This window comes from Drosophila busckii, chromosome X (assembly GCF_011750605.1).
Source record: "Drosophila busckii strain San Diego stock center, stock number 13000-0081.31 chromosome X, ASM1175060v1, whole genome shotgun sequence".
NCBI classification, from domain to species: domain Eukaryota; kingdom Metazoa; phylum Arthropoda; class Insecta; order Diptera; family Drosophilidae; genus Drosophila; species Drosophila busckii.
The window spans coordinates 21,775,672-21,916,096 of record NC_046608.1 but is presented as its reverse complement, the minus strand read 5'-3'; the positions used below and the strand labels follow the sequence as shown (position 1 = coordinate 21,916,096).

General features: G+C 31.4%; 2 protein-coding genes and 1 long non-coding RNA gene across 3 annotated transcripts; 2 read left to right on the top strand and 1 right to left on the bottom strand.

Annotated features, from left to right (window-relative positions):
* The first annotated feature begins 21,068 nt into the window (after positions 1-21,068).
* On the top strand, positions 21,069-58,065 carry LOC117134940. Its single transcript, XR_004458925.1, has 3 exons — positions 21,069-21,087; positions 38,766-38,788; positions 57,975-58,065. It is a non-coding gene; the product is annotated as an uncharacterized LOC117134940 (long non-coding RNA).
* A 308-nt stretch (positions 58,066-58,373) lies between these two features.
* LOC108605093 (allatostatin-A receptor) lies at positions 58,374-91,690 on the top strand (the record flags this gene model as incomplete). Its single annotated transcript, XM_033294317.1, has 8 exons — positions 58,374-58,608; positions 72,752-72,941; positions 73,021-73,116; positions 74,269-74,419; positions 87,680-87,798; positions 89,391-89,466; positions 91,208-91,363; positions 91,426-91,690. Coding segments are annotated over 8 exons (1,128 nt in total), but the record flags the coding sequence as incomplete, so codon positions are not given.
* A 2,642-nt stretch (positions 91,691-94,332) lies between these two features.
* On the bottom strand, positions 94,333-113,457 carry LOC108606651 (putative protein kinase C delta type homolog). The gene is made up of 15 exons (XM_017996967.2): positions 113,262-113,457; positions 113,021-113,182; positions 111,519-111,844; positions 110,428-110,543; positions 110,280-110,365; positions 110,088-110,217; positions 99,418-99,519; positions 98,252-98,335; positions 97,904-98,040; positions 97,030-97,203; positions 96,115-96,269; positions 95,907-96,054; positions 95,064-95,243; positions 94,865-95,005; positions 94,333-94,807 (listed from the first exon to the last, which is right to left on the bottom strand). Exons 2-15 carry the CDS (start codon positions 113,111-113,113, stop codon positions 94,658-94,660), a joined length of 2,022 nt encoding a protein of 673 aa, XP_017852456.1. The 5' UTR covers positions 113,114-113,182; positions 113,262-113,457; the 3' UTR covers positions 94,333-94,657.
* Between the last annotated feature and the right edge of the window lie 26,968 nt (positions 113,458-140,425).

Below are 140,425 nucleotides of genomic sequence, written 5' to 3'. Positions count from 1 at the left end.
TAAGTTGCAAAGCAGCGCCAAGTTAAGTAGCACACATGGGCGTAGGCGTAGGGGGGGGACGCGGCTTTTTGCTATTAAATTTTTTCAATTCAATTCAGCAAGTTTGACAGACTCATTTCAATTGATTTTTATTGAATTCAAACAAAATTCTTACTAAATTCACTGGCTCATAATAAAAAGCACTTTGCTTATTTGTCACATATTTTATTAAATTGAAAAACTGAAAGAAATTCTAGTTTGAAATTTATTGGAATTTTAATTTAAAAAGCTTTTAGCTAGTGTTACAATTTGTACTAAATTTAGCAGTTCCAATGAAAAAGTTTGCTAAGCGAAGTTTGAGACAACAATTAGTTAATTGAGTTGAAATTGTTGTTGTGGTGGTGCTTGTTAATGCTGCCACGCCCACTTGTTGTCCAAATATACAAAAGATGAAAGCAATCGAAGCAATTTCTTAAATAGACAGCGACAGACAACAACGAATATGGCCAAACCCAAGAGTGAGTGAGACAAAAAGCTGCCTCAAAGTCACTTTGAAGTGCCACACACACATGTGTGTGTGTGTGTGTGTGGTGGCAATTGTTGCATGCTAATCGTGCCCTCAAGGCAACTCGAACTGCTGTTTCACACCATTTGTAAAATGAAAGTAATTCAACTGCTTTGGACGTAGCAGCAAAGTAGGCAACAAATAATTAGCTACAACAGTTATTTGTGGCCTACTCTTGAGCGCAGCGCTGCTGTTGACTTAATGGCATTTGCAAATTTAAAGCTACACACACACGCACACACGCACACATAGCACAGCTGACAGCAAACATTGTTTGCTGGGCACTTTAGTCAGCGCTCCAACATTTTTCCGTGCTCTTGCTTATTTGCAAATAGCTTTTAGCTTGTTGCGTTTTGGCCAACTTGTTTGTTGGCTAGCCACAAGGCCAAGTTACAAATAGTTTACTCTGCATTTTGTGCTGCTGCTGCTGCGGCGACTGCTGTTCACCCCAAAATTGCGCACATTCATTTCCGCTTTTTGCGGCATCGCGACAAACGACAAACTCTCAACTGTGTTGGGGGCGACAAGTTTGCAGTTAATTGCTCATTTATCAGCTGATGGACTTTTCATTAGCTTTGCGCTTCGTCACTGTTGCAATAAATATCGATCATTTTTATTATTAACATATTATTGTGGTTGCTTTAACATTTATATATAAAAAAAACTTAAGTTTAAGCATTTAAAACAATTTTTTGCTGCTTTAAGTTTATATATATTTTATAAATTTTATGTTTAATTTATTTTTTTGATTTGACTTTAGCTTTAAACTTTTGTTTAACATTATTATTTACTCCATTATAAGATCAATTTTTTTTCTGTTTTAAGTTTTTATATATTTTATAAATTTTATTTTATATATTTTTTTATTTAAGTTCTACTATGGACACTTGATTGTAAAGGAATATTTTTGAAGCTGATTGCTGTAATAAATTATTAAGAATTTATAAATTTAATATATATATATTTTTAATTTTAGTTATTTCTATTTTATTTCTTTGTATATGAAAGTCAAAAATATTATTTAAATATACAAAAGCTACTTAATGTTAGGTATTTATTTAATATTCTTTTTAAATTTATTTATAATTATTTGAATTTTACGTACTTATTATTTATTATTAAATTGCTTGCGTTGCTTTAACATTTATATATAAAAGAAACTTAAGCTTAAGCATTTAAAACAATTTTTAGCTTTCTTAGGCTTTTATATATTTTATAAATTTATTTTATATATTTTTTTAATCCTAAGTGCTGCTTGTTAAGTCAAAAGTCGTAGCGAGAAACCAAAAATCTACTAAAAATAAGAAAAGAAGGCAAAGAGTCGAGTGAGCCTTGGTCATGGCATTAAATTATGAACTCAACAATGCATGCCACATACATATGTGTGTGTGTGTGTGTGTGTGACATTACATGAAACTGTAATCAAAAAAGTTCATTTTGCTTTTGCAAGCTTTGCAAATCTTTTGCATATGTGCGCCCAAGCAAATTTATATAAAGCTATAAACATTTTTAAAGTTAGCAAAAGTTAGCGAGAGTAAGTAATGGTAGCAAGGGGGGGGGTGTTAGAATAATTTGTGCGAAATAAGCAAGAGAAACTGTCAACGGTAAATGTTGTGCTGATGTTTAGTAAAAAGCAAAAAAGTAAAAGTTCAGTTGCTTTTGTCGTAACTTTTACTTAAATGTTAAGTAGTTTGATACACACACACATGCAGCTGGGGCAACATGTCGAGCCAAGGGTTAATTTGATTTTATTAATGAAATCATTAGTAGAAATGACAAAAGGTTGTGCGAGAGCGAGAGCGAGAACGAGAGCTGCCCCCAGAGGTAAGTCCAGCCAAGCGCACTGGATTTAATGTACCGCATGAGTGGGGGGGGAGGCAACTGTACTTATGACCACACACACACACACACACACAGTCTGAGTGTGTGTTGCGTGTTCTCATTCATAGCTTTGTGTGTTGCAGATGTCGCTTGCTTTATTTTTTGCTTGCTTGCTCTTCGTGCCACTCGCACATTTCGTTTCGCTTTCATTTTGCTGCGAGTGTAGACCGTTAAATGCGTAACGGTAAACATGCATAACGCTTGGCTCGTAACGTGGCCAGTAACGCAAACACAGTCGTTTCGTTTCTCATACACCAACACATTAAATATTTGCCCAACCCGCCGCCAACCCGCACCCTCAATTCACAAAAGCAGCGCTGACCAGCGCTTTGGAACAAGTAAATTAATTGAGTTGCACAACCGCAACAACAACAATTGTCAAACAATTAACATTACACACACACAGACGTACGTTGCGTATACGTAATTTTTTAACTACGACAACTCAATTTGCTGCATATCTCAGCAGTTTTAATGTTATTATGCATTTAGTTGTCGCTTTTATAATTTTGTTGCTTATTTCTTATTTTTATTTTAGCTGCGTATGCGTATACTTAATTTATTTCAACTAACGACAATGCAATTTGTTTAAACATTATAGTCATATAGTCTCATTTAATAAATTTTTATACGTATTTTACGTAATTTATTTGATTTAATCTTTTAACTACAAAAATTCCATTTGTAAAACATTTCAACGCTTTGTGCAATTTTTCACTTTTTTTATTTTGTTGCTTTGAATAATGTTAATTTTGTCTGCGTATACGTAATTTATTCAATGTAATTTTTTAACTACGACGAATGTACATTTTTTTAACATTTATAGTTATATAGTCTCATTTTTTTTATATATAATTTTTTTACGTATACGCAATTTATTTGATTTTATCTTTTAACTACAAAAATTCCATTTGTAAAACATTTTAACGTTTTGTGCAATTTTTCCCTTTTTTTATTTTGTTGCTTTAAATAAAGTTAATTTTTTCTTTTAACTTTGTCTGCGTATACGTAATTTATTTCTTTATTTTTCTTATCTTCTCAGCTTGACAGACTCAATTAAACGTTGATCAGACTGTTGGACATGTTTGACTTGAATGAATGCTACCTACGCTTACATAAGGTATACACTTGTGTATATATATAAATGGATTCCATTTGGAGTAGGCATTCTTGGCATAACATACATTTGATGCCTCTTTGCGCATAACACTTGTCATTCATTCATTGTCTGCTGCTCTGTCTCTGTCTCAGACACACCGAGCACATGTTTTTGGCAGTTCACGTGTTTTTTTCGTTTGTGTGTGTGTTTGTGTGTTAGTTTTCTTTTTTTCTCTACACGTGACAGCTGCTTGACCAGTTCATGTTAACAAGCTTGCGTAATAACAAATATTCATCTATTAGATTGTTATCTAATTTATTTATAAAATGATGGCAAAAGAAATTCTTGGAAATATATTTAAGCTACAGCATAAAAGTCTAGCAAAAGTTAAATATAGTTAGCAATAATTTTAGTTGTAAAAAAGTAAAACAATTCATTATAAAAGTTATTTTGTAAATTCATTAAAAATAGTGAAGCAAAAAGTAAATTTTTTAAGCTTCAAACAAAAATGCATATAAATTTATTTAATAATTTTTTATTATGCTGCTATTAATTTTATTAAATTGAACTATCTATTAAAATATATATACAATAATTTAGAAATAAATCTACTAAGCTTAAAAAGCAAATAAAGTTATACGCAATTTCAAATTTAATTTAAGCATAAAAAATCAATCAAAAAAAATGCCAATTCACTATAAATTTTGACTAATTTGTAATAATATATATTTTTAAAAATAATTATTGCAATTATTTAATTATTTTATTGCTATATTTACAGCTTATGCTTTTTTTATTAATTGAACAGCATAGCGTATGTTATAAAAATAACTCAGACGTAATCTATCAAATTTTGCAAATAGCTTGAGCAGCAAAAGTTGATCTAGGCACTAGAGGAGAAAGACACACACACACACACACCTAAGCACATAAAGCAAATCAAACATATCAAGGCCATAATGTGTATGGAGAATGCGACGAGCTGGTAAACGTGCTGGCTAAATGTGTAACTTGGGCTAGATAAACTCACAGGCAAAGGCAAAGGTATACAAACGGGAATGTTGAACGTTGAACGATAACGAAACGGAATATTGCAGGCACTTTGGCTGCTCTTATCAGAGGCGTTGGCACTGGCGCTGCTTCCGCTAAGACAATAAACGATGCTAATGTATTAGACGTGTCAATGTTTGAATCCCGTTTGACTGATATGTGTGCGTGTGTGTGGGTTTACTCAATGCGCTAGTCACGAAAGGTATAGTCAACAGTCCCTTGATAGAAGTGTTCCTCTCAATTTGTGAGCAATATGTACAATGGGCACAGCTGCCTTAAAAAGTGATAACAAAAATGTAACTAAAATAATACGACTCTAAAATTAGACAACAACAATCTATCTAGCAGCTCTCTGTATTATTTTTCTATATAAATTACATTTCAATTTGTAACTTTTATTAAATTTTGCAATGTTGCAAATATTTAAACAAAATGTATTTGTATCAAAAATGAATTTAGTACATTTCCAATTCGCAACTTTTATTTATTTTTGAAATGTTGCAAAATATTTGCAAAAATTTTCTTATGATATCTGCAGCATTTAAACTAAATTTTTATATTATTTTTGTAAGAAATAAATTTATTTTTTTTATGGTAGATCAATATAATTTAAGTTTAAGTTTTTACTTTCAAAAAATATATTGAAAAATGTTTTTGTACACAAAAAAAATATTTTCTTTATGTTTATGTCAAAATTATATATTTTTTCATATTTATTACACAATTTAAGTTTTTACTTTTAAACAATATATTACATTTTTAAATTTAGCTTCTGTTGTACATTTTTTTAGTAATAAACTTGAAAATAAATGTTATGTGCTGAAAATTTATATAAAAATTGAAATATAATTCTAACTTAAAAAGAGAAATTAATAATTTTATACATCACAAATTCAAAATAAAAATTTATGTTGTCTAAATTACTTTTAAATTCTAAATTACTTACAAAATTCATAAATTCAAGTTAATTAAATAGCATTTTAGCATCAAATGTATTGAGATTGCTGTTGGCCTAGCAATAATTTTTATTTATATTGCTGCAAAGCAAGCTAAGAATAAATATGCATGGAAAGCAATGAATAAATAAAACACACTTAACTTTAAATTTGTGGAGTGCTGCTTGCTAAATTTAGCTGCTCAAAAGATTGCCTAATTTTTTTTTGCCATGTTTATTATTATTATTTTTTTGAGCACAAAAAAGCGACAGTTACTATGGTGAGGCAGGCGAACAATGGAGCTGTTGCTGTATTCTTATGCACTAGGATGAGCTACGCGCTGACATTTAAGCCTAAATAAGAGATAAGCACGCGCTTCGCTTCATATGCAGCGCCCCGGCTACGTGAGCTGAGACCCCAAACGAATTTGATATTTTTCATAAAGACAATGGCACATATGCATTTAGATATTTTACAATATATATACACACACACATATAGTTCTGTGTGGCATTCAAATTGAATCAAAAAGAGACTCAAGGGAGCGACTACACTGCGCAACAGACGGAATTCAAATTGGTGACAGTCGCAAATACAAATTACAACAATTGCAGCTAAAATTAATAAACAAAAAGTATTTATTTAATAGCTTAAAGCGTTTGTAATTTATTTTTTGAGTTAGCCCCTTTTTTTTATTACAAATTGTAGCTTAGTGTAATGAAAACCCTTTGCCTTTTTTTTTTCTTGTTTTTTGTTTTTTGTTGTCTGTAGCGAACTTTGGCTAAGTGACAACTTAACTTCAACTTTTCTTGCATTTTTATGGCGCTTGCCATTGGGCATAAAAAGCAAAACTTTAAACAGTTTTACTGCTTACAGTTAAGCGTCTACCCTTGACAAGTCTCTAAAGGCAAAGTACGCTCACTCACTCTCTCTCGCTTTCTCTCGCTCTTGCTTTCTATCAATATAGCGCCGGCACAAAAGCGTAAAACATTTAAGAATTTTTTTATTTTTTATATATTTTACATGCGCATACATATGTATGTGTGTGTGTGTGTGTGTGTTAACCACATGGCGACTGCTTGCTTATAAAACTGTCTAAGCTGGCTTGGGACTCGCTCACTACATTGGGCACTTGTCTGCGTCAAGTTTAACGCTTGGCATATCAAGTATACGCACTGTTGCTCATGAACTCACTCACAACTTACTCGCATCCCAAACCCTTTTAGCATTTCCGCCCAGCATTTGTCAAAAATTAAACGAAATAATAAATTATGTCTTTACATATATATTATTATGGATAAAGATTTTTGCTACCCAAGAAAAAAAATTTCAGTGTGTAAATGGCAGCAGTTTAGCGGCTATCAAAAACCGGAAATAGCAACCGGATATGCCACAGCAGCAAAAGGACAAATTTGTTCAAGCATCTCTCCTTGCTGTATTTAAGGCAAATGCTTTTGATTTATGTTTGCCAGCAGCCGAAATCAAGTAAGCGTGTTTTTTGAACTTAACATGGCGAATAAATAAAGTTCAAGTTTAAATTGTTGCTAAGCAGGGAAAGGGGAGCAGCAAGCACAAAAATTTAAATATATACGCACTAAATTGTTGTTCATCAAAAAAATTAAAATCGCTACTCTATTGACTGCTATGCATATTTAGCTATATTTTGTTATCGATACTATCGATATACTATTTCAACTGTTACGTCAACACTTTACAGTTTACTTAGCTCACAAAACTTTCAGCTAAGCCTACATTAGCCTAAATAGTTTTTAAAACTTTTGCCATTTACATTGTATTTCAATTTTGCAACGAGCGCAAAACTTTTCCAATCGCTGTGAACAAAAAAATACAAACAAATCCACAAAAGCCTCAGCATATATTTTGTTTAAGCTTTTAGTTTGTTTCGCTCATATGCTCAAGTTAATGCGCATATTTATTTGAATTAATCATTTATGGATTTTGTGTCGTTCGTTTTTGTTTTAATATTATTTTGTAATTTTGATTTTCTTGTGCATTAGGCTAATTAATGCGGCACATAAGCGTTCGCTTAGGCATTAAGCCTCAAAATCCTTGGTCCTTGTTGGGTCCTTCGTCAAGTCAATGGCATGACAACAAAGTTACTAATTTTACTTTTACTTTCGCTACGTTTTTGGTTTGCAGTTTTAATTAATTTTTCCCAACGGATTTGCTGCGGCTTACAAACTTTAGCAGCATTTTTTAAAGCGCTGTCAATACATTTTTGTGTGTGTATAACGCATACGCACTGTTGCCACTTTTGAGGCTGTGCCGCGCGCTTTAAATAGCAACGAATAATTTAATAATGACCTTGTTGTTCGACATTTTTTTGTTGTTACTTGTTTAGCAAGCAAACATACACAAAACAAATATAAATAGCACATTCAGCTATGAAAAGAATACTCTAACTGGATTAACAAAGGCACAAAAAATAAAGCAGCGCTAAAAGTGAAGTCGTAAATATAATAAGAAAATATTTGGAAGTACTAGAGGTCGCCAGAGCTGCTAATAATAATATATATAAGCAAATATATTTAACTTTGTAACATAAAAATTCTACAACCAAAAAAAAAAAAAATAAATAATAATTATAAAACTTTGCTAAATAATTGAAATTAATAATTTTACAAAACGCAAAATAATTAAAATTATTTATTTAAATTAAATTTATTAAATTAAGTTTGGATAATCTTTATTAAAACATTTTTAACTCAAGAATTTTTTTATTGAAAAAGTGACACCTGTTAATTTTATTAATTTTAAATTTATTTAATAAAATTTAAATATAGAATTTAACGCAAAATATATTAAACATTATTTATTTAATTAAAATTGTTAAATTGGATTTCGTTAAAAATATATTTAAGTTAATTATTTCTTTTGAAGACATTTCATTTTAAAAAATTTATTTAAATTTTATAATTAATTTAAATAAATAATAAAAATAAATAAACTAAGCTTAGCACTGTTTTCAATTAAAAAGACCTTTAATAAAATATTTTAGCTTTATATAATTTATTTAATATTTTTAAATGATTGCCATAACTAACTAGTAGTGTGTTGGCATAAAAATATGCAAGTGTATATAAATATTGCTCAATATTCGCTTGGGTTGCTGTTTGAATTTTCGGCGACTGCATATCGCCAGTGCGGCATAAACCATATAAAATTCCTGGCTGCCTGTTTTTTATATATGAAGAAAACAGAGGAGAAAGAAGAGAGAGTAATGGCAAAGCAGAAAAAAACAAAAGATTTTGGCTGCCTGCATTGTATATATCAGCAGCAGCCAAGAAGAAGACAGCAGAAGATAGAGGCAAGATTTTTTGATGGGGAGGGAGAGGTGACAACTTATGGGTTACATGGTTTGGCAGTTCAGTGTCGTACAATTAGCCCTCAAAATGCGCTAATTAAACAAATTCGCAATAAAATAACAAAAAAAAAAATGCTGATATTAGACATTGCATTGGCATTTTAGTGGGCGTCTAAAATTTCAATTATATTGAGAAAAAAATGTTGCATAAATTGATAAGAATCAAAACACATAACTTTTGTCTGTGCACGTGTGTGTCTGCAAAGGTATGTGTGTGCATGTGTATTTTTTCAACTGCATGTGAACTAACAGGAAGCAACGAGCAATTAAACAAACAAACGCTAGCGAAGACGCTGACGCAGAGCTCTCTCTCATGTTTATGATCTACACATAAAACACTCAACGTCTGGCATCATAAATTACAAAAAGCTGCAGTAGACACACTGACAAGGACGACAGGACGAAAGGACAGGACATCCGCGCAAGTAACAAGCTGTCAGTCCATATGCCTGAGAGAGAGAGAAAGCGAAAGTCGAGCGCTCTAGGCGCTTTGATATTAATCTTTAGTGCGTTTGGTGTTTGTTACACTTTCGCGAGTGCCACGCCCACCACGTTACGGTGTCGCTCACTTACGCTTGACCTGCGCTTTTGAGTTCAATGAACTTCAACTTCGCACTCGGCCAAAGTTGCTTTAATCCTTTGAGTAAACTGAACTTTGTGCCTGTCAAGTGACTCGCTTGCGCTATTTTTAGATCAAAATTTTGCAGCTTAGTCTTAATTAGAAATTGTCGGCCAGAGCAAGCATAACGCAAAAATTTAACAAAAATACAAATAATTAAATAAATAACACACAAATGAACAATTGGTAATATATATATATAATTATGTATAACTGAGCCAGCACTCTTGTAAAATAAGTTAGATTAAAATATGAACTTTTAATAAACTTTCAATATTATAAATAAATAATTGCTTTGTTCTAAACTCAAAATTCGCATCCTGACCTTGAGCAATAATTGTTTATTAATAATATTATTTGTTTTGTTGTTTATTTCGATACCTATTTATGAAAAACTTGATTCAATGTACGAGTAGCCATCAAATTAAGTAGTATGCGCTGAGATTGACTAATCGATGAGAGACGGAAATAGTGAAAGAGAAGAGAGAGAGAAGAGAGGCGCGGAGTGAAAGTCGAATCCTTGTTTGACCTGCCAGTTGATTAATTTCCAATTGTATTTGGCGATAAAAGAGCGCAGCACAAAGCCCGTTGGCAACATATAAATAGAAAAATAGTCGAGACAAGGAGAGAGAGAGGATGAGAGCGCGTAAAAGTAAAATTAGTGAAAAAAAAATAATTTGAAAATGGCGAGGCGTTGAGCCACGTGGCGCGTATAAATTATCAACTGAAACTCACAGCACCAGCAAACAAACTAAAGCTCAACTCAGCAAAACCACAAAGCAGCATCACACACACCCCACACACACGGCGAAATTCCGAATAACTTGGCAGGCGACCACACACAATAAAACAATACTTTATTTTCAGCATTAATCGTAAAAATGTGAACATTTTATTGCTTTCAAAGTGTGTTTGCAGTTGCTTAGCCCTGAGTCCTGAGCCCTGAGAAACTTTGCATGTGCCATTTTGCCATTTGCCAGCTGGCATGGGGCCCAGGCCGCCCGAATCGCAAATACCCAAGCGAGCGTCATAGCGTGAAGCGTAAACTGATGCATGGAAGCCGTCACTGAAATTAAGAAAGATACAAAGCAAACATTGTCAAAGTCTCTGCCGACTGCGACGCGACTGCGACGACTGCGATAGCAACCAATGCCAGGTGGCCTAGACTCGACTCACTCCTCTGTACTCAAATTGCTCAAAAACATGTTATCTCTATGCTAAATGCTTTGGCATAAATCAACGCCATGTCCAACGTTCCTTGCCTGGGCATATGACAACACCCAGCACCCCCCCCCTCTGCCCAGCACAATTTCTAGCTTTGCCTGGATTATCTTAAGAGCAAAGTCTTCAAGCTGCCAGCGCATAATTAAGTTAATTAAATTCACAACTTTAAGTTTGTTTGGCTAAATTAACAACAATAATAATAACAATTGACATTAAAACAATTTTTTTTTAATTTATTAATATTTAATTCGTTTACTTTATATTCTTATGCTTGATTTTTTAAATTTACCCTTGATTTTTTAATTTATTATGATTTGATATTATTAGTTGAATTTCTATTAAAATCAAAAGAACTTGACATTTTAAATAAATTGGCAGTTATTTGTTTTTACAGCTCAATATTTTTGTTTTATTTACTTAATTAACTTATTATTTTTATTTCAAAATAATTTATATTTTTTTTTTTGATTGGCAAATTAATTTAATTTTTTTACTGGCAGCCCGAATGTTTTTTATTTAATTTTATGCTTTTAAATCAGTTATTAGCAAATTTTTTTTTTTTGATTTGTTGCAGATTTGGGTGTGAATTAGAAGTTATTTATTTATTTATTATTTTTTTCTGTAGTTCAATTTATAGAACGAAATATTTTTGTTTTATTTATTTAATTTACATTATTATTTAAAATTATATATCTATTTGATTGATAATAATGATGCTTAATTTTTTACTGGCAACGCAAATGTTTTTAAATTTTATTAATTTATGTTATTGTAAAAACAAAGCAAAGCTAATAGAACGAAGCTTGCAACAAATCAAATTGTGTGTTGGCAGTAAGATTTCTTTTTTAAATATTTTGTTTAATTTATTGTTTATTGTTGTTTATTATTAATTTGTTATTAATGCTGTGGCAGAATATGATGGTTAATTGTTTTTACTGGCATCGCCAAAGTTTTAAAGTTTTTATTAAATTTATGTTATTCGTTTTCGCTTTGATTTATTGTGGTTTTTTTAGTTTATTATATTTGAAAATCTATTAAGAAATTCTAATAGAAAATCGAATAGCATTATGCACTTACTAAACGGCAATAGCTTTGCTTTACTTATGCGTCCACGTTCTGCTGTGTTTTATTTTGTTGCTGGTGTTTCTGTCTTTCTTTTTTTTTTTTTTTTGTTTTTTTTTTTTTTTTTTTTTTTTTTTTTTTTTTTTTTTTTTTTTTTTTTTTTTTTTTTTTTTTTTTTTTCTTTTTGGCAAATGGCAAACGAACCTAAACAAATTTCATGGTAGCGCCTTCGACGGAATTGAGCGCTCAACTTTCACCCTCCATCTATTATTTTGGTTCTTTACTTTTCCTTTTTTTTCTCTTTCTTTGGAGACCCCAGCTCCAGAAGCTTTCAGCCGCAGTTATTACTCATTTACAGAGCCATTTTGGCTGCTTCGACGTTTACTTAATGCTTGTAGCCAAAAGCGGGGGCGCAGCCACCTTTTGTTATTTGCATTGGACTACAAAATGAGCAGCAGCAGCAGCAGCAGCACAAAAAAAGTTTTAAATCTTTCAATGAATTTAATATTCACAAAGTAGGCAACAAGAACAACAACAACAAACTTGGAGCTCAGCTCAGGCTAACAAATGTTCTCTCTAAAGACCTAGCGACGTCATCATCATCATTCCATTACACATTATACACACTCATGCACATGTCTGTGTATGTGTGTGTGTGTGTGTTAACAGTTTTATGTATATTAATATGCCACAGTGCCAATGGGTTTTGACTGTCAGCTAACAGGATTATTATCAGCTGCTCTCTCTCTCTCTCTCTCTCTCTCTCTCTTTCTAGCAGAAGTTTTAATTGTCTTGTTTTTAATGCAGCCACACCAACATTTTGTTGCTTTTGTCTGTTGCTGTGTTCAGTTTGCTTATTTAAAAGAATTTTTAGCACTTAGGGTGTCATGTTAGTTACCGTTAGTTTCTAGTTTAATTAAACAGCAAAAAAAGAGTACAAAGTATAATAAAATGTTGCACTTTATGTTTGTTTATAGCTTTGTATAATTATTGTTTAATTTTATTCAATTCTTTAATTTAATTCAATACTTGTAGGATGCAATTGTTTAACATATAGCACTTAAAATAGCAGTAAAAATATGAATATAAATATTTTAGGGAGCAGAGCTTAAGACAGATTCCTGTAAACAAATTTAATTATTAATTTTAATCTTAGTCCTTATAATGTGTTTGCAAAATGAAAGAACTCAAGTTTTCCTTCTTCTATAAGCGATATAGAATTTTAACTTATGAATTATATAACTAAAATAAACAAATAAATAAAAAATATATAATTCTGAGAGAACAAAATATAATAAACCTAAATTAATGACTGCGCAGCAGCAAGCCTACAACAAATATAACAAAAACAATAATAGTTGTACTTAGCTTTAAATGCTTTGAAAAAATTATATATTATGATTATAAGATTAATTATAATATAATTCGAAACAGATTTTGTGACATATTCCATTTTAGTATTATGTCTTGTATATGAGTTTAATTTAATTAACATAAATGAGGATCTGATATACCTTTGACTAGAGCCAATACAAATCTAAATTATTGAGCTATCTTCAAATTAAAATTATATTACTTAGTTGTAACATCTAGTTAACATTATTGAATAATTGAATATTCCATTATGAGATTATATTGACATTAATATAAAAAGTATAGCGTAATCTATATGTAATAACAAAGAGATTATAGATTTACCATATAATTCCTGAGCACACACTTCAACGTTATCTAATCTTAATGTGCACACCAAAATAAGGATTCCACGATACTACAAACAAATTGTAGTGTCTGCGTACATATACTACTTAATAAGAGTCAATAATCTAAAGTATATTATACTAAATCATAAAATAAGCCTACAACGAATATTAGCACTATCTCGTAACCACAAGCCTGGCAATTTGATTCAGATACAGCGTATCGGCGAACGCGACACAATTTAACAATATCTTTGCCATGGTCCGCGCTAACGCTTTGAATAATCGCTGAACATGTCATATAACTTGAGCCAACTGTAAATCGTCACTGTACGAAATTAGAGTTATTACTCCTTGGTGCATGAGAGTATGCATAAATTAATGCGGAAACAGCTGATAGGTGATTGTATGGCGAATCAAACGAGCGACCTATAAAGTGCTTCAAGGAGCGCCGGACACATAATAGTTAATTGACTGGCGAACGCCTTTAAGGCAGACAAACCATATAGCCAGTCAACGTACAGTACAGAGGTAGTTATAGGGTAACTTTTGCTAGCTTTCAGCTTGCATAGTAGCATAGCAATCAAACATCACATATATATATATATATAACTTATTATTGTGTGTGATGGGGGTGGTTCGTCTGCATATGACATTTCCACCAGACATAGGAGATTAGATTCGCTCTAATATAGGTGGTAGCACCAGCGTGGCTGTTCGGTTGTTGTATATATATTGTATAGTGGAGATATGATTCACGTATTGTTTAATTAATCATGCGTGAGTTCTGGTACAAATGGACGGAATCATCAGTGCGAATGCACTACAGAAGTAATGAGCAAATGTATTAAGTAATGGTATGCGTGTGAAAAGAATTCCAACAGCATCAATCATAGTTCACCCGTCTAGGCTATCAAAAAAAATTTTAGATTATAAGCGAGTAGCGATTCCGGCAATCGGCCTTGCATATGTATAGACTAAAGAAGTAAATCATTTGTATGATTTGGGCTGCTCTAGAGATGCGGTATTTTATATAGTCTTTGATTTGCTTGACCGCTCTATATGATCATATAATATAATAAATATGAGCCACACCAAAATTGTAGCGAATACTTTAATAATGTTATTATGACTTCTGGCATATACACTCTAAGCAGCACTATATTTTATTATATATTAAATATTACCTATTCTAGTTTTATATATTTTTATTTAATTTTAATACATGATAATGTAATAAAAAATAAAATGATATAAAAAAAGTCAATTGAATCTCAATGCTACCATTTATAATTATAATTATTTTTTAATACATTATAATGTGTTATAAAAAAAATGTATATAAACTAATTCAAGCTGCTAATCAATTTTTTTATTGTTTAAATTAATTTTTTATATACATTTATAATGTGTTTATAAAATAAAATTTTATATTAAACTTAATTCAAGCTGCTTATTTATTTTTTTATTAGTTTAATCATTTATATTAATTTTTTATATACATTTATAATGTGTTAAATTAATTGTACTCATTCATTTTGGTCTAATTTGTTCTATCGCTTTTTTCTCATACCCGCGTTTCAATCTAATAATATTATTTCATTCGATTAAAAGCATTACGTGGAACGTTAATGGAATTAGTTCATAAATAAGCCATGATGTCAGTTAAACAGTTCGCTTTGTTTCTGTGCCACTAATTTGCTTTGATATTTAATTAACCAACTGCTAAGCCTAAGCGATAAATTATATGTAACGTCAGCTAAAGCAAATCAACGCCAAAAATGTTAAAAAAAAAATAAAGAAAATTGTTATTAACATACGTTGACACACTTAAAGCGCCGAATTTTTGGTCAGCAAGTCAGTTAAGTTTTTGGGCTGAAAGGCATGCAAGGAATTAGGGCTAAACGTTTGCTTATTGACTTTGACTAGCCAAAATGCCAAAGCGATGCTCCTGCCGCTTGCCCCTTGCCCCATGACTTTGACTTTGAGACTTTCACACCCGCCACACTCTGAGGGCTTTCCTCGCTGCTTTTTGCTTGTGCCTCGTCCTTGTTGTTTACTGTGTCTGCTACTGATTTAGTGTTTTCTTATGCGTTGAAAACGGCTTTTTGAAAATAGCGTGTGTAACATAGGCTGGCAGTTTATTATGCTGGCGCCGCATACACTTTGCTTTGGGGTCTAAAGCGAATGCCAGCGAACTAAGTGAACAGCTTAGTAACTTTCTGTTATTTGGCAAAAAAATAATAAGAGTATATAAAAAAATCGCTTAATGCGTCATAATATCATAAGTATAATAATTAATTAATAATATATATATAATTTTTGAAATTGAAATAAAAATTAAAAGCTACTGCTAAAATACATATATAAAACTGTATTATTTATTATTAAAACAACTTCTTTATTGTTTTTAGGCAGTTTTAATTTTATATAAAATTTTAAAAACATAAATTTACTCGAATCAAAGTAAAAAAATTGCATAATGCGCATTAATAGTCATTAATGTATTATAAATATAATTAATACTATTTTTTAAATTTTAATTTTTTTTTAAATGAAAAAACTTAATATTTAAAGTTATTTAATTAAAAGTTTAAAATAATTTCTATTTGATTTGCAATATTAAAGCAAATTAATTTCAAATATTTTTTATGCATTTTTCATTTTTTAAATCAATAAAATAAATTTTAAAAAATTCTTGCAGCATAATTTACTTGTATCAAAGTATATATCAAAGTCGTATGCTGCCCCCAAAAGTTGCAACTACTTCTAGCTTAGCTCAAAGCGCCTTTTTCGTTGTAGTTGTTGTTGTTGTTGTTGCTGTTGAGCCTAATGTGCTTATATTTACTTAAACGAGCGCCCTTCGAGAGAGTCCAGAATGCCAAGTGCGCCCAATTTTCCTTTTTTTTTTGTTGCTGATGAGCAGCAAATTGAATTTTATTGACTCGAGTCTAGTTCGGCGCGCATTTTATTTTTCTATTTGGTCAGCGAGCGCTCAATTTTTTTTTCTCTTTTTTTTGTGTGTGTGCACAGTAAATTGATTTCTGATTATCATTGCATAATAAAATGACTAAATCCAACAGACTGTGTGACCCCCTGACCTACGACGCGCAAGAAGTTTTAATGAAGCGTATTAAAATTTAATTAAATAACAATTTGCACAAATGTAAATAAACACGCAGAGCAGAGCAGAGCGACGACGGCAGCTCTGCTTATGCAAAATAACTGAGACTCAGTCGCAGGCTCAGACTCAAGACTCGCTGGCTATTTGCTGCTGCTGTAAGGGGCGTGGCCATGGCAGCCAGGCGTGGGCCCAGTGCGGCGAACTTTGGTCATTAAATTAAGTGCACACAATGACGACGATGAAGATGAAGCTAAAGCTGAAGACAACGTTGTTGACTTGTGACGAGCGCCAGCTGCTAACAAGTTGTATCCTATACTAAACGTAAATAACAACTAGCGCTATATAATTCAAAACTTTCTATCAGAAAAATTATAAACGCTAAGCTTAAGTTTTCTTCTCTTTTATTAAAGTCAACTTTATTATTTTTTTCTTAGCTTGGCGCGCTTTAGTAGTAAAAACAACACAAATATGCGGCTGAGGCTGCAGCCTTGACTCACTCCTCTCAACTGTTTGTCAGTTAATGTAATTTTTAATTTTCTTTATTATTTTTTATTACGCGCACGCTATGCACTTGGTTACATTTCGGTGGCGTTTTATTATTTGCTGTGTGTGTGTGTGGGGGGGCTTTGAGTTTTATGAGCACATCGCTCATACGCACTGTTGTGTCATGTCAGGTAAGAACTTAATTGAATTTGTGTCTTGGTCTTGAGCGTAACCAGCGGCAACCAGCCAAGCTCGCTTGCTCTCGCACTCACTTTGCTTGCTGCTTCAACATATTACGCATACGTCGCATTGTACGTATATATATTAATATTATTTTGAGCTGCATTCAGCGCACGCCATAAACAAGATTTGTTAAAAATATATAAAAACAAAAATTTAATGCCATAAAAATAAGTTAAGCTACTAAGCACCTAAGCTTGAAATTTTATAGTCAATTTATTGTTCCAACACACACACACATACATATTGTTCAGTTCGTTTGTATTTTATCAGCTGCTAGTTGTGTCACATCTTTGTCTATTTCGACTGTTTTTATTACCCGTTTTGGGCAATGAAAAATGTGCTTAGGCCTATCTATCAACGTGATTTGATTTGCCGGGCAGGCTGACGCGTAGTTTGCATAAATGCCACAAAGTTTCGACGTGCTTTGTTTTCATTTTCACAATTCATCAAAAACAACCAAATTTATGAATAGCTTAAACTTTTTCATTATGGCTTTGTGACTCTGTACGTATATATGAACAAAATGGGTCTGTATGAGCAGCAAGAACTGCTTAACTTTAAGAGCTAGAGACAAGAAATTTGCTACATAGCTGCGTATTAAGTCTATGTATGTTAAGCTTGTTGTAAAAATGGAATATATGTTCAATGTCGGCCGCAAATTAAGTTAAACTATATAATAGTTTGTGTTTTTCATATAAACAAAGCTCAAATTAATTATTTGTAGCTATATATGCGCAAAAAGCGTGTTTAAGCTTAACTATGTCTGTATGAACTGCAAGATCTTGAGAACTATAAGCGCTATAGACACAAAACTTGCTATATAGATGCGTTTATAGTCTACGCTTGATTTTAGATTATAATATGCTAACAATTTGCTAGATAAACTAGCAAATTTAATTTTTTCGCTTAGGGTTTCAAGCTGTCGACTATGCTTGAACAAATTAGCAGCATATTGCGGTGTTTTTGATTAATAGCAGCGCAGGGATGTACCTATCTCTCTAGGCGTTACCCAAAAGTTGTAATTGGAATTGTATTTGTTTTAGCTTTGGCAGTAAAATTCAACTGTATGCCATAAACTTAAATGTGGAAATTTACACATAGTTCAGTACGCTCTATCTCTATCCTTGAAGTGTGTGCGCACTTAAGCCAGGCAATTGACTTTGCAGTTAAGGTTAATCGCACGCTACTTAAGTGCCTTGCACTTTCTCAAGTGCATAATGAGAGCAGCAAGCTGTGCTCAACTAGCGGCAAACAACTCGCTCTCGCTCTCGCTCTCGCTCTCGCTCTCGCTCTCTTAAGCTCGCTATTGGCTGCATGTTTTATATTTTCATAAATTTATTTAAGTGCGGAGTTGGGCGCACACATAAATTTAAACTAGAGTTTGGACAGCCGCATTGCGTGTGGCTTTGCTTCGACTTGCATAGCAAATAGCAAATGCAAATGCTTGGGGGGCACGACAACAAATTAAAATAAATTAGCATTATTATAATAAACTGCTGTTGGTGGCTTTTTTTTGTTGTTGTCGTGTTTTTGGTTAACAAATTATGCAAAAAGTTGCAGCTTTTCCACCTTGGCTTTGGCATTTATTTATTTGCATTTTCATTGCTGTTAATTTTTCGTTTTCCCAGTCACAACTTTTTAACAGAGTCAGCTGACAGCTTGGCTGCTTGTTAATTGAAAATAAACTTAACAACAGATAGCGAAGTGAAAAATAATTTCTCTTGTCAGATTAAAAATTAAACGCAGCTTAAAATTGCATTTTGCTACATTTTGAAGCAAGCCTTTTATATTATTTTTAAACATTTTTGAGTGCAATCAGTTTTTTTATTTTACATTATTCTAATTAGTTAAGCCAGCTACGCTGCAGCTCTCACACTTTTGACTGCTTGTCAATTAGTTTAGCGCATAGTTTTATAATGCGCTATATAGCCGCGCATATTATTTTAATTAGCAACTGTCGCTCAAAGTAAAATAGCCAAAAAACATGAACAGTAACAGCGGCAACAAGCGTTAATCGCAACAGCAACAACAACAACAAGAAAAACAGTCAACTAAAATTGTTGTCTGCTTTTGCTTTTGGCCTCTGGGTGTGGGTGTTGGGCATTCGCTGTAGTTGGCTGACTGCAGCTGCTGTTAAAAGCTAGCGCTGGACAAGTTGATAGTAGTTGCTATCGAAGTACAGTAGACACTCTAAGCATGCACAACTTTATAACAAATATGAATATAGCTTAATATAAATTGCATGCAGCAATTCTGCAGCATTGCTTAGTATTAAAATATATAAAAACTAGAACTATTAGCTAAAATATGCTGATTAAATAATTATTAGCATTTTATTTTCTATATTAATTATTATATTAATTCTTTAGAACTTTTAGCTAAAATATGCTGATAAAATAATTATTAGCATTTTATTTTCTATATTAATTATAATAATAATTTTTAGATCGATTGCATAGTACTAAAATATATAAAAATTTAATAGAACTAATATAGTTGCTTTACATTTAATTAAATTTTAGCATTTTATTTTCTATATTAATTATTTTTATTATTATTATTATTTCATATAGCGAGTGCTTACTGTGCTTACACATTTTGCACGCATTAAGCGCGTGACTTGCAAAATGAGCGCTTAAAAGCATGCTATAGTTTTTGTTATTTTCATTTTTGTTCAGCTCAGCGCAAAACTCTTTTGGTCTCGAAGTTTTGCATGTCACTTAAGCTGCGAGCGAAATAGAGAGCGAGAGGGAGAGTGAAAGTGTGTGAAAGAGAGCGCAAAAAAAATTGGCGTGCTTAGCTATTGCGTGTTGGCGGAAGTACAAACCGTAGAAATCATCAAGAGTCACGGGCGCGTATATTATTATTAATTAAATTTATGAGCAAATCAGTTGCTCGCTCTCGCTCTCTTGCTCTTTCTCACGCTATCATTGCTATAAGTAATTAAAGCTAATTAATGTCCCACACGCGCAATCATCTATCATCAGCTGAAATCATCGTCTTTATATAAACAACAATAACATTATCATTATTTAACAAAACTCAAGCCACAACAATTAAAAAACAAACGAAAAGTTTTTGGGTTTTATATTTTACAACTAATGAGGGATAATTAGCAGTCATTAACAGCGCAAACGTTCATTTATATATATAATATATATAAAGTATATAAGTTAGAGTCAAGCAAAAAGTTTTTTGTTTTTGGCAGAAGCAACGCAAAAGGCGCTTACACTCATTTTGTTTGTTTATTTTGTTACTAATTGGCATTTAACTATAATTATTATTATACGACAAGCATTTAATACAATTTGTTTGCATGCGAATTTGGCATAAACTGTAAGCGCTCTGATAATTAAATACAATAGCAAACAGTTCCGGTAGTTTGCTTTAATAGTTACTAATCAATTCAGTTGCGGGCTAAGCGATATTCAATATTAAATGCAAATAAATAGAGAGCAAAGCGCAGTATAAACTATAAATAGAAAAAATAGAAAAAGCAAAACTTGGGCAAACTAATTATTTATTTTTCTGTGATACATATTTGAATTTTCAAAATGTGTATAACATTATTTAATTTTCTTGAATTTTTTAAGCTTTAATTTCAATTCATACATTGATTGCTTGCATTCAAATTAAAGATAATTATTTATATATTATATAAGTTTTGATATTGCAGCAAATTTGAAGCAAATGTTTTTTATTTATTTTTAGATAAGTTGCTGTTGGCCTAGCACAAAGGTAAGCTCACTTTAATATTTTTTTCTAAATTATCTCTGCATATTTTACTTTAGTATTATTAATCAATCAATCAATCAAAACATATAAATCCCATAAATATAAGAAATTGTATTAAATTTACGCTACAATTGCCTTTTGCCTGTTTCTATGTCATTGTCCTCCCCACTCTCTCTCGCGCTCTCTTTGTCTCAGCATTTGCGGCAAATCACTTGCAATTTGACTAGACGTTGTCGCGACACATTTTGCTGCTGATTCAGTGGCAATTAGAAATTGAGTTTGGGTATTTGGCTGCTAAATTACATAAAGCACTGTTGGCTGCGCTGCAACTGAAGTGGCCCAGGCCAGCACCTGTTTGGCCTGTTGGCGCTTCATGAAAAATTATTTGGCGCACAAACTGCGCGTGAAAATGTTTGCCAAGTATCTCTGGCCCCGGCCACTGGAATTTATTTTACTTGCATATTTCTCTTTCAACAAAATTTTTCACAATTTTTCTTCATATTTTCTTTATTTTGAGTAGCCGCCACAGGCAAAGTTTTTGTATTTCAAAGTTTACGCGTAAGTGGCAAATTGCAAATGTTTTGCTGTTGGCCCTCAAGCTTTGTTTGCAGCACGTGCCATAAGCCATTTGTCATCAAGCGGCGGCGGCGGCGGCGGCTACCTGTGATTGGCTTTAACTTAAACTTGGCTAAAAAGCTAAAACTAATCACATTTGCTTATGGCCCCAGGTTAACCATATCGCTGCCAACAAAATAATTGCCAACATCTTGGCCAAGCATCAACCAAGACTTGGCCAAAAACTTTGCCAATTAAAAGTAGACAACAGCAACAAACGCTAAGCCAAAAAAAAAAGTATTACCAATCTACATGTTTGTTATGTCTATTTGGAGTTAATTGCCAAAAAACTTGAACTATTTGGTGTGAGCACAGATTAAAATAATGTGAGAAAAATTGCAGATTTTGCATTTAACTAGGTGCGTATCATAAAGCAGCTTTACATTTATGAAAGAAATATTTTTTTTAAAATTTATTACGAGCTTGGGAAACTGTTGGAAGATTTAAAGTTAAAGCAGCTGCCATAGCTGCTTAATTTATGTCAACAGAGCATTTTGTATATGTATATATATTAAAAATATGCCCAATTTATAGTTATAGACAATGTTGGTCAAATATAATTTTTTTATAAATTGATTTGCAGTATTAAAAAAATTCCAGCGTTTGTTTTTTATGTGTTGGCATAAATTTATTTTATATGCATTTATTTATTAAAAATATGCGCAAAATTTAGTTTTAGACAAAGTTGGTAAAACATAACTTTATATAAGTCAAAATAAATTTATTTACAGCATTAAAAGAAATTCTTTCGTTTCTTTTTTATGTGTTGGCCTAAATTTAAATTGAGTAGCTGCTATATTCAGCTCAAAGTAAATTAAAAGATAATTTTTTATATGAATTTATATATTAAAAATAGACAAAGTTGGTAAAACAACTTTATCTAAGCCAAAATAAATTGATTTACAGCATTCAAAAAATTCCTTTCATTTCTTTTTTATGTGTTGCCATAAATTTAAAGTGAGTAGCTGCTATATTTAGCTCAAAGTAAATTAAAACATAATTTTTTATATGCATTTATTTATTAAAAATAGACAAAGTTGGTTAAAGTTAACTTTATCTAAGCCAAAATAAATTGATTTACAGCATTCAAAAAATTTCTTTCATTTCTTTTTTATGTGTTAGCATAAATTTAAATTGAGTAGCTTCTATATTTAGCTCAAAGTAAATTAAAAGATAATTTTTTATATGCATTTATTTATTAAAAATATGCGCAAATTATAGTTTTAAACAAAGTTGGTCAAAGTAAACTTTATCAAAGCCAAAATAAATTGATTTACAGCATGGAAAAAAATTCTTTCGTTTCTTTTTTATGTGTTGGCCTAAATTTAAAGTTATCAATATTATCTTTGAAGCATTTCACTCTCTCTCGCTTTCTATTCACAGACTTAGGCTTAGGACACAGACAAGTTACAGTTGAGGCAACTTTTGAGTGCAAGTAAACAAACAAATACATGCACACACGCTTGAGCTTATGTGTGTGCATGTGTGTGTGCCTTGTTTTTAATCCACTTTGCCAGGCACTTAGGTTCGCTTAGTTTGTGTGTTGGAGCATAAATTGCGTTAACTGTAGCTGCTATGCAATTTGTTAAAATTCATAACTAGAAATGCAGCAATAAATTGAACTGCAGTTGCAATAAAAACTTTAAAACGCAAATATTTGTGGCGCCCTCTAGTGTCAATATTTGTGCACTTAGCACTATATTTGCTCATTTTTAAGCTGCCACAGTGCCAGTGCTAATGTATTTGCCCATTTAAGCTGCGAATTTTATTGCGAAAATTCAATTTTTCTTGGAATTGTCAGCCTGGCGCAGCATCAAGTCTAATTACTTACAATGAATGAATCAATAAATTGTTACAGCTATGCACAATTTTCGTATAAAATACACATCAAAATCAAAGTACTTTTAATTAGGCAACAATGTAATTAAGCTCGGATTTAAAGTTATTTGTGTTTTGGTTTTGCTTTTGCGGTCAGCAGCACAAATAAAATAAAATCGAAGCAACGTTGATTGTTAAGAAAATATTTGCATTGCTTAGTTAATTAATAAAATTAAAGCTATGCTTATTAGTTAAAGCATTAAAATATGCTTAAATGTTTTTATTTTAATTATTTAGTAATTAAATAAATCAGCTTGTCAAATTATTTTGAATTTGTTTTCCAATCATTTATTTTAAACAATTTATGTTAAAAGAAACGCCCCGCACAGAAAGAAGCAACAAATTGTGGCCAGCAATACCGAAAATTAAATGAAAATTACAGGCTGCGTTTAAGCCTGACACTCTCTGGAAATATTATTTATTTTTTTAATTACTCTTAGTCCTTCCTAATATTTAACTTAAATACTATTTCCGCCTATAATCTAAATTAAATTTAATGCATTATTATTATAATTTTATTATAATTATATTTATTAGCATTAAAATGAAATGTTTTTAGTATTAATATTATAAATATGATATAATATAAAATAAATTAAATTCTGTACTAATTATTCACGCAAACTAAATCAGTCGCTGTTTTCGCTTTCAGTTTAGTAACCCAAATAACACAACACTAAAACTTTCGTAAATTGTTCACACTATCTTTTAACTTGGCTATAACAATGAGAGTGCGGCAGCCACACAGTGCGTATGAGCAACGTGTTTGCATGTAGACAAGTTAGACAGACAGCCAACTGGCAGCTAACTAAGCTGAGTATATATATATACAATATATACAACTTTTGACAACACGTCTAAGATTACAACACACAGAAACAAAATGGCGAACGAGGAGCTTTGCACGTTCGTCGCTTCACTTAATTAAGCGCCTTTTTGTCTGCTGTAAGTTGATAATTGAGGTTTTTAGCCAGTTTCGAGTAAAAGTTAATGCCAAGACCACAAAAAGCAGCCCCCCCATCCTAAATTAGTAAAATGAGCAGCAGCAACACAAAATAGAAAAAAGGGAAACCTTTTTTTTTTTTTGACTTGCTGATAAATTCAAAAAGACAAAAGAAAAAGTCATTGCCTTGCCAAAAATCAGACGCCACACACTTTTCAAAATGCAAAGAACCCATTTACGCTTTGAAATTATTTCAGTCTCTCTGCAATTAAAGCATTGACCAAGTGCCTAATTCAATCAACTAATAACTGTTAACAGATCACTCAACATGAAGCCGAAGACGCAATTTTAAATTTGCATTGATTTAAATTGTAGCTGAAAATAATTGTAAAAGTAATTTATAAAAAATATAAAATAATAGAATTAAGCTATATGCATATATTAAAAATAACAAAAATTGTTCAAATTTAAATGTTTTTCAGCTGTTAAATTTTTATTTTAGTGGCTCAGTTAGAAAATTATTAAATTAAATACGTTGTTTAATTGTTAACTTAAATTTTGCAACTTTATTATAAATTACAAAAATTTTGCAACTTAATTTGTTAAGAACTCAAAGATTGTTGCCTGCAACTTTCCAAATTTAAATGATAAATAATTAATTATTAAATTGAAATTTAACTTAATTATTAAATACGTTTGATTAATTGTTTACTTAAATTTTGCAACTTTATTTGCTAAAAATTTAACAATTAAAAAAAAAATGTTGACAGAAATTTTTTTTTTTGTAATATAATTATTAATTTTTCATTAACTAAATAATGCAATAATGCTTAATTAATTGCATAATATTTATATAACTAATAAATTACATGAATTAAATTTTGAATTAACAAATTTATAATTTTTATAATAATATAATAAATAAAACAGAAAATTTGTGCACATTTCTTTTTAAATTTTCAAAACTTTCGTTGCTGCAACATGCAACTTGTGGCATACACAATTCGAGTTGGGTTATACCTTTTAGAGCTATGCACTTGGCCTTGTGTGTAAATGGATATTACAACGGGTAGGACTCTGGGCTTAGCACACGAATTCTTCTTTTTCATTTATTTGCTGGACCGACTGCAGTCGTTATGGGAATTAAATGGAAACGGAATTAAATCTGTGTGCCACAGCAGTTCCAACTTTGGAGCACACACACACACACACACACACACACACACACATCATATAAATATATATATGTATATGTTAGATATATGTTTTTTATATGTGTAACTAGCAATTGCTGTTTGCCAAGACCAAATGACTCGGCAGGCGCCATAAAAACATAATCCACATAAAGCTTTTAACACACACACACACATGCATACAGCAGTGAAAAATTGTGTTGTGGTTGGTTATGTAACAATAGCGCTGATGGTTAAGCTGCTGCCAGCACATTGCGTATACGCCATGCTAGCCAACTACTTAGCAACAACAACAGCAACAACAACAGAGCAGCCGTTGACCTCAGCCATTGGCTTATATATTTATCTACCTTTTTGCTATTATTGTCACTCCATACAAGTTTTATTGCTCTTAAGCTTGTCTGCAGGCTCGCTAAAAATTTTACACACGCGCATTATTGACATAAGCTGATCAATCCATAAAATGTGTATAAGCATATAAAATAATAAATAAATTTAAAATATAAGTTATTAGCCAAATTATATAAATATAATTTTAATTAAATAAAAAGTTTAAATAATAAAATAAATGCAGCAGAATTAGAGTTTTAATTATAAAAAGAAATAAAGTACTTCAAACTGAACTGAATATGTAAATATATAAATTAAATAAAGCTACAATAATTAAATTAGAGCTATACAAAATTAATAAAAAATAAAACGCCGCAAAATGTATTTAATTAAATTCAATAAGAGCTAAACAAAATTAATAAAAAAAATTAAACGCTGCAAAATTTATTCAATTAAATTAAATTTAAGCTATACAAAATTAATAAAAAATAAAACGCCGCAAAATGTATTTAATTAAATTAAAAGCTATACAAAATAAATTAAAAAAAGTTAAAAGCAGCAAAATGTATTTAATTAAATTAAATTAGAGCTATACAAAATTAATCAATAATAGAACGCCGCAAAATGAATTAAATTAGAGCTATACAAAACTAATAAAAACAAATAAAACGCTGCAAAATGTATAAACTATAAAATAATTATGATTAAGTTAATAATACAAAAAAGTTAAACTATTAAACTATTTTAAATAATTTTAATAAAATTAAAAGCAAAAAATTAGTTCGAGTATGATGCTTAAACAATTTTAAGCCATTTTAAATAATTTTAATAAAAAGCAGCAAAAAAAATACGCACAAGTCTTGAAATGAACGCAGCTAATAATATTGAGTTTGCTTAAAGCATAAAATAAATGCAGCTTTATTTTGCTGCTCAGCCAACAAATTTAACCTCAGCAGTTTGACTTTTAAGCCAATAAAAATCCAAGGCGTGCTAAAGCAAGCAAATTTCGGATAGCTCAGACTTTTAACTTGCAATTGACAGAGAGTGTCAAAGAGAGAGAGAGAGAGAGAGGGGGAGCCAAGCAGCTTAACAAATGTCAGGCAGTCGCTGATTGAGCTACGTGTTGATGGCTTTAAGCTATAGAAAGAGAGAGAGAGAGAGAGGCTGAAAATTGTTTGCGGACCACGTGTGGTCGCAATGATAAAAATGCGCAATTAAATAACAGGCTGAGTGGGTGGACGCTTTATTTTTATTTTGAACCAATATTTGCAAGACACTTTAATTTGCCAAAATACACAGCGACAAATGAGAAAAGAAAAGCAACTAAATAAAGTTGTTGTTATTGTTTAGCATGTAACTAGATATTCTATTGCGCACTTTACTGTTAATATATAAAAAGAGCTGCCGTTAGATATACGAGCCACATAAAGCGGAGCAGCTATGCAAACACCTTGTTGATTGTAACAACCACAAACGCCACTCACAAGTCACGAGAGCACATGAAACTTCTACTCAGTTCTCAGGTGGGGGCGTGGCGGGTGGCGCCAGGCGCTACGTTGATGTCCTTGCTGCTTGTGTTTGTATTTGCGTCTGCTGTCGACTTAAAAAAAAAAGCAAAAGAGTAGAGTTTTCCCAATATTTTGTTCTCGTCGCGCTTTCTTCTTTGACTTGTGTGTGCTTTGATTGCAAATTTGCCTGGCATCGAATTGCTTTGCATGATTTATAAGCCAACGCATTTTGTCGCCAATGCAGTCAACACAATGTGGCAGGCGTGGCAACAACAACAGCAACAACAACTCAACTTCTATTGCAAATTAACTATTTATAGCCCAGAGCTAACATTTTCCAAGCGTAAAAGTCAACTCAGCCAAACAAACATTAGCATTTTTTTTATATATAAAGAAAACTAAACGCTTTCAAATGATTGACGCACAAAAGCAAAAAAACAAAATCAAAGCTTTGAGCACAAAACTTTAAAGAATTTGTTAAAAAAAAATTGTAGAAAATTCATTTTAATGCTTAGTTGTTTAATATCTACTCAAATTAATTTTTTTTTTAAGAATTTGCTCAAAAAAATTGTAAGAAAATTATGAAAATTCATTTTAATGCTTAGTTGTTTTATATACACACAGATTTACTAAAGATTACTTGTTGCCTAGTTTTGTTATATGATATATCTTTATAATAATTAGCTTAGTGAGTTTTGCGATTGATTTTGAGAATAAAATCACAATCAAAGCTTTGCTGCTTGATTTAAAGCACAAAACTGAAAGAATTTGTTCAAAAGAAAAAGAAAATTTATTTTAATGTTCGAATTTTTTAAAGATTACTTATTGCCTAGTTTCATTATATGATATATATAATTTTAGCTTAGAGTGCTTTGCAATTAAATAAATTACATAAATTTGAATTTTCAAAGAACTTTAAGCAATTTAAGTAAAGCAAAAATTAACTCTGCAAATAAAATCTTGAAAAATTAAAAATCAGCTTCATACATTCTAATATTAATAAACATATAGAGCTAAGCACAAATCTGCAAGAAAGTCTTTGAGACATGCACGTCTTTGCTCAATTTATTTTGAGTCTGCAGCTAAAAGAAATTCTAAGAAAATTTAGAAAATTCATTTTAATTCTTAGTTATGTTATAGCTACTCGAATTTTTTAAAAATTTCCTAGTTTTTGCTTCAATAACTGCGTAAATAACTGCAGTTTTAATTGGCTTAATCAAACAACTTTAAGCAATTGAAATAAAGTTAGCCAAAAGCTAAAATGAACTCTGATTCTGATTTTTAATTTTTCTAAGAATTTGTAAGTATTTAATAATTACAATAAAATACTTAGCAAATTTAAAAAGTTAGCTTAGCTTATATAAATAAATATATAAAGCTGCAAGAAAGTCGCTGAGACATTCACGTCTGGGCTAAATTTATTTTGAGTCTGCAGCACAAAGAAAATGTTAACATTATTATTATTTTAAGCCTTTCTTTGTTACATTGTTTGCTTTTGTTATTTGACAAACTGTATGCAATTATAATACAAAATAATTGTCAAGTGTATGGCAAGGCAATCGAATTGGCTGCCAACATTTATTGAAAGTGAAAAAGCTTTTAAAAGTTGCGCGCACGTATGATAAAGGGAGTTGATAAATGGTACGGGCGTTGCCTTTTACTTGGGCTTACTACAAATGAAATTTAAGTGACAGCTGTCTGCTTTTAGTACTCACTATATAATATATATATGTATATATATGTACTGTAGGTGAAGCAGCCTTGAGTAGCGCGACGTTGTTATTGCAACTTATACTTTGGCTGCTCCATTCACATTCTCAACTGTTGTGGCGCGTGTGCAAGTCAAATTATGTAGAAATGAATTATAGCGCACATGCTGCGAGACCAAAATGCCACAAAAACAACACAACAATAGAAACGAAACCCTTCGAAACTGACTGACTGATTGTTTTCGCATTGCACAGCAGGACACCCTCTCCCCGCCCCCCTTTTCAGGCTCTTTCACTCTCTTTGGCTGCTGCATTCATTAGCAATAACAAAGGCCACAATATTAATATACATATTTCGCTTAACAACAATTTGTTATGGATTAGCTACAGCACATTGCTCATACGCCGCATTGACCACTTCGATTAGGCTCGTGCTCAAATCCCAAACATTCAATTAGTTTGTTAAATGCAGTTCATTAAGCACTTAAACTACGCACACTTTTGCATATTACACTGCAAAAAATGTATATAAATTTTTGACAATTATAAACAATTCTAAATATTTATGCAATAATTTTTACGCTTAATATTGCTTAAAAAAAATGTATAAGCTTAAGCTTTAGCATAATATTTTGTATTTATTTCATTAAAAAAATTTAAGAATTAATTTTATTATAATGTTTATTTTATTATGTTGCAGAATCTCATTTTTGACATTTGCAAATAATTTTTAAATAATTATAAAATTATTAAAAAAAAATCTTTAAAAATTTCAATTTTATTTAATTTTAAAAGTTCAAATATTTGTCAAATTTTTAGTTTATATTTAAATAATTTAAGTAGTAACTTTCTTGCTTGAAAAATCTATATTTTGTTTTATATGAAAAGTAAAATGTTTGTAAAATTTGTAAAATTATAAGCTAATTATTTTTGTTCATTTTTCATTTTGTGACAATTTCAGATTTTTCATGCAAACATAATTTAATTGATTAGCAAATTTAAGCGCAATTTAACAGCTATGCAGCTAACATATAAATTTGTTGGCTAATGTTGAAAGCTTTGCATAAACAAATGTTTTTAGTTGGCAGCGGCAGCAAGTGAAAGGCAAAGCGAATTGCCACATGCATAAACAACGAACTTTAGTGCAGTTTTAATTCTATTTCGCAGTTTAGTGCAAATGAAAATGCATAAATTTTAACAAAAAGCTAGAGAGAGATAGAGAGCTTTGGATATTGGATATTGGGGCAACATTGAATTGAATCAGCAGCAGTTTTTATCAGGTCTTGACATTAGTTTAAGTTAACTGCAATTCATTCTTATGCTCGCTTGCTCTTCGTTTTTGTCGCTGGGCATGTTGCATACAAATGTTGCATGTTGCATGTTTGCTGATGCGTCTTTGCCACTTTGCCTTTTTATTCGCTGCTCGGACTCGTAATCTCGTTTTAAGCGTTCCAAAGCGCGTGCGGCCATACAAAATACTCGAAAGCATTGAGACTAACAAAATGAACGACTAGCAGTTACGCTTTAATTCTAATTTGTTTAAAAAAAAATTGCATAATAATAATATTAAATTATTTCTATGTTATGCTATATATTTTTTATTTTTCTGTATTTTTTAATTGCATTTAATTAAGTCTAATGCACGACTAGGTTTAATTCTATTTTGATTAAAAAAAATTATATCTTTATTCGTATATTTTTTTTCAATAATTTTAAAAATTATTTTTTATTTATTTTTTTAATTTAATTTAACTTCTCATTTAAAATTAGCGCACAAAATATTTTGTAATTGAGTTAAATTTTTATTTTATTTGACTTTTCGCAATTTGATTTTTCACAAGTTGAGCTTGCCACCGCATGTTGCAGCACACAATGGGTGCATGCAACTGAAACGGAAACACAGATACAGCATACAGATGTTGCATACCCAAGTACTTGCCACACACAATCTGCGCCTGCAGCTCGCTCTCTTGCCTCAGCACTTTGGCTGCTGCTGAGGCTATTACAGTTAAATGCGCTTGTTGCAACAAAGACAAAGTAGCTCTTTATATATGCAATTGTGTGTGTCTGTGTGTGTGTGTTTATTATATTTCGAATTAAGCACAAACTGACGCCTGGCAACGAACATTTAGCAAATCAAATGCAGTTGCAGTTGCATTTGCAGCAAATGTTGCAAGCGTAAATTTATTAGCTGGCCATGGCTGCTAATGATGATAGCGTTGAATGTTTATATCGCATGCTATTATTATTGTATAATGCACAAATGGCTTTGTTATGACTAAATTAAAGCGCAGCACCGCAGAAATCAATAAAAAATGGGTTAAGTTTTTTGTTTATTTACAATAATTTTTTAGAGCTTCAAAACTGTCTGATAATAAAAATAATAATCTTTTACGATTCCCATATAATTAAATAAATTGTAAAAAATATTTTTTATTATTTTTTAAAAATTAAATACAAAAATAAAATAAAAATATAATTTTTTTTTGGAAGAATTAATAGAATTTTAAAAAATATTTTATAAATTTTTTATTGTTTAATAAATGTATATAAAAAATATAATTTATTTTTTTGTTTGTCACATAATTATAAAATTTATATAAAAATACTTTATAATTTTTTTCAAAGCTTTGAAGCTCTCAGACTTGCTTTAAAATAATTATTATACAATTTTAAATGATATATGCATATTATATAAAATTGCTTATTAAATTGTTTGTTTAAAAACTTCTGCATATAATTTAATATATTCTATATATAACTGTTCAACTCGTTTTAAATAATTTATTTTTTCACTTGCCATATAATGAAATGTTAATAAATTAGAGCTGCAAATAAATTTTTAAAAATGTTTTATTATTCTTTACAAGCCTTAGAAGCTCTCAGACTTGCCTCAAAATAATTTTTCTAATATTCTTATATATTATTATTATTTTATAAAATTGCTTATTAATTTGTTTGTCTAAAAACCTTTCAATTAAAAATTACATATAAATTTGTATGACTGTTGCACTTGTTTTAAATCAAAGTAGTTAAGTATGCTGTTGCCTTTTTGCAATAATTTTTAATTTATTGCTCTCTCGCACTCTCCTGTGTGTGTGATAATCTTATGCGCTTAAAAACAGCAGAGCTAGCAACAATATGACAAGAGCGCGTGCATGAAATTGCTGAAGCTTATGTAATTCAACGGATTAAAATGAAGAGAGAGAGAGAGAGTGAAAAGAAAAGGGTTGGGGGGTGGTGGGGCACATTTATTGGCACTAACACGTGGCTTGGCCAGGCGCCGTCCTTGCTGCTGAACTCTCGTTAATCTTAGTTAGCGATTGGCCACTGCCGCCAATTGAGCTCGTTCGGGGTGTGGTGATGCGTTCCTCCTGCCGGTCGTGCGATTACTGCATCAGTCCATCATCATCCACTTGAGATTTTCACAACTGTACACACAGATTTTTTAAGTTCGTATTTAATGGTTGCGTCTGTGTTTTTTGCCTAAACTTGTTATGTTTCCTTTATTCGTTGTTATGGTTTGCTTTATGCCGAGTTTAAGCAGCCTGAAAAGACCATCCAGTTAAAGGAACACTAACGAGAGAAAGAGAGAGGGAGATTTCTGGGGCATGCCACAGCCATGCGCCAAGGCCTAAAACCAAATTTTACAATCAAAGTTATGTGATATCATATTTTTATATTTATTTTATAGCAGATAGAAATTTGTTTGTTTACTGCTTAGAAAAATCTTTCAACTTATGCTGCAACATCTCTATGCGTAGCTAAATATGTGTGTGAGCTAGAGTAGAAAATGCAGCACTAGTTTTATTTTTTTTTTAGATTTTATTAAATTTTTTACGTAGTAATAGTGGCCATTTCAATATTTTTTTTTTTATATTTTCTTTTTTTTTGCTCTTGAAATATTTTTATATTTATTTATGCAGTGAATTTGTTTGCCTATTTGTTTGTTTATGCTGCATACACATGAAAAATATTTAAACATTTATTTACTACATTAATCAAAGTCTCAAATTTTAAAATATTGTAAATAATTCAAGCTGTTTTTAAATACATAATATATTATTTTTTAAATTTTGTTATATTAAAAATTCATTATTGTGTATTTATTTATTTTATTAAATTAATTAATTTGCAGCATAATTTTTATTTTTAATTTTTTTAAACTATATTATGTTTTATATTTATTTATGCAGTGAGTTTGTTTGGCTAGAAAAATATTTAAACATTTATTTTCTATATTAATCAAAGTTGAACATTTTTAAATATTGTAAATAATTCTAACTGTTTTGCTGTATTTATTATATTTATTTATTTTTTTTTTTTTTTGAATTTTTAATCAAATTTACACTTGTGGCAAAAACTTTTGAAAGTAAATAAATTCACTTGACTGCAATTGTCAGTTTCTAAGTGTGGGCGTCTTGCTTTTGTTATTTATGCATGCGATTTAATGAATTTCTTTTAATTTGTGCCTTGGTTTTGGCTTGTGGGGCGAGCAAGATTTATGTGCTGTCAACTTGCGTTGGGAGCGGTGCGGCGCGGGGTGAACACAATGGACACGTTCTCAATTTGTATTTATGCTTGAAGCGCGGGGGGTGTGGAGTGTGAGAAAAAGTAACGCAAATCTTGGACACTCGAACTAAAGGAAATTTTTATGCGTCAGCATATTTAATTTAATCGCTGGGCATTGGTGAGTGCCAAAACAGTCACGACATTAAGTCAAACTGGGCTATAAAAGCGACAACACGACGACGACGACGACACTTGGTCAACTAACAAAAACAGATAGAGAGAGAGAGAGAGACAGCGCATGGCAGAGCGAGAGGCTGCGCACAAATAACATTTGGCTTTGCCTATGGCTTAATATTCGTATTGTGTGTGTTTTTTCTGTTGTCAGTGAATTGCTTTTGGGTGTACAAACAAATATTGTTATTAGTCTTAGCGAAAAGTTGGCAGCACTTTGGGGCAGGCGCGTGTGATTGACTTTAACACTTCAAGTCGAGCAGCACTTTGGCCAACAGTTTTAGCCAAACAGTCAGCTAATTGATTAGTCAGTTGCACTTTGATTGATGGACAACAGCCTTGCCACATGCCACATGCTGCTGCTGCTGCTGCTGCATGCCACACCAATAGCTGAAAGCACTTGAAGCAACTTTAACTCTTATCTCTGCCATCAGCAATTGGCTTGTTTCAGACTTGAGCTAAGCTTACTCACACCCACTACACTAATATATAACAAGTAACTAAATTTGCTGAGCGTTTAGCAGCTACTAAATTGGCAGCTTAGCGAACTTGAGCACTTCATTTGTTATTTACTTTAATAATATTAAGCATAGATTGCTTTTATTAGTAAACAAAGAAAATGCTAAATGCATTAAATAAATTTATTGATAAGTTGAAAAAGTAAATTATTTAAATAATATTACTAAGCAACAAATTATTTTAATATTAGCATGTTGCATAACTTGCCTAAAAAAATTTTATATATAGAAATTATTTGCATTATAAATAAATATTTAAAAAAGCTTAAAATTAATATCAAAAATAACAAATGCTACCAAGATATTAATAAGAAAACTTAAATTGCTTAAATATTATATTGTTATATTATATTAAGCACAGATTTTTAAAAAAAAATATATATATTAAATTTAATATGCATATATTTTTCTTGCATACAATACAATTATTTTTTACTACAAAAATGTAGCAAATAATTTTGCAAGTTTGCTTTAGTTTTCACATAAAAAATATTCTCTTGTTAGAAAATAGTTCTGAACAAGTTTGCTTTATTTCCTATTGCTACTCTAAGCTCAATCGACACATATTCGCACACACACACGCACTCAGCTGTTAATCCTTCAATCAAATTATATTCAATTTGAAGAAGCCATTTGAGCGCCAGCAGCTGAGAAAGGAGCAAGGCCCTTCATCGATTTGTGTCAGCAGCTCATTTATGCACGCACCCCATTTATCTCAGACCCCCCATCATATGTGTGGCACCAACTCTATCTACAGTTTGCCTGTTTCTATCATTTTATGTTATTATTTTTGGTCAGTTTTTGCTGACTGCCATTTTGCGTGCCTCATCGTCAATGCATGTGTCAAGGCTATTATTTGCTTATTCAAATAGAGCGCACACACACGCACACACACATATGTAGTTACAGCTATCGTGTGCGCACATAAAAGATAATGAAAGTGTTTTGGCAGCCTGTTTATCCCAAGAGACGTTTTCAGTTCGTTTCAATCGCAATGCGCCGCCTGCAAGTATGCAATGAAATTTTGTTGCGATTGCTCAGGTGTCTATGTGTGTTTGACTATCTGTCTGTGTGTGTGTGACTGAAAGCTAATCAGCGTGCGCTGGCATCCAATCAGCTGCTCACAAATTAATTTGCTACCACACTAGCTCAAAATTGTTTAGAGACACACACACACACAACTATAAATTGCAATTAGCAATCAACATTTATGATTTAGAGCATAGAATAGAATAAATCGTTTTCGATGATCAGCAGCTATAGCTAATTTTTCACATATCCTTGATATAATTTCTTTAATAAAAAAAAAAAAAATTTAAATAGCTAATTTTTACTTTTAAAATAATTCTAAATAAATGTAAAAATAATTTACGAAATTGAAATTAAAAATTTGTACAATGAGCAGTGTTCAGCATTATTTGCTGTCATTTATATAAAAAATTTAGACTTAAATATTATTTAATAATAACTTTTGAAGCCAGAAAAATAGTTAAAGTAGCTATTTATTTTCAAAAATTCAATAGCTAAATTTTTTTTTAAATTCTATAAGCAATTTGCATATAATAGACACTTTAGCGTAAATTTGTTGCCATAACTGACTTCAGCATTCTAATCTTGAGCTCAACAGCAGCTAATGCTTTCTCTCTCTCTCTCTCTCTCTCTCTCGCTCGCTCGCTTGACACTTTGCTTAGTATATTTTTCAATTTAACATGCATATGCAACAATTTGCGCTTTGCTCAAACTGCAGCTGCTTGCAATTTGCCTTTGGGTCGTGCCATTTGGCAATTTGCTGCGCTGCTTTGATGGCTTTTGGTTTTGGCCAAACGGAACGCAAATATTTTGTTAAATAAATTGAATGTCGCTGCTGAGAAATTGCTGCAAGTTTCAGTTGAACAAACAGCAAAATTGCTGCAATTGTAATAAAAGTCGCAAAACTTTGCACATACATATGTTACACATACATATATAACGGTATGTATAAATAAATGATATGGCATGGCTATATGTATTTTGTGGGCGTGGTCATTGCTCCTCAGCGCTTAGGCGCAGGTTTTATTGTCATGCTACGTCTACTTCTCATATTTCACAGCTGCCACACACACACACACACACACAGACGCCCACACACATGCAGGCTTATGACCAAGACAATGAACGTGGCCATCAACTGTCAGCTGCTACTGTTGAGCTTCGGCTCATAGCTTCAGTTTGCCATTTTCTAATTCGAATGCCGCCATATTTTGTCATCATGTGCGCAATACAACAAGAGTACTTCAACCAGGGCTGCATAGGCAAACATTTTGCGCAACTTTGAAAATCTTTAGTGCACTAAAATTGTAGCATAAATATCAGAAATAGTTTAATAATCATTTTTGGCTGCTTTGAATTATATAGAAATTATTTAAAAAAAGAATTTAATGTATATAAACTTTTAAATTTATAAATAAATATTTTTGCAGCAACAGAAATTATTTAATAATAATTTTTAGCAAACAGCTTCTAAATTTATATTCAGCTTTAGAAATATTTTAATAATCATTTTTAGCTGCTTTGAATTATATGAAAATTATTTAAAAATAGCTTTTAGTGTATAGCAAGTTTTCAATTTATTTTTACAGCTTTAGAAATAATTTAATAATAATTTTTAGCAGCTTTGATTTATATGGAAATTATTTAAAAATAGCAAACAGTTTTTAAATTTATTTTTAGTGCGTAAATAATTTAATTAAAATTTAAAAATTTTAAATTAATTATTTTTAACTGCTTTGAATTATATGGAAATTATTTAAATTTATTTTAAATATTTTTGCAGCTTTAGAAATTTTTTGAAAATATTGCGTAATTTTTGGCAGCTTTGCTGCTTTGTTTGCAGCCCTGGTTAGTTGCCTAAATTTATGTATATTGGTCGCAGACGCTCACTTGAGTTAGTTTTATGCATTTCGGTTGCTAATTGAAGGTCACACACACACACACACTGCCACATTTTGTGGTTGCAGCAAACAACTTCTTAATGAGCTGCACAAACGTTGCCATAGCGACACACACACACACAGAGAGTGAGAGAGAGAGGCAAATATATTTATTGTTAGCTGCGTTTTCTTCCACACAAACCACAACGCGAGGTAATTGTGGCTTTACGCCTCGATTAATTGAGCTACAGCGACACACACTATGTGGTCTGATATATGTGTGTGCGTGTGTGTGTGTGTATAGCATGATTAGCTAATATGCTGTGACTAAAATGTGATTGCGGGCAAAATCAGACACTTCATAATTAAATCAAATCATGCACAATCCCTCCCCCCACCACGCCCACGCTTTTGACGCCTTTGCGCCTGTTATATGAGCTGCGTATACAATTGAGCAAGCAAAGCTTAAGCCGCTTAGACTTAATTACATTAGCCAGTTTTACTTTTGTAACTTAAGCTTACATTAAATGGCCGGAATTTGCATTTATTACTAAAAAAATTTTGCAAAATTTCAATTTCAATTTTGCCAACTACGCTACAATTGAACCCACAAATAATGCAAAATAAATTAATTACATATATGTAAAATTTCTACACAATTGGCAATAAATATAATAAAAATTACATATAAGTGAAGTGTAGACCTCATTAAATATATTTAATGCCATTTTTAACTGCTGCCCCAATCAGCTGCATTTAATTTGTATTTATTTTTTAATTAAAATTAAATTGTAGTCGGCACACGGCATTTGCGTAATTTGTTTATTGCGCATTGGCATGTGAGCTCTGCAATTTCCAACTAAATTATGCCTACACACACATACACACACACACACAGAACAATGCCTGCGGCCATAGAGCGAGACAGAGAGAGAGAGAGACTCTCAGTATGAAGTCCGCAGTCTATTGCAAGAATTTCCCATGTGGTTGAGCTGAGGCCTCATTAATCATTTAGACGAACCCAACTTGATTGTCTGTGCGTGTGTGTGTGTGTTGCATGCACCGCAAGTCAATGCAATCATTAATAACATTTATTAAACAATTATAGGCTGCCAAATCAATTGCGCAACAAATTGCAATTGAATATTAAAATAACTCCAAAGGAATTTTCAACGCATAAATATTTGTGTGCAAATTGCAATGTTAATATTTGCTTAGTAATTGGGCACATATTTGTGTGTGACTGCAAATTGTTTAAGTTAATTAATGCAGCTCGCTAAATCTAATTGCCTAATTAACTAAGCTAAATAACTATTTTTTTTTTATTATTTGCAGCACATTTTTGAGCATTTGCCAAGGTAAGTTTAACTTCTATAATTATTAACACTAACTAAATTTAGTTTGCAGCTAAAAGTACAACAAAAAATTAAAATTTAATTTGCAGTTTGATAATTAATCAAAAAATATCATCAAAATAATAAAAAAAATATATAATACATTTTGATTTAAATTTAATTTGCATAAAATATAAATATAAAATAAAAATAAAATATATGTAATAAATTTTTGCTGCTAATTTTGTTTGTAAATTGCAAGCTATTTAAAAAATATATTATAAAATATTAGCAAATTTTTAATAAGAATTAATTTTGTATTTATTTTTAATTTCATTATAAATTTTTTATTATTAATAATTGAAATTGGTATTATATTTGTTTATTTAAGCGTATAAAAAAAATTAAATTGTTAAAAAACTCAGTAACTTATATATTAAATTAGTTGTTTATTTATTTTGTTCAAATAAATAAATACAAATAAAAAAGCAAAAACTCATTTATATAAAACAAATGGAAAATTGAAAGTTTAATGCAAGAATGAATTGAATGAATGAATGAATATGAGCAACCTTGATAATAATTGTTGCTATACTTTCTTTGGAGCGTATTTTATGCACATATACATGCATATGTATGTATAACGGAACTCAAAGAGAACTCAACCATAGTTGTGTGCCAAAGAATTTTGCAAAGCCCAAAATGGCAATTTGGCAAACAAATGCGCTTGTTGGCTATTGGGGGCATGCAGCAGCATTAAGCAACTACTATATATATGTGTGTGTGTGTGTGTGTGTGTGCCCCACGTGTGCAATTGAGCGATTGTCAAGCCAAAGGCAATGCAGCTTGCCACGCAAAATGCCAATCAAAGAATGTTGCACACACAGGAGAAGGCGAAAGAGAAGGAGTAAGAGTGAGAGAGTGAGCATGTTAGCTCATTAAATAGCAAGGCAAAGGCTTGTAGCTTCATTGACAAGTAAGTGGGCGTGGGCCACACCCACACACACAGACAAATGATGTAAGAAAAACTTTCAACATGAGCTGACATGCCGTTTAAATTATTGCCTCAAAACATAGTTGGGGTTGCAAAATATAATTTATAATAAGAAAAAAGGTTTGAAAAGTTAATTGCCGTAAAATCTCTGTTGACACCTGTGTATGTGGCAACAACGTGTTGCAAGCCCAGCACGTGTGGCATCAACTGTCAGCAGCATGTGCACGTAATCAGAATAAATGACAATGGCGATGACTACGGCTACGACGGTAAGCTGATACTTTTATTTAATCAGACAATTTGGCCCTTGACCCCAAGAGCTCAAGCTAAAGAGAAGAAGAAGCAGCAGCAGCAAACACTTTTTAGATATTTGCATATTGGACCATAGAAAGATAATTTGTTGAAAGAAATAATAAAAAACAATATAAATATGTTTAATATAAATTATTTAAAAATTGTTTAAAAAATATTTGCCACACAATTTGTTGGTAGCAATAATTGAAAACAATATAAATATGTTTTATTTACATTATTTTAAAGTTTTAAAAATTATTATAATTTCTGTTTTAAATTTAATGCAACAAAAGTTATATATAAATTATTATAAATAATTTAAAGTTTTAAAAATTTGTAGTATTTCTTTTTTAAATTTAATGCTACAAAAATTAGTGCTAAAATTATTTGATTGGAAAAACAATGATTTTAAAATTTTATTACTAAGAAAAATTTTGTTGAAAGCAATAATTGAAAACAATATAAATATGCTAAATTTACATTATTTTTATGTTTTAAATATAATATATATTTCTGTTTTAAATTTAATGCAACAAAAATTAGTGCTAATTAATTTAATTGAAAAAAGCAATTATGCTCAAATTTGAATAAAAATAAATTAAGAATTTTAATTCTAGCAGCCAACGCTCTTGTAAACTGCACTATTTATTTATTAAACTCCAAAGCTTACAAATAGCAATAGAAATCAAATAAAAGTTTCAGCGTCGTGTCAGCTGCAAATTTCTTGAAATAAATCTAAATCTTTAAGCAAATTTATGTTGAAATAATTTTTTTTTTGTCTGCCGACAAAGCAGCAGCACAGTCTGGGCTTGGCAACTTTTTAATTATACATTGCCCCAAACCCTCCCCCTTGCCGACTGCCCTCGCCTACGCCTTTGTGCATGCGAATTGGCCAAGTAACAATTTGGCCCCAAGCACTGGCAGTTGGCAAATTTAAACTCAGCCAAACACTTAAGTAACAGTTGCGTCTTTAAAAAGCAGTCACAGTTTTTGGCATAAGTATGCTGACAAGCGCGTAAAATGTACTAAAAATTAAAGAAAAAATGTAATAAATTTTCGTAATAATAATTTTTAAAAAATGCTCAATTAGTCATAAATAATTAGCGCAGATTTTAGACATTCAATTGATAAATTTATTTGTTTTTTAAATCATTTTGCATTTTTAAAAATTGCAATAATAATATTGACTAATAGCATATTCTATATGTTTCTATATGCTCAAAAATTAATTGAAATGCCAAAAACTCATATTTAGACTTTAAACTATTTATGCGCAGCTTTATTAACTTATATAAATTTTAAATGCTGCAAGGCACTACAAATTTATTAAACTCCCAAGCAACTCAAACTTTTGTAATCAAGAAAATTATATAAAGTCGTTAGGCTTAGCTGTATATTAATAACGTTACACACACACACATATATTTTGATAGCAAATAATTAAGCAGCAAAGTAGAAACTAAGAGCTTAAGTCAAAGCGCTTTGTGCTTAATTAAAAATTCAAACTTTCAGTGTGTGTGTGTGTGTGTGGAAAATTCCCCAATCGAGCGAGCGCACTCACTGGATTTTTAGAGCTTAAAGAATTCGTTTTAGTGCTAGCTGCTAACCTAAATCAACAGAGCAGCTTCAGCTGCCCCCATTGGGAGCAAAGAACAAACCACAGAAGCAGCAGCTGTTGCAACTTCATTGGCGTACGTGTGTGTGTGTGTGTGTGTGCGATTATTTAATGAGAGTGCATAAAAAATTAAATCAAAATGCTTGCCACGTGATAAAAAAAAAGCAGCAACGGCAGCTGCCAAGTTGAGCCAAAGAGTTGAGCTGCAGATTGAAACTGAGGAAAGGCAACGTTTAGTATTTAGTAGCCCTCATACATGCGCTATCTCTTTCGCACTCACTCCGCACTCTCACTGGCTGTTACAACATTTTACATATGCAAATGGATACTCGAAACTATTTTATTATTCACACGAGGCCGAGGCAAAAGGCAAAAATGCGCCCACATAGAAGTATCCCAAGTATCCTGCCACGCCCTCTGTTCAGCAACAGAAAACAATGCTCTTTAGTGTTATGTGCTGTTTACGAGGCCATAAAAACCAAAAGCAAATGCTGCAACATGAAACAAAAACAGCAACAAAAAGTATCTCAAACAAAAAAAAAAATTGAACTGTTACTGCTAAAGCAAGCAGCGAAGCAGAAATCTATGAAATATATAGCTAACCGACTAGATAATGCTCTTAAATATATAACAAAATTATAGTACTAAATTTCATTAAAATTAATATTTTTAGTATTATTAAAAATTTATATTGTAGTTTAAACGAAAAGCGTGTAAATTTATTAGATATTTATTTATTTAATTTTGAAGCGCATAACTTTTATTTAAGTTAAATAAATATACATAAATTAAAGCTGAGCAAATATTTAAAAAAATATTACTAACCGACTAGATATTGCTCTTAAATAAATACCAAAATATTTTGCCCTTTAGTATAAGCATCAAATTTCATTAAAATGAAAATTTTTAAAAATATTTAAAAAAATATATTAAAATGATTTAAGGAATTTAATTTTTAATTTATTATATTTTTATTTATTTAATTTGAAACTCATTGTTTCACTCACTTCACATAGCGGCTATACCAAAGCCCTGAGGCAAATCTATGAAAATAATGATTATAAAAAAAAATTTACAATATTTTCAGATATTGCCCGTAAATAAATACCAAAATTGTAGTACTAAATTTCATTAAAATTAATATTTTTAGTATTATTAAAAAATTATATTCAGTCAAGCTTAAAACGAAAAGCGTGTAAATTTATTAGATACTTATTTATTTAATTTTGAAGCGCATAACTTTTATTTAAACTAAATAAATATACATAAATTAAAGCAGACCAAATATTTAAAAAAATATTACTAACCGACTAGATATTGCCCGTAAATAAATACCAAAATTGTAGTACTAAATTTCATTAAAAATTAATATTTTTAGAAATATTAAAAAATTATATTGAAGTTAAAACGAAAAGCGTGTAAATTTATTATATATTTATTTATTTAATTTGAAGCTCATACATAAATTAAAGCTGAGCAAATCTATGAAAAAGATTATACAAAATATTACTAAACGACTAGACATTGCTCTTAAATAAATACCAAAATTATAGTATGTATAAGAACTAAATTTTATTATAATTAATATTTTTAAAAATATTAAAAAATTATATTCAGTCAAGTTTAAAACAAAAAGAGTGTAAATTTATTAGATGAACAATTTTTAAAACATTTTAGTCTTTTTTTCAAACGCATAACTTTTAATAAATAAATAAACACAAATTAAAGAACTGTCTGCTCAACAATTAAAGCAAAAAATAAATAAATATATTTGCTTTGCTATTTTTCTTTTGTTTGCTAAGCTATGTACTTTGATTTTGGCTTATAAATAATTCGGCTTTAGCATGAAAATCAGTTTTTATAAGTGCACTCATATATTAAACATACGGGGGGAGGGGGGCATTACTTAAATGCTTTGACAATTGATGAAGCACTAAGACACAAAAATCTACGAGAATGTGTTGCGACTTTTCTGCTGCTGCTTCTTCTTCTTCTTCTTTCTGTTGCCTTTGCTCTAATTTGTTACGAGCTGCAGCATTTATAGCCTGAGAGGCTAAAGTCGTTGGCTATCAACAAAAAAGCAATAGACACGGAATGCTAAAAAAAAAGATTTAACGCTTTAGAGTAAGAAAAGTGGGTGGCTTGGGTGGTCGCTTGGGCGTAACACGTGCGGTCACAGCAGTTTGACTTTAAGTTGAGTTTGTGGCCACAAAGCACATTTATCTCACACACACACACACAGACAAATGTGCGCAGCAATAAGCCGTAGAAGCTAAAGCAGCCGCTTTATGTTTGAAATTGGTTAAAGAGACAGACACAGAGGTTACGACTTGGCTTAGAAACGTGTCAACATGGCTCGATAGAATTACAACTCTTTGTTCTAACGGTAAATGAAGGCAGCAGCAGTCAGCAGCAAATAGCCAAGTTAGACAGCTTTAGCTAATTATGGCAACTATTTTGCTTAAGATTTATTTAGCTTCGAATTTTCATTTAAATTTAATGCGTATGAATTTTAATAATATTTGTTGCTTGCCCAAAAATAAATAAAATAATAAAATAAATATTATGGCAACTATTTTGCTTAAGATTCATTTAGCTTCGAATTTTCATTTAAATTTAATGCGTATGAATTTTAATAAAGCTAAAATTTAGTCAACAATGCTTGCATTTCATTTATTTGTTTTTTTTTTGTCTCTCGAGTGCTGAGCGCACAATGAAATTTTGTTGTTGTTGCTTTTGTTAGTTTGCAATTGCTTTGTGCCCAATTTTCCAATGAAAGCAAGTGTGAAATTTTTGCTGCTATTCATTACTTTATATAACAGGTATATATACTATATATATATTGGCCTTTGACTGTTGACAAGCGAATCTTCGTAGCTTGTCGTCGTTGTCGCTAGGCTATTGTTGTTTTTGTTGTTAAAATTCAAATTGAAAACAAACACACACACATACAACGGTAGAAAGGCTAGCATGGGTCACCATGGTCAATATTGCAATATTTTTAATTGAAATTTAATTGTATAAAAAAATTAAGCCGACGCTAAGCATTTTTATTGCAGTGTAATTTAAACAGCCATAATAAATTTTTTCAAATTTTTGGCTATCAATTGTGCATAGTTGCAGCCCACTGTGCGCTAGCGTCTGCAGATTGTTAACGTTTTTTTTTTTTTAATTTAAATGTAATTAATTTAATTTAAATTTTTGGCTTACAATTTTGCATAGACTGGTACCACTGTGCCAACGCCAACGCGTTTAGCTCAATGCAAAAAAGATAAATGAAGCTGAAGCTCTGACAATGGAAACTGAAGCGCGCTCCTGGCAACTTCTGCAGCAACTGTAACTAGTAGAGCGAGATAGCAAGAGTGTGAGCAAGCTAGAGCAAGCGAATCAGTTGTGTGTGTATGTGTGTGTGTGCGTGTGTGTGAGTTGCCAGTTGCTAAGAAATGTTTTGCCCCCGGCCTAGACTTTTGACTTCTGTTTTTACAGCTGATCTATGTGTGTGTGTGTGCCTTTGTGTGTGTGTGTATGAGTTGCTAAATTTATGTGCGTTGACAAGTTGAACACAGTGGGTTGCTTAGACAGAAAATTTAAGGGCGCAGCTCACAGGTGAAGCTTGTCTACCCCCTCCCCACCCAAACTGCTTTGTCAATTTTTCAACATGCTGCGCCTAATCACGAACACACCCCAAAACGGCAACAACAACAACAACAACTCAGCAATGCGCACACACCACAAGCACAATAACAAATTGGTAGAAAAGTTGTTTTTGGCAAATAGTTTGCCCAGCACACATATTTAAACTTGTATTATTTACCAAAGCTCTAAGCTCTTCAAACAAATGAAGTCAACCCAACAAGCAATGGGGTTAGTTACTATATAAATCATTTGACTTTTGTTTATAGTTAAAGCAAATAGCTAGAGATTTAGAAGCAATATTAATTACTTCATATAAAAGAAAGTTGCAGGTAATCAATATAACAAATTAAAAGCTACAAATACATTTTTTAATTGCTATAATAAATTTTTCGAGTACTTACACTTACTCAGCTGCCAAAGTGCCTCAACTGCCAAATATTTAATAAACATTATTTAAAATTCATGCACAAAAATAATTACTTTAGTTACCTTGCCAAAAACGCGCTTATTGCAGTTCCGTTATGTTCATTGTTTAGTCTTTGGATATTCATTTGCAACGCGCACTTTACTTTACTTTACTTTACTTTACTTTAAAATACAAAAAAAATTCATTTAAAACACTTAAAAAAATTGTATTTTATTATTAAGCACAAGTAAAACAAATTAAAAAACATTAGCAAAAAAAATTGCATTAGCTTAGACTTAGCTTTGCATTTAACACACACGCAGTGTTTAATTTGTAAGAGAGCGAGCGAGCGAAAGAGAACGAGAGCGAGCGTATTACCGAATAACATGAATATTTAAAAAAAAAGAAAAGAACAACAACACAGCTGCAACAAAAGAGCGCTTAGCGCCTGCTCTTTGAGCAGGATGCACGCACAAAAAAAAAAAAAAAAAAAGCGCCGTTATTAGATTTGTCGCGCCGCGCACTTTTTAGTCTCTTTAGCTTGCACTTAACACCCGCGCAGCTTAGCAATTGAACGCGAGCGGCGAAGAGAACGAGCGCGAGAGCCGAATGCGCCGCACATTACCGAAAATCAAAAACAACAACACAGCGCTGCACTTAAACTTAAAGAGCGCGTAGCGCACGCTCTTTTCACATGCGCAGGATGCTAGCACAAAGGAGAACTACCAAAAAATGCGCCGTTATGTGGCCCGCGCACTTTTTTCTTTAGCGTGCCGTGTGCAAATTTTTCACTGCGCAATTTATTTGTGGCGAAAAAAAACACAAATTTACACATTTAGCTGCTGTTTGCAGCGTTTTTGCTATGCAATTATTTAAATAAAACACAATACACATGCACACACACATTAAGCTGCACTTTTTGCAATTTTCGCAGCTTTAATTTGCTTTAAAAGCATTTCAAACTGCAGCCACACATTGAAAAACACTTTTATTAGCAGTAATAAATGCTATTATTATAAATAAACACTAATAACTGCACTTTTTAAATTTTTTCACACACCCGACACGTTCGCGCACGCGTCCACGTCAATCAAAAGTCACTTTAAAACTAAGTGCGCAATAATTGGCGTCAAGCGCGCTGCCCCAAAGGCTTAGGCAGCGCTGCTGCAAAATTCTTGAGTCTGCATTTACACTGCTGGCCAACATAATAAGTACAAAAGGTTGTTGCTGCTGCTAAGCTACAGCGCGCTTGTTTTTTGTTGCGTAACTGTTAATTTAGTTATGGCATAATATTATATTTAGCAGCTACATATATATAATATTATATAGGCAAAGATACATTTGCGCTGAAAATGCAGCTTGTGATACGCGTTTATGCAAAACTAGACTTTGTACTTATTATTTTGGCCATCAGTGTAATTGCATGTTGGCGCAGTCGCAAGAATCTAAGAACAGCGCTGCTTAAGCCTTTGGGGCAGAGCGCGCTTGATCTGTCGCTCTTCTAGGCAGCGCGCGCTGCACTTTATGTGTGTGAGAGAGCGCGCATGCAAAGCTGACTGCGCAGCGGCAGCATTTTCGTAGCTCTCTTTTGTGCGAGCGCCCATGCGCGTTGTTGCTGTTCTGTTTGCTAAGAGCGTGAGCAAAGTCAAATTACCTTTGGCCTAGCGCTCTTAAGTGCAGCGCTGCTTGACACCGTCGACCTTTCAGTTTTAAAGTGACTTTTGGGTGAGTTGGACGCGTGCGCGACGGTGTCGGGTGTATGAAAAATTAAAACAAGTGCTTAATTAATTATTATTAGTAATAATTTCATTTCATAACTAAAAACCAAAGTGTGCAAGCGTGCTGTGCTGCTAATTTAAACGCTTTTAAAGTACATTTAAGCAGCGACTAGAGTAAAAGCAAAAGATAGCGGTAAATTATAATGCTTAGCATGCGCATAGTGTTTTAAATAAAGTAAAAAAAATCAGTTAGCTGTGCTAAACTATTTTATTTGTTGTTAAAAAAGTGCGCGTTGAAAAAATGGCGCGCAATAAAATGAAAAAAAGTGCGATAGAGAAAGCAACAAAACTGCATCCTGCACAATGAGCAAAGCTCTTAAATACAAACAGCTCTTAAATTTTGATAGCTGTTGCGCACTATGTTGTATAAATGTAATTGTTTATTAAAAGTGTTGCCAAAGTCTTTTGCAATCAACTTATGAGCAATGGCAATTTGTATTGATGTTACTCGCAATGCGACAAAACGTAATGAAAAAATGTGCGCGCAACAAAGTAAGAAAAAAATCGTAACGGTAAAAGTGCGCGCGTAAAACGACAGAACAGAGCAAAGCAGAGCAGCGCAACGCAGCATGTAAGTAAAAGTTGACTGCGCAGCGGCAGCGCTGCTAATAACTATGCATAGCCGCTGCGCTTTGCTTAACTCGCGCTCTTTTTTGCTTGTGGCAGCAGCGCGCTGACGCAGCTTGCTGTACTTTTCATATTAAGAGCAAATTTACACTGCAGCATTTTGTAACTAAAGTAAGCGTCTAACATTTTATAGTTACACTACAATTTGTGGCTTATGCTAATGCTAGTTAGTTGGCAAGCATAATTTGAGTTGCCAAGTTTAAGTAGCTTGACACACTAATGTTAACCCCTTTGTGTTTATTATAATTTGTTTTTCTTTTTTAGTTCACAACACAGTTGCATGCGTAATTTCTCATATGACATTAAGTTAGGGGGAGGGGGTTGGCTGGCTTGTTGACATCATTGCGACTACAAGATTACTTGTGTGTGTGTGTGCCACTTATATGGGCGCATTGATATTAGAATTACAGCAAAAGTCCTGGCGCCCAACCCCAACCCCCCATATGTGTCGTTGTTCGTTTGATTTGCCACAAAGTGGACAACAAAACTTTTCCAATAAATGCCACGCACATTACAGCACGTGCTCTCTCTTTCTCGCTCTCCATCCTTCTTACTCGTTTGTTGCTGCTCTCTAGGGGCAAAGTTGCAGGTACAGCAACAATAACAACAACAACTGTCTATACTTAAACTGCAGTTTTTTTCTTCTATTCCTATCATGTTGCTACACTTGTCGCTTTTTGCCAGCAAATTGAGCTGCAAAGCTCTTGATGTATAGCAAAGAAATTTCTCAAATTTAGTTCAAATAAAATATGAAAACTGCAGCAAGCTTTAGCCTAAGCTAATTCAAATTTAAATCGTGCATCAAACATTTTTATTTTTGTTTTAGTTTCGCAATTTAATCTTTAGTGCAGCAATTAAAATGTGTCAATTGCAATCGTTTCAAATCGTTTGAATGCCAGCGCAATTTTTTTACACAAAAAGGCTTTCAACAGTGAGCTCAACAAGAATGTTTCCATCTATTTTTTGGGTTGCCTTGGCAAAAGCTTTTCATTTCATTTCAAGCTTTGTAAATGGAAATGGAAAACTTGTGATGTTTTTTGCTTTATGCTTAATTTTTGCTCTTTTCATGGCTTACAACATTTCTAATCTTATTTGTAGTGCAAGTCTAATGAACTAAATTAAGTTTGCACTTAATAGATCAAGCAAATGAAATACACTCAATTAAGTCAATAGCAGTACAAAATAAGAGCTAAAGGCAGCAAGTAAATTAATTTGTTTAAAGCTCAAAAGTTTTATTGCAGTTGATACTTTTTATTAATAATTAAATATTACATTTTTGTGCTTATTATTTACTTCAAACAACAAACAATATAAATTACAACAATTATTTTATAATAAATAAATAAGCAAGCAATGTTATATTTAAAATAAATTAATTGCTTCAAGCTCAAAAGTTAATACAATTGTGGTCTGTATTAATAATAATTAAATATTAAATTTTTGTGCATTTTATTTACTTGAATTTAAAGTTGTCAATGGCAAGCAATTAATAAACCAATATAGTATTGCAATTATTTATGAAATAAACAAATAAAACAATTGTTTAAATTAATCGCTCAAATGTAAATACAATTGTAGTCTGTATTAATAATAATTAAATATTAAATATTTGTGCATTTTATTTACTTGAATTTAAAGTTGTCAATGGCAAGCAATTAATAAACAAATATAATATATTAAACAATTAATTGTTTAAAGCTGAAAAACAAACATAAATTTCATTGATTGATATAATTTAAAATTATATTTTTATTATTTATGCTCGTATAAAAACAATTAATTGTTTAAAGCAAACAGTTTACACTTTTAAGCTGCAGTCTGCTTTATTTATTATTTTCTCACATTAAGTAAATAATGCAAATTTCCAAGAACAAGCAAAGCTATTATGGCAGCTAATTTAATTTATTTACAACTTTGTTGCATCAATTTGGCAAAGGCAAAATTCTAGAAAATTTTATTGCAAGTTTGAGTTTTGGGCTTCAGCTTTTCTGCTTTGTATTTTGATTAGTTCAAGGTCACAATGCATTTACTAACAATGCCAAACTAATAGCTCAGAATAAAATTGCTACTATTTGTTGTTAAGCATTTAAAGCTTTTGCTTTTTCACATTCTTTGCCACAGATTTTTCATCTGAAATTTCAGGCACGTTTTTTGCATTCCATAGCCTGCAGCCATTTATTGTCCATTGTTTGCTTTTGTGCCACCCACTGATGGGTGGCGTTGAAAAATCAAATACGAATACAAAATGTGTGAAAATATTTGCCAAATTAAAATGCAAGTCAAATGTGCGCCAGACTATGTGCAATGGATTTAGTCTGCTTGCAACTTGGAAATGCAATGCAGAGCAGAGCAGAGCATTTGACATTGTCAAGGACACTGCACGAGGCATTTAGTTTAAGTCGTGAGTTTAGCACAAAAATCTTTATTGTTTGCCATCAAGTTCAATACACAATTATGTGATGACTTCCGTATAAATATTTTGTTTGTTTTTCAGCGTTTATATTGTTGACAGCATATTTTTATATATATTTTTTTACAATCTATCTTTTCAAAGCTTATAAGTAAGTGCTAATTTTTTTATATAATATACATATATTTTTTGTTTATTTCATATTATTATTTTATTTTTATTTTCAATTTCCATTTCCATTTCACATGGTAATTTTTCTGCATTAATATTATTAATATAAAATTATTTACTATACATTCTTTATTTTTTTTTTTATATTTATATGCATTAAGCTGTTTATCTACTTATTTATTTTCTATGTATTTAATTTGCTTTTTCTGTAATTTAAAGTAAAACTTTTTAAATACAAATACTTATTTTTAATTCTGTTTTATTATTTATTAACAAAATATATTACAATTAAATGACAAAGTTATTACTTCTGCATTAATACAAAATTATTTACTATTCATGCTTAATTTTTTTTTAATTTTGATATGCATTAAGCTGTTTATCTACTTATTTATTTTAATTCGCTTTTTCTGTAATTTAAAGTAAAACAGTTTAAATAAAAATTATTACTTCTAAATTAATTGTATCATTCTGATTTATTATTTGTTAGCAACATTTATTTTTACTTGAAGTGTTCACTATTTAAAGATATTTTTCTTTGATTATTATTTTTAATTTATTTTTTTATTTCCACGCTATTATATTTTTCTTTTTGTATAGTTATTTGTAAGTTAATTATATATATTTTTTTTATTATCCATTTTATATTATTTCATTATTAGCTTTTAAGCTTTTCTTTATTCATTTGTATATATAAAAAAAAACATATCCATTGTGCTTAAAGCAATTAATATGAACAGCTCAATCATAAAGTTTTTACTTCGAATTTTGCTTGACCAAGGTCGAGGCGATAAAATGCTGTATAGCAAACTCCCTTCCCCGCTGCCTCTGCCTCTTTGCATGCATAGAAGCACACGTAGGAAAATTGGAAAATAGCAGCACATATTTTCCTGCTTTTACTTCTCTGCCGGCGTCGCCGTCGCAGCTGCGGCACGAGCCTCAACGAAAAAGTTAGATTTTCCATCAGTTTGGTTGGCCCTTTGAATTTGGCGTCGACGTGTAGAGATTCATATCGATGCTGGCTTCGCTTTTGTGGCCAACAAAACTTTGAATTTTCGGGTGTGAGTTGACAGCACTTTAACCAAATTTATATAGCCGAGTTATTAGATTATTTATTTTAGCATCAACTAAGTTTTTGGCTAAGCCAAAACAAAAGCTGCGACCAAATTTAATCAGTTTCAAAAAAAATATATTGCTTGTAATAGTTTTGAGCAGCACAGAGTTAAAGTTCGAAGTGCGAATCATGGGCGTAGACAGCTTGTAAATTAGGGTGACTCAATTAAAATATTTATGCTAATTTTACAGCATTTTATTGCAAACAAAATAAGTGTAGAGTAAAGATTATATTATTACATATATATGTATAGCTACTTATATAAAAAAAATAAAAATTTTACTGCTTAAATTAAAAGCTATTTTATTTTTATTTATTTATTTATTTATGCACAGTGGACAAAAAATATTTAAAATCAAATTTAAAAGTTTCTGTTTGAATTCTAGTTATTAAATTTTTTAAAAAAAGTTTTAAAAATTTAACAAATTAGAGAGAATTTATTATATGCTTACTGCCCCTATCAGTGCACGCCCATGACTTGTGCTCAATTCTATGGCGCATATGTGTGTTTTGTATTTGTATTTGTGTTTCGCTTGAACCAATTAGTAAATTACTTGTGTAAAGTGCTCGATGTATGGCAATCCAAACAGAAATAAGAACTTTTGCCAACTTTACAAACTATTAAGGCTAATGATCATTAAAGCGCTGAGAGCGACTAAAGTAGGTCTACTCATGCAGAAGAATCGAAAATTAAGAACAAACAACAAATGCTCAAAAATCTGTGTGCGAAATCTTAAAACTTTTGCTGTTTCCGTTTTGTGGTTTTCATTTTAAAGCTAAGTTTGTATTAATTTCTATTTTTATGGCATTATTTATTCATTTCTTTCGCTTCTTGTCGTTACAATTTTTTAGTTTGTGTACATAACACGCGCTCAACTGTAATTAAAACTAAATTTTGTATTAATTCATTTTCAGGCTAATTGGCCTTGTTGCTATCAAATTCGCTGTAATTAAAGTTCAGACGAATTAGCCTAATTTCAATTATTTTTTGCCATTTTTAAGTCAAACCGAATTTATGAAGCGAATTGCTTTGCTTTAAAGACCTGCCTAGTTTGATTGCTTTGCAGCGTTTTGCGTTCGCTTCGGTCTTCGGTTTCAGTTACCAAGAAATTAATTAAAAAACTTAATCTGCTTTGGCAGCAGCAGCAGCAGCAACAGCATAGTTGGCTTTAAGGGCTGCTACTAAAAAATTCAATTAGTTGCGTCAACTTTGTGTGTTGGCCTATGAAACAAAAGTTTTTGTTAGCTTCTTTTGCAAATTATTTATGCATTGTTAACAAATTTGCTCTGTGCATAGCAGCGCTGAATTAAATAGTTAAGCTATCATAGCATAATAATTAATATTAAATAATAAAAATAAGTATGTATATAAAAAATAAAGTACAAAAATAATGCATCATATAGCAAAATAACTTTTTAAGCTATAAATAAAAATTATAATGAAACAATTTCCATGCTAGACAGGCAAGAAATTAAAAAATTATAAAAGCAAAATATTAATAAAAAATAAGTATAAAAAAAATAAAATATGAAATTAATACGTAACATAGCAAAATAAATTTTTAAGCTACAAATAAAAATTATATTGAAACAATTTCAATGCTAGACACACAAGAAGTTCAAAAATTATAAATAAAAATATTTTAATTTATTAATTATAAAATAAAATTATAAATAGAATAAAAAAAAATTAAATTAATTTTTAATTTAAAAAATAAAATCGTTGAGTTCAATTTTAAATTATTTAATTTAAATACTCTTAATAATTAAAGATAATTTGAAGGTACTTTTTAAAATTTTTTAAATTATTTAATTTAAATGTTTTTAATAATTTGAGCGTACATCTTACAAGTTTTTAAATTATTTAACTTAAACACTTTTGATAATTAAAGATAATTTAATTGTACATTTTACAATTTCTTAAATTTATTTAATTTAAATATTTTTGATAGTTAAAAATAATTTATTAATGCAATTAAATTTGCTGCATAACATTTTTGCTCAGTCTCTAGGCATAAAATTACATTTTATATAATATATAGCTACTTTGTAAAGTTGAAGCAGCGCCCTCTAGCGAGCAAGCTGTAAAATCTATTTTACTTTAAGCACTCCCAATGGTTAAGCCAAAAGGCATAAAAGTCATTTTATTATTGCCTGCCTGGCTGAGCTGAACATTTGTAGGTTGTAAAAGCGTTTCTGCATTTTTCAAATTAACTTTAGAGTTAATTAATTATGAATAATTAATGCAGAGCAGCTGCTGCCTGCTCTGCGTGCGCTGCGCTGCTTATGGCTGACTGCTGATGGCGCCGCAATTAGATTGCACGCCCTGCCCCCCTCCCCCACGCCCCAAGCACTTTACAACTGAGCCGAGCGCCAGAGTTGCCAATGCTAGCAGCTAATTGAAATAATTAAAATAATCAGTACGTAGAGCACGTGTGTTTGTGTGTGTGTGTGTATGAGTTATTATATTATTATTACACGCACACACACACACACAAAAGTCTGAGCAGCTGCCTTGACGCATATTTAATGTTTAATGTACTACTGTACTTTATTTTACAGCTATTTTCAAAAGTATCAATCATTGTTTTGATGGATTAGCTAGCATTAGTAAATAGATTAGAAGCTTAAGAACTCATGCTAAGCAGAAATTTATATTCTAGCAATGTTTGTTTGCAATTTATTTGGATTACACTTCACATTTTATAGCTCAACTCTTAACAATAAATGTGTTTGCTATTTTATTTATTACTATGATTTTAAATTCGTTTAAAGCAATTCAAATATTTTAGCTTAACTTTTGAATGGTTATTATTTAATGAGCATAAATATTAATTTAATATATTATTTTTGTTATATATAACACTTTTAATATAAAGCAGTTTATTGTATAAACTTTGCACTTTACTTATTTTACACACAAATATTTTTTTTTTATTTATATTTATTAATTTTTTTAAGCTTTTTTTTACAAATTTCTTAAGAATATTAAATTAAATTTAATATAGTCTCTAAGCTTTTTGAATTTAAAAAACAGTTTTCATTTTATTTATAAACTTTGCACTTACTTATTTTACACATAAGTATTTATTTTTTGAAAATTTTTACATTTTACATTATTTGTTAAATATTTTTTATGAAATTAAATTAAAAATATGTTTCTAAGCCTTTTTTAATTTTAAAAAAGTTTTCATTTAAAGCAGCTTATTGTAAATTTTATTTATAATTTTTGCACTTTATTTTTTTATAGTTTTATTTATGTTTATATTTTATTTATTATACATTTTCTTTTAATATTATTGAAGATTATATAAATTTTAATACAAATTATTTAATGTTTTTCATCATCGCAGCTTGCTAATTTTATAAAAATTTATTGTATAAATATTTTTTAAAGTCTCATTTTTATTGCTTCAATTTTAAACATTTTGTTGCTTTTTTTTCTAACTTTCGCTTTTCAAATTTACTGCTAACATTTATACTTTCAACTTTGGTGTAATCCATCTGACAAGTTCACCCGCAAAACTTTTCTCATACTTTGCCTTTGCCTTAATGGCGTTCATTCATTGCATTGAAATTTTAAGCGCTTTGGGCTACACTTAATCAATATGCAAAAGAGTTTTTGCTTTTCTTTTTGTTATTTGTTACTATCATTCAATACCGAAATTGATGGACTGCGATTTGTGGGGGGTGGCAAGAATTCAATTTCATGGCCGCCTGCCATTTGGATGACTTTGCTACTTACTTACAGTCGTGACCTGCTTATCTATGGCTGCCAATCCGTAAACTGTTTCAGCCATAAATCAAAATAGCATTAAATGAAATGCTAAGGCATAAAAAATTTGATAGCCGCTTTGTGGGCATTCTTAACAAGAGCTAACGATTTAATTGGCAATGTTTACATGTTTAAAATTTCATTTTTAGCTGACATTTGATAGCTCTGACACTAACACTAGCAAATGCGTTTACATAATTTATAATATTTATGCAAGCAGCGAAAAAATGACATAAAGCAAAATAAATAGATAAATTTTTGTATGTGAATTTTATGCAATAAGCATGTGCGTAGTTAGAAATTAGGCAACTGGGGTGGCATAATTTATTAACTAGCATAATTTATTAACTACGCCACTGGCTACAACTATTTGTTGTTCAAATATTAGCAAAGTTTAAATAAATAGACATTTTTTAATCAAATAAATTTAAATGAAATTATTTTATTTACAACAAATTTTACAAATATTACTGAAGGGGGTGCAGTCAAATTATTTTTTATGCACTTAAATTTAATATATAGTAGCTGCCCCCCTAACTACGCCACTGACTACAACTATTTGCTGTATTTACTAGCAAATATTAGCGAAATCTAGACAGCTCAGCAATTTTTTTAACTTGTGATTTGCTGAATTTCTATTAAAATTTAAATGCAATTATTTTATTTACAACAAGCATGGGTGTAGTCAAATATTTCTGCAGGGGATGCAGTCAGCCTATTTCTGGACTAATTTATTATACGCGCCCCCCTTACTACGCCCATGACTGCCACTATTTGCTGTATTTATTAGCAAATATTAGCGAAATCTAAATAAATACACAGCAAAGCTTTTTTTAATCGAATTTTTAAATTTAATTCAAATATTACTAAACTTTAACATACAGTAGCTGCAATAATTAATTAAACAGCCAACCATCCGATTTATTATATAAATTGTATGAAATTCGCTAATTTAAATTTCATTTATTTAGCAAATTAAGCTGCAACTGAATTCTTTGGTTAACAAACATTTGTCAATGTCTTTTCGCTGACTTCGTCATTTTGTCTTGCAAGCGCCGCCAATTAATAATATGTTAATTAACAGTCCAGGGCCAACTGTTTAGTATGTGCAGCAGCAACTGAACTGAACAGTTTTACTCTTTTGCTCATTAGCTCAATTGAAATCGTTGAAAAAAAAGGGAATTCTGCCATTCATTGCTAATTGATTGGCAACACGTGTCGTATGCGCAATGTCCGTTTTACTTATGCAAATGAGGCTATCCGCAGCAGTCGGCAGACCACAGTCGGCCCATGCCATAAGCTTAGTGGCCTGGCTAAAATACTTCAACACATTAGCGCCGAGAGCGTTTAATGGAATTTAATTAATCCAGCATTATGGTTTCTCGCTCTCTCTTTCTATCTCTTTCTCGCTCACAGCATGAATTTCATAATTTTTCAGCGTATGGCAGCCACTTAGGCAAATTAATTTGGCGGCTCAAAATGTGTTATGAATAGAAATATAGAAATTAGAAATATATATTTATACATTTATTTTTATGCTATTCAATTTTGTTTGAAAAATATATATGAAATCAAAATATAAACAAAAAATATAAGGATTTGTATTTAAGTCAATTTACTTTTTATTAAAATATTTTCATACAAATTTAATAAAAAAATTAACATTTTTATATTGCTTCATAGCCTAAAATATTACAGCCAATTTATTTTTTTATAAAAATATTTTCATATTTTCATTTTCAATTGAATACAAAATTAACATTTTTATATCGCTGCACTGCCATGAATTAATCTTAATTAAAATATTAAAGCTAATATATATTTTTTAAAATACTTTTATACAAATTGAATACAAAATTAACATTTTTAATTTGCTTTATTGCCTTGAATTAATCTTAATTAAAATACTTAAGCTAATTTATTTTTTATAAAAATATTTTTATACAAATTGAATACAAAATTAACATTTTTATATCGCAGCATTGCCCTAAATTGAATCTTAATTAAAATATTAAAGTCAATTTAAATTTTATTAAAATATTCATTTCAATACAAATTCAGCAGTAGATAATTTTTTTTATTTATTATAATTATTTAGCAAAAACTAAGCAAAATAAATATTTGGTATAACAATGTATTAAGTAAATTAAATAAATAATAATACAAGCTTAAGCACAAAATTATAGCTATAAGAATAATAATTTTAAAACAATTATTACTGTTATTAGCAGCCGCTTTTAATTATATTTCTTACTATTGCGCATTTTGCAAAAAATTGCAGCACAAATTGGAAATTCATGCGCCTAACAAATAACTAAACAAATATTTAGCTGTGTGTGTGTGTGTGAGTTTATTAAAAATATTTATTGCTTATTTTTTTTTCTTTTCAGAGCTGGGCAAGCGCATTGCTGGAATTGGCATCGAAATTGCAAAAATTGCAGCTACTAAAATGCAAATTGTGCTATTTTACATAGTGTAGTGGGCGTGGCTGAGTGGGCGTAAACACACAAAAAATATTAACTACGAAAAGCAGCAACAAAAAAAAAAAAACAAAAACAAAAGCGAAAGCGAAAGCTTAAACAACAAAAACAGAAAACAGTGAGCTGCGTTAATTTGTTGCCACTTGTGATACGTGTGTGTGTGTGTGTGTGTGTGCAATGAGTGGCTATAGTTTTTATCTGGCCATGGCTTTAATGCTGAGCATGATTATGCGCAGCGACGTCGCTGCCGCTGCCGCAGCTGCAGTCGACTGCAACGATTGGAGCAGCAGCAGCAGCAGCAGCAGTGATTGCAACAACAACAACAACAAGGATATCATTGGCAATGCAAGCAACAAATTCGGCAACAATGGCAGCAATTATTATGCAACAAATGCAATCGGTGGCTACATGGAGCATTTCAATAACACACTCGAACACGACCCGGACAATTGGCCACTGGAGCGTGTTGTCTCTATCATTGTGCCCATCTTTTTTGGCATTATCGGCTTTGCCGGACTGCTGGGCAATGCGCTCGTCATACTCGGTGAGTAGTTTTCACCTTTTCATTGCCCCCCCTTGACTGCCAAATAATGCGTCGTAATTGCGCCCAAGGCTTCAACAGCGTGCGCTGAGCTTTGGGGGCTCAGCATATGCTGCACTAATTGATTTTTTATGCGCCCCGCGTCCCACAACATTTTGTTGCACTCATAATTTGTTTGTTTGTTCCTTGGCTTGTTTTTGTGCTTTCAACTTTTATGTTTTTCATAGCCCCATAGACGCGGCTTTTATTGCTGTTTAAACTCTCATGGGCATTTTCAGCTCCAGAGTATCCATTATGATTTCATAGTCAGCGCTAAAATTTAATGCTTGCCATATTCGTTTACATGAAATATTGCATTAAGCGTTAATTATATCTTTTATTTATCAATTATTTATCATCAACTTATTTCTAAAACTAAATAGCAGCAAAGCTTTCATTACTTTTGAGCTAAAAGTAATTAGCAAATAGTTTTTATATTTTAGTTGAATTATTTTTTGCATTTAATTAATAGCCAATTGAATTTATTTAAAAAATTTATATATAATAAAAAATGGGTTTTATTTAATATTTTTAATTATTCAACCAATAGCCTATTGAAATTATTTCAAAATTGAAATTTATAATAATTAATGGATTTTTAAAAATTTTAATATAATTCATAATGGGCTTATTTTAAAATTTTTATAATTGTTCATGATAGTTATAATTATTACTAGGTGCTATTTAATATTTTTTATTATATTCGTGGCCTATTGAATTTATTTGAAAATTTAAATTTATAATAATTAGTGGATTCAATTTATAATAATTAATGCATTCATGGCCTATTGAATTTATTTAAAAATTTAAATATAATTCATATAAAATTTTTTATAATAATTAATGTGCTTCATTTAAAAATTTGATTATAATCATTAATAGGTTTTATTTAATATTCTCAATTATATTCATTATTTTTCATCACCATATCATTGAATTTAAAAATTTTAATATAATCATTAAATATTTTGAACTATATTCAGAATTTTTTATTAGCATATCACTTTTATAATTTCAACTATAATAATTCAATAGTTTTTATAATTTTGATCTCTTGCTGCTAAAATTTTAAAAGGGTGTCAATTCTCTTTTTGTGATTTTCTATGTGATAAATATATATAAATCTTTTATTTAGATTTTGAGCTTTTTTCAGCTATTTTTTAGTTATAAGTAATGTTCTTTTGATTTTTAATTTAGTAGCCACAAAAAAGAAAAAAATTTAAATTTATTTAATTTACAACAATATTTAAATTATGTTCTTATTACGTTTATGTTTATTTGAACTTTTAATTTAAAGTAATTTGCTTTAAAGTAATTTTATTTATATTAATATTTCCTGGCGCTAATTTTTGTACATTTTTTGAAATCTTATGCTGTTTCTAATCAGTTTAGTGGGTATTGGTATTTAACAAATTTATTTTTATCTACTTGCCAACTAAAAAAGTTTAAATAAATTGTTGTTTATTAACTGTTTAAAGCAAATGCATAAAATTTGTTGCGCATATTCAAATATGTTGCAGCTAAAGTTTCGCTTGCAACATATGCAAAGTGTGTGTGTGTGTGGCATGCAGCATGGCTAAAGAGCAATCCAATTCAGTCAGACGAACGGACAGACAGACAAACGGACGGACAGACGAACGTGTGTGCAGCGCTTGCGGCTTAAGTTACAAAAAAAAAAAGAAAAAAAATTGGATTACACTGGCGAACCGAAAAATGTGCAAATGTGAAGCAAATTTATACAAGAAAAAGCTACAGAAAATCCAACAAGCTCTAGGGGGGGAGGGGGCGTTGGGGCGTGGCCAGCTGGACACGCTCATGTGCACGCTTGAGCGGCCAATTACAAATTTATAACACGATTTTCCAACTGACAGCTACAAATTTGTTGAAATATCTTTGCGACATGATTTTCAACCTGCCCCTACCCCACACCGTACCCCTCCCCGCAGCTCGGCAAACAAATTGTTCTGTTGTGTGCGGTCGTTTGGGCAAATAAAAAGTGACAGCCTGGCCAATGTCCATGCAAATTTTTTTGGGGAGCTCAAACCAAAGCATAAATTATAAATAATGCCACATAATTGTTTGTTGCAGCCACAAATGGTTTTGTCTGTTTGTCTTTTTGTTGTTGCCCCATGTTTGCCTTTTCACGTTTGTGTTGTGTTGTGCTCGTGGCCAACACAATGCATGGAGCTGCAAATCGATGTTGACAGCTTGTGTTGAGAACTGTTTGGGCCTTGGGCTTTGGGGCTAGTTTCAGTTTTCAAATCAGCAGAGAATTGTCAAAGTCGCAACTCATTTATTTTAGTGCAAGTGCAAAAGACTGTAAATAAAAATACTAAATAAACTTTGAATTAAATTAAATTAAATTAAAATAAATAACTTTTAGTTTTCTTAATGCAGTATTCAGTGCAAAAGACTGTATACAAAAATACTAAATAAAATTTAAATTAAAATGAATTACTTTTAGTATTTTTAATGCAGTAGTCAGTGCGAAAGACTGTAAATAAAAATACTAAATAAACTTTGAATTAAATTAAATTAAAATAAATAACTTTTAGTATTTTTAATGCAGTAGTCAATAAACTTTAAATTAAATTAAATTAAAATAAATAACTTTTAGTATTTTTGCAGTGCACATGACTGTATAAAAAAATACTAAATAAACTTTAAATAAAATTAAATTAAAAAGAATTACTTTGAGTATTTTTAATGCATTATTCGGTGCAAAAGACTGTAGATAAAAATACTAAATAAACATTAAATTAAATAAAATTAAAATTAATTACTTTGAGTATTTTTAATGCAGTATTCAGTGCAAAAGACTGTATACAAAAATACTTGAATTAAATTAAATTAATATGAATTACTTTTAGTATTTTTTATGCAGTATTTTATTTTGCAGCTGAATGTATCTGTTGGTATTTTCAACGCTGCGGTTAGTACAAAAGTTAATATTTTGACAGTATATTTTTGAAGCTAAGAAGCAAAATTGAAATCATTGTACATAATTTAAATATTTGGCAAATTTATTAAATATATAAATTACAAAATGTTTCATATTTTAATAGTTTTGCTTTAATTTTATTTGATTATGAGTTATTATTTGAATGAAAAATTGTTAATATTTTAAAATCAACTGTTGCTTGTTGTTTTAATTGATTTGCTTATTTAAATATTTTTTGCTTGTGACTTAACTTCTTTCTTTTCACGTTTACTTAAATAAATATATTTTAATATATTTTTTATAATTTTTATATAATATTTTTTAAATAACCTGACTTGTTTTTTTTTTTTTTAATTAGTTTGCTTTCTGACATGTTTAACATATTTAAATATTTTTGTTGATATTTTAAATAAACACTTGCTGTCTAGCATGAATTTTAATTAAATTCATTAAAAAAATTAGTTTTCTTATAATTTTTTATTTAAATATTTTTTGCTTAGCTAAGTTTAGTTTTCATTCAAAAAGCAGCGCTGCTAACTTAATTTAGTGCTAACAAAAGAATTGTTAAGAATTTATTGCGTATACGTAATTTCATATGCCAAGTGCATCAAAAAGTCGCCTAAGCTCGCCTTTGGCCAATTAGTTTTGCAGTTTGCACATTTGTCTAAGTCCTCTAATCATGTGTGTGCTTTACAATTTCGACAGCTGTCGGACATAAATTAAAATCATATTAAGAAAACAAAACGTGCGTGCGGTTTGCAGCAGCAGCAGCTGCAGCAGCTGCATGCATTAGTTGAGTGAAAAATCAAGCACACCCACACACACACACACACACACACACACACACACAGTCGCGTGCATTTGACACTTTTGACAAATTATCTAGCAACGAGCCATAAATACACTTGTCAAAAGACCAGGCAAGACACCACCCCCCGCCACCCAGCAAGTAATGATTGGTGGCTAAGCAAACTGAATCTAATTTTCACCTTATAATGCATCAAACTAAAGCAAGCAAAATGCATTTACACATAATTTATCATAGAAGCACATGAAGTGCTTAAAGAAGAGAAGATTTGTATATATATATATATATATTTATTTTTAAGCCAAGCAGTTTGCTCTTTGTGGCTTTAGCAGTTGTCAAAATTTGATTATAATAAAGATAAAATTTAAAAATTATTTATTTATTATTTAAATTGTTAGTTCATATTTAGTTTATCAACAGTTTATAGTTATTAATAAAGCTTTAATATAAATATATATATTATCATAATAAATATTTAGCCTAAATGCTTAAAAGCTGCAAAAGCTTTTAATTTACTTAAAGCAGTTTTAACTAAACTAATTTCAATAAGAAGTTGATCAACTAAGAACATTTATGCAAGTTATTGCTGCTATTAAATTAGTGAATCAAAAATGAAAATTTATTTCATTAAGTGCATTATTTAAATGATTTTTAGCATAGCTTAAGCTATTGCTTAAATTTTAGTAACAAAATAATTGTACTAAATAAATAAGCAATTAATATTAAAGTTGCAATTTGCTGCTTTATATATATATGAATCGAAAATGAAGAAGCTGCCAAAAAATATTTATTTTATTTTTATTTTATTCTTTTAATTGTAACTTAGTTTTAATTTTTTATAACAATTATGTAGCCAGCGCCAATTGAGGCCTTCAGGCTGTTTTTTTTTGTATTTTATTATATTATTATAATATATATTATTCTTATATTATATTATATTATTATTATATAATATTATTATTATATTTCTTAAATTTAATTTTTTATTGAATTAATATAATTGTTGTTGCTGTTTCATTATTTAAATAATTTTTAGCATAGCTCAAGCTATTTGCTTAAATTGTTTATGTCTATGACTAAGCAATAGACAGCGGGACAAAGCGCTCAGACAACAATGCTATACACGCACGCATGAACAGGTGCAAGGACTTGCAGCCTTTGGGGTTGGGGTGCTGGGCTGGGGCTTGTGTCAAGGTTGACGCTTAAATTGCATGCAAAATGACTTGGCTGTTGAGATTTGCTTAGCTGCGGCAAGATAGAGCATGCAACGGAAGCTGTACTAAATATATGCCACACACACACACACACACATATGCACACATTTATGCTGCCAAATGCCAGGCTGCTGCTGCTCAAGTGTTTTGCTGCCACTTCAGACGTTGGGGCCAGTCTAAAAACAAGCATTAGGCTATAGTTTTATTTTTCTTTGTTGTTGCAGCTGCTGCTTGTAATTATTGTTTTGCCAAATTGAGTGCCGCATAGCGCAGCAACAAAAAAAGCATTGCCTAGTTTTTAGCGCAAGTTAAAGCACTGAATCACGCCAAAAACGTTTGCTTGGGGTGGCAGCATTTTAGCAACTCCCTTGAAAAATTGAGCATCTTCATCCAACTCAAAGAGCAGTGGGAGTTGCCAAATTGAGCGCAGCAACAAAAAAGCATTGCCTGCTTTTTAGGGCAAGCAAAGCACCGGCCACAAAAGTGTTTTAGGCCAAGCGCGTATTGAATTTAAGTTTTAAGCATAAACATAAACAATAATAAATGCTGCATTAATTTAATTTTTGCAACTAAAATTATTCGTACATGCTAAAAATGCTTGCGGCTACGGCTTGACTTACGTATAAATTTCCAAGTGTTTGCAGCTAAACACGCGAGCGCCAACTTGAATTTCATATTTCAAAAGCTGAGCGCCAGCTCAATGCAACAGACACTTGAAAGCTGCTGCTGCTGCTGCCGCTGGCAATGCCTGTCAATTGCAACTATATAGCTGCAAGCTGAAACACACACACACACACACAGAAACACACACATACATGCGTATATAGCGGCATTCATAGAAGTGTCTTTCGTTTGTGGCTTAATGCTGCGCAGCTGTGACTTGAAAGGCAAAAATGGCGGTTTGGGAGTGCGCGTGCACAAAAGTATGCTATGAAAAACATTTAAACAGCATATGGCAAGCTTGTTTGCTATTCAATGCGTGCGTATGTCTGTATGTGTGTGTGTGTGTGTGGCTTTGGGCAAATCCACAGTAGGCGACACACAGGCAAATTTATTTTACTGCCCGTTGATAGTGATAAAATTTATAACCAGCAATATGCGCAGCGCCTAAAAGCAAGCAACAAATAAACAAAGCAAACATATACACACGAAAAAAAAGTATAACACAATGCCCAAGTGGGCAGCTGTGCAACACACACACACACACACACACATGTGTGTAAACAATAGCCCAGGCAATTGTAAGTGGCGCTTTGCTTTTTCTTTTTCGTGCAGAACTCGTCATCATATTTTTTTTTATATGACATAGCACACACAGTCAAGCAAATATATTTATTTATAGCCTGCAGTTGAACTGAATGCAACTATCATTTTATCATGTAAAGCCATCAATAAGTTCACTTTGACGACATCAAAGCTGTTGCTGCCAACAATAGTCGCAACCGCAATACAAAGAAAAGAAGAAAAAAATGCGCTTCGCATTTATTTTGTTGTTCTACATTGTTCTTCACTTGCTGCGCGCTATTTGATTGATTGATTGGCATTTGGCTAGCCAATGTTCTTTGTCATTGATATGTCTTTTGTTGTTGTTGTTGCATGTTGCACAAAGCTTGACTCTGCTATCAGCATTAAGCTCAACACGTTTGCTGTATTTATCAAATCTTAATCGCAAGTCACGTACTAAATTTCAAGCACGATCTTGTGGATTAAATATATTTATCAAATAAGGCTTAAATATGTGTATCGAGCTTGGCTTGACTATTGATTGTTTAAAATATATGTTTAAAAATAAATCGAAAGAAAAAATTTTGCTGCACTTTTTCAAAACATTTTCAATAATTAATTTTGTTTAAATATAATAAAAACTGCTGCCTATTTTCAAAATATTTTCATTAATAAAAAATTCACACTAATTTTGTTTCATATAATAAAAGCTGCTGGACATTTTCAAAATATTTTCAATAATAAAAAATTATACATTAATTTATTTAAATATAATAAAAACTGCTGCCTATTTTCAAATATATAATTATATAATAATTAAATAATATATTAGTTTATTGAATACATATGTGAATTTAAAATATTTTCAATAATAAAAAATATGCATTAAAATTGTGCAAATTTAAAAAATGCTGCTGTTAAGTTTAAAATTTATTTGCATAAATAAAAAATTACGTTTCATTTTATTTATAAATAATAAAACTGCTCAGACTTTTCATTCATGAATAAAAAATAAAACAAATTTTGTTTAAAATAAAACACGCATGTTTTCTTTGTGCTTAAGTTAAATTACCAAATGCAATTTATAATATGAATTCCTTTTATAAATTTTTTTTAACATTTTTATAGAATTTTTAGAATAATAAATTCAATTTAAACTAATATAACTTTAAATTTATTAACGAACGTTCAAGCTAAATAAAATGTGTATTTCATAAAATAAGGAATGTTTTAGTATTTAGGCAAAAAAAATGTTTTCTAACCTATTTTAAATGTCAATAGAAATTTATTTATAATTTTTTATATGCAAATTGCAGCAGCAAAATCTTAGAAATGTTTAAATCTTAAACATTTTTAAAAAGGCAAAAGGCAAAAAATTCAATAAGAACAAATTTAAATTATTTTGATTAAAAATGTGACACTTTAATAAACAGTTAACCAGGCAAATAAATTGTTTTTAACAATTTGTATAAAAAACTGTTATTGACAGTTACTTTTTATCAATGGGTACCCACTGTAACCAGACAAAAGTTGATTTATGTGCACAGCTTAAGAGTTAACTAACAAGAAAGCAGAAGAAAAAAAACAACAAAACTTTTGCCACAAAGCATTTATTTTTTTGTAAATATTTTTTTGCATTTTCTGCGTATTTGGGTATTTATTTGTATAGGGTTTGAATACTTTTTCTCTTGTGTGTGCGTGGGCGTGCTATTGACCAGATAAACTGTGTGAGTGTGTGCGTGTGTTGCTTTTTTGCATATACAAATGTAAACAGTTGACAGCGGCTGTATTATTATTTTGCAAGCGGATATGCTACATGTGACAAAAGCAACTACAGGATGTCGCTCTGTCTGTGAAACGAACACAGCAGCAAGCAGAGCAAGAAAATAATGTATATGATATTTAAATTAATTGCGCAACATACAAGCCACGTAGTTATCTATAAAGATGTAGCTACGTCCATTGCCATTGTTGTTGCAACAAAAGCTGCTGCTCGGCTCCACCTTGTGGCAGCTTCTTGAGCTTAAAGGCGCGCTAATTATTTATACATTTATCTGGCACTGGCCTTAGCCTTAAGCTTAACGCTTTAATTGCCTCATAAAATGCAAAGCGCTCGAAAAAAAATTGTAATTGCAAATAATTTATAAGTCTGCTGGATTACAAAGGCTTTAAAGCTATTTAAAGTGATTTTTTTGTTCAATTAATTTCAACAGTTGTGTCTGCCCAACTCTCATTAAGTTACGGTTCATAATTAAATTAAATGCAAATTCAAGTCACTTTTTATGCTAACAGCATTTAAATTAAATTTTAAATTCAATTTTATTTTTTTTTTATTTTATTTTATAATTTTTAAATTTGCTATATTTTTTAACATTATTATTGCTGTATTTTTGCTTTTACTTATTTTTTTTTAAATATATGAAAATGAAGCTAAATTTTGTATATTTTGTCTAATAATTATATTAAATAAAAATTCCAAGTCATTATTTATTTTAACTGTAGTTAAGCATTTTTAAAATTAAATAATTTAATTTAAAATTTATTTCAACGCAGAGAAAATTTCAATTTTTGTCACTTTTCATCTAGTAATTAAATTTGGTACATTTTTTTTTATAATTTTTCTTGCTGTATTTTTGCTTTTGCGCTTAATAAATAAATTAAATAAAAATTCAAGTCTTTTCAGCATTATTTTTCTAACTGTACTTTGGCCTTTTTTTAATTAAATAATTTAATTTAAAATTTATTTTTAAGCAGTTTAACTTTTAATTTTTGAAAGTTTCTAGTAATTAAATTTTTTTAAATTCTCTAGATTTTTTAACATTAATTAATTGTTTAAGCTTATGAAAATGAAAATTTTATTATAAGACACATAAATTTCAACGCAAATAATAATTTAATTAATATAACAAGCATGCTAAATTTTGAGATTGCTCAATTAAGTTGATTTATTTAATGATTTGCTCTCATTTGTTTGATAATAGTTTTGAATTTTGCTAGATTTTTGCTTATACGTTATTGCATAATTAATATGCTAAATGTTCTAAGGCTTAAACTCTATAAAGAAATAGTTTAATATTTGCAAACTTAAATTGTTTTTACTTGGAAAAAATAAAAGTTTACAAGTGTTTTGATGCAATTACAAATTAATACGAAAAGCAGTGGAACTGTTAAGACGAAGTTGCTGCTTATTGATTGCAAAGGAAAAAGCACACACACACACACACATACATACACACATAGCCATGCCCATCAATAATGTGCCTAATGTATGGGCATTAAAGCGACATTAAAGTTCTATAAAACAAAATTTATATGGCAAGCTGTAAACAGTGCAGGCAGCTGTGTGTGTGTGTGTGTGTGTGTCCCATAAGGCCACATGCCTGATTATTTGTTTATTTGCTGCCTCTGCATTACACATACATATGCGTGTGTGTGTGTGTGTGTCTAGCATTAAATAACAACGAGCTTGATTTTGTTGCGTTGCCTTCAAGAACTTTTTGCTTTACTTTATTTTAACATATATATTTTTTATATACATTGTACATTTTTTTTTTTGGCTGCATGCTCCATAAATTATGCTACACTTTATTATTTTGTAAAGCAAGCAAACGTAAAAAGTTTTTGCTGCTGTTGCTTCTTATTTGCTTTTGCCTTAGCAGTTAATGGGTAACAACCATAGATACTTGCAAGCTGACCCTTTTCCTTTTATTTATACACAATATTTTAGTACTACCCACAAAAGAAAAAAAAAAAGCAAATGTCAGGCACTAATGTTGCGCTTGCTTTTATTTATTTTTTACTAATTGCTTTATTTATTCATATTTTGTTTATTTGCTTGCATTAAATTGCATTATAATTATGGCCTTAATTTAGTCTAAAAATAAAAACTCATTATTAAACAGCGGATATCACAAAAAATACAAAAAAAATGTGAAACGCTGCGCAGCTTCAAGTCTCAGTCGCAATTTGTTGTTGTTTTTTGTTTTGCTTTTACGCTGCCGCTGCTGTTTGCTTGTGGCTGCTTCGCCCGCTGAATATCCTGTGCTAAATATATTTGAAAGGAAATTGATTTGCGGCCAACAACAACAACAACAACAACAACAACAACAAAGTAAATGTCAACAAAAATAAATAGCACAAGTAAAAGTTTTAGCAGGCAAACAATAGCGCAAAAAGTATTTCTTGTTGTATTTACCCTTAAGCGGGTTGGCGCTAAATGAAAAATTGTTCGCGCTCAAAGTTTTTGTTTTAAGCAATATATAAACTAAATGCAGCGTTTTTGGTTCTTAAAAATTCTGCAGCAAGCGACAAATTTTATTCCATTTTTTCCAATTTTTTAAATAAAACAAGCATGAAAGTTTTACAAATTGTGGAAATCCGAAAAAAAAGTTGCTTGGCTTTTTGCAAAATTATTGTAAGCAGCAAAAAAAAGTTTTTAGTATTATTTAGTACTCTAATTTTAAATTTAAATATATAATTTTCTTGGCTTATTAAATATTTGCCATGTGAATTTTATTTAAATTTTTTTTAAACATTTTTATTAAACCTTAACTTATTATAAATTATATTTAAATTTTTTATAACATTTTTATAAAACAAAAACGACAGCTAGAAAATTGCTAGAAAATTTGCTGCAAAAATTTGACAATAATTTATATTAAGTTGCTTAACAGAAAATTGTGATGCGCATTTCGCAGCACCACAAATCACAATTACTAGTAAAGAGAAAGAGACAGAGCACTAAGTGAGTGAGTGCTAAGCTCATGCCGCACAGCTCTTAGTTAACTGTTGCTGCTGCTGCTGCTGCCTCTTGTAATGAGCAAAGAGTATAAAAATCCATTTCCTTTTACCACAGAGAAAAAGAAAAAACAAGTGCAGGCATTAAAATTAGACGCTAGCAATTTTTATATACACTTTGACTAGAGCAGCGCAGCGGCTGCGACGTTTGTATGGCCCGCTATATATAATGAAAATTAGAAGGTAAATAATTGCTAAGTTATTTATCCGATCGTTCTGAAATTTGCAACATTGACCAAAAACATGACAAAACGTATTTGAAATTTATAACAGATTTTTAAAAAAATTTTTAATGCTTAATATTGTGGCTGTAATACGTTTTGTACGATTTGTGGGTCAGGGGGCAGGAAATAAAAATAATAAAAATAAAAGCGACATTTGCTGGACTTAGGAGCAGCTTCGTACCAAATTTGATTACTCTAGCTCTTTTAGTTGCTGAGTTCTTGCTGCTCATACAGCCGAACTGAGTTTTATCGACTCAGTTTGTTGCGCTGCTCAAAAACATGACAAAGCGTATTTGTGATTAATTTTATAATATTTTTAATTGCTTAATATTGTGGCTGTAATTCGTTTTGTACGATTTGTGGGGAAGGGGGTAGGAAATTTAACAAAATAAAATAAAAGCGACATGTGCTGAGCTTAGAAGCAGCTACATAGCAAATTTGCTAGCTCTAGCTTCAATAGTTGCTGAGTTCTTGTTGTTCATACAGACGAAAAGCGTTTTTTTTCGACTTCCAACGCACTGTTTAATAAATTTAACTGTCAACAATATTGAGCTGCTTTTAAATTAGCTATATAGCAAATTTGTTAGCTCTAGCTTCAATAGTTGCTGAGTTCTTGTTGCTCATACAGCCGATCTGAGCTATAATGACTCAGTGCGTCGCGCTGTTTAAGCGTATAGATGATTTGTGGGCGTTGCCACGCCTGCTGCTGCTTGTTACATACCAACTGCACAACTTGTGCATAGCCTTTTGCATTTTTTACAATATACAAAGTGTATAATTCATGCCACATGCCACATGTGCCACACGACGATGATGATGATGATGATGTTGATGCTGCACATGCACAGACACTTGCCACTTGTCTAGAAGCCAGCGCACAACTTATTGTTAGCCAGCGACAATGTTTTCTACGCTGGCTTTTGTTGCAAGTTGCAACAACAATGCTGCAACATAAATTGTTGAGCTAATTTCTGACACTCCCGCTCGCTTCGCTTTTGTCTAACACAAGCACAAAGCGCAGCGCATAGCTAAAAATAAAAGCTGTAACCAGTGTGCAGTGTGGCTGGTTGAGTGGGTGGGTGGCTACGCCTTTTGCTTGCACGTAATTGGCAGCAGAAAAAAAAAAAACTTCGTCTCGTGCCCCAGTTGTGTGACCTTTTCTGGCTTGCAACTTGGCAACGATGCCAAAAGATCAGCCAAGTTAACACTTTACAATGCTATCTGACAAATTACATATTTGTCTCGCATTTCTCTCTCTCTCTCTCTCTCTCTCTCTCTCTTGCTATTGTTTGCTTAATTGCAGCCTTTACACGTTGCAATTAAACTTAGCACAAGTTTTTTATTTGAAGCGCACACTTTAATTAGCTGATTTTATAATTTGTATGTGCAGCTTTTCAGTTCATTTGATTAGGCAGCAAATCATTTTAATTAATAGTTGATTAAGCAGCAAATTATAGACGTTTCTTATTACTTATTTTTCTACTTTGGCTGGAATTCAATAAATTTATAGCTTCAGTTTTCATACTAATTATTCTATAGAATTCATTTTTATTTAAAGCAGTCAACACTTTGATATGCTTATATTCCAACTATAGTATTTATTATATAAATTTGTTAAACTTATTTAAATATGACTAAAATTCAGTTAATTTGCTTGCTTAAATAATTTAATTTGCTAAAGAACATTATTATATACATTTATATTTCCGTTGAAATTCAATTTATTTATAGCTGCTCACATTTACTAAGAAATTTGTATAGAAAATATATTTTATACAATTAATTTCATTTAATGCAGTGCAATTGCAACTTTAGATATAATTTTTATACATTTATTTTTCCACTGAAATTCAATTAATTTATAGCTTCGCACATTTACTAAGAAATTTAAATGCATTTACATTTCCATGGCTAAAATGCAATGCAATTGAAACCTTAGACGCTTGCTAAAATAATTAACATTTCTATATATGTTGAAATATGCATGCAACAATTATTTAAATTTATATATTTTGTAGAATTAATTGGCATTGAATTTCATTTGAATAAAATGCAAGCGCTAAAATAATCAAAACGCTTTGCATTTATTTAGTACAACAATAGCTTAAGCTTTGCCTTATATTAAAAAGCTAAACAATGCTTATTGCTATGCTAAATAATTGTATTAACTTTATAAATTTTTGTATAATTTTTTTTTTTTTTATTGTAATTTGTGTTGTCTTATTTTATGTATGGCAGTCAAATTGCAACTAAAATAATCAAAACATTTTGCATTTATTTATTTCGATAATAGCTAAAGCTATGTAAAAACCTAAGCAATGCTAAATATTTGTATTAACTTTGCTAGCCTAAACTTTATAATTTTTTGCTTGACTTTTTTTTTTCTTAAATTTTATTTTAATTTGTGACTATTTGTTTGACTTTTTAATATTTTCTTTTCTTCAATTTTATTTTGCTTTAATTTGTGACTATTGGTTTGACTTTTTACTACTTTTTTTCTTAAATTTTATTTTGCTTAAATTTGTGACTATTTGTTTGACTTTTTACTATTTTCTTTTCTTCAATTTTATTTTGCTTTAATTTGTGACTATTTGATTGACTTTTTACTATTTTCTTTTCTTCAATTTTATTTTAGCTATAATTTGTGCTGCCTTATTTAATGTCTGGCAACTTGAAACTAAAACATTTCAAGCTTTATTTATTTAAATTACAAAACTGTTACAGCCAAAGCTGCTGTGCGTGCAATATGAAAAATATTTTAATTAAAGACTTGTGGCTAACAATAAGACAAACAAAACAAAGCCTCGACTCTAGACACTAGAGTGAAGTACTGTGTGGGGCTGAGGGCATAACATTGAATTATAATTGTTATTGTTGCTGTTCTTGTCTCTAATTTCAGTTGTTGTAGTTAACCAACAAATGCGCTCAACCACAAACCTATTGATTATTAATCTGGCCGTTTCCGATATACTCTTTGTCATCTTCTGCGTTCCATTCACCGCCACCGACTACGTTTTGCCCGAATGGCCATTTGGCAATTTGTGGTGCAAATTTGTGCAGTACATGATTGTGGTCACATGCCATTGCAGGTAAGCCAATTTCCATGCCGTCTCTCCATCCAACACCCAAAACATTCCCACTAATTATGGCCGCTTGCATCGTCTGCAGCGTCTACACTTTGGTGCTCATGTCCTTTGATCGCTTTCTGGCCGTTGTTCATCCTGTAACGAGCATGTCTCTGCGCACCGAACGCAATGCAACGCTGTAAGTAAATACAACAACAGCTTAATACACTGAAAACAAATTTTATATACATCAGAAGTTTAAATCACAAAACGTAACTTGAGTGTTTTTATAAGCAAGCGCACAAAAAATTGCTTTAAAAAATTATACAACACTTATTTTTATTTTTGTATATATTTACTAAAAAATTTAATTATTTATATAGCATAGAAATTGGAAAAGTCAATAAACTTTAACTTGCAGCAACTTAAGCAGCAAGCGCCCAATAAAAAATGTTTAATTCCAAAAAATTACTTTAAAAAATAATCCATGACACTTATTTTTATTTTTGTATACTTTTTGAATTTTTAGATACTTTAAAAAATATAATTACATTTCTTATTTACTAGAATAGGAAAAGACTTTAATCCGAACCTTTACTTGAAAGTTGTAAACAGCAAGCGCGCAATAAAAAATGTTAATTTCATAAAAATTGCTTTAAAAATAATTCATTCATTTTTATTTCTGTATATATTTTTTTGAATTTTTAAATGCCAGTAAAATTGTATTTTTGTATAGAATAGAAATTAGCAAAGTCAAAAAACTTTAAATTGAAAGTTGTAAACAGCAAGCGCCCTGTAAAAAATATTTATATCATAAAAAAATAAAATACTTATTTTTATTTTTGGCTATATTTACTAAATATATTTACAAAAAAATACTTTGAGAAATGTTGCTATTTAAATGGAATGGAATATTATGGATATAAAATCTAACACAGATTTTTAGAGTTTTAGAAAATTACTCAACATCATTAAAGAAAAAGTAAAGAAATATTAAAATCGTAACAGAAATTCAAAGATTTAACAAAAGCCAAATTAAAAATTGCATAAAATAAATTTTTTAAATGCTCAAAGCTGAGGCAAAATATAAATAAATTAAAAATACAATAAAAAATCTTTAGATCTTTGATTTGAAAAGTTAAAATGGATGATTTGCATAAAATAGAATTTTGAGAGGCAAAATATAAATTGTACAATAAATTAAAAACAACTGACTTTGACTTGGAAACAAAAGCAAGATAATAAGAATTATGCTACGTTTTACTTATAAATCAGCAGTTTGAATTAATTTGTTTCATTTTTATTTAAATTGCTTTACCTCTGCTCTGTTTTTCTTTTATGATATATATAGCGCCATTATGTGCGCCTGGATAACAATTGTGACAAGTGCCATACCGGTGGCCTTGTCCCATTCCGTGCGTAGATATCAGTATCGTGGACGCGATGGCACCGCCTGCGTCTTCTCCACCGAGGAGGAGGTCTGGAGCCTTGTGGGCTTTCAGGTAAGTCAGCAGCCAATTGATTGCACGATTGTGCCCTCTAATCAGCGTGACAAACAACTCCCCCGCCACACACACACACACACACACACACACACACAAGACGAGTGGCATACAGACAAATTTCCTGTGCGCTGATTAATGTTAACACATTATTTATGCCACGCCGTCAAAAATTTCCGTCTGAAATTTTGTGGCAGACCGAGTTAAGTTTTGTCTGCATTTGTCATATATACTATACACTGACAGAAATTAGGTATAATTATTATTTGAAGAGCTTAAAAAGACGCATGTGAACATTTTTATTTAAATGGTTTATTTCAAAACAAACGGTGTTTAGTAATATTTTAAACTCAAAATTAAATATTATGAATTCCAAAAAAAAAATAATAATAGCAATAATTCGAGCTATTTGCAAGTTTTTAATTTAAATACTTTTAAAATTACAAGTTTATAAAAAAAGTTAATAAAATTCAAAATAGCAGCATCAAAATGGATTTTTTGATAATAAAATCGATCTATCAAATAATAACAAATTTTGGGTCAAATTTTCAAAACTTTATGAACTTCTTATGGATTTATATATTTTTTTACTATTTTTTAAATATTATTAAGCTTAAGCTTCAGCCTGGCTTTGCTTATTGTAATTCTATTTAAAATTCTTGATAAATTCTAATAATTAGCATTGAATTTTCTATAATGAAAATAGCAAATTTTCAAAACTTGCGATTTTTATATGGATTCATATTTTTAAATATTTTTAAAATATTATTAAGCTTAAGCTTAATTGTATTTAAAACTCTTGATAAATTCTAATAATAAGCATTGAATTTTCTATTTGAAATTTTGGCTAAAATTTTAAAAACTTTAGAGCTTTTTAAGCATTTATATTTTTTAATATTTTTAAAATATTATTAAGCTTAAGCTTAAGCCCTGCTTTGCGTATTGTAATTATAGTTTAAATTCTTGTTATACATTTGACTAATTTTGGGCGGCTTTTCGCGCAGTGTATGCGCGTGGGCGTGTGTGTCTGTGTGTGTTTCTTGGCTGCGTGCTTATTGCTGCAAGTTGTAAGCAGCTTGCCATATATTTGCTACTTAACACACTGAGTGTGTGTGTGTGTGTGTGTGTGTGAGTGCCACACACTGTGGCAAGCACGACAGCTGACAGACACATTGTCATCACATGTAGCATGAAATCAGCTGCACTTGTAAGGCCAATAAAGCGACACACACACACAGACACACTCTCACATACAAGGACATGCTGAGCTATGCAAACGCAGCTGAAGCAGAAGCAGCCGCACATATAAAATTGCTTTCATTGTCACACTTTTAATGCCATAAAGAAAGTTTTGATTGATGTGTGATTTGATTGCAGCGACAAAAAATAAATAAGCTGAACAAATAGAGCAAAAGAAAGTGTAGAGAGCAAGTGAAAGAAAGCGAGTGAGCAGCTTAAAAATAAGCAAACTTGCATTTAATAATGTTAACTAGTTCGTAGCTAGCTACTAGGCAACTACTTAGTAGTCAAGCATTAGTTCGTTGTGTCACTCTAGTATGTAGTTCTAAAGGAAGTAGTGGCGTAGCTAGTTCAAGCTTGGGTTACTTTATGCTGGAATTTGCTGGAAATTATAATAAAAACTTTTTTTGACAGAGTTTGGATTTGATTGAGTTTCAAATAAAAAAGTTTTGTTTATTAAAAGTGAAATATGCTCTGATGGTTTCTTGTTTCTGTTAAATAACGATTGGAACTACTACGCAATTAAATTATTTAAGGAAAATAATTATTATTAAATAAAAAATGTAGTATCAGAAAAAATTCAAAAATTAATTAATTTCAAAAAAGTAAAAAAAAAAATTTTTTTTAAAAAATAGTACACATAAAAATAAATTTAGGAATAAATATAGCATAGTTACCTTTCTAAAATAATCAGAAATAATTGAAATTTTTTTAATTTTAAAATAGTAAAAAAATAAGTAAAAAAGCAATAGTAAAAATAAAAATAAGTTTAGGAATATAGCATTGATTTTGTCTGTAAAATGATCAGAAATAATTGAAAATTTTTTTAATTTTCAAATAGTAAGAAGATAAATAATTTAAAATTAATTAATTTTAAAATAGTAAAAAAAGGGTAAAAAGGAATTAGTAAAAATAAAAATAAATTTAGGAATATAAAATAGATTACGTTTGTAAAATAATCGAAAAGAATTCAAAATTAATTAATTTTCAAATAGTCAAAAAATTGAGCAAAGACGTTTTTATTTTTATTTTATTATGCAGCAATTTTTATATATTTTTTTCTAATAAATGTATAAATTATAAAATTCATACACATCATACATTCAATTGTCCTGCCTCTATAAATAATTCCTTAATACTTTGTATCAACAACATGCTTAGCTATAAATTTCAACGCAGCTTATTTATTGATATTAAAATACACAGCTAGGCGTAGCCACGCCTCTTTTGTGTCTCTCGCACTTGTTGCTACCCCTCCCTGCTCGTTGCAATTCTCACTGCAATTCACAAGCATTATAATCCACAAATGTCATTTGCAGTGCCAATAATTTTTCATTTGTTATTGTTGCTATTATTTTTGTTGACAAACAAACAGTGGAAGGAGCTTTTGGTTTTCGTTTAAATTTGGCTGCTCATTTTTATGGCTTCAACTGCCAACTGCCAACAAATAAAAATGGATCAAACTTTTGACGGCTAGAGAGAGATAGCAACAAACTGTGTGTGTGTGTGTGTGGTAATAAATAAATAAAAAGAGTCAGGGCAACATTTACACGCAGTTCGGGTACAACAACAAAACATTTATATATACTACACATACATATGTATACATATATATAAAAACAAAAACAAAAAAAAAACAAGCATTGTTGTCATCGTAAATAAATAATAAAATAAAAACATGCTATAAAAATACAACACCCAAAGCCAATATATGCGCGCCAGGGGACAAACAGGGGGGCGGGTTTGGGAGTTGGCAGAAACTTTCGCTTTAGCTTTAAAGGCTCGACATAAGTCAAAGAAAGTTATAGAGCAATAGTTAGCAGGCAATGCCATTAAATAAATAAATAATAAAGAAAATTTAATAAATAAAATAGAAATATTTAGCACATTAAAGAGCAATAGCTAAAGCAAATGTCATTAAATAATTAAATAAAGAAACTTAAGGCTGGCTACAAATAAATTGTGAAAATAAAGTACAGTAAAAATTAATAGAAATATTTAGCGCATTATTTATTTAACAATTTAATGCAATAAATTGAATTGAGTGTAAAAACCTAAGTGCACCTAATAAGTTATATTTATCACTTAAGAATTTTTTTAATATTTAATTTGGAAATTTCTAATTATTTTTTAACAGTTTTGCTTGTTAGTTATTTTTTTTTTTATATTTTGGTTTGCTTAAATTCTTAATTTAAATAATTACATCAGAATTGAAGAAGCATATTAAAAATACTTATTACAATAATGTAAGCTTCTAATTTTTTTTGTTGTAAATTTTTTAATTTAACTTTTTTACTTTGTTTGCTTAAACTATTTTGCTAATAATTTTTGAACTTAAATCATTTAATTGAATCAAAACTTAAGTTAATTTAGGTTTATTTTTTTATTATAATTAAATTTAAATTTAAATTAAATTCAATTTAATTAATTATAAATTGCAAATCACTATTTAAGTGTTTAGTATGCCCTTTAGTTTTATTTATTATAATTTAATACTTAAAACAAAAATTAGTTCATTATAATTTATAATTAATTATAAATTGCAAATCAATACTTAAGTGTTTAGTATGCCATTTAGTTACATTTATTTATTACAATTATTATTAAGCTCTATGCTCATTTAACTTCTCTAATTTTTAATAACGCACGTATTATATTTGTCATTAATGCGTAATTAACGTAAATTCTTGTGAAAAACTTTCCACGGGCCAACGGCAAATAAAGTCGCGAAATTAAGCAGCAAAATAAAAGTGAGAGCGTCGCTCGCTCGCCCACGCACACAGACGTAAAAAAGAAAATTATACGCTATTAGCCGTAGGGCGTGTTGACGCTGTTTATACGGCCGCTTAGTAGCGTAACTTAGCTTGATTAATTTGACTGAGTGACAGCAGCAGGCGCAATGCTTAAATCCCAGGCGCAAACCCCCTAAAAAAATATATATATATATATATATTAACGAGCATAGCAACCGCCCTGGCCCCCTTCGCTCCCTTTTCATACATCATATGTTGCATACTTGAGCTTTATGACTTTTTATTGAGCCAACGGCCCATAAAGTTTAAAGACGTCGCAAGTTTTGTAAACTTTTCTTTTTATTTAGTTGCAAGTGTTAGTTGGAGTCATGTCCTAAGACTTACTATTTATGTATATAGGCTTCAAGTTTTATGCATTTTGTTCAGCTTCATAAATTTTCGAAAAGCGTTTACAGCATCGGGCTGAGAGTTTTTATTATGCCACGAATGTTTATTTGGCTACGTACACTCCCATGCATTTGAATAGATACGAATGTTTAAATTTATTCAAAAAAAAAAATTTATTTTAAAAATTTAGCTATAATTTTAAAAGTACAAACAACAACAAAAAAATATATAATAACAATTTCAAATTTTTTCAATTATTTTAGCAATTTTTAAAATCAATTTTGTTATTATTTGCAAAATATTTCACTTCGGCGTTATTTAAATAAAATAATTGAATAATAATAAATATTTTTAAATTTAAAAGCAGTTTGGCTATAAATTGTCTACAATTATTTAAATAATTGCGCACAAATTTTTCGAAATTTAATATATTTCAACTGCGCTTTATATAATTATATTATCATATAATTGTTTACTAATGCTTAATGAAATTTAACAACAATTTCAAATATTTTTTTTGCGCTTTGTAGTGAAATTCAAAAATTTTCTGCTTGATTCAAAACTCAACCATTCAAATGATTGTTTTCTATTGTATCTATTCACTTGACCAGCACTGTACATAAGTTATCAACATAGTTTTGCAAGTTTACTGTTAAACTTTTTGATGCAACACTTGGACATCAAACTTATTGGCACAGAAGTTTTCAAAGCTAGTACCTAAAGCAATTGTAGTCAGCATTGTTTAGTTAATAATGCCAGTGACAAAAAGTTTCGATAGCATTGCAGACACTGCTTAAGCTTGGGAATTAAAGCAAAGTCAAGTTGCATAAAATTATTACAAAATTTATAATGCGTCATAAAACTTTATTTGAAATGTATTAAATATGCGTATACTTGATAAAATCTGCGCCAAGATTTAAGTTAAGCACTTCAATTTGATTGCTCATATTTTTGCCTGTCGATTAATTAATTATTTATAATGAACATATGTGCTTACAAATTGTTTGCAATTGCTCATGGCCAACACGCATCAAGAGCTTTGGTCATTAACCGTTGACGGTTTTATTTTTTTTTTATTCTTATATTTTTTTTTAGCAGCTGACACATGGTCAATGCCCACAATTTCCCTTTGCAATTTACACTTTAATTAATGCGTACGCGTCCGCAATGAAAATGAGAAAAATCCTTACAAATTTGCTCATGTATTTATGCACAAAAGCACAATAGTGTAGGCTACACTGTGAAAAAAAAACGAGAGTGCTATAGAAAAAAGTTTGAATTTAGCAAAAGTAAAATAAGAAATTCAAAAAATAAATAAGGCAATTAGTATTTGAAATTTTATTATTTTGTAAAAATAATGTCATCAAATTTTTTTTTTAATTTTTTGTACATTTTTTTTATATAAAAATTTAAATATATATTTTTGAAGCTGTGCATAAATTTTATATTTAATGAAAATATTTTATGCACATGCTTAAGCATCAGCACATAATTTTTTACAGTGTACACTTGTTGTCTGTGTGTAATTTGTGCTGCGACGGCAAGTGTCAGTGCGAATTATGTCGACAATGTTGACCATCGTCGATAGCACACGAGACATGTTCATTGGCCATGGTCTCAAAGTGATTTCGATATCGACCACTTAGAGATGACCCGAGAGTGGAGTCAGCTGTAAACGATTTATAATACAAAATTGGTTTTGTTTATAAAAATTCGACTTGAGACAAAGCTAAATGCTGGCAATAGTTTAATTAGATTAACATGCTAATGCAATAAATTATATAAATATTTGATTAGATTTTCAGAAAGCTTGATATGAATGTTAAATATTTTTTAAAATTATTATTGCTTTGCTTGTTTATTGCTTGTTAAATATTTTTTAAAATTATTATTGCTTTGCTTGTTTATTTTATTTTTATAATAATCGATACAAGCTAAAAACGTAAATTTTTTTAGCTCAATATTTCTTATTAATAATTCTTTCGTGCTTGAAGTTTCGATATGAAGTTTTATAAAATAAAACTAAAATATATTCTAGCTTATGGGTATAAAAATTGTTTCTATATAAAGAAAAACTATCGCAGACAATTGCTAGCGTTAGTGAAAAGTTTGTGCTTGTAGCCGATAGTGTCAGCTATAGCTTTGCCCACGACTCACGTGTTTGGCCATAAAAATCGTATAGAGCAAGCGATAACAATTGTGTGGGCATAATCACAGTTACAGTTAAAAATAAGCGTGTGTTCTAAGAAAATAAAAAACAAGTAAATTGATAGCTGAAGTGATTGAAATATTAATTAGATTTATAAAATCAATCAATCAAAGCAAGCTTAGGTGGTAAACGTAGCTGTAACGCGTAGTTATCGATAACAGTGCAGTATGCACAGTTACAGTTACAAATAAGTGTATTGTAATAATAAAACAAAACAGAAAATAATTAAACTAAATAAAATAAATAATAAATAAACAAAAGTGACTAACAGTGTTGCCAGCTGTCGAACTAAATTCTCAATTATTTTCTTACAAATTTATTTTTATATTTATATACTCAAGTTTTATATGCTGCAGTTTTTTTTGCTTTTATTTACATACATTTTTATTAGTATTGTATTTAAAATTTTGCTTCTTATACAAATAATATTAAAGAAGTTTCGTTTTAAACTTAAAAATATAAGAAATCTGTTTTGCCAGTAATTTATAAAAACTTAACTAATTTATAGTAACATTAACTGTTATGCAAAAGCTGCTCAATAACTTAAACGTATTTTTAAAATTACAAAAAAATATTTTATAGTTTTGATACTTGAAATAAAAATAAAATAATGCTTTGCTTTTTTTCAAACGTTTAAAATTCATACGCACTGCAACTTACTTTAAGTTTAAATGCACTTTATTATTATTATTATTAATATTTTATTATTTAATTTAAGTTCAACTAAATATATAAAGTTAAGCTTAAGAATCTATTTATATTGCACTTTGCTTAAATTTAAAGCTGTGCGCTGCAAGTTGAGCACGCAATGCTTTATATAATAAGCAATAATACGCATACGCCATGCTGGCCGTCAAAGCAAACACAATCGACAACGTATCGACATATACACATATATTTATTTATTAATTTTTTTTTCGCTTATTACCATGCACAATTTGCCTTTGGGCACTCGATGAACGCAAAGCTCAAGCGCCCGGCTCATTGCTGTGATTGTTTCAGCTTCGCTTTTCCATTTTCCGTTTCATTACACGTTCGGTTCGGCGGCTGCTCGCACCTTTATTTGCGCACCTTTGCGCATTTTGTTGTTATGTGTGTGTGTGTGTGCGTTTCGTTAAGTATTTCAATGAGGTTCGCAATTTATCGCGCATATATTTTTCGCTGTATTTTATTGGTTTTCAGCCCACAGCCGCCGGCTCAACGGCCATGCCCTTTTAATCATTTACACTTTGCTAAGCGCCACTCGAAACTTAATGCGCCCCAAATAAGTTTTACGCCTGCAGTTATCGATTTGCATTCGACAAAAGTCAAGTGCGCTACTTAGCTTAGAGCCGATAAATATAGCACATTATGTATTAGTTGGCACATTAGCAGCGCTTTATATAATTTGTTGCTATTTGTTTATTAATTCAAATTACACTTAAATTGTAAACAGGCTTAGTCAAAATAATAATTATTAGAGTAAGCAGCAGCATGCGAATTTAGAATTTATTAGACTTGTGCTAAAACATTATTTGAAATAATAGTTATAGTCGAAAATATCTTCAATGCTTATCTAAAAATTGTGTACTGTTGTATAAAAAAGCTAAATTTAATTTTGTTAGTTATTTTGTTAATACACTTTGAAATTTGCATGTAATGTCTGTCTGTTCGTTCGTGCGTCTGTATGAGCAACGAAAACTCAGAGATTACAAATGTTAGAGCAGCCAAATTTGCTATATAAGCTCCTAAGCTATACGCCTATAGTTTTCAAATAAATTTTTGCAGCACAAATAAAAAAAAACCAATTAATGCTTATAAAAAATGGTAAAAAACTGAAATAAATCACACAAGTTTTGTTATGAATTTGAGCGTTAGCGAAGTCAAAGTGTATAAAAGAGTTGGTCAAGCTGCTTTTTTACAAAATCAAGGCAACAATTGAATATAAATTCTGCTCAAATTTTAAAATACATAGTTGACTTTGAAATTCGAAATCATTTTGATAAGCAATATACAAAATTATTAGTGAATTTTAACATTTCTTAACAATGAGCGAACAAGAAAAACTTGAGCAAACAGTAGCGACGCCAAGTCTCGATCCAGCGCTCAGTGAACTGATACGCCAAGAAGTTTGCAGGCTCTTGACAGCGTTTGACTTTAAAAGCGAATTGGCTAAGCAGCTTAACAAAGCAGAAGAAAGCAAAGCGCACAAATTTCAGGCTATGGAAGCAAAACTGGAAACGCTTAACAAGCGCATAGATCAATTAATGCCACATGCGAATAACAAAGCAATAAGCAAGCCAAAAATTAAAGCGACTAGGCAGCAAAGTCGCAGTAAATCTGTAGCCGGCACTAAGCCACTAATTTGCATGTACAAAAATTCCAAAGATGATTTCAAAAGTTCAACTTGCCACATTGTGCAACAGAAACAAAGAAAATTAGATTCGATTTATGCACTCGCACATAAAGCGGAACCCACAAGCGCAGCAGAGCCATTAGAATCTTTATTCTTTCAGCCCAAGTCGGCTATAGCCAAGAGGCAACAAGACTCAAAGCAGATTGCAGCCGAACGTCGACAATATAATGCAAATATGCTGATATATCGCAAGTCCGACTATAGTCTGCAACTGAATGAACAAGTTCATGGATATTTGGAAGCTTGCGGCGTGGCACGTTTTGAGGAGCTATAGGCAACAATTGTTCTAAAACTTTGGAGTTGTGTGTAATAATAAAAAAAATATATACGAAAAAAAAAATGAGTTGCTATGCACTTGAACTAATTTCTCAACTGTTCTGTTCAATTTCGCCAAGAGGCATAAATTAGAATTTAGCTTTTCTATTTTGTTGTCAGCACTTAATTTCAATTGAATCGATTGAATAATCAGAAAATCCAATAGCAAGATTTTAGTCTGTAATATATTATATTATATGATTAAAAAAAAATAAAAAAAACTGTCTTACAATTAGAATTATAATTGCAATTACACAAAATAAATATAAAATTTAAAATTACAAATATATAGAAACTAATATATATCTAGTTAATAGTAATGAAATATAATAAATATAAAACTAAAATTTAAATTACAATAACAAATAATAAAAAATTAACTATAATTACAATTATAAATAAATTGAAACTAATAAAATATATAAAAATTAATTGTATGATATAAAAACAACTTTATTATCCTATTACAATTACCAAATAAATTAAATACTAATAAATATTTAAAAAAATTGCGCCAATAAATTAAAATTAATATTTACTTTGCAATTATACAAAATAAATATAAAAACACAAGTGGACAGGTTAAAGTTGGACGCCACCAACATTTAAATACACTTTGACTAGGGTTCGCAACAAACACACGCATGACTCACAAACTACATACCACACAAAACAGCTAACGCGTCACTGCTCGTTTTCGCTGTAGCGTCAGCAGCGACGCCGCCGCTGCGTCGGCGCGACGTTTGTATGGCGGCGGTGCCAGCACGTGCAACCGCCGCTTGTGTATTTTGAAATTCAAAATGTAAATAATTCCCAAGTTATTTATCCCGATCGATTTGAAATTTTCACAATCGGGTCGAAAACATGACTAGGCAATTATGTGATTTATTTTCAGATTTTTTAAGATTTTTGTACTGCTTTTTATCGTTTTTTTTCGATTTGCGGGGGAGGGGGGAGGAAATAAAAAAAATCAAATAAAAGCGTAGTGTCCTGGATTATAGGAGCTCTACATACAATTTGGTTGCTTCTAGCTCTTATAGTCTGCTTGAGCACTACGTCAACTCATACAGACGGACAGACGGACAGAACGGACAGACGGAAAACGGACGGCATACATTTGCAAACTTCATGATAACCCTTTTTTTTCCATTTTTTTTTACAAAAATGGTCAAAGTGTATCAATATAAAATTACAATAAATAAACATATTAAAAGACATGCAAATATGTTGTTAGCGCGACAATCGGCAGCTATTACATTGCAATTTATACTTTGTGTGGCGCTGTCAGGACGAATGAAAGGAGTAAATTTGTTAATGTAATATATTTCGTTGTTTTGGTCAAAATATGTTTTAAAATTATAAATATAAATATGCAAATAAATTAAAATTAATATTACATTTACAAAAACAATGTCAACCACAATATTTTAAAGTTTTAGCTGCAAATTTCAATCGATTCAGCTTTTTTCATTTTTAAACAAGTTCTGATTGATTTTTATTTACAACAAAACTGTTGCGCGCAAGTTTCATAAAATTCCAGCGAAAAAGAATTTTTCTTTTACTAAGAATTTCAAACTTTTCAAAATCATTTTTCTATTTTATTTGCCGTATTTGCAAGCTTGTTAAATTTTAAATTTGCCTTTTGCCATAAATAATTTGGTTTGCCCTGCAGTTGAAAATTGCCCCCAACATATCTCAAAGCTTTGGCTTGGGCCATTTTTATAATTACATCTGCTTTGAGCAATCAATAAGCAAACAAAAAAAAAAAAAATACATTTATGAATAGCATATATAAGTGTGCATATATTTTAGCAAGAGAAACAGATTCATGCTGCTGGGCCCAAATCCCACGCAGCAGCGAAGGAGCAGGAGCTGCCAACTGGGGTATCTGGTCAGTGTAACGGTTCAGTGACTTTTGCAATTTTCCAATGCGAAAAACAAAAAAATAAAATTACAAAAGCCGCTGATATGGCAACAGCTGGCAAATGACAGAGACAAAGACAGCGACAGAGAGAGAGCAAGTGAGAGCTCAAAGCTGTATTAGCCAATGTCCTTTATTTTATTTGTTGTTGTTGTTATCTTGAGATAAGCACTGGCAGCTGCAACTGTTGACAGTTAGTTAGCTCATCGTTTGCCACACAGTCGCTCTCAAAATTTATTTTATTACCTTGTTTGCCAACTTGCAACTGAAAACATTTCGTGCGCCAAAGTCAAAGCAAATCGCAGCCAAAGCTAACGATGCGGCTATAGAAAATATAATGTCTTTGGCTTTGACTGTTGATTGATGATAAACACAAAAAGGTTGTTTCATTGCTAAATTTGATAGCTACAGCCAACAAAGGTAAACAGCTTGAGTACTTAAGCAAATGAACGAAGAACAAACTGCAAAAATTACAACAACAATAATGTTTGCTTAATTTAAATAATTTGTTTTTGCATTAGAGTGGCGCAATTTGCTGAAAATGTTTGCTAATTAAAGTAAAAAATTAAAAGCGAATTCGAATTTAAATTTATTAATGAATTTATTCTTAAGAAATATTCAATAATTAATTAACTTAAATAATTTTTTGTTGCATTAGAGTGACTCAATTTGATGAGAGTGTTTGCTAATTGAGAAAAAAAATAAAAAGGAAATTTGAATTTAAACTTATAAATAACAATTCTTCAGAAATATTCAATTCACTTAATTATAATTCATTTAAATAATTTGTTTTTGCATTAGAGTAACTCAATTTGATGGAAAGATTGCTAATTGAAGTAAAATATAAAAAGGGCATTCGAATTCAAATTTTTTTAAAGACACTTCTTAAGAAATATTAGAAAATTAAGTACTATAAATAATTTGATTGAACTCTGAACCCTTCCTCGCTTATTGAAGTAAAAATCCTATTAAATAAAAAGAAGCAAGAAACGAATTTATTTAAGAAACTTCTGCCCCACAGTAAATTATTTATAAATCAGTTAGATGTAAAAAAAAATTATTGCGCTACAACTGTAAAATAAAATTTATTCACAATTAATTGTTTTTAATATTTTTGTAATACAATATTATAATTTATTGTAACATATTAATATTCCAAAAAATGCTTACATACATATTTATTCATAGTCAAGAGTGCGTGACGAATAGTTCAAAAAAATTGCATTAAATATTTGCGAAAAAAAATATAAAATAAATAACTAATATAACTATTCTATATGCATATATAGTATGGCATAAATCTATTCAGATTATTGCTTATTATTATCTATTTCGATTTTTCATATATAAATATTAAATATATATGTAAGCAATAATCTAAATAGCTATTTTTATACTATATAGCTATATAAGTTATTTTATTTTATTTCTTTATTGGCAGCAAGCATTTATTATAAATTCGCATAATATTTATATGCAATTTTTAAGTAATAATCCAAATAGATTTATGTCATACTATATATTTATATTAATAAATTTTTTTATTTTTATTGATACCCTGAACAGCATTTATTAAAAATTATTCGCATAATATTTAATACAATTTTCTTCAGCTATTTGTCTCGCCCCTTGACAATATTTTAAGAATAATTGTACATATATATTTAATATTTATATATGAATATATATGTAATCAACAATCATACTATATAGTTATATAAGTTATTTTATTTCTTTATTGACAGTCTAAGCAGCATTTACTATAAATTCGCACTAATAATAATGCAATTTTTAAGCAATAATCTAAATGGATTTTTATAATATTATATAGTTAGATTAGTTATTTTTTTTATTGATACTCTAAACAGCATTTTTTATACATTATTCGCATAATATTCAATGCAATTTTCTTCAGTAAAGGAAACGCAATAATATTATTTAATTATTAATACCTACCATTGACATTATTATACTTATTATTAGCATTCCCATCACATGTTTTTCTTGAACTAATTCGATTTGCTTCTTGCTTTTGTTGCAGGTCTCGTTCTTTTTGTCCTCGTATGTGGCCCCATTGACGTTGATTTGCTTTTTGTATATGGGCATGTTGGCACGCTTGTGGAAAAGTGCGCCCGGTTGCAAGCCATCCGCCGAGTCACGGTGAGTTAAGAAAATATATTACGCATACGCCGCGTGTTAGCAAAAATAAAAAAGCAAACAAAAGCGAGTTGTTCGAAATTGGAATTGAGAGAGCGCTGGCGTCTCGCTTTTGTTTTTGTGGTTGTGCTTTTATTTTCATTTTAGTGGACAAACGGTACACATATGGGGCAGGTGCAGCATGCCGCCCCATGTGGCATGATGAATGCCCTTTTATTACGTTTGGCCATGCCACACACACACGCACGCACGAGCAAAATGTGGGCGTGAGCTCATAAATTTTTAAGTGTAGTCCCTTTGCCTGCTGCCCCCCGCCCCTTTGGCTGTTTCTTATTTATTGTGTGTGCTCGCCTCATTGCAGCTTAAAGCTTTAGCCAATCAAGTGTGTGCTCATAATATAAACTACAATGGCTTATTATACTTAAGTTGAACTTAAAATGAAGTCAGCAGAATCGGCTATAGTAATATAAGATATCAAATGACACAAGTGATTGAGCAAAATAAATCAAAATAAAAATTTAATAGTTTAAAAATCAAAAGAAATTGAGCACAATGATAAATAATTGCAATACTTAGTAAATGTTTATTTTAAATCAATTACTTTTAATTTAGATTTATGTCAATTACTTTACTTGCTTATTGGAATTATAAACTATTGGAAATAAAAAAAATTGAGCACATGCCTTTAAATTAGTAATAAATAATTGCAACTCGTATATGATTATTTTAAAGCTGAGCTTTATATATAATTAAATTACATTTTATTTAGTCAATTACTTTACTTGCTTATTGCAATTATAAATAATTGAAAATGTAATGCAATTAAGAACAAATAAATATAAATAAGAATAGAAAATTTTAAGTAATAAGGAATGCTTAATTTTATTTTTTACTTTAATTAATATACATTTTTTTAATGACTTAACAATTATGAATACAACTAATTAAAACTAAGCGAAAATAATTGCTTAAGCTTATTAAAAATTCAATTCAATTAATTGCAGATTATAATTGCAATAAACTTATCAATTATTAATACTGAAAATTTTAAACATATTTTAAATAATACAACTAATTAAAACTAAGTGCAAATAATTGCTTAGCTTATTTAAAATTCAATTTAATTCCTTGCTGGCAATTAACTAAAATATTTGCACATTTGAGAATATTTGAAATAATTAAATTAATTAGTTAAAGTTTAAAGTAATTGCTTAAATTGCTATTTTATTATTTATTATAACAAATGCCTACGCTCAACATTTTACTCTTATGTTTTCAGATTTGTCTCTTTGTCTAGCGTCCCATGCGGCGTATGCGTGTTATTATTATTTTCCTTTTTTTGCTTGTACGCCAGACGTAGGCGAGCAAATCAAAAATCCAATTTCGTATGTTGATGATGCGTTTGCGTTGGTTTATATGTAAATTGCGCATACGCCGCGTGTGCATTTTGGGCAATTGTCAACGCAACCTTTGTGCGCAATAGTTTTATTTGTAAAAACAAAAACAAAAAACTTAATAATAACAAACATGCACTGAAAGTACAACTCACTCACTAACTATTGCTATCTATCTCTTTCTCTTTCTCTTTCTCGCAGCAAGGGCAAGCGACGCGTAACGCGAATGGTTGTTGTTGTGGTCTTAGCGTTTGCCATCTGCTGGTTACCCATACATGTAAGTAGCTTGCAACTAGAGCAGACACACACACACACTCACACACATAGAGACACACCCACTGCAATATTAAGTTGTCTTGCTACAACTTTGGCAAATATTTATTTAAGCTTCAAGCAGCGCTCTTTGCTTTTGGTCTCTTGATTTAGATGTACGCATGTTATGCTAAAATTATGTTAATACTTGCTGGAATTCACTTTGATATGCAACAAATGCACAAAATTTCAACAAACTGTCGGCAAAGCAATTTTTTTTTGCATAAGTAGCGATGTTAACATGTTTGGATATGCAGCTTGACTTACTTGAGTATCAGCTTTATATTTAAATTGACAGCCATATGATTTATTTATAAAAAGCTAGAGAAAGATTTAAAAGATTTGAAGCAATTTGAATTTATAACACTAGACAATAGCATAATATATATTTTCCTCATTTCGCTATAGATCTTTAGTTAGCTTACGAAATTTTATTATTTTTTTTTTTAATGAAATCATTAAGTTTTTATTAATAGAAAGCTATTAAAGTGACAGTTTATAAAGAAAGATTTAAAAGATTAGAGGCAAAGTTTCTATTGTTTTCTTTTTTATTAAAAATCAATTGGAATTTATAACACTAGACAATAGCTTAGTATATATTTTCCTCATTTCGCTATAGATTTAACAAAATTTAATTATTTTTTTGAATGAAATCATCAATTTATTAATAGAAAGCTATTAAAGCGACAGTTTATAAAGAAAGTTTTAAAAGCTTTATAATTTTATACTAATAACTTATAATTATAATTTCCCTATAAATTTTTGAATGTAAATCAATTTATTTTTTTTTTATGATAATTTTTTGTTATTAATCATTTATTTAATCATTAATTTTTTTACAAATAGATTTAAAAGATTTAAAAGATTTGAGGCAAAGTGCTTATTGTTTTCTTTTAATATAAATCAATTGGGTAGACAATAGTTTAATATATTTTCTTTATAATTTCGCTATTGATTTTTAGTTAGCTTACGAAATTCAATTAGTTTTTTTTAATGAAATCATTATTTTTTATATAATATAATATTAATAACATATAATTATGAAAACGAAATTTAATTTTTTTTTTTTTTTGTATGGAATCATTAATTTTTTTATTAATAGAAAGCTATTAATATTATTTAAAAGCTTTGAATTAAAGTGAAACCTACGGCTGAGTTAATAACATTAGAATTATAATTTCCCTATAGATTATTGTCAATATGAAAACAAACTTTTCTTTATTTTTCTGAATTATCACTAACTTTTTATTAATAGAAAGTTATTAAAGCGAAAGAAATAAAGAAAGATTTAAAAGCGTTTAAAAGTTTTTACATTGAGATAATAACAATATAATTATAATTACTGTATAGATTTTATATTTATATCCTACATATTTGTTTCCAAACAGTTTGTATAACTCGAAAGTAGAATTTGATTTGATAGAATTTTTCAAAACCTGTTTTATTAATTACTAATACTATAAACTATAAGCTACGCATTTATTTAAGTTACACACTAAGTTTTAATTTACAAATAGTTAAAGCAGCAGCTAAATGGCAGCAGTAAATAAGCTGTAAAATAAATGAAATTATAAATTAGCAGCTGTTGTCGTCAAGTGTGACCAACGACAAGCTGGACACAAGTGCTTTGGCCATTTGCTCTGCTGCTTAATCAAGAGTTGAGCCATATGTTGAAGTGACTCTCAATTTTTAACTCTCATACGCAGGTTATACTCGTAATGAAGGCATTGGATATGTATGGCGGCTCTCATCTATCGGTTATAATACAGATAATCTCACATGTGCTGGCCTATACCAACTCTTGCATTAATCCCATACTCTATGCTTTTCTATCTGACAATTTCCGCAAGGCATTCCGCAAGGTAAGTGCTTAACATTTAATTGGCTTTAATTTGTTCTAATGCTCTTCGATTTTCTTTTGCAGGTCGTTTGGTGCGGCAGCCCACCACCCATTGTGACTAATCAGCAAATGACCAAAACAACTCGCACTGCAACTGGCAATGGCACATCCAACATTGAAATGCTCTAAATGCATTCGCTGCAGCTTTTTCGAAACACGAATTTGTGTTTAGCTTAGAGCAAGAGGCAAACTAAAATTTATAGCATTAAGTTGAGCTGCGTGTTTTGAAAACACATTAGTCTAAATTATGTTTTGGCATAAATATGTTATATGTTATCAACTTAGCTTAGTAAGCTTTGTATATGAACGCATTAATTTTATATTCATTTCGTTTATTTCGTTGAACCATAAATTCAAAGTTTGCGCGCGTTTTAAGTATTGAAAGTATTTGATTTGATCAAGCAAATTATATTTATTAACAAGTTAAGCGTAATAATATTAACAAAAATATAAGCATATGTATGTAATTGGCTTAATTGTTTAATGTGTTTATGTAGCAACAAGTTTATATATTTAAGAATTATTCAAAAGCACACTCAATACAAAAAATATTCACAATTAGTAATTCATATAATTAAATACAACTTACAAATATTTATACATGTTTAGCTATAAGTTAAGATAATTGTTGCAACAAATAATATGGCATCGCTTTTGAATTTAGTAAAAATTATATTCACAATTGTCTATTAACTATAAAATATATTCAACTATATAGTATATTTGTATGTTCTATATGTGTTGCGGCCTTGCCGAACTAAAAACAACAAAAACACACACAAATGTGTGTACTAACTAACAAAATGGCATAATTAACTGTAAATTAAAACCTACTGCATTCCTAGCACAGTTGTGGAATTGAACTTAGTTTGAATTGCTAATGAAAACAACAACAACAATAAATGCAACTAAACAAAATTGAACAACTTAAGCTTAAGCATTAAAATTTAATATACACCCATATAAACTTAAGTATAAACTGTTAGCAACAAGATTTTAAGCAGTTGTTTTTTTTTTGGAGCTAATATTTTAAAAACATGCGTATTTAATACAGTAACTTATTTAGATGTTTATATGTGTGCGTTATATATATGTATAACTATTAATCGCACATAGTTAAGTGCAATAAAATTGTATTGAAATTAATTGCAAGTATATACTTATAAACAAAGCAAAACTTGATACATTTGGTATAACTGTAATTCAAAACATGCATACTATTTGTATAGTACAACAATATACAAATGTATATTTGATTTATGGTGTTAATAAAAACTTATATTAAATGTCGCAAGCGTTTGTTTTCAATTAAATGTAAGTTAAGTTATATTAAATTGATTTGTATGCCGCCCACGCACATTGGCCAGCTTGTCTTGGTGCCAGCTCAGAGCCTCGCCAGCGGTCAGTCGAGTTGAATGGTAGCCAGCAGTATGAAGCGAAGCTGCGCCTGTTCAAATAATACAAATTAATAAATGAATTATTCATTGGTTTGGTTTACATGCAAACGCCTGCGGCCGTCAGCGTCTTGGAGCACTGTATGCAGCACAGGATTGGAGCCTGGATGAGGCGCACACCCACCAACTACACATATAGAAATACTTAAGCCAACGGCGTCAGCTGACAGCGTCAATACAAAAGGCTCCTACGCCAACGCAGCGCTGCTAAATCAGCATCAACAATAACAATATACACAGTAGTACATTTTTTATATTTTATTTGCTCCGCTGTAACCTTCCCTATAGCTTAACGCGCCCAAAAATCATCAACTTTATATTTTGCTTGATTTTTTGGTATTTTTCTGTATCGATGCCGTAGCCGCAACTGTCATCCACGAAAATTGACAAGCATCATCCAGCAACATTTCATTAGTTTGAAAAGCTTAGTAGTGCGCGGCGCGTGAAAATTAAATTATTGCAGTTAATAGCAGTGCAAATTGTTTTTATTATTAATAATAGTTATATTAATAGTGTATTTGTTATTGTTGCTGTGTTGCACAAGTGTATAAAGTGTTTTTTGTAAAGCGCGCAAGCGCTTGCGGCCAAATGTGCGGGTGTTGTGTCATTTTTGTTATTGTTTTTTATTGTGCGGCATTAATTATTAGTTTAATATAAAGTGCAAGTGCGTAATGTGCAATATTAAAAGTTATATGCATAAAATAAAAGGCGCAGGCGCACGCGCTGCTGCGTAAAATGTGTTGTTTTTTTTTTATTGAGCGGCTGCAATAAGTTAAAGTGCGTGGAAGAAAAATGTGCCCAGCAACAAGTGCAAGTGTTAAAAGTGAGTGCTAGTAAATTGTTCGCTAAACTGCAATAATATAATAAAACGAAATCGTTAATAATTCTTAATATAATATATTTCCTAAGCTGCACTAATGTGGTGAGTTTATTTTACAGTTACTTTTCATACATTCTCATTGCACAAGCAAACAACTAAATTTGTCCTTGGGGCTTGCGCTAAACGCCGTTAGGTTTACGTTTTCGTTTTAGCTGCGCCGCTGCGCAGTCAGCGCACATAACTGTGCTTTTGCGCTCGCTTGAGTTTTGTGCGCTAAACGCAGACTGAGTTTTATAGCAGCGAATTATGGTCTATGAACTTTTGCTAACTGTTGATTGCTGTTGATCATTGCAAGCAAAGTTTTTATGCTGCATAGCAAGCAGCTTTTGCCTAAGAGGTATTGCTGACTGTTGATTGCTGTTTTTATGAAAAGAAAAGTTTTAGCTATTGTCGAATACATTTCAAGCAGCTTTTGTTTAGCTGTGTAAGTTTGAATTTTTAGTTTGATGTATGGCAACTAAAAGTTGGCAGCCTGCCAATTGAATTTTTTATAATTTGTTTTTATTTAATTTAACATATATGTTTGGTATACAGCTTAGACTTAACTTATTATAAAATAGCAAAAAAAAAAAAAAAACAAAATTTGATTATGATTACTAGCTAATGTATGTATGTACAATGGGTACGCGCTAATTAATTTAAAAATATATATATTTTTTTGTATACTTACATATACGACATAGATAATTTCCATTTGCTTTGCATTGTTGGTTTTGGTTTTAAGTCTAATTAAAATTACATTGTGTGTGTTATACAGTTCGGATATACACACTTACAACAAAATATCATATGTAATATACAAATACTGTTGCCTCTATAAGTAAAATTATTGCTGTGCGCGCGCTTGCTTAGTTTATAAATATAATATAATATATTTGTTGCTATATGCCCAGCACAAACAAACAAACAAACGAATATAAACTTAGTCCAATGTAATATGTGGATTCGTATAGGTAAAGCCATGGAACTGCTTCTGATCCATAGATGCAAGTATCTCCTTATCTATGGGAGTCAAACGCACGCGTTCGCGCGTAAAAACGCGATCAAAGTATTGCGTATCCAAAGGATGTTTCTGTATAGAATATAAATTGAAATAAAAATATGCGAGTTGAGTAACTGAGGCGCTTACCACTTGCGGCTTGAACGGCGGCTCGATTTGACGTTTCTCCAGCAGTTTCCAATCAATGGGCCTAAAGAATATATGATCGGCTATATCACCAGCTGGACTATATTGTGAGCCAATGCGTTTCGTATAGTCCTTTTCCAATAGCTAATCAAATGAAAACAAAATTAAAGACTTAAAGTTGCCATTATTAGATTTAGCTTACGCCTCTGAGTATGCCCGTTGCTTCGGCGGATATATAAACGGGAAACCATGGAATTTCATTGCATATAGACCAGAAAAGTTCGTCCTCATCGCAGCCGCTGAATGGCGATTGGCCAATTAGCATTTCGTAGAGCAACACACCAAATGACCACCAATCCACATTTTGATTGTATTTCTCACCCTGTGTGTGTTAAAATTGATAATTTAGTACAGTAAACATTCGTTACATTCTACAGCACAAATTTGTTTACAAGCAACTCGTTTAAATGCAAAGTTTTTTGCTTTCGTAAGCACTAAAAAAAGATAAAGCAGCGCAAATTAGCACTAAAATAAATTAAAATTAATTGTTAATTATTGATATTTAAATCGCATAACACGAGCAACTTTTTGAAAAATAGCTGCATGTTTAATGTATTCAAAATTGAAAATAGCACAAATTAATTTAATTTACTTAAGCAAAAATAATTTTGGTATTGAAAAATTAAGATCTAGCAGCTATATTCAGGTTAATTGTTTATGCAGAATTTTTTCATAATTTTAATTCAATTAATTTTTTACGAAAAAATATTTTAAATAATTTATTTTTAAGATTACTTCCTAAGAATTAATTTATTTAAATTATATGTATATAATATGTATATATTACTATATTCAGATTAATTGTTAAGCTAGAATTTTTTTTTACAAATTTTAATTCAATTATTATTAAAATGAATTAATTTATTTAAAAAATGTATGTAGCTGCTGCTTAAAATTTTTATATAGTAGTTGCTATATATAGAATGTTTGCTTTATTAATTAATTAATTGCTTGTGGGCTTTATAATATATCTGAGTGCATTTACCTTGATGATTTCGGGCGCCATATAGTCGGGTGTGCCGCAAAAACTGTCTGCGGTCTTATCCAAATATATTTGTAATTTACACATGCCAAAATCGGCAATGCGCACATGTCCCTCATAGTCCAATAGCACATTATCCAGTTTGAGATCCCTAAGCATAAGCAAAAGTTGTAGTAAAGTCAGCTAAGTGCGCTCAATTGTTCAGACTTACCTATATATGATGCCTTTTTTGTGTAGAAACTTCAGTCCCGAGATTATTTCGGCGCCATAGAAACGCGCACGTTCCTCCGAGAAGCGTCCACTCTCTTGTATGTGAAACATGAGATCTCCACCATTTAAATATTCCATTACAAAGAACAAATGACTCTGCGCACAGGTAAAACAAAAAAATACAAATACATGAGTGAGAGTGAGCAAGCAATAGAGTTAAATGCGCGCGCCAATTAGTTTATCCCTCAAAGTCATAAAAAATTAAAATACCTTCTAATCGGTGTCAATGCAAAATGCGTAAAAGCGCAAAAACTTAGACTATATAGTAAACTATAAAAGTTGCATGATAAACAGCAACAAAATGCAATTTTTAATAAATAAACAAACCAAAAATAATATAATTAATTAATTAGTTTACTTATGTTAAGCTTAAACAGGCAAATACTTGTAGCTAAGCTGCAATTATAGCTACTGCATTTAATTAATATATTTTTTTAAGTAATTAGCTGCATTAATTTATTATTAAATATTAATAGCATTTTTTTTTATTGTTAAAATTTTTTTAAATTTATTGTAGAGCATACAGCGCAGTTTTTATTGTTTAGTTGTAAATTTTACGGACGTGCCAAAATAGTTTTTTTTTAGAGGGGAGTGGTTTGCGGTACGTTTGCTTTGGTCAGCCCATGTCGTGTGCCCCAATCGATGGTCAAACACACATACGCACTGTGGGCCCGCCGCTATTAATAGCAACTTTTTACCTTTACGCTTAGTTTATTTCTGTAGCCCGCTCTCAGCTGCGTATTAATTGGTATTATTACCTACACACGGCTCTCTTCACTCTCAACCTCGTTAACGACCTTGTCTTGTCAGAAGCAAAAAACAAAAAGAAAAACTCACGTAGGCCCACTCAACTCACCTCTGTTTGAAATGTGCAAAACAGATGGCATAGATATGGATGCTTGGTACCCAATGCAAGCACTTTGCGCTCAATTAGCGTCGAGTCCACATCATCGTCCTCCAGCACAACGTCCTTCTTCAAACATTTTATCGCATAATAATATGTCGTCTCACGCAGCTCCGCCAGCAGCACCTAGAAACGCATAAAACTTTAGTTTAATTATGGCCTAAAACTTTAATTTAATTCTGTGATTAATTCATTCATTAATATGATAAATATTGTAGCAATACCCAAAAAAAAAATAATAATACGATTTTTAGTATGAAATATTGAGAACTAGGCGCATGGTTAAAGCAACTTTTGGTAGCAATAAACTAAAACAAATTTGTAATTTAATTAAATTTTAAAACGATTTTTAGTAGAATTTATTTATTAAGTATTGATCACTAGGCGCTGTTTTAAAGCATCTTTTGGAAACTATTTGAATTGTAGAAATATCCTAAAACAAATTTGTAACTTAATTAAATTTTAAAATGATTTTTATTAGAATTTATTTATGATAGCTAGGCGCTGTTTTAAAGCAACTTTTGGAAACTATTTTAATTGTAGCAATAACGTAAAACAAATATGTAATTTACTTAAATTTTAATACGATTTTTAGTAGAATTTATATATGAAGTAAAATCTATTTACGAAGCAGTTGGTTTAAAGAAGCTTTTGGGAACTATTTTAAAGCTTCCCCAACAATTAAAGGAAATAACATGCCAACATTTTTATTGAAGATTGTTGTTGGCATTAATTTATGAGGCCCAATTTCATTCGAGTTATTAAATTTAAATATGCATAAAATATATTTTATATACAGTTTGGGTGGGTTCGGATTGAGACTTACCTTGCCAAAGCTTCCCTTGCCCAGCACGGCCAGAAAATGAAAATCATCTACAGAATAATTTTTAAATCTAGGTATTACTGTGGCTGGCGCCGTAAAACGTCCGGACTTTTGGAATTGTGAATATGTATATGATGTTTCTGTTTAGAGAAAGTTTAGGGAGAGCGCGCACAAGATATAAGAGAAAGATATAGTTAAGTATTATAGTTGGAGAGTAAAGTGGAAAATAGCAGCAAGTTATAGTTAAAAGTAAATTTGTTTACGTCTGTCACTGTTACGGGTCAGTTGAGTGGCTTAATTAATACAATATAAATATAAATATATATAGATATATATAGACAGCTGTCGTACCATCGTGTTCATCATTTGCTTCTATTTTATACGCCGGATTGCAGCTGGGCGGAGTGCTGGGTGAATCGCGTGCATCACGTGCGCCTATTGGAGTTTGCATGAAGAGAATTAGTTTTTGGAGCGTTAGCTGCCCTACACATATGCGTGTGTGTGTGTGAATTTTTATTTAATTTAATTAACTAAATTTAATTGCTAATTTGATAGTTCATGCTATAGATTAATATCGCTTTATGCATGTACTTCTAGTTCTAATCTAATTCTTGTCTCGAAGTAAAAATTAAAATGATATCAAAATTATATCGAAGTTTGACTTTTTGTTTTTTTTACATTAATGAATTTAAACTTTTGCTTATATAAGCTCAATAGAATATAGATATTTGCTAGCAATTATTTAATTTGTATAATTAAAATAAGTTTAAGGCAACAGCAATAATATCCAATCAAGGGTGCATAAATTACAGTTAGATTATTAGATTAATATGCTAATTATTTTCGATAAATTGTTATCATTTTATAATTTGACTTTCTGTTCTTAACTTGTAAATATTGTGAATACTTTTAGTAAAAAAATTTACATTAATGAAATTTGAACTTTTGCCTATAAGCTACAGATATTTGCTAGCAATTATTTAATTTGAATATACAGGCTTTAAGCTAATTGAAATTAATTTCTAATTAAAGCTGTTGCAATTACATTTTGATTATTATATTCAATAAATTGACAATATTTTATAATTGCTACAAACTTATCACAATTAAAAATTAATTAGATTATGTATTGAGAATATTTATAATAGTTTTATAAAAAAAAAAAATCATAGCTAATGTAATTTAAATGATTATTTTTCATAACAATTAACAATTCGTTAACGTAGCCAAATCAGTGCATTGTATATTTCAAATAGCAAGAAACTAATTACCAACTAACAGATGTTTTAAATATTATTTAGACACACACACACACACACACATATGTGCGTATGAATTATTTTACTGCTGGCAGAGTCAATTATGAAATCACACATAGTAAGTTAGGCGCCGCGATTTATGAGCGCACACGCATTTCATTTCCAAATGTTTTCTTTTCTTTTTTTTTTTTTTGGAAGCGTAACGCACTCGTCGACATTTTGAGTTGTTGATTGGTGATTGTTGTTGTTGTTGGTTACCTCGCTTTACGTGGTTGAGTGCCTCGACGATGAGCTTCTGATTGACGCCGCATAAATTGGCCGTGAGCCGTTCACATTTCTTGTGACAATTCACGTCACATTCTGTGTTTTTTATTTATTATTTTTGTGTTGTTGGCAACGTGGGCCGCACAAATGTTCAGATTAATTAAAACAAATCGTTATTAATATGATTATGTATATTTAATATGTATGGACTGCAAATGTTTGCGTCTATTTCGATTTATTGGTTGCACGTTTTCCGCAACAAAAAAAAAAAATACAAAAAAGCAATGCAAACAAGTTTGAATACAATAAGCAATCTAAATATTTGCCTATTGCTCTAACAATTATTACGCATACGCAGTGTGAGTCAACAAATTCATTATTGTATTTTGCTTGCCACTAATATTTTCACACTTTCGAGCATTCAGGCAATTGTTTATGCATAAACGTTTGCCTTTTTACTATGCAATTAAATTTAATAGAACTTTTGCTTTTCATTTAAAGCGAGAGCAGCCAAAGAGCGCAACACACAAACAGAACAAAGACAAAAGACAAGACGACGCTGACCTAAACAAATTTGTTGTATACAAATTTACTAAAAGTAAAATGCCAAATGCTCTCGCTCTCGCTCTCTCTCGCAGCTTCTGCTGCAACTAAACGCAAAACACTTTTGTTTGTCTTGAATTTGCCAGCAAATTCTCAAACGTAATGCGTTCATTTTCTCTTCTTGCTGTTTTTTTTTTTTCTGTTAAGGAAGCGCTAAGTGTTTCCAAAAATATTACAAACTTTGCATTTGCGCTCTGCTTGTTTGTTAGACCAAATGCCATTTAATATACTAAAGTTAATATATAATGTAGTTTGTTTATTTGTCTTTTTCAACTGAATTTTCCGCATGCCGTAAATAGCTGCTAGACATATATACATAGCTAGATATTGCGTCGATTCAAAACAGTGTTGCCGCCGCAAAACAAAAACGTATAAAAAATAATAGACAAAAATACAAAAAAAAATTCACAAAGTAATAGAAAACAACACAGACAATTTGCTGCTTGCTGAAGAAAACATTCAATTCAAGCGAAATGTTTTAAAAACAAATTTAAGTTAACACAGGGCAATAAAAACTATTGAACACTCTTTAAAAATTTTCTAGTTATTTTTATGCATTCATTTATTAAAAATATTTAAAAATATGCATGAAAAAAATTATAATAGAGCCTTCTAAGCATATCTTAGGTATAGAGATAATTTTTATTCAGAAATAACTTTTTGTCATTTCTCAAATTTTAAAACAATTTTTTCTGCATTAACTTTATATTTTTATTTAAGAGCAGAATTTTTTTTAACGCTGACTACAGTTGATACGAAATTAAAAATCGATGTTAAATATTCGAGAGTAAAAATATATTTAACAACTAAGAATTTAAGAATTTTAAAAATTTTGTTGCTATAAATTTTTCTATTTTCAAAAAAAAAAGAACAGTAATGCCTGCGATTATTTATTTAATTCTTTTTATAAAAGAAACTAATACTTTCTTTTTCTTATGATTGTTGTAAAATTGTCTTAACAATTTTGACATAAATTTTTGTATTAATAAGTGTATTAATAAGTTCGGTGCAGCAATCAAGATTTAATTGCTGGCAATTCCAATTTCTGCAGCTTTTAGTTAAACAAATTGATTTGATGACTTTATCTTTGTAAATTTTGATACAAGCATGATGCTGAATAAGCAAATATTGGAAATAAAGTTGCATATGTGGAATAATTACTGTACATAGACAATGCTAGAATTCGGTAGAATTCTTCCATTCGAAAATGAAAGCAGATAAATTTTCAATATTATATTTGAAATAAAGCTGCTAATGGTGTGTTTGCTTATATGGAATGTTTACTGTACATAGAGAAGGAAATAATTGTGTAGAATTTATCCATTCGAAAGAAAAAGTCTAAAACGACAGCACTGCAGACGAAATTTTCAATATTGAAGCAAATGACAAAGCAGCGAACAACAAAAACTACGGAATGCGCTTGCGACTTGTTGTTGTTGCAGTTGTGGCACGTGCGACACTCAACTGACCAGTGAAAGCAGCAGCAGGTGGCTGAACGTCGGTTCGTTCGTTCGTTTGTCTGTTCGTCTGTCTGTCTATCTGTCTGTTGTTTATGCGCTTACCTAACATCTTTTTGGGACTGGAAGGAGCTGTGCCGCCTTCAAAGCCGGAATCATTGCTGCACGTGCTCATGCGTATAATCGATGGTGAACTGGATGTGGAAGCTGCCGAGGCGCTGCCTGAGCTGGGCGCCAATGTATCCATGCTGCTTTGTTTGCTTGCAACTGTTGCTGCTGTTGTTGTTGCTGCTGCTGCTGTTGTTGCAACAGCTGCTGTTGCTGTTGCTGCTGCTGTTGCTCTTGTATTGTCATCATATTCCTCAGAGCTGCTGCTGCTTTGGCATTCATCGCTTTCATCATCATTGCTGTCTTCATCCAGCGAATTGTCTGTTGCCTCGCTGCCCTCCTCGCTGCTCTCATCGTCCGTATTCTCATCGGAGTAGACAATCTTTTCACGCTTCCAAAGTGGACGCGGTGTTGCCACGAGCGGATAACGTGGCGCCTCTTCCTTTACATAGCATTTGCTAGTGGTATCAATTTTAATTTTCTTTTGCGGATCGAAACGTGCGGGCGCCGCATCTTTAGCCTTTTGTTTCTTCTTTTCCTTGCGCTGTTTCTTTTTCATGCTGGCGCTTAAATTTGCACAACCGTCCGCGCTGGAGTAATCGCCTGTACTGTCTTCGTCGTCGTCGTCGTCGTCGTCTTCGCTATTTTCCGCGGACGAGGGTATATAGTCCTCTAGTTCGGCGTCAACGTCTCGCAGACACTGCGCCAAATTCGATACTGTTGCAAACTTTGATAAATTATTGCCGACGCCTTCGCCGCAGCTGTTTGCGCGCTCCTCAACGACAGCAACAGCAGCAGCAGCAGCAGCATCAGCATCAGCAGCTACGAGTTGTTGTTGTTGTTGCTGTTGTTGCTCACAAATAGTTGCTTGCACGCTTGTTGCTATTGTTATCGTAGGCGTTGTCGCCGTCGCTGCAGTTGCAATTGCTGTTGCTGCTGTTGCTGTTGTCGATGACGCATTTGTGGTCGCCGGCAACGTTTTGGCCACTGCATCTACAATGGCCGCCTTTGTGGGGGCCAACGTTATAAATTGATCGGCATTGATTGGGGTCACATTGCTGTCTAGCAATGTTGCTGCTGCTGCTGCTGCTGCCGCTGCTGCTGTTGGAGTCGTAGCTGCTGCTGCTACTTTCTTTTTGGCGACTGCTGCTGCTGCTGGCGCTGGCGCTGCTGCTTTGCCAGCAATTTTCGGCTTTGTTGTCTTCGGTGATTGCACCTTTGACTTTGGCCCAACAATTTCCGCCAATTTCGCTTTAGTTTCCGTTTGTTGCTGCTTTGCTGTTGTTGCTGCCGTTGCTGTTGCATTGTCTGCTGGTCGCTGCTGCTGCTGTTGCTGTTCAATATTATGCGTTTTATTTATTTTCGTTGCTGCCACTGTTGCTGTTGCTGCTGCGGCTGCTGTTGCCTGTTGATGTTGTTCAGGTGACTTGGCTGCTTGCCCGGCATTTATTTTTGGCGCTGCCGTCGCCGCCGCCGCTGTTGTTGTTGTTGTTGCCGCTGTTTCGAACAGTTTTGACTTGGCTGCAGCGTTGCCAGATTGTTTTGCTGCTATTGCTGTTGTTGTTGTTGTTTTGCTTCCGTCAACTTGTGCAGCAGCTGTTGTTGCTGTTGTTGTTGCTGCTTTAAGTGTTATTGCTGTTGTTGTAGTTAGCAATTTAGCTGTGGTTGCTGCTGTTGTTGAAGTTGTTGTAATCGTTGGTGTTGCAGTCGTTTTTACTGCTTCCGTTGTAGTTTTGCTTCCGTCAACTTTAGCAGCAGTTGTTGTTGCTGCCTTAAGTGTTATTGCTGCTGTTGTTGTTAGCGGTTTTGCAGTGGTTGCAGCTGTTGTTGAAATTGTTGGTGTTGTTATTGCGGCTTTAGCTTGCATTGCAGTTGCATTTGTTGCTGTTGTTGTAGTTAAAGTTGTTGTTGGTGTAATCGTTGGTGTTGTTGTTGCAGCTTTAGCTTGCATTGCAGTTGTTTTTGTAGCAGTTGCTGCCACTGTAGATGTTGTTGTGGCTGTTGTTGAAATTGTTGTAATCATTGGTGTTGCTTGAATTGCAATTGCATTTGTTGTTGTTGGTGTAATCGTTGGTGTTGTTGTTGCAGCTTTAGCTTGCATTTCAGCTGTTTTTGTTGTTGTTGGTGTAAGCGTTGGTGTTGTTGTTGCAGCTTTAGCTTGAATAGCAGTTGGTTTTGTTGTTGTTGGTGTAATCATTGGTGTTGTTGTTGCAACTTTTGCTTGAATTGCAGCTGTGTTTGTAGCAGCTGTTGTTAATTTTGATGTTGCTGCTGCAGTTGTTGACTTTGATGCTGCTGTTGTTGGTTTTGCTGTTGCTGCCTGCTTGAGTTCAATAACAATTTCTGATCTTAGCTTCGGTGTTGCTGGTGCTGCCGCCGCCGCCGCCGTCTCCTCCTCAGCAATATCATCCTCATTGTCTGGCTGGCGCTCGATCAGCGCTTTCTTGCGATTGTTCATGTAAAGCGTTTCACGCGAACCAATCTGCGACCAAAAGTCCTCGCCGCTCTCCGATTTCTTCAGCCCCTTGCGTATGGGCTTGGGCGTGGCAACGCCTTCAAGCTTAACTGGCTGAATGTCATCAAAGGTAAAGATTTGAGCAACGGCAACATGTTGCTGTGGTTGCTGCTTTGCTGCTGCTGCTGTTGCTTTTTTAAGCGGCGATGTTTTGGCTTTGGGCGCTGCTTGCATAAAACCTTCAGGCAGCGCTGCTGGCGCTGGCGCTGGCGTCGGCTTGGGTGTTATTTTCTTCTTTGGCAGGCAAACAATCTTTTCAATTGAATGCTGATGCTGCTCCAGCGATTCAAGCTTAGCTGTAAATCTGGGCTTGGGACTAGCGCCAGCTGTGGACTCCTCGTTAAGCTCCAGCACGCTGGGCATATGACTGCCGCCATTATCGATATCAACAACAACTGCGGTGATTTTATGACGCAGCTTCTTGCTCTTGCGCTTGCTGGACGACGACGACTGCTCCGCCTGCTCATCGGCGGTGGTGTTGCTGTCGTGACTACTGCGACGCTCCAAATTTGATTGCTGCAGCTTATGCAGCAGCTCCTGCTCCTGCTCTTGTATAATCGAAGCGCGACGACGCAGCTCGCCAGCATTTAAATCATCATCAATTTTATCCGATGAAATATCTTCACAAATATCATGAAATGTAGGACATTGCACAAGACTTAAGCGTCGAATTGTAGCTTGCAGCGCAGCGTCAGAGTCTGAGTCGGCGTCGGCGTCCGAGCTGCTGCTGCTGCTGCTAACAGCAGCAACAATTGCTGGCGCTGCTGCTGCTGCTGCAGGCGTTTGCAGCTGTCGCTCATCGCGTATGTAAAAACGTTCGCGCAGCAGCTCGCCTGGTGATTTTTTATTGCTGCTGCTGGGAAAGGCAGCAAGCTCATCAGCAAGTTTTTGACGCCAGCTAAGACTTGGCTCAGCAGCTGGTGGTAAATCACGAAATTGATGTGCAGCGGCAGCAGCAGCAGCAGCAGCAGCTGTTGTTGTAGTTGCTGTTGTAGTTGTTGTTGCTGCTGTTGTTGTTGTAGTTTCAGCGCGTTCTTTGCTGCGTCGTCGTATGGTAGAAAGACGCACAACGGCGCGATTACGGCGTATAGTAGAACGACGTGTTGCTGGCTCTGTTGACTGCGCTGCTGCCTCAGCTGGCTGCTGCTGCGCTGGCTGCTGCTGCTCTGGCTGCTGCTGCTGCTGCTGTGACTCACGCTTGCGTATCTCTGGCTCAGCTGAGCGTCTATAGCGCGCTGAGCTAACATCAATATCTGCTGTATTTATAGCTATAGGTCGCGGCGGTATATAGCGACTGCTGCTGTGGCTGCTGCTTGGATAACTGGGCACTGCGCTTGTATATTTGGGCGATTGTATGCGCGTCAATGGCATCAAACTGCTGTGGCCGCTATGACGATTTGCCAAGCTGGGCAAACTTTCGGTTATTGTTGTTAACTTGGGCTGATAGCGTGAGGCCAAACCAACGCTGCTGCTGCTGCCGACGCCAACGCCAACGCTGCTGCTGCTGCTGCTGTAGCTGCTGCTGGGCGTGCGTATTGAAGGCGTCAAACTGGGCACCATATAGCTGCCAGCATAGCTGCGATTATAGCTGGAGGTGTAGCTTGGGCTGCTGCTGCCGCTGCCGCTGCTATAGTAAGGCGAATATAGTTGACTGCTGCCGCCGCTATAATAATAATTGCTCGAATCCGAATAGAGCGGCATGTTTGCTTATTTTTTTTTTATATTTAGCGCTATCTCGCACTTTTTGTTGTCTTTCCTCTATAGTCTATATGTGCACTATATATATGCTATATCTGTCAGCTTGGCATTTAATTATACAATTTTTTATTTTGCTCAAACATTAATTATCATATAATTGGCTTAAATTTTCAAAAGTTATTCAACTAGCAGATTTTTCTAGACATCTGCACACATAGTTCAGTTCGCAGCACATGCGGCATATAGAAATAGACTATGTTTAATATATATAAAGTTCTTATATTTTGTATGACGTAAGCGCTCACGAGTTTGTCTTTAATATTTTATTTTTCACTTTTTCATTTTTTTGTCGCAATCGCTTTGTTAGCCAGTTAACTGTTATTTAACAGCAACAAAAAATTTACAAAAAAAAATTTATTATTATCAAAAGCCACTTTAGCTGCTGCTCGCTTAGCCTTTTTTTTTTTTTTGATTTTTGATTTTCTCAACGAGCCGAACGCATTAACGGAAACTACTGAAATGTGAAAAGACAGCGCAAAAATTTTCAAGCATATTGGAACTTGCTGTATTCCTGACTCACGCATACATAGACAGCAAGTCATAAAGAGAGCGAGAGAGAACGAGAGAGTGAGAGAGCAGGCAATGCTTTACTTTCGCTGCTGCTGCTGCGTGTTGAGACCACAAAAACCAAGAGGGCCCCAGATCAACAGCAAGTTCTTCGAATTTTTTTTTTGACGCTCTCACAGCCTCAAATTGTAAAAATATTTTTGCTGCCGATTTCGAAATATGCCAAACACACACACACACACACACACATAGAAATATACATTTTGAGTAGATAATATGCAACAACTAGCAAACACAATAAATAGCTTAAATGTCTATAAACAATTGCGAGTTTATATATATAGAGTAGGGTGGTTCGTTTTGTATGATTTTGTATGTGCAGCGCGCATAGCTTTGAACTCTAAACAACAAAATTAGCTATAGCAATTTTTTAAACAAATATTTTTATTTAAAATAAAACAAAATTCGTTTGCCACATATTTTGTATTAACAATTTTAAGCTAACGTATTTATTTGCTAGTATATTTGTAAATTAGGGTGGCATGAAAAAATAGATAAAATTGAAAGCTACGCAAAATTCGAAGCATATCTACTAATAAAATTAAACACTAACCAGCAAACTTAGTCTTAGCATTTTTTTTTTAAATATTTTTATTTAAAACAGCAAAATTTTTAGCATTTAATTAGCACTAACAGCTAAATTCGTTTGCCACATATTTTCTATTAACAATTTAAAGCTAACGTATTTATTTTTAAATTAGGGTGGTTCGATTTGTATAACTGAATAAAATTGAAATTGAAATTATGCAAAATTCGCAGCATATCGCCCAATAAAATTTAACTCTAATATAAAAATTAGCCTTAGCATATTTTTAAAATAATACTTTTTAGTTAAAATAGCAAAATTTTGAGCATTTCAAGGAATATAATAAAACCTTAGAGCAAAATTCGTTTGCCACATATTTTGTATTAAAAATTCTATTTAATCTATTTCTATAATTTGCTATACTTTATTACAATAACAAAATTCTAAGCATAACTTTAAATTGAATGCAGCATTAACATTTAAACTGGCTTTAGAATTATTATTTTGAAATTAATTTAAATTTACTTGCAGCATTTTTTACTTTATTAATTAAAAGTTAATTTATAATAACAAATTTCTAAGCATTTACATTTAAATTTGCTTTTTATTAATTATTATTTTGCATATAATTAATTTGAATTTACTGTATTCAATTTAAAGTGCATGGCCCACCCTAATATACATTATATGTGTCTATATTTCGAATTTCGAATTTTCGCATATCATAAGCGAAAGTAAAAACGTAAACTGCTGACAAACAAATTAAATTAGAGAGAGAGAGCGAGAGCGAGAGAGAGCGCAAATTATGATTTGCAGGCTACTTAAGCTAAATTTTGATATTTGCTGCAATTTGAAGCGTTTGCTGCTGCTTCTTCTTCTTCTTATTTTGCTGCTGCCATATTTAATTTTTTTTTTGTTGTTGTTAGATTAGATCAATGCTCGATACAGCTGCTATGACAATTTGCAATTGCAATTTGCGCAGCTTTCAGCTCGAATCTTATTTTGTGTCCGTCCGCACACAAAAAAATGCCACACGACGTACGGGCGGACAGACAGACAGACGTACGGACAGCTTGGTGACGCTTTTTGGTTCCGCAAAAATTCATTTATAGCCGGCAAAGCAAAACGAACATTTGGCTGCGTGGCCAAGCAAAAGCCAAAGGCGGCGGGGGGGTGTGCGGGGCTCTCTAATGAAAGCGCCAAGCAGCTAGAAATAGAAAATGCAACATGTACCCATTGCATTTATTTTTTGCAACTACTTAATCTTGGGCGATTTATTGCCAGAGACCTGCCTTTCCATTATTTTGAACGCTTTGCGCCTGTCGCCTGTTTCGTTTTTGGCCACGAGCGTACGCGAGCATATATATAACTATATATAGTATATATACTTATGCGCATATATATATATACATTTTGTAGTTGCTACTGCATTCCGAACATGTCATGACATGTAAGCTGCTCAACATTAAATTCAAATCTATAACAAGCTACAAAGTCTTACAAAATTATAGCAAAGCGCCCGAATATAATTTCTAATAATTTTGGACTACAAATTATGAACTAAAAATAATTTATTATGCATAAACAAATTATTTATGTAGTAGTTGCCAAATAGCTTTAAGCTTTGAGTGCTATTTGCAGATTTTTGTGTAAAAATAAATAAAAGCTAAAATTTTATAACTTTGAAATTTTTAGTAAGTTTTAAAGTTAAAAATTGCACTGAAATTTTGTATTTGATTGTTGTGCATATAAAAAATTTTAAATAGCTAAATAAAAAATTAGTTTATTATGAAATTTTAATTAAAAAATTACTACAGCTGCTTTAATTGTTGTGCATTGAAAATAAAAAAAGTATTAATATATTAACTACAATTAAATGAATTAATTTGAACTTTTAATTACTTTTAATTTTTTGTATATAATTTAAAATAAGTTTTAAATATTAAATATTTAACTTGACAATTAAACAAAGAGCAAACAGCAATTAATCAATTATAGCATTTGTTGAAAAATATTCTTTAAATTTATAACTGAAATCAAATTTTAATTACTTTGAAATTTTTTATTTAGTACTTAAAATAAGTTTTAAATATTATATTTAACTTGACAATTAAACAAAGTTAAACAAAGAGCAAGCAGCAAAAATTTTAAATTGCTATTTAATTTAATCAATTATAGCATTTGTAGAAAAATATTCTTTACATTTATTACTATAACTGAAATCAAATTCTAATTACTTTTAAATTTTTTATATAGAACTTAAAATAAGTTTTATATATTAAATATTTAACTTGACAATTATAGAATTTGAAGAAAAATATTCGTCTATAAATTTGAACTATAATTGATATGAGTTTCTAATTAGTTTTAAATTTTTGTATAAAATTTAAAAACAATTTAAATATCACAACTAAACAAAGTTAAACAAAGAGCAAACAGCAAAGACAATCTAGAGCGAAAGAGAGAGAGAGAAAGAGAAACTTTTACAGGGTATTTCACAGTCTTTTGCTTGGGCTAAAATACAAACGTTTCCTACATATATCAAGGTATAAATGTTGTTGTGTTTTTTTTATTTTTTATTTTGGTTGCAGCTGTATTTCCGTATGCATATTTCAACAGACGTTGCGCTCATTTCGATGCGACACCCAAAAATAACAACTTGTAATAAATATAAATCTCTGTTTTTAATACACAAACCAAAACTTTTATTATGAACATTTGTGCAATTGCGACACAAATGTGTGTGGACGGGAAGTATAAAATAAAGTCTCTAGTATAAAGAATTGTTTTTCGTTTGTTGACCCGTGCGTATGCGTAATATGACAACTTGCTGAACAGGCTGAGTAATGCGCTAAAAATCTTCATTAAATACACACAAAATAAAGCAAAAGCGCTTGTAATATAAATTGATAAAATATAAGTAAAAAAATTAAAATAAAATTTATTTAAAGCAAAATACGTTGCGTTCTATAAATTCCCTTTATTATGCAGCGAGCTTTTGACCGTTACGCTGCAAGCTTTAAGCTTGCAACGGTTGCTGCCACAGCTAATTTAAACTTTTGCACACTAGATGGCGCCACCAATAAATCGATGAGCAAAGCATTTGAATGAAAGTTGCTTTGGCACTTACCCTCGCACTTGAGCCCCTGTATAAAGAATCCGCCCATGAGTGAGCCACAGTGATCACAAAATGTCGGCGACATAAATGTGTGTGGCTTAAATCGATGTGGCATATCAATTTTGAAACGTTCACGCAGCAGCTGTAAAATACAATATTTAATCAATTAATTAATTGCCACAATTTAGTTGCTCAGTTGCTTACTATGGTGCTGGCTGAGTTAAACACCGAGCCGGAGCATTTGCCCAGCAATTTGTCGTGGCATCTTTTGTGCACCACCGTTTGGCAAGCTGCAAGTAAAATATTTAAAATATTTTTTATATTTTTTTTTGTTTATTTTCTGGCAACTTACTTATGCACTGATAGCCCTGCTTGCCAAAGCCCCACAAAAACAAATTGCAAAAGGCGCAAAATGTTGGCTGGCGAAAGAATTTGGCCACAAAGCGATGTCCATTGATCTCATGGGTTCTGCGCAAAAGTGAAAAAGGGAATTAGTTTTCAAATAATAAATTTGCATTTTTAAAATTAAACACATCATATGAATTTTTAAAGTCAATCAGTCAATTAGATGTTTGAGTTTAATTTAGAAGCTTTATTTACCTTAAAATTAGCCAAATAACAGTCACAAATTTTAATTGAATTTTTTAGCTTTATACAATTGTTCTTTTTCAATGAACAATAAAAACCAATAAACATGTTTAAAAAAAAATAAAATAAATTAAATAAAAAATCTTAAATAAATAAGTAAAAAAAAAATATTATATATAGCAAACAAACTGTCATTTAAAATGTTTTAGGTTAAATATAAATAATAATATGTAAAAATTTAAGAAAAAATGTTAATATATTTTTAAAATATATAAAGTAAATAAATCAAGTAAATAAATTATATATTAAATTAGTTTGTTATATAACATATATTATATAAAACATTATTAATAAAAAATAATAAATATGTAAAATGATTAAAAAAATTCAAATAAATTAAATATAAAAATTAAATAAATCAATAAATATTGAAAATGCTTAAAATATTATTCTTGAATTGAATAAAAAGAATTAGTAAATACAAATAAATAAAAATGAAAATGAATTTTATACAAAAGGCAAATAAATTAAATTAATAAATATAAGATATTAAAAAAGTTTGAAATAATATTTTGGGATTGACTATTACAAGCATTACATGCAAAATTAAAATAAATTTGATACAAAAGGCAAATAATATTAAATTAAGTTAAAAAATAAATATTATAAAAGTTGGAAAATCTATTTTTTTAGATGCCTTAAACTTTATCATTCCATTCATATATATTATATATTATTTTATATAATTATTATCAACAAATTATATCCATTCGTTTGATGTTTCTACCTCTTGCCAATAGTGGTGCTTAAATTTTAATTTAATTCAAGTAACTAATGCTAGTTGGCGTCGCTTACTTTTGATGCTTAATGGCGCCACGTCGATTGGTAATGCTACGTGGCCTCGTTCGTCTCTCTACGTAGCCCACACCAACGATGCCCGCAACACTTTCTCTGTCTCTATCTCTGTCTCTGTCGCGTATGTAGGCCTCTTCTTTGGAGTGTTGCCGCGGCAGCTCAAACGACTGCTGTTTGCCATAGTGATAGTGACTATTGTAGTGCTCATCACAGTCACGTTCACGTTCCCGCTCACGATCACGACGCGTGCCGCTGGCGCTGGCACTGGAGCCGCTAAGGCCGCTGCCAGCGCCGCTGCTGCTGGAGGAGCTTTGCTTATAGCGAGCCTGTAATAGAAACAAGTGTAAATAGTTAAAAAAAATAAATAAAAAAGATAGAACAGCATAAATTATTTAGTTGCAATAATTTTGAGTCAATTGCACTTAACTTAACTTTCAACTTATGTTTATTTTGTTAAAGTTTTTTTAAAACTCAACTCAGATTATTTGAATTTGAATTTAAATCAAAAGTCGTAGTTGTAGTTTTAAAAATATCAAAATAATAACAATATTGTAGAAATTGAAAATATTTATTGCACTTGACATAAACAATAAAAATTTATATGAAATGAACGCTGAATGGCATTAGAGTTATTTTCTTATAGCTTAATTAATTAAAAATATTTTTTTTTGATTGAAATAAAAAAGCAAAAATTTTGATATGTTCAAATATATAAAAATAAAGTTGTTGCTATTTTTTTTTTTAAATTTGATTAAAGATAATTTTATTTTAAATAAAAGACAAAAATTTATTGCATTCAAAATGTCAAAAATAATTTCTTTGCTTATAAGACAGCTTAGCTTAATTAAAAAAAGGCAAAAATTTTGATATAATTTAAAATATCAAAAATATTGGTTATGTTTTTTTTAAATATTTTTTATTCATGACATAAAAAATAAAAATTGAATGCGATAATTAGTCTATTAAAGTTATTTGCTTATAAAGATTATAGCTTAATTAATTAATAAATACAATTTTGATATGAAAAATATCAAAAATAATTGTTGCTTTTTTTTTTAACTTCCAATTCATGATTATAATGGCTTCAAAGATAATTTTTATTATTATTTGATTAAAAATATCAAAAATAATTGATATGCTATTGCTTTGCTTATAAAGCTTATAACTTAATAAATAAATAATTATTTTAGATTGAAATAAATAAGCAAAAGTTTTGATATGAAAAATATCAAAAACAATTGTTGCTATTTTATTTTAATTTCCAAATCATGATTAAACATTATTTGTAATACTTTTTTTTGAAATAAAAGAAATAATTGTTACTATTTTTTTTATAATTTCCAATTCATGATTGACTTCAAAGAAAATTTTTAATAATATTTTGAAATTAAAGGAGCAAAATTAAATGTTATGCTAATTCTTTTTATAGTAAATGCCACTTAATATGACTTGCCATATTATGACATGCAAAAATAATTATTAAATTATTATTTTTTACTCACCTCATGCCGCGCTAGGGCAGCGGATCGCGGTCGCTGGCTGCTGTTGCTCGAGCTGTTTGTCTTCTTGCGCACTTGGGCGCGAGTGAACATCATCTTGGCTTAAGCGCTGATCGCGCAAATGCTGCTGGCAATTGAAGCGCCGTTATTATGGCCAAAAATACACTGCAAAAAAAAAAAAATTAGACTACGTAATGTGGCGCTGCCAAAAGTATGCACATAACAATTTCAAAACGTTACTCACCCGTTACGCGTTAACCGCACCCCCCCGCACTTACGCCACTGCCCCTAAAAACAAAATCAATTTGTAAGAGGGCTGCTGCTCGCTTTTAGACGCTTTTACGTATTTGTTGCTATGACGGCTGCTGTTGTTGCTTTTGTTGTTGTTGCCGCCTGCTTCTGTTTTGTGTTATGCGTTTAACGATACGCGAGGCGTTTTTCTTATATTTATATTAAATAAACAGTTCAGTTCGTTTCAGTTTTAGTCAGCTGTATATTATGGGCCGATTTCACATTTGTAATTGTTGCTTAGCACAATTTTGCTGCAGCGCTCAGCTGACAATTTTTTCACAACTTTTTGCAAGCCATGTTTTTGCTAATTGCTCAATGTCTATCTATGTTTCATATAAACTCTGTGTGGCCGCTGCTTGGTTAAGATTAATGCGTTTCCTGCCCAATTAAAATGTTTGTATTTTTACAGGAAATGTTTTGGCGCGCGCGCCGCCGCCGCCGCCGCTCGCTGGCAGGCAAACATCACGTATACGTGATTTGTGCACATATTAAATTTCACACAGGCAACAATAACAACATTTTTATGAAATATGCAACGTTGCACACGTTTTCACACACACACAATGCAAAGTAAAATACAAAAAAAAAAAGTGGGAAAAGCGTAAATTTTGAGCAAAATTTTCGTGTTTAGCAAATGAGCGTAGTAATGAAAAGCCACAGAAAACAAGAAGAAGAACTTTAAAAAATTTAAGTATTGTGTAAATTTTATTTAAAACACAGACACAATAATTAAAAACAATAAAAAATATTAATTACTTTTTTATATATTAAAAATTAGGATGCTGCTAGTCAAATAAAAAAATTTAAATTAAAAAATATTGCTTGCTATGCACAAAAATATTTATGAAATTATAAAATATTTAATTATAATTAAAAAACTTTTGAATATAACTTTATATAATTTTAATTTTATTATTTATTTATTATTATTTAATTTATTAATTATTTATTATTATTTATTTATTTATTATTATATTTTAATTTATTATTTATTATTATATATTAATTATATAATATTTATTATTTGACCTATTACTTCAATTTATATAAAATGTTGTAATCAATTCATTTAAATAGCTTTAAGTTTGCTATGCAAATTAATTAAATGAAATTTTCGGTTCAATAAAATAACAAATTATGCTGTTAATTTTGTAATTTTGCATATGTTAAATTTAAATTTTCAGTACAATAAAATAAAACAAATTATGCTATGTTAATTTCGTTATAGTTTTTACACTGTGTCTGTGGCTCTTGTCATGTTTATGCGCTAAACTAAAACTTGGTGGGTGTTTCAACTAGTAAATAAAATAAATTTTCTTAATTATTTTTGGCGTAGGCGTTTCGCTTGTGAAGTGAAGGGCACAAACAGGGCTATTAAAGTAGCGCAGCAAAAATAAGTTTGTGATACATTTTCATATGTTTGTCATTGTTGTTGTCTAAAGTTGTTAAAAATAGCGGCCAATTGATAAAAACAAAAGTGAAAACTATTGAGACTAAAGCAAAGCGTTAAAAGTAAAGGGCGCAGGCAAAGTGGGTGAAGGTCTAAACATAATGTTGTCAACACTAATGAGTTGCCACGTGCCACACACACACACACACACACACACACGCGCTTTGTTTATGCAACAAGTGCTGATCAAACGGTTTTGCTTATGTTGCAAGCTGATTTTGCTTGAAATTTTTTTTTACAAAGCGCTGGCGGCAACTTGGCCTGGCCCAGTCTACTATAAACACATTCCACGCTGCCACACACACACACACAGCGATAGAGACGCTATGATAGATAATAAATAAATGTATGTATATACATATGTTGCTGTTGTTGCTGTTGTTGTTGTGGGTTAAAATGCTTTTGTTTTAATGCCTCGCAAAACACCAGCGCAAATTGACTGTATGATTGTGCTGTGGCTATTGTGGCCAAACACACACACACACATGCACATGTTGCTGCGTGTGACGTCATTAGCAACAGCATTTAGTTAGTCGCTACGACTTGCAGCCACTTAACAAAAAAAAATATGCAAAAAAATTATAAAAACCACGCACTTTGTTATTTGTTGATTTTCATTTGTTGCAACACGCATACGCCGTGTGCGCCTAGCCACAAAACAATTAATATTGACTTGTTTGTTATGCCGCCGCACATACGTTGACGCGCTATATATAGTCAATATATACATATATATATGATAATATATTATATTATTGCATTTTATGCGTTGCGCGAAACAAACAGCAAAGTAAAGCAGCGCGATATACGAATAATGAAATTAAAATAAAATAAGATACATAAATATGCCAATATATACTTTATATATATATATATATATATATATGTATAATGAGAAAAAAAAATTTGACGTTCGCGTTCGCGTTCACGTTCACAGACGCTTCTGTCTCACTGAAATGCCACACAGAGCAAAACGAAATTCTGTATACGCTGCTGCCTCAGCCAGAGATGCTGCCTGCTCTTTAGCCAAAGAGAGCGAGAGAGAGAGAGCGCTCGATCATGCTATGTTTATATAGCTAACAAGGCACTGCCTGCAAATAGTTTTCGCTTACAGCCAAAGCGAGCGACTCTCTCTCTCTTTTTATCGCTCAAACTTTAACAAAATTTATGCCCTAAAATTAATTCAAGCCTTTTAATTAGCTACTTTACCTTTTGTTGCTATTAAATTCCATGCGCTTCTTATTATATTTTCACATTATATTGGCCACGCGCCCTCGCATATTTTTCATATATTTATTTATATGGTTATTTTTAAATATATCTACTGCATTGCACAAAAGAGAGAGAGAGAGCGCGCGAGAGCGCTAATGAGAGCGCAGGCAGCAGCAGCGGCAGCAGAGATTGTATATTTTTACTTAATTGTTTATCAGCTATTTAAATTGCATAAACTTAAAGCAAGCAGCGCTTTATCTTTTTACATTATATAATTGTTATGTTTTTAAAATGCAACAGTTGCAGCTTTACTATAAATTTTTATTTATTAAACTGCGTATTTTATGGCTTGGTTGTATTTTATTATCAAAACTTAATTGTTATTGTTATTAGTACAAGTTTAGTTTGTAAGACTTTTTATTTTTTTAAGACTTTTACAATTTTATTATATTTTTCAAAATTATCATTCATTCATTTTTTATACTAAGCTGTTTAAGCTGTTTTTTTTTATTATTTATATAAAAATTTTTATTTAAAATGTAAATTTGCTTTTGTTTATTTTCTTCACAAATTTTTTAGGCTATTTTTTTATTATCAAAATGATAAAATTTATTCATTTACTAATTAAGCTTTTTAAACTTTTTTTTTTTATTATTTATATAAATATTTTTATTCAGCATTCATATTTGTTTATTTTCTTCACAAATTTTTTAGCCTTTTTTTGTTATCTACATTTGTTTATGCCTATTTTATTAATTGCTATTGTTATTAGTACAAGTTTCGCTTATAATTTTCTTTAACTTTTATTTTTTTAAGACATACAATTTTATTATTTACATAGTTTTGTAATATATTTTTAATTTTAGCAAATTATCATTCATTCATTTATTATAATAAGCTTTTTAAGCGACACTTTTATATTATTTATATAAATATTTTTATTTAAACATGCAAATTTGCTTTTGTTTATTTTCTTCACAAATTTTTTTATGTTTTTTTTTTAATAAATTATTGGTTATGGTTTTAGTACAAGTTAAGTTTATAATTTTCTTCAAATTTTATTTTTTTAAGAAGAATTTTATTTGCTACTATTTTTTTATTTACATATTTTTTTTATATTGCATTTAATTAATATTTTAGCAACAATTTATGCATTTATTATTATTTATACAAATATTTTTTTTATTATTTATACAAATATTTTTATATATATATTTGCTTTTGTTGTTTTGCTTAACAAATTTGCTTAGGCTATTTATGAAATTATATAAAAATGAACGGGTTTATGAACTTTTACATATTGTACTTTATTACAAAACAAATTTTCCAAGCGATAAAGTTATCAAGCAATTATAAAAACCAATGCTTAAGCTTTCTTGCCCTTTGGTTATTGCCCTTATGGCCTTTTTTTGTATAATACAAAGATTTTGCTCAATGCTCTGATTCATTGCTTACGCTTTGTGGCAGTTTGTCTCTGGTTGAAAGCGAAATTGTAAAGCATAAATCAGTGGAGCAGACACACACACACATAGAAGTGCCTTTGTGTGTGTGTGTGCGTTGCATGCTAAACAAATTTGATATTTTCGATATACAACTCAAAAGGTAATCAAGCAAAAATGTTTCATATTTTGCAAAGCAACAAGAGAGAACCTTAAATCCAAGGCCAGAGACCCCGTGTAGAGCTAAAGAAAAGGCAAAAGCGCTTAGAGGCTACACTGCCAGAAAAGTGCGAGTGCAATTAGTAAGCAAAAATATTTTTATAAAATTAAATGCTAAGTTATTTAATTATTTAAGCGCTTGTTTTTATTTTAATATATAAAAGCAAATTTTATTATTATAAAAATTGATTTAGTTTGAAGGTAATTTAATAAATAAATAAGCTACAAAAATTTTAAAAAATAAATCCCATTTTAAATCTGTATTGAGCTTGTTGTAACTTCGTTTGCTATTTGTTGGTCATAGGTTAAGACCATAAAGCAAGCAAAACTTAAAGCAGCAAAATATTTTAGTGTGCGCCTTGGCAGCTGCTTGAGATTCATTTAAATTATTCGCTCTTTAGCTGCAACACACACACACACACACACATAACAGATAAATAGTCGCGTGCAATGAGCTTATAACTAAGTTGCTATTCATGTGTGTGTGTGTGTGTGTGTGTGTGTGCGTTTGTGTACTGTGAGAACTGCAGCCAGCTGTTGTTGCATGCAGCTCGCAATTCGTGTGGAGCTTTTGTGGCATGCAGCACTTGCAGCAGCAGCAGCAGTTGCCACATGCAATACAATTCATGAACAGATGCGCTGCTGCTGCTGCTGCATTGCATCCCTGAACTGAAGGACACAACAACCAACCAACGTTTGGGTGTTAATTATTGAAATTTAATTTTGCAAACGTTAAATTTCGCTTACAAAGCTGCAGCAACCTTTTGTCTGCTTTCAAAATCAATTTTAGTTACAAATGGCAAAGGTGTATGCACTGCAAGAAAATTCTAGTTCATTTCTTTTACGTTAAATTTCTTTTAATTCAATTTCAATTGATTTGAATTGGAAAAATCCAAAATATCATTTATTAAATTACATTTTTAAACTTAATTAAAAAAATCACATAATTAAATAATTTAATATATGTATAAATATAAATATAAATATAAAATATTGTATTGATAAAATATAAAAAATATAATAAAAATATAAAAATGTAAGCAGTTTTAGCTTTCATTGCTTTATTAAAATAAAATTTGAAAAAAATGCTTTAATTATATTTTCAGTTAAATTTTTTAAAAATGAGCGAATAACTAAACTTAATAAAAAAAACAGAATTCAATTCGAATTAGTAATTTTCTTATAATTAAATAGTTAAATATATATACTTAAAGTGAAAAAATTCAAAACAGCACAATATAAATTATAATGTAATTAAATATAAAAATATTCAAATAAAATTTGTTAATAAACAATTTTTAAAATTATAATTCAGTTTTTAAGCGTAAAAATGAGCAATTACTAATGAATACTAATAAAAAAGTGAAAAAATTCCAAACATAACTACATAAAATATAATGTAAAAAAATATAATAAAAATAAAAAAAATGCTAAAGGCAATTAATTAATACTAAATACTACTAATAAGCGTAAATATGTTAAAAATAACAAAAAATATAAAAAAAAACATCAAAAAGCGCTGCCTGAATGCGATAAAAATTATAATTAATATTTTTGAATGCTTTAAAAATTAGAATTAATATTTTTGCATACTTATTGACTTTATACATTTATTTATTTGCGTGTAAATTGCTGTGCATGCATTTTATATATAGACAGCTGATGATAATACATGCTCAGTTGTCAGTTGTCAGTTTATAAAGACAGTTTTTAATTGACTCGTATTGAAATGACAAAAATACAAAGATAGACACATGTGTGTGTGTGCGTGTGTGTGTATTTTGCAAGATGTTCGAGAATCAAGCGCCTTGATGTGCAGACAGACAGGCTTAAATAAGCTTAGAGCAAGCGACAAGCGCCAGAGCGAGAGACTGAGGCAAGTCTAAGGTGCAGCTTGAGTGGGTGGTTGGTGGGTGGGTGGACCTGGCGCTTGTACAAACTGTGAAAGGGTCTCTGGGCATTTGTACACGTCGTACAATCAATTGCTATTAGTTTTCATTACAGTCAAATTACCATAAAATCACACACACACACACACACACACACACACAGCCAAAGCAAGAGCGAGAGAGCAGCACTTAGTTGACCTGAGCAGGGCACGCAAAAGTTCCACAGTGCACACAGTTTTTCGATATGCATAGAATAATTACACTTTATCAAAGAGCAGCGCACTTCATGAATTAACACCAAGTTAGTAAAGTGGCCGCCAGCCCTTTGCTAGCTGTTTAATAGTTTGCGCTCGCTCTCGCTCTCTCTGTCTCTCTCTTTCTTTTATTTCTACTTGTGGCAGCAAATTAGTCAAGTTTGTTACGTTTATGTGCAGAAAATTAACGTAATTAGAATGTATTGAGTAATAAAAGTGATTTTTATTATTGCAGCGCAGGGCTACGTGCCACGCAGGGCTACGCGCCTACAGTTAATCAACAATTGCCCAAAAAAGTATGCAGCACATTTTATGTGCGGCTGCTTAGCTTGATTAAGTTAACACACATACACACACACACACACACACACATGCAATGCCTTTAAGCCACAATTATCGGCAGCTCTGTGGCTGCCGCATTGTGTTGCAAGCCTAAGCTCTCCACAAAATACTGTAGCATACATTTTGGCTTTAGCCCAAGTGCAGCTCACACACACAAAATCTGCTTAGCTTAGTTAATTAATATTGCAATTGTTAAGACAATGCCAACATGATATGCAATATTAAATTAATAAATGAATAGCAAATAAACAAAGTTACAACAGCATAAAGTTATCAATTACATAAATGTGAGCAGTATGAAATATTAATGCAGCCATTTTAATTTAGTTGATAAATAAATGAAATGCTACAGATGCAACATTAAAACTTCAAATAAATGTTATTTTTTAGCAATTTATTAACAGCTGATTTTTTAATAATAAATATATAAACAAATCACTTTTATTAAACGATTTATTGCTTTTGATTGCAAGCTAAAAAAAATGTATTTCGTTTGAACTTGGCATTTATTTATTTAATTTTAATTATTAAATTCAATGGTACAATTGGTATAGCCAGAGCATTATTTTCAACAAATGTGAACAAAAAATTGTTGCAATTGCTTGAAAGTTGAGTAAAATTCAATGATTAAATTTTGTAAATTAATTTTAAAGCTTACTGTACATTTAGCATATGCATGTAGTTAATGAAAAATCAAATACGATAGCCAAATAATTAAAAAAAAATTGCTTAAAATAGTTGTTGCTTGAATGAATGAAAGTTAAATTGAAATTTGATAAGCGAAATATGCAAAAAAATGTACAATTTTATGCTTAGTGCTTTTATTTTTGAAATAAGCTTAGGCTAAGCTGCTCGAATGAAATACAAATGAAAAATACGTTAGTCAAAATAGCAAACTCTCAACTTAAACTTGCTGCCAGTTTGTCTAACTAAAATTAATAAATTTTTTACATTTTTAATTCCACAAAGAGCAGCTATGAGATGAATATTTACTTTTTTATATACTCTATAATTTTTATTTTATTTTGTTAAATAAATTATTACTTTTATATGCCTTCTGCTGCTATTTTGATTTCTAATTTGCGCGCATGTGTGTGTAATAAACTGAGGGTTAGGCCAAAAGTTAATGTTGCAGCATTTGTAGCCACATTGTTGTTGTTGCAGTTCATAAAAATGAAGCGAAAATTAACTTTGACACCCAAGCTGGCTGACTGGACTGGACTGACATAAACAGCGGCAGCTCATTGGCTACTAAACATAACGTTTATGTTTCGGGGCACTAAACAGACAGACAAAGCGTCAGAAGTGAGTGAGTTAGCCCGCTAAGCTTGCTAGACACTCGACTAAAGTAAATGGCTATGTAAGGCTGTCAAACAGAGCAACTGACCAGCCAAACATTGCAATACGCTTATTGATGTGTGTGTGTGTGTGTGCTAATGTCAATAACCAGCTGTCAAAACATAGACGAGACGCTGCTCTCTGCCACAAAACCGGATGTTAATGTAATTTGACAATGAAATGGAGTTCGCAGTTCGGAGTTTCAACTTGTGCTTGCAACTTAATCGTTCAACATTTTCTAGCTAATAGACTTTGTGCCGCCCATAAATTTCAGCGGCCAGCCATAGACTTTTGCATTTTTATGCATACATTTCACATTACGCTATCAGCGTTAACGCTATATGATGACGTTAACGTTAACGTTACGCATTTAATGCGCTTGGGGCACTTATTGCTTTTGTTTACCATGCAAAAATGCTTATTGCATGCGCGGCATGGGCGTGGCACTTAAATCTATAATATAAACAGGCTGCGCATTAAATATTTTATAGAAATGCAAACATGAGCCAGTGGGGGTGGGCAGCAGCTTTTTACAACCTAGGCAGTAATTTATTATAAGTTTATGCTTTAGAAAATTTGCTAGAAATACATGGGCGTAGTTTGTATTTAATTTAAGGGGGAGACAGCATTTATTTTTTCAATTTCATGCATTTTTACTAAGCTTTTAATCTGACTACGTTCATGCTTTAGAAAATATTAAAGAAATGCGTACATGGGCGTAGCCTAGTATTTAATTTAAGGGGGCTTGCAGTTTTAATGCCCTAGACTGTCTTTATTTACAGTTTCATGACTTATTACTAAGCTTTTAATAATATCTGCTTTAGAAAAAATTAAATAAATATATGCATGGGCGTAGTTTGTATTTAATTTAAGGGAAAGGCAGTATTACAAGTTTCAAAAAATTTTTCTTCAGTTTTTTGCCAGTAAATTTTTTAGTATTTTATTTAGCAGTATTTATTTTAATTTTGCAAAATTTACGCATACATGGGCGTAGCCAGTATGTAATTTATTAAGGGGTAGCAGCTGTTATACGCTGTATAGCATTAGCTTTAATTTTGTATTCTGAAAATAAGCTTAAAGTATTTCTTTATTTCGTGTTTAAAATTATAAACAAATTTGTTGTTTTATTTAAATTTTGTAAATGCCGCCTGCGCACACAAAAACTAAAAATCAATTAAAATATTAAATTCTATTTTCTTTGTGCAATTACATTTTGAGTTGCAGCCTTTTACTTTGAACTAAACAAAGGCTCAGGTTAAAAAGCAAACGCATAATAGAAAAGCTTGCATTAAAATTATGTGTATGTGTATGTGTGTGTGGAGCGAAATAAATTGAACGTTTATGTCAAACACACAAGAAAATTACAAAGCTTGCGTACAATGCGAGAAAATAAAGTAAACTGAGTACTGAGTTCAGAGTTCGCTCTCTGTACGTCTTTGATGACGTGCTGTGTGGTCAATGCGTATTAATTTACACACAGCCCAGTTACAGTCACAGTCAGAGGCTCGAGCTCGAGCTCAGGCTCAGGCTCAGGTGCAGGTCAGTTAGGTTCGATTTGTGGCAGTGGCAAAAACTTGACAAGCTGGTCAGGCGTTGAACCTGTGTGCGCTGCAAATAGATAAAGCTGAATGCTGTTGCATGCTACACAAATTTGACTCCAGCGAAGGAAGGAAGAGCCAGTGGCAGTGGCAATGCTTTGTGGCAAGGTGTTGCATACAGACATTGCTGCAACATAAGTATATGTGGCATGCTCTGGCCACAGACAAGCGTTTCAGATTTACAAAACATTTTATTCGTTGCGGGCGAGTCAAGTCTCGCAGCTCAGATTCGTGTTCATGTGTGTGTGTTGACCAAGGGCTCGCCCAGTCGCCCAGTTGCAATTGCAGCACGTCCATCAGTGGCCCATTGTCTGTGTCGCGCATACATAATGAACTCGACGTAGCTGTAGCTTTAGCCCCCCCACCACCCCTCATACGTAATTGCTGTGGCATTGTGGCATATGATGTTGCATTTACCTATCTATACCTGCCACTGCCACTGCCACTGCTGCTGCTGCTGCTGCTGATAATGCTGCCTGCCACTTTTTGGGGGGTTGGGGGTGGGTTGGTGATTGGCTCACTGTTTGTTAGCGCACATTGTGGCATAGAAACTGTTGATGGGGTTGGCAGCTCTCTCGCACTGAAAGAAGCGCAATTAGCACTTCGATTGTGCTCACCTGACGCGATTTGCATCAAATTAATGTCTTCATTAACAGACAAACAAGTCCAGTGCAACGATGCGACAACAATTGCAATTACAACAAGCTACATTGAATGCGAGTCGAATCGAATCGAATCGATTTTTCAATACAAAACCAACACACACAGAGTTCGCAATCGAAGCTTTGATTTAAATTTACACACATTTAGCCAAGACGTGTGTTCAATTGATTCATTGACTTTTAATCTAAACAGCTAGAAAATACAAAATTTATTAGCAGCTAGTACTGCTTAAATTTCCAATAAATAATTTCAATAAAAAATGTATTATTATTAGCAAGTTTATTTTTGTAGCTCAAATGTTTATAATAAGGTTTAATTTTGTTTGGTTTGTTAATTTGAAATATGCACATTAGTATTCTATATCATACAAATGTAATTTTATATATTTTTTTTGCTATTTTTTGTTGGCTTTAAAAAAAAATTAGTAAAATTATTAGAAAATTTCTTTTAGCTTCGATTTTTTTGTTGCTCTACTTATTTTTTAATTTAGATTGACAGATTAATTTTGCATTTACATAATAAATATTTCAAATGGAAATTTTTGCTATCAAAAAAAAAAAAATTAATAAAATTATAAGAAAATTTCTTTTAGCTTTGATTGACTTTTTAATTTGAAATTTAAACATTAGTATTTCGAACTTACATTATAAATAATCCAAATGGAGTTTTGTATATTTTTGCTATTTTTTGTTGGCTTTCAAAAATAAATTATTAATTAAATTATTAGAATATTTCTTTTAGCTTCGATTGACAGATTGGCTTACATGTTAATTTGAAATAATTTCGATTATAAATAATCCAAATGGAATTTTATATATTTATGCTATTGTTTGTTGGCTTTCAATGTCAACATTTTATTTGCTGTCTAACAGTGCTGCCAAGTTCGCTTTTTTCTCGTCAAATGTGGGCGCTGCAATTTTTCATAAATATTTAGTTTTGCAGCGCTTTTTATTTAAACAATAAATGATAAGAATTGTGCTTAATAATTTATTATATAAATATGCGCTAAGTATGGCTCTCTCACTCTCTCTTTCTCCCACTCTATGTCGCTAGGCTATGTCAATTTATATTTGAATTAAATAGAATAACTCAAATAAATTGTACACTGAAAGTAAAAATATTGCTATACCTAAATAACTTGCAAATTGATTAAATTTTCAAAATCAAATTGCACTAAATAATTTATATAATGTAATATTCGCTCTCTCTATCTCTCTCTCTCTCTCTCTCCTTATTAAGTATACTCTCTCACACTCTATTATTCTCTCTCTCTCTCTTACTCTATTTGTCCTTCTCTCTCTCAGTGTATTTCTCTCTCTCTATCTCTCTCTCTCTCTCTTCCTTGATCTATTTGTCTGTCTCCCACACTATTTCTCTCTCTCTCTCTCTCTCTTACTCTATTTGTCTGTCTCTCTCTAAGTCTATTTCTCTCTCTTTCTCAGTCTATTTCTCTCTCCCTCTCTATACATGCTTCTCTCTATGTCGCTAGTTTATGCCAATTTATAAATCAATGAAATTCTACGCTGAAAATCTAAATACCATTTAAATTGCTAAAATTATGGCACTCAGCAGCTTTTTAAATCGAATGCTTTAACTTTTTGCCGCTACTCTGTTTACTAAAAAAAATTAAAATTTGTTATTGCAGCAAAATTCAAAAAAAAAAACGTTGAAGATAAATTTTTTTTGCTGTCTGAGCTTAGCTTGATTTGAAAATGCGATATGCTCAGTTCACAAAAGCAGCGCAAAAAATTGACAGCACTGAAACTAAAACTGAAGCTGCCCCAGACTTATCAATGCAGCTTTCTAGCTATTATGATAGCCAAGCTTGCTGCAGCTGATTGCAGCTCTCTCTCTGACTCTCTCTCACTCACTCTCTTGCTCTATCATTTGGTATATTGCTTTTACTTAGCTATTGTATTGTCATTACATTTTTGACGTCGCGAATTGTTAATGGGCAAGCAAAGCTGCGCGTCTCGCTCTCGCTCTCGCTCTCACTCTCGCTCTTTATGCGAATGTGTCAAGTAGCACTTGTGGCGCCACACCAAGTTGACCGGCTGGCGGGTTTCACAGTTCTTAGTTTGTCTCGGTTTATACTTTTTGTTTTCGCTTTTGTTTTATTTTTGTCGTACCTGTTTGCAAACGTTTTCTAACCGTATTGTATTTTTTTTTTTATCGTTGTGGTAGCTGCTTATTGCTGTCTCCTGGCCTCAGTGCTTTTATTTATTTATTTTCTTGCTTTGCTTCGCTTGGGTTTTTGGGTTTTGGTTTTTGGCTCGCTCGCTTTGTGTTTTGTTTTGTTGTTGCTTTTGCTGTTTTGTTTTCTTTCATTTGCCTTCAATGCAATTATACTGGATAAATATCTTCTTCCGTTTTAGCTGTAATTACAAAAGTTTAATTGAGTTTTCTCGGCTCGTTGTGTGCGTTTGCGTTTCTCCTTTTTTTTTGCACTCTCGCTCTCTCTGTCTCTGTATTTGTTGTTTGTGTACTTTTGTTGTTGCACTAGAAGTTTTAACGCTCTCAGTGTCTCTGGCTCTTTCGTGCCTGTCGCCTTGGCTGCTGCTGCTGCTGTTGACGTTTTTTCATCTAGATCTTTGCGTCTTTGTGTCTTGTCTGTCGTCCCTGCCGCTCGCTGTCTACATAACGTAATTTTTAACATTTATCTTGTGCTTTTTTTCGTATTTTTTGCTTTCATTGTTGATGTTGCAAAAAAGAGTTGTTGTCAGCCTGCCAGCCCTGGCTGTCTATCCAAGCGGCTTGTAATTGTTTTTTGTCACAGCAAAGCAGCAAAAGCCCCAAGAGTGAGAGAGCGAGACAGCGCGAGTGGCCTGCGGCTGTGTAGGCCTCAATGATTTGCTCACATAGCCAAGGACAACAAAAGTGATTAAAATACACAGACACTTGCATTTTCGCTCTCGCTCTCACTCGATTGCTGCTGTTGCTGTTGTAGTTGTTGCATACTTTAAGGCGTGCACTTTTATTTTTCGACTGCTGCCGTCAATTTATAAACACACAAAAGTGTTGTAAAATGCCGCAATTCAGCTGCCACACATGTATGCATGGCTAGTGTTGAAAGAGCAGCTAGTCAGTTAATTTATTCATTGCAAATTTACATGCTCATGTTTGCAAATTTAAAAACTGCATACAAACAAGCAATGAAAGAGAGCGCGTGCGAGCGAGACAGCTGCAAGGCTAGTCTCTATGCCAAGCGAGCTTTATGCACAGCAGACCTTACTAGACTAATATGTAAATCGCATTGCCAGTGCCAAAGCGTGGAGTTTGCTCAGAGTCAGCAAGCTTAATGCATAACATACGCCCCCACCCCCACACACCCGCCTCTGTGCGCCGTTCAACTATCTTTGCTATGAGAAAAATCTACTTGGCGCTTGGCCCAATATTTACATATCACAGTTGGCGCTATACACAAATGAGTTGGCGTCAACCTTAGCCACACACACACACAAACACACACACACACATGCATGCATGCATTTCTATGTGTGTCTAGTTATATTTAAGCTTGCCCTAAACGCTAATGAGCACAACGTGCTCAACCCGCGTCAGTTCAAAACTAATTAGTTTAAGCTTTGCCAACTGATCTCGCATTATTGCATTTGCCTTTAGTTCGCCGTCGACCCTAAGTAGTTAACATATGAATTAAGCGCACTTCAAAGCTAAATCTGCTGTAAAAAAAAGAAAATAATTAAGCTTGCCACTTCTGCTAGCTCAACTAAACACAAAAGCTAAGCTGATTAAACTAAAAATTAGAGCGTACACTTTCAACATACAAATGCACTCAACTTAAATTACTAATTTACAATAATTGTTTATTGCAATTATTAATTTATTTAATTTTATAAGCAGCGCTCTTAAAGGATTACATCAAAATTTTTAATATTAATTTGTTGACTTTCTAAATACAAAGCAAAATTTAAAGTAAAATTACTATGCAATGTAATCTAAATACAAAAAAAAATTTTAAATAAAATTAATATGCATTATTGAATATTTAAACTTATATTTTAATAATTTTGAATTAAAACGAATGAATTTGATTAATTTTATAACCAAAATATCACTATATTTGCAATAATTATGTTCTAATTATTTTATTTTATTAATTTTTATAATTATAGATATACAATTTTTTTCTTGCAGTTCGCAATCGAAATTCTTTGATTTAATTTAATTTTGAATTAAAACAAATAAATTTTTTGATTAATTATATAACCAAAATATCATTATATTTGCTATAATTATGTTATAATTATTTTATTTTATTAATTTTTATAATTATAGATTAAAGTGCTATAAAAATTTTGAAATTCTTCTTTGATTTAATTTAATTTTGAATTAAAACAAATGAATTTGATTAATTATATAACCCAAATATCACTATATTTGCTATAATTACGTTATAAATATTTTATTTAATTAATTTTATTACAGATATATACAAAAAATAAACGAGGATCCCAATTGTCCACTATGCCATTTCTTATTTATTTGTTTAATGTGGAATAAATAATTTAAAAAAGAACTATTTACTTTATTATTTTTTGTTAGCTCAGACTTATGAACACTCTGTGAGTAGCTGGCAAATCTTCATAGAAACTTCACAATCGAAATTCATCTTTAATATATTTAATTTATGAATAATTAATTCACACATTTGCTTAATATTTACACTAACATTTTATAAAAATAATTCAACCGCGCTATCTTTAGTTTTGTCTTGCAGTTAGCCGCAAGACAGCCAATCAATTCCTTCTATGCTCATGTGTGTGTGGCAAGCAGTGCAGCTGCTCTCGTCGTCGTCGTCGTCGTCGTCGCTGTCCATGGGGGTAAGTCCTTGCAGTAATAGTACCTTAATCAAAAATCGCTTTAGCAAATACTATAATATAACAAATTACATACGCTTGAATAATCGAATATTTATGATGAAATATGAACGGCAAGCAGCAAAGCAACCCCAATAACCACAGCAACAGTAACACACACACACACACAAACATATTTGCTATGCATTGAAATCATATATACATATATATAGATACATATGCTTATAAACTGAAACAGAAACAGAAACGTAGTGAGCAAGCCGAGCAGAGTGCGCTTGTCAAAACAAATCCGTAAGAGATTACATTAAAAGGCGCATTTGGACAGCTCAATCGCAAAATAGCATACACCTATATATAGTATATATATATATATTTGAGTTTAGCTATCTATGTTGCATATGTTAGAGCGTCGTCGTCGCTATATTTACCCCATGGATTTGCTAGACATCAAACCAACGCACCCAAATCAAACTCAAACTACAAGCGCTAAGAGAAATTTTTCGTGTTTTTTTTTATAAGCAAGCTCTTTTATTTTGGCAAGTTTTGACATATCAACTGACATGTGTGTATATTTATTAAATTTATTTTCTTGCCTTGTCATTGCTGGCCTAATATAATTTTAAGCTTTGACGCTTGACAGTCCTGAGTCCTGCAATGCGCTGTTCTAAATGTGAATTATCAAACTAGGCGCGCTGCTTTAATATTGTTATCGATACTATCGATTTGCATATAATTGCTTAAAGCAAATGTAACGTTAGTATATGAAATTTAACATATATAGCTATCGATAATATCGAATAAATATATCGATTATGCAATTATCAAAATTATGCTTAATATAAACATAAATTTAGTTTCATATCAAGCATAAAAATTTTATTATCGATACTATCGCTTCAAATATATCGTTAGCTGCAATTTTTCTTCTAGTAGTAAACTTAAAATTGTTTTTTATAATAGTTTTTAGAGGTATATCGATTATATCGCATAAATATATCGATAGTATACTCAATGCTAAAAGATACATTTACAATTATGCTTAATGTAAACATAAATTAAGTTTTATATCAAGTCTTAAGTCGTATGCAAACTTTTTTATTCAAACATATCGATAGCTACAATTTTTCTGCTGCTAATAAAAATAAAATTATTTTCATAATAAATTTTTTGGCTATATAAATATTGTTAGCGATAAAAATATATCGTACTGCTAATAACAATTAATATATATAAATATTCCTTGATATAGTTTATCGATGCATGTTATAAAGTCTATCGATAGCGTTCTAGCTGCTATAAGAGCTCTGCTAACTTTTAACTTGCTTTTGGCATTTACGCTTAGCTTAACTCTAAATTAGTTACATAACAATTATTTAAGCTTGAGCAATGGTTTACTTTAGTTTCACCTTTTGATCAACATTTGTCTCTGTTGCTGCTGTTGTTGTTGCTGGAAATGTAAGGAAATGTTTGTAAGCCGACAAAGCTGCTTACTTGATTTATGTATGTTTGCCACTCTCGCATACTTGTGCTTGTTGCGGTTCTTGTTGCTACTTTTGGCTCTGCAGCTTGGTCCATCTTGAGCTGACATTTCAACTGACAATTTGAAGGAGCTGAACGCGCGGCGCTGCTTCCTTTTGTTATGCAAAATGCAAAAGGCGCCCTCTGGACATGCACAAGGCGACGGGGGGTGGGGGGTGGCGGGTAGGTGACCCTCTATAAATTGTAAAACTATTTTCAATAACAGCACACAAACACAAGTATGCTCCAAGTTTGAGGTTGCTTCAACTCTCGTCTGTGTCTCTCTCTCTCTCTCTCTGTCTCTCTCTCCAGCGCTCTTGCCTTTTGTCTTTGATAATTTGGCTACCTTGATATGGACGAAGACGAACTGTAGCGCCCGAGCATGGCCAATTGGACCTTTGCTAAGGGTTAAGAGCATGTTACTGTCGAGCTCCCACCCCCCATCCCCACCCACCCACGCTGCAGCAAGCCTCAAACAACCAACCAACGTTGTTGCTGCTGCTGCTGCTGCCGCTGCTGCTGCTGCTTTGGTTTTTGTCTTTGCTGCTTGCTCTCGACTTTCGGCAACTTCTTGAAAGTACTTTGCCGAGTTAGGCGACAGCCCCAGCCCAGCTACGCAGTTTGGCTTGAGTTCTGGGGGGGACTTATACATATTCCTTTGCTTATATTTTTTTATATGCTATTTTCTGTTGTTTGGTTGCTGTTGTTGTTTTGCTTTTTAAGTAATTTAGCATATTTCTGCAGCATTTTGTTGTGCCTGTTGTTGTCGTCTGCTTTGTCGGCATCGCCGTCGTCGTCGTCGTCGTCGTCAGCAGCAAGACGCTGCTCTCTGTTTCAAGTTGCAAGCAACGGCTTCACCGTTTGCGGTGTGCAAATGCAAATTGCTTAGCTTGCATATCCTTTATTTTCTTTATCATTTTGCTAGCTATTTTCTTCATTCATTTTTTTTTTTTTCAACAACTTGGGTTTTGCCTTTGGCTGCAAGCGGGTAGGACACTAAGACTTGAACAGATTGGTTATATGGCTCTTGCTTGGCAACATGCTGCTGCTGCTGCTGCTGCTGCTGCTGCTGCCGTCGCTGCAGACAGCGCTGATAGTTTTATTATTTCCATGTATATGCAAGAACTTATTTATATTTGCATGCAAGAGAGTTTAGAGAGACAACAACAATAATTTAATGCAGTTGACGGCTGTTAACAACAAGCAATTCAATCAAATATTTTCAAAAGGCTAAATGCTTAGCTCAATAAGCTGCAGGCTAAAACCCAAGACGACAGATTTGAAAAATAATAATAATTTTCAATTAAAGTTGACAGCTGATTTAACATATAAGCATTGATTTATTCAATTTATATAGATTATTATTATTTTTTTATACAAAATAAGTTTTCAACAAACTTGTAGCATAAGCTGCGTATACTTAATGCATATAAATAATGCAAATTTTAATTTGATTTTAATACAATAATTTCAAATAATTATTTAAAAAAAATGGAAGTACAATGCTGCGTATACTTGATTTTTGCTTTATTTTATTTATTTAATTAATTTACAAAATTTGCTTTCCTGTTACGTGAAGGCAACAAAAATTGTAGCATAAGCTGCGTATACTTAATGCATACGCAACGTATGACAAATTTAAATTTGATTTTAATAAAATAATTTCGCATACTATGTATTTATTTAAAAAAATTGAAGTACACTGCTGCGTATACTTGATTTTATATTGAGTTTTGCTTTATTTTTATGCAATTACATTTTATTTATTTAATTTAGCTTTCAAAAATTGCAGCATATGCTGCGTATACTTGTTGCATCTAAATAAAACGCATACGCAATGTACTACAAATTTAAATTTAGTGTTAATAAATTTATTTGGATTACTATTATAATTTAAAAAATTTCAAGTACGTTAAGTATACGTATTTGAATCACTAATATTACGCATACGCCTGTTTAGTTTTTTTTGTAGCTCTCAAACGTTATGCAGCATTTAACGCGCCACACGCCGCACATGCCGCAGCTGCCGCAGCGGCAAGTTCGCTGAAATTTGAAGTTTCCGTTTCAGTCTCAGTGCTCAAAGTAAATAGTGCGCATGAACTGGCGTCGTCATTGAATTGCTAGCGAACAGAGTTGATTCCACTTTTTTTTCTTGTGTTTTCATTTGGATTGTTGTTGGGCTGTGCCAATGTTTATGTTGTCTCGATGGTCGTGCGTCCAGATGTTTTGATTCAGTTTTAATTCATTTCACTTGGCGGGCGCCACTGACTGTTATTGCAGTCATTCCGCATTGTTGTTGTTGTTGTTGCTATCGTTTGTTCTTGTTGCTATTAAGAAAAACGCCTCCAAGAATAATCGACTAAACGAGCGAGGCAAACGAGAATTGGTTGACGACGACGCTGCCGCTTGCTCTTGAGCTGCCCTCAGCTTGGCCAACCAGCCGGCAATAAAAATATGATTGTATTTTCGCTTGAGTTGTTTTCATTTCTCGTTGATGTTGAGAGAGGACCGCACTCCAGCCCAAGCGACCGCACACTTTTTTACACCCCCCCCACACACAGCAGTTACTTGCTTACTTACATTGCCTGCCTGCTTTAGTTTCAAGCAGAACTGGGGAGGCTGCATGGTTAAATCAAGCGCATGACAGTGGTCGACCATTGAACCGCTTCAGTTCCACTGTAGCTGTTGTTTTTCTTTTTTACACAGCTAGCGGGATAACAACTTGAGGCCATTGTTTTGTTTGCCTCACACACACACACACGCACACACGCACACACGCACACATTTGAAATCAGTATGGCAACTCTCACATATTCGCTACATTAGATTCTTGCTTGCCATTAATCGTGGGTTTGCGGCCAAGCCAGCGAGAGTCCTTCGTCCAGTCAGCCTGGCATCTTGTGTGTGTGTGTGTGCCCCAAGTGGAAGTCGTCGACTCTTGCGAGAGCAGCACTCACTGCATATTTACTCGAGTGATGTAATTTTTGAATAGCTTAAGGCTTTTCAAAATATTTAGCATGGCAAATCCTTTTTAAACGTTGATTTCAGACCATTGGCCGCTCTCGCTCTCGCTCTTCCTCTTTTCTGCTGCTGCTTTGTGCTTTGTGCGTTTCAAGCACTTTGCATATATGTGTATTATTATTATTATTGTTATTAATAATAATAAATTAGATGTGCCCAAGCGGAAGTTGAGTTCAACTTTCTTCCTTTCTGCATTTCAATTGCGCCACAATATAAAAGTAACCAATTGAAATTTAGATATGACTACCATATGCATAAGCTTCAGCGTAATAGATTCGCTCTTAAGATTTGCAATTTACGTATTTAAATTAGTTTCGAAACTTGAGTTTGCATAAATTACGTAGCCAGCAAGCGCTACGACTTGACTGACTAGCAAATACACTTTGTTAGCAAATAGAAGTGGGAAAGGTTATATATATAAATTTCATTTTTTTTTTACTATTTATGTATTAAAAACATAATTTAATTTAAAAAATTAATTGCCTGCTGCTGACTATGAAATACACTTTGCTTTGAATTGCATATAAAATTGAAAATATTAGCACATTTAATTCAAAAAATTTTTAAATTCATATTTCCTTATTAGCAGTTTAATTAAAAAAAATTTTGCTTGCCAGCCGACTATGAAATACACTTTGCTTAGATAAAAATATGCACGAGTGTCAAGAATTGAATGCAAAATTTAAAATATTACCACAGTTAATGCGAAAACTTTGATAATTAATTGAAGCTTAATTAACAAAAATTTTGCTTACCACAGCCAACTATGAAATACGCTTTGCTGAAACATAGACTAGCTAAAAATTAATATATATAAATTTAAATTAATGAACGATTCAAAAATTCAATTAGCTAAATTAAAAAATTTTAAAATAATTATTTTTAACAAATACAGTTAATTTCGTAAAAAAAAAAACAACTACAAAATACGCTTTGTTTGGTTGTGGACTAGCTAAAATTTCATTGTTTATTGATTGAAAAATAAAGTTACAAATTATGACAAGCAATAAGCTTAACAATTTTATTTAGAAAATTAAAGCATGCAGCTGACTACAAAATACACATTGTATAAAATTTAACAAACAAATTATTAATAAAAAAAAATTAATTGTTTAACTCAACTTGCATATACACTTTAGAAAACAAAACACTGGGCAGCAAATTTAAACGAAATGGAAATAGAACAATAATAACAATAACAAAGAGCAACAGTTGCAACAAGCTGATAATTGTTGTTATTGTTATAGTCTGGAACAAGCAAAAAACAACAAAAACAAAGCAAAAATGGCAATGCTAAGCAGAAAGTGTGCGGGCAACAAAAAAAAAAAAAAAAACGCAGAAGGCAAATAAAAATTTGTAATGAAATTTTGTGCGCTGACATTTCGAAAAATTGCTTTTTAACCTTTGTGTGTGTGCGTCACACAGCAGGGGTGGAGCAAGGGGCTGGGGGGGGGATACATATGTATGTCAGTGACAAGCTACACGTGTTGCTGTCTCGCTTGCACACATGCTGCCCAATTTGAGGTCCACGTAGCCGTAGACTGTGACTGCTGTGAATCTTTCTATGTGCAACAAACATGCATGTGTATGCGTGTGTGTGTGTGTGTGTGAATGCAAAGTTGTGCTGCAACGAAATCTGTAAGCTGATAACTCTGTGACATGCTTTTAAGTTTTTGGCTGGCATGCACACATGCAGATTATTATTAGGTTGTTGCTCTCGCTCTCGCTCTCTTGCTGCATCTCGCTCGCACGCTGAGCTATTCAATGCCAGGTGAGTCTACAAAACTTTACCCATGTCCAGCTTGTGTGTGTGTGTGTTTGTGTGTGTTGCCATTTGCCATAAGTTTTGTTCTAACAAACCAATTACTCGCACCAATTTCCACAGCTTTTGCTTTTGCTGCTGCTGCTGCTGCTGCTGCTGCTGCGACTTTGGCCTCGCCCTTGCCAGATGATGGAAGAGTTCGACTTTGAACACGGCAAAAGCATAAGTAATGCTTGAAAAGTAGTGGGTGGGGCTGGGTGGGGTTTGGGTTTGGGTGGCTGCAGCAAAATACAAATACGACTTTCAGTTACTTTTTCATTATTTTTGCCAAGCAGTTTCAGTTTGTGTATGCGGCCAAAGACACTTGCCACACACACACACACACACACACACACTGTCTGCTGCTGACACACACACACACACATGTCCGTGTATTGCAATGTTCAAAACATTGGCAGATGTCGCCGCACTAGCAAAAGTTACGAGTGCAGCAGCCACCAACAAAACTAAACGCCACACAAAATGTGGCACAAACGGCGACGGGCAAGCGCCCGCCGCAGCTAAAGCAACAGCATCCATTGCCGCTGCTACACGTGTGTGTGTGTGTGTGTGTGTGTCGAGACAAGCACAAGACATGCCAAGCGAAGCCAACAGACAACTCAGGCAGGCAGCTCAACAAGCAAAAAAAAAGCAGCAGCAGCAACTGAAAAGTTGCAAAAGTTTTTCGTTTTTTTCTGCGCTTTGTTTTTTTTTTTTTTGTTTTTATTTTGCTTGCTGTATGTTTTGGGTGTAGAAACCTTGCACATAGTCAAAAGCCTACGTAAATCAGTTGCTAACTTTACAGCCAGCGAGAGAGTGAGAGAGCAGAGATTATAATAAATATTAAATAATTACTACAAAGAAATGTGTTTAAGGCAAATATATAAGTAACGAATAAATAAATCAGAAATAAAAAGCATAAAATAATAGTAAAGAAAAATTCTATTATTAAAGTTATGTGCTAATTTTTTATTTTAATTAATTAATTTTGTTTCATTTTTATATAGCTGTGTATGCTTGTAAGCAATAAAAATATATCTAAAATAATGCTTAATAAATATTTTTTAATACTTTAACTTATCTAATAATATAGGCTAAATATATAAAAAATACTTGTTAACAAAAAGCAAGCAAAGAAAATTTAGCATAAAAATTAATTTTTTTTTTTTTTTTTTTTTATTTTTATATGTTTTACATATCCAATTAAATATATTGCTTTGATTTATTTTCACGAATTATTTATTTTCGCTAATATATACAAAAATATATAAATTATAAATATAATAAAACAATAAAATATATAATAAAATTATAATTAAAAAAATGATAGTTTGCAAAATAATAAAAATAATAATATAATTGGGCATATAAATACAAAAAAAAATAAGAAAATAATGTATTAGTATTTGTTGATAGATTAAAATTTGCAAAGAAAGCAAAAATGTTAATTAATTAATTTTAATATAAAATAATAAAAAATATAAAATAATGTATAATTAAATAAATAGTAAAATAAATTAGTTTCTTTAAATGATAATCTTTGCAAAATAAGTTTTAAATTTTTATTGATTTTCACGATTATTTATTTTTGCTTATAAATAATAAAAATAATATATAACTAAATTATATAGCTTTTAACAAAAAAACATGAGGAAAAAAATTATTATTTTTATATGATAAACTTTGCAAAATAAGTGCTAAATTTTTGATTTATTTTTACGACTTACGCTTTTAAATAATAAATAAATAAAAAATATAAAATTATACATAATTAAATTATAGAATTTTTAACAAAAAATCATTAGGAAAAAAATTATTTTTATATGATAAACTTTGCAAAATAAGTGCTACATTTTTTTTATCTATTTTCACGACGTGCATTTTTAAATAATAAATAAGTAATTTGCATAAATACAGTTGCTAAACTTATAAAAAAAACTAAATAAATGCAACTATTGCATTTAATGAACTCAGCGCTGTTTTTAAAGTAATTGCAACTACTTGTATTTGTTAAGCTTAATTAATATCTCTTGCTTGCCAAGTTGTTGCCATTTTGTTTGGTTTTTGTTGTTGCTTAATCTCTGCGCTTCGCACATAATTTTTCATCTTTTATTTTGCGGTTATGTACAAATTGCACATGTGGGGCAGGCAGCTCGGGTCGACTGGCAAGATAAAGGTGCTGCATGTGGCATATGTTGCAACAAATTGTGTCGGCCTGGGCTGTTGCGACATAATCTTGAGGCGGCTTTTGGCCGCTTAACTTCTTACGCCAGCTTACTCATTGTACACTTGCACTTGGCACAGCCACAACCCACAGCAGAAGACCCAGCACCCAAGCTCAAACTCAAGCATATATTATGAAGATGAGGCAGCAGCAGCAGAGGCAGCAACAGCAGCATGCTGCTTGTAAAAAGTTTTTAATTTTTCTTTTCAAACATGTAACTAAAAGAGCAAGTACTCCCCATGCCAACAACAACAGCAGCAACTAAAAGTAACAAACAGTAAAGACAAAAAAATAAAGAAACGCTGCAAAATGAAAAGAAATTATCCTTTTGCTAGGGCGCTGCGTTTCTCACTCGTATAACTTTTGCTTCTACTTGCTGGCAAAATATCATACGCATAAAACAACATACGCTGCGTCGACGTCGACGTCGACGTCAGCAGCAGCAGCAGCAGCGCCTTTCTTGGCTTTATTTTGCTTTTAATGAAACAGTTGTTGCTTGTGGCATTATTATGATTATTATGAGGCATGCAAAAGTTGCAGTTAAAGCGTCGTGTAAAATAATATTTAGATGCCAACTTTCAGTGGGGGGTGGGCGTGGCGCAAATGCAGCAAACTTCAACGTAGCAACTGCAGCTCTCTCAGCTCTTTAGCTTTAGCTTTAGCTGTAGCTTTAGCTGTAGCTTTAGCCAGCGCTGCCAATTTTGTAGCTTAATTAAATTTTGCCAGGCCAAAAATCTGTGCGAAGACCGCCAAATGCCAAATGCCAGTACCCAAAGCCGAACTCTTCATGTTGCTGTTGCTGTTGCTGCTGTGCCCAAGTGTTGTGGGTTTTGTGCCCATTTTATAGCCCGAGTGGCTTGCGCTTGGGCTTGGTGACTGTTTCATAGAAAGGCAGCCCGCCCCTTTAATTAATTGAGCACTGGCCGAGCACAGGGCGCTGGCTGCTCCAGACGCACTAGCTCCAATTTGAACTGCTCGCTCTCTATGAAACTTGCCAGCGCAGATTGACTGTGAAGCCGCATAAAATTTTCTACATTTTAGTTGCATGCAGTTGATGAAATTAACTTTCGACTGTGTTCGTTTCGGTGCCGTTGGTAACTTTTGTGTTCACTTTGTAAAGCGACCGACCGCCTGCTGCAGTTTGGCATAAGAAATTGTTTGCTCGCATTTCTATGACTTTCCAATAAGTTTCCATTGTTCCGCCTTTGCCGGCTAATTGACAATTGAGGACAGCAGCAGCAGCGCTGCTCAGCTTCGCTCCCCTTGCGCCTTTGAGCGTTAGTCTAATTGAGCGCTTAAACAAGTTTAGATTATAAAGCCAAACAAATGCTAAGCGTACAGTAATTGATATTTGCTTGCTATGAAATGAATATTCTAGCCGAAAGATTCAAATTAAACAATTTATTCGCATAGAAAACAAAAATTACTTATTTTTAATAAACAAAAATATGCAAAATATGCATAAATTATTTTTTTTAAATTTTAATAAACATGCAAACTTCTTTTTTAATAAACAAACATATACAAAATATGCATAAATTATTTTTCTTATGCCATATGCATTTGCGCTTATTATAATTATTATATTATTATTAAAAACTTTGCATACATTAATTTAAAAATTTATAATAAATTTTTATATTATTCTAAAACTGCTAAACAATTTTTGATTATTTTAAAAAATTAATAAAGCAACTTTAAAAAATAATAATAATTTATGCAAATAAATGTTTGCGGCTATTTATTGAATTTAAAAAAATTTAAAATTAAATTGTAAAAATTACCATTTAAATTTTGTTATATAAATTAAAAAATATATATATAGAACAGCTGAAGAGTTGCTATAATTTTAACAAATAATTAACAAATAATTTATGAATGATTTATATATAAAACAAAAGGCAGTAAATGATATATTTTAAAAATTATTATAAAATTAATTAATAAAGCAAAATTATGTGCTTGTGGCCTATCAATTGTTATACAAATTAAATATAATTTTATATATAATTTTTTTGTAAACTTAACAAATAATTTATGATTGATTTAAATCAGTATTTAATAAATTAGCATAACATATTTTCAAAATTATTATAAAATAAATTTATAAAGCAAAATTATCTGCTCATCAATTAGCATGTGATGACGTCACTCAATGAAGCCAAAGCAGCAGCAGCAATTAGTCAAAGTGCAAGCAAGCAAAGAGAAAATATGACAATGAGAACAATAGGCTGCATCTTATCAGTAGTTTTCACTGTACCTACAATTTGTTGTTGTTGTTGTTGTGGTTTTGGCATACTTGGAAAATTTTGGAGTCTAATAAACAATTGTCGTTTGTTCAAAGGCCAAAACACACACAGATAGACAACTAGATAGCTAAAGAGCATGTCAGTAGTAGTAGAAAAAGAGAGTAAGAGAGAGAGTGGGAGTGCTGGCAGCTTCATTTAGTTTGCACATCAGAGATATTTCAACAGACTTTACTTACAACTCCACAGATTCAATCAACAAAAATGTGCTGTGTGCTGTGCGCGCTCAAAGCAAAGTTGGGATAAGAATCTTTGTCTGGCTTTTGTCATTTGCTTTCACTACAGCAGCAGCAACACACACCAATCTATATATATACTATATATATGCATGGCAGTAGCTTTATTGTACCTACGGTCAGCTATTATCACCAGCACTGTATCTGTGATGCACCCGCATTTTGTAAAAGCAGCGCTCTGGCTGTAAAATTTGTCAGCCAACTTTGTTGCTGTCAACTGCAGCAGCAGCAGCAGCAGCAGCAACAAGAGCTAAAAGCTGCAGCCAGCCTAGCTACTAACAACAGTTTGCTGCTGCTGCTGCTGCTGGCCAATTTTTATTTGGCATCAATGGCAAACTTATGATAAAATATAAAGCAGCTTTACTGCTCACAAATTTTACGTTTTAGCCCACACCCCCCAACCTACAACAATGGCTACGAATTGAATAGACATCTTAATGGGGCAAGGCACGGACGTACGTACGCTACTGCCGTATACTAAAACAATTTTGCATTAATGACAATTTTGCTGGCACAGCTACGCAATATATTTTCATTATTTTGGTCAGAGACTCTCTGGAGTTGAGTGGCAGTGGCGCTAGAGTGGGCGTGTTTGGTTGCCTGCCTGTTGCCTTTATGATGACGTTACCGAGCGTTGCTCTCTCGCTTGAGTGACATGAAACTGTAATGGAATTCAATAAAAGCTGAGAGTGCAGAAACAGTTTAACACGCAGCGCACAATATTGCTTGCAGAAAAAACAACAAGCACACACTGAGACAGCGAGAGACA

Bases quoted from the DNA above. Each gene is read 5' to 3' on its own strand.
- LOC108606651 (XM_017996967.2), bottom strand. From the start codon at position 113,113: ATGATGTTCACTCGCGCCCAAGTGCGCAAGAAGACAAACAGCTCGAGC. The intron at 99,520-110,087 runs GTAAGTGCCAAA...TAAAAAACACAG, and splicing joins ACAGGGGCTCAAGTGCGAGG to AATGTGACGTGAATTGTCAC. The intron at 94,808-94,864 runs GTAAGCGCCTCA...TATTCTATACAG, and splicing joins CGCCGTTCAAGCCGCAAGTG to AAACATCCTTTGGATACGCA.